The sequence below is a fragment of the Melanotaenia boesemani genome, chromosome 19 (assembly GCF_017639745.1).
Source record: "Melanotaenia boesemani isolate fMelBoe1 chromosome 19, fMelBoe1.pri, whole genome shotgun sequence".
NCBI lineage: Eukaryota > Metazoa > Chordata > Actinopteri > Atheriniformes > Melanotaeniidae > Melanotaenia > Melanotaenia boesemani.
In genome coordinates this window covers 29,680,033-29,812,926 of record NC_055700.1, presented here as the reverse complement: position 1 = coordinate 29,812,926, position 132,894 = coordinate 29,680,033, and the positions used below count along the sequence as shown (strand labels likewise).

General features: G+C 43.5%; 4 protein-coding genes across 8 annotated transcripts; 2 read left to right on the top strand and 2 right to left on the bottom strand.

The window, feature by feature from the left end:
- The first annotated feature begins 6,846 nt into the window (after window positions 1–6,846).
- LOC121629813 (tropomyosin-like) lies at window positions 6,847–8,418 on the top strand. The gene has a single exon (XM_041969610.1). The coding sequence runs from the start codon at window positions 6,847–6,849 to the stop codon at window positions 8,416–8,418; it is 1,572 nt and encodes a 523-aa protein (XP_041825544.1).
- A 3,044-nt stretch (window positions 8,419–11,462) lies between these two features.
- syk (spleen tyrosine kinase) lies at window positions 11,463–51,101 on the bottom strand. 3 transcript variants are annotated; one of them, XM_041970670.1, is made up of 15 exons: window positions 50,872–51,101; window positions 45,987–46,031; window positions 39,804–40,265; window positions 32,688–32,848; window positions 28,666–28,804; window positions 28,451–28,529; window positions 27,677–27,732; window positions 25,571–25,627; window positions 25,406–25,478; window positions 21,939–22,101; window positions 19,992–20,201; window positions 17,302–17,491; window positions 12,818–12,958; window positions 12,538–12,650; window positions 11,463–12,451 (listed from the first exon to the last, which is right to left on the bottom strand). In XM_041970670.1, exons 3-15 carry the CDS (start codon window positions 40,203–40,205, stop codon window positions 12,379–12,381), a joined length of 1,857 nt encoding a protein of 618 aa, XP_041826604.1. In that variant the 5' UTR covers window positions 40,206–40,265; window positions 45,987–46,031; window positions 50,872–51,101; the 3' UTR covers window positions 11,463–12,378. The 3 variants fall into 3 exon arrangements, with proteins under 3 accessions (XP_041826604.1, XP_041826605.1, XP_041826603.1); XM_041970671.1 differs by lacking the exon at window positions 50,872–51,101 and adding an exon at window positions 46,110–46,277 and having other exon boundaries at window positions 21,939–22,098; XM_041970669.1 differs by lacking the exon at window positions 50,872–51,101 and adding an exon at window positions 46,110–46,275.
- Window positions 51,102–52,300: 1,199 nt separating this feature from the next.
- On the top strand, window positions 52,301–85,595 carry chd1 (chromodomain helicase DNA binding protein 1). 3 transcript variants are annotated; one of them, XM_041969901.1, is made up of 36 exons: window positions 52,301–52,719; window positions 53,946–54,050; window positions 56,826–57,033; window positions 57,379–57,486; window positions 59,999–60,195; window positions 61,095–61,369; window positions 61,453–61,678; window positions 63,233–63,333; window positions 63,414–63,592; window positions 65,680–65,804; window positions 65,881–66,097; window positions 66,180–66,269; window positions 66,348–66,538; window positions 69,085–69,273; window positions 69,388–69,550; window positions 70,298–70,450; window positions 70,538–70,609; window positions 70,690–70,839; window positions 72,716–72,864; window positions 72,959–73,055; window positions 75,202–75,297; window positions 75,378–75,554; window positions 75,664–75,824; window positions 75,902–75,943; window positions 76,020–76,153; window positions 77,102–77,237; window positions 79,628–79,778; window positions 79,895–80,017; window positions 80,191–80,331; window positions 80,405–80,644; window positions 80,726–80,857; window positions 82,010–82,188; window positions 82,265–82,364; window positions 82,454–82,505; window positions 82,581–82,824; window positions 84,174–85,595. In XM_041969901.1, the coding sequence occupies exons 2-36, from the start codon at window positions 53,998–54,000 to the stop codon at window positions 84,454–84,456; spliced, it is 5,334 nt and encodes a 1,777-aa protein (XP_041825835.1). In that variant the 5' UTR covers window positions 52,301–52,719; window positions 53,946–53,997; the 3' UTR covers window positions 84,457–85,595. The 3 variants fall into 3 exon arrangements, with proteins under 3 accessions (XP_041825835.1, XP_041825833.1, XP_041825834.1); XM_041969899.1 differs by having other exon boundaries at window positions 52,302–52,719; window positions 77,099–77,237; XM_041969900.1 differs by lacking the exon at window positions 52,301–52,719 and adding an exon at window positions 52,937–52,958 and having other exon boundaries at window positions 77,099–77,237.
- A 6,891-nt stretch (window positions 85,596–92,486) lies between these two features.
- Window positions 92,487–103,332, bottom strand: reep5 (receptor accessory protein 5). The gene is made up of 5 exons (XM_041970763.1): window positions 103,128–103,332; window positions 102,955–103,048; window positions 97,421–97,559; window positions 95,447–95,615; window positions 92,487–92,755 (listed from the first exon to the last, which is right to left on the bottom strand). The coding sequence occupies exons 1-5, from the start codon at window positions 103,243–103,245 to the stop codon at window positions 92,706–92,708; spliced, it is 570 nt and encodes a 189-aa protein (XP_041826697.1). The 5' UTR covers window positions 103,246–103,332; the 3' UTR covers window positions 92,487–92,705.
- Window positions 103,333–132,894: the final 29,562 nt, after the last annotated feature.

Sequence of the window (132,894 nt, the reverse complement as noted above, 5' to 3'; positions counted from 1 at the left end):
TGCTTAGTACAACAGCAAAGTATCAGTCATTTGGCAAGAAGGCTCTGGAAGGTCACCTGGCCAGCGTCAGCTTCACAGCTGAGTGCATTGCTCCCGTCTCCTCAGGAAGAGAAACAGAGCTATCAGGCGCTTCATTTGCTTAAACTGACCACACTAATAACCTCCTCTAAAATGTCTTTTTATTTAGCTGCATTTCTTACCTGCAGTAGCCATCAAGCCTCCTCTTCAATCACTTAAGTGTCTGATGTGGGGACAGGATCGGGTGGGGGCTGTACAGTCTTGAGATGTATTTTTAAAAGTTGCTGCTGACAGTTTTCAGACATGAGAACATAGTTTTATTCTTTTAATTTTTAATATACATACATACAATACCAAACAAGAACAGGAAAAAAACAGTAAATAAATGTCTTAGCAGGCGGATAAACAATCACACACAAGATTTTAAATCCTGCATCCCAAATGCCAGGCTGAAGCTCTGGATTATTGATCGATGGTGTGCAAGTAGATGTCGATTTGAGCCTTCCTTCTGCTCTTCTAACCATTCTCCAAGCTGTAACTGTGTTAAGTATTATTGGGTTTTTGCAGAAATTCCATTGGAGTCCCAGCTTCTATAAAGAGTAGATTTACAAGTGGGATATTGGACATGGAGAATTCAATGTTGAGCCAGATGGAAGACTTGGTGATGGTGATCCATTCAGTCTCACACTGTAAGCCAGCACTTAGCTGGTATTCCCTGAGGTCTGGGAAGTCCAGACCTTCCAAATTGCTCAGGAGTTGCAGGATTGATTAGGGGTCTACGTTTCCTCTGGATAAAAGTTAACTACTTTATACTTTTCTTAGTGAGCAGGATCATTCTCATGGGATAAAGAAGGTGAGGAAAAACATTCATTTTAAGGAAGCATTTCTACACAGCCAAGACATGGGAAGGCCATCCAAACGGTCCAGGTCTAGTTTAATTTTATCAGTGAAGATATTAATTAAGTTAACTAAGTTGTTCTTAATCAAGTGCTTGAAATCTGGAGTGATGTAAATACCAAGATACACAAAACCTGAGGGAGGCCAGTTAAATGGGAAATGAGAGGTGGGGGGGGCAGAGTATATGGCACTGATTACCTAAAGGCATGGCCTCAGATTTGGAAAAAAATTATTCTATATCTGAAAAGGAGCTAAATTGATTTATTGTTTGTACCAGTTGGAGGATTGATTTAGAAGGTTGAGAGATAAAAATTAAAATATCATCTGCGTATAATGAGATTTTATGAGATTTAAGGCTTATTGTAAAGCCAAATATTTCAGGATCACTACGGATTGACTCTGCTAGTGGTGGTGACAACGAACAACCTTGTCTACAACCCCTCAAGACTTTAAAGTTCTCAGACCTCAGCTCATTTGTTTTGACTGCTGCTACTGGGTGTTTAAAAACAACTTTCACCCATCTGGTAAAATTACGTCCTAGGCCAAATTGCTCTAATGCTGAAAATAAAAAGGGCATACAGGAATTTCTTCCTTTAATAAAACCTGTTTGGTCCTCTCTGATTAAAAGGGGGAAAGAATTTTTCAAGATGAGTTGCAAACATCTTAGATAAGATTTATATCCACCTTAAACAAAGAAACAGGTCTACATGAGGCTCAGTCCACAGGGCACTCATCTTTTTTAAGAATCAAAATTACAGTATATTGGCTTCTCTTAGAGATGGTGGCAAGGAGACAGATTCAAAAGAATGGTTTAGTATGCATATAAAGGGGTCAGTCAAATTATATTCCTTGTAGCACTCAACAACCAGACCATCAGGTCCGGGTGCGTTGCCAGCCCTGAGAGATTTAACGGCTTCCTGTTCCTCGGATTTAGAAATTTCAGCATTAAGGGGAGAACTTTCCTCTGGAGACAAACCGTGGAGGTCTACTTTAGAGAAAAAGGAGTTAATGTGTTTAGTGTCCTCTCCTTGCTCAGTATGATAAAGATTAGTGTAAAAGTTACAAGCCTGGCTTCTAATCCTTTGTTGTTCTGCATTCTTCTTTTTACTCGCTGTGTAAGATATCACTCTGCTCCTCCTCTCTCTATCTTGTTACATGGAAACACAGAATGTTGATGAAAGAAGCTGGATTAATTTTCATTTTCATGATGTTTCAAGAGTTTCACTACGTCCCTGCAACTTATTTCTGCTATTAAAACTAATATAAGAAGCTTTATCACCACTAAAGACATCATCTACAGCTAGCTTTTAGTTACCGTGGCAGCCACAAGGGGTTGCTCATTCTTTCATATAATTATACTCCAACCATCCTCTTCATCAGGTCCACCTTCTAGTACCGGGTCGTCCTCTTCATCAGGTCCACCTTCTAGTACCGGGTCGTCCTCTTCATCGGGTCCGCCTTCTAGTACCGGGTCGTCCTCTTCATCAAGTCCGCCTTCTAGTACCGGGTCGTCCTCTTCATCAGGACCACCTTCTAGTACCGGGTCGTCCTCTTTATCAGGACCGCCTTCTAGTACCGGGTCTTCCTCTTCATCAGGACCACCTTCTAGTACCGGGTCTTCCTCTTCATCAGGTCCACCTTCTAGTACCGGGTCGTCCTCTTCATCAGGTCCACCTTCTAGTACCGGATCTTCCTCTTCATCAGGTCCACCTTCTAGTACCGGATCTTCCTCTTCATCAGGTCCACCTTCTAGTACCGGGTCGTCCTCTTCATTGGGTCCACCTTCTAGTACCGGGTCGGACCTTTTTAATCCTGGTGTGATAGATGAAGCAGGTGGTGGAAACCTTCTTCAGAGGTTTTCTCCATATTAACATGACAGCATCACACAGTTGCTGCAGGTTTGTCGGCTGCATCCATGATGAGAATCTCCCGTTCCACCACATCCCAAAGCTGCTCTACTGGACTGAGATCTGGTGGCTGTGGAGGCCGTTGGAGTCCAGTGAACTCATCGTCATGTTCTAGAAAGCAGGTGGAGATGATCTGAGCTTTGTGACATGGTGCATTATCCTGCTGGAAGTAGCATCAGAAGATGCTCCACTGTGGTCATAAAGGGATGGACATGGTCAGCAACAATACTCAGGTAGGCTGTGCTGGTTAAACCAGGACACGTTGGTACTAAGGGGCTATTTGGTTGGAACCAATGCTTATCTGACTTCCTGTTGCATTTCTAACATCTCCAACCAATCTGCCCATTCTTCTCTGACCTCTGACATCAGCCACACAAATGCCACTCACTGGATAGTTTTTCTTTTTCAAACCATTCTCTAAACCCTAGAGATGATTGTGTGTGTAGTGGAATTTTATTTATCAAAGATCACACACTAAGTGAGAATCAAACAAAGTATTTAATTAAGAGCTGATCAGCAATGAGAGTCACAGAGTCAGAAAGATCTGCTAAGTGAGTCTGAAGAGATACATGTGTGCTCTGTTTAATATAGCCAGAGCCTGAGCTGATAACATCGAGGTCGAAGGTCATTGTAGTAAACTCCTCATGGCCTGGTACAAGGAAGAAAAGAAAAGGGGGAAGGGGAGCTCACTAAATCCTTATCTGGGTACACAGTCATTCTCCTCCCTAAGTAAAACATAAGCCAAGCTTTAACAATGCAAAGTGTAGTCTACAGAATATAAGGGTTCTGTGTAAATTTTCCATTACATGTGTGAAAATCCCAGTAAATATTCAGACTAACAACCATGCCAAAACCATCTATTTACCAGCAGCAGCCACCAGGTGGCGCCTCTCGCTCGAGCGCAAAACAAATCAGAAGAATGAGACTGGAAACAGGAGGGCATCTGGGAATGCTTCTTGTTGAAAAAGAAAACGAATTCAAACTAAAACTATAGAAGCAGAATATTGAAAGAGTGAAGAAAATCAAATTTTGGGGATTATAGTTTGATGGAAAACTTACTGGGGATGGATATATTTAGAAAAGTGTAGAAAAAGGTAAGCATGATAAATATAAGGAGGTGTTAAGTTGGAATAGTTGGGAAGCCATATACAGAGATATGATAAGGTCTAGAGTTGAATTGTGTAATGTATAGATCCACTGCTGACACAACTCTAAAAAACTGAACAACATTCAGGATCAGGCACCATGGTTCATCACAGAGGGAGAAATGCACTTTGCAATTACAAGAATTCAGCTTGAATTATTCAGTCATTTGATAATTTATTGTACAAATAAGAGCAAACAATGGTTAATCATTTTACCCAGCAGAAATGCTCAGACTGTTATCAGCAGTAGGATGAGGAAGCAAGACCAAGACCCGTTATTTAACTTAATCAGTGGCCAGTATTCAGAATCAGTCGTTTAGATATTAGACCAGATGTTCACCAACCATTACACATGATTCAAATGGTGAGATTACAGTAATTTTTCTGTAGGTACAAGCTCATATACGGCTTAGAAGAGAACTGAGGAAACTTCAGAGCAATACAAGCTGGAGGCATATCTGTGTCAAATGTCAGATGTCACCATCCACATGTTCCTTCACGTTGTCATGGTTACTAGACAGAACATCCACCAGAGGGCAGTGTAGAGGACAGAGTTCACTGCTGAGTTCTGACATCAGTTTCAGACAATAAACGTGGTGGCGATGGAGGAGATCATAACTGTAATGTAATGGTTTATAGGCTTGTGGGCATCCGTAGTTGATATATGGAGGTATGAGTGATGTGCAGTAAAGAAACAGTTAGCAACACGCCTGGCTGTTAGCATCTTCTTGTGATTACACAATAAAGCTGATCACTATGGAGCATGGTCTGAAAACCTCATCAATATAATATGGTGTCAGAATAAGTGGCGAAAGATGGATGTCACAGTTTCAACCTCCACTGGGTTTGAGTTTGCAAGGCAATCATGTGGAGAACTGGAGAAACTGGATTCAGCGCTTCAAGCTCTTCTGTACAGCTAGCATCATATCAGAAGTTCGAGAAGGTACAGCGTGCAACGCTTCTTCACATCCCAGGAGAAGAAACTATTAAAGTATGCAATACATTCGACTTCGAGGATCCAGGGAGAGACAAAATAAATGTGCTAAAGAAGAAGTTTCAGGATTACTGTGAACCTAGAAAAAAAACTTACCAAATCTACGGCACAAGCGCTTCACGCAAGCCCCGAAACCCTCCGAACCCACTGAGCACATGTCACTGATTTAAATAGCAAAACCAAAGACTGAATCCGAACAGTTGCACGACTCTTTGGTACACAACAGGATTGTTTATGGCCTAACTATTAACCAAGTGAGAGGGAGACTGTTAAGAGAAGCAGACCTGACATTAGGAAAGACACTGATATCTGCCATGGAAGTGAGATTACCTGCAGTCAAGTGAAGGCATTAACGGAGGAAGCTGAGGTAAACAGAATGCGAACAGCAAGACCACAAGCAGCAAAGATAAAACCAACACAAGAAATCATGAGCAAAATTACTTAAACTGCAGCAGATGTGGGTTTAAATATGGAACAAAGATGTCCTGCTTTTGGCCAAACATGCAAGTCACGCTGTAAAAACAAATCCTTTCACCAATATGTGTAATCACAGTGTGACCCTTGGGTTCTGTGGGTCACTCCGCCTTTAAAATTAAAAACCATAGGTTAAAAAAAAGGATCGAGTGGTGAACAGCACTGTACCATCAAAAGAAGGCAAGTAGTGTGTTTAACCAAGTTTATTGGTGTAAGAGAGTCCAGTAAAGTCTCACAGTGGCTAGACCCATTACAGCCCTTGGTCTGCGTGTCGTCACTGAGCCCGGGAATCAAACCTGCTCCTCAAATACTGGCCCCTCAGCCTAGCTCCACTCTGCATCTTCTTGGAGGTCCTCCTGTAAGGGAATCTGGCGACCTCATCTGGTTTGCTCTCACCAATATGTTGCATTGCTTGTTTTTCTAAAAACTAAAAGTCGTTTTAATAACATAAAAAATGCCTGAAACCATTTAAGACTTTGTTCCGCCAATGTTTAGTGTAATTGACATAAAACTACAGAGACTACAGAGATATTTTTATGGGTAAATGTAGTCATTTCACAAAGAAGTCACAGTACACGCAAGCTATTTGAAGCACTCAATTACAACAGAGATTACAGATAACTTTTTTTGTGTTTTCATAATAATTAAACCAGGATGTGAAAATTATTTGTGCCAACGTATTGTCACTTAACAGGTGTTAAGTGACAACGATTTTAAGGTTCTAAAGTAAAACCGAAAACTTGAGGAAGTACATAGGAGACACTAGCTAACTGAAAAGCTACCAAGTTTACAACTAGAAAAGTTTTCAGAATTTCATTTATGGTGGATATTTTTCAGCAAAACTAAATGAAAAGAGAAAAACTAAAGCAACTTACCAAAAGAGCGTAGCACGAAATCAAACAGTGCAAATGCAGCCTCTGCTGTCTTTCCATTTTCCCCTCCGCTGTAGCAGGTGTGGCCTTGTCTGGGCAAAATAACCCTGTCCCCAGCTTTTTAAGTACGCTTATAAAATAAATGTTTCACCAACTTGTTTTTTTTCCCTTGTTGAAAGGAGGTAAATTTGTTATATTCAAAATATGTAAATTTTCAAGTTAAGACAATTTATCTTCATTTCTTTTTCTATGAACCCTATTAAAATAATTTAACTTATTAGTATGTGTACATGCAACAAAGTCTTTTGTGTTGACAATATTTATTATTTTAAGCTTTACATACTAACCCCATGAATCATTTCTTAGAGTGTACTAAATACTTTTCTAGATTCAAACCAGGGCTTCTGGCAGATCAAAAGTGATGATGAAAGTTGTGCACCCTCATTGGAAGATGCAGATTCCTGCACTTACACTTTGGAACATCATCTGAGGTGTTTCAGAGACTGTTGCATAGAGTAACAACTTGAAACTCGGAAAGGATGGAAGATGCAGTGGAAAGGATGGAAGATGCGGTGGAAAGGATGGAAGATGCAGTGGAAAGGATGGAAGATACAGTGGAAAGAATGGAAGATGCAGTGGAAAGAATGGAAGATGCGGTGGAAAGGATGGAAGATACAGTGGAAAGGATGGAAGATGCAGTGGAAAGAATGGAAGATGCAGTGGAAAGAATGGAAGATGCGGTGGAAAGGATGGAAGATGCAGTGGAAAGAATGGAAGATGCAGTTGAAAGGATGGAAGATGCAGTGGAAAGAATGGAAGATGCAGTGGAAAGGATGGAAGATGCAGTGGAAAGGATGGAAGATGCAGTGGAAAGGATGGAAGATGCGGTGGAAAGAATGGAAGATGCAGTGGAAAGAATGGAAGATGCAGTGGAAAGGATGGAAGATGCAGTGGAAAGGATGGAAGATGCAGTGGAAAGGATGGAAGATGAGGTGGAAAGGATGGAAGATGCAGTGGAAAGGATGGAAGATGCGGTGGAAAGAATGGAAGATGCAATGGAAAGGATGGAAGATGCGGTGGAAAGGATGGAAGATGAGGTGGAAAGGATGGAAGATGCGGTGGAAAGGATGGAAGATGCGGTGGAAAGGATGGAAGATGAGGTGGAAAGGATGGAAGATGCGGTGGAAAGGATGGAAGATGCGGTGGAAAGGATGGAAGATGAGGTGGAAAGAATGGAAGATGCAGTGGAAAGGATGGAAGATGAGGTGGAAAGGATGGAAGATGAGGTGGAAAGGATGGAAGATGCAGTGGAAAGGATGGAAGATGAGGTGGAAAGGATGGAAGATGAGGTGGAAAGGATGGAAGATGCGGTGGAAAGGATGGAAGATGCGGTGGAAAGGATGGAAGATGAGGTGGAAAGGATGGAAGATGCGGTGGAAAGGATGGAAGATGCGGTGGAAAGGATGGAAGATGAGGTGGAAAGAATGGAAAATGCGGTGGAAAGGATGGAAGATGCAGTGGAAAGGATGGAAGATGCGGTGGAAAGGATGGAAGATGCGGTGGAAAGGATGGAAGATGAGGTGGAAAGAATGGAAGATGCGGTGGAAAGGATGGAAGATGCGGTGGAAAGGATGGAAGATGAGGTGGAAAGGATGGAAGATGAGGTGGAAAGAATGGAAGATGTGGTGGAAAGGATGGAAGATGCGGTGGAAAGGATGGAAGATGCAGTGGAAAGGATGGAAAATGCGGTGGAAAGGATGGAAGATGCAGTGGAAAGGATGGAAGATGCGGTGGAAAGGATGGAAGATGCGGTGGAAAGGATGGAAGATGCGGTGGAAAGGATGGAAGATGAGGTGGAAAGAATGGAAGATGCGGTGGAAAGGATGGAAGATGCGGTGGAAAGGATGGAAGATGAGGTGGAAAGGATGGAAGATGAGGTGGAAAGAATGGAAGATGTGGTGGAAAGGATGGAAGATGCGGTGGAAAGGATGGAAGATGCGGTGGAAAGGATGGAAGATGCGGTGGAAAGGATGGAAGATGAGGTGGAAAGAATGGAAGATGCGGTGGAAAGGATGGAAGATGCAGTGGAAAGGATGGAAGATGTGGTTTGACAGATCCCTTGGACTGTTTGACTACAGAGCTCAACATCTGTGACAATGCAGGGGAGTAATCACAAAGATCTTCTCCATCTGCCTGTTTACGATTGTAAAAAGATTGTAAAAGTTGTGTGCCGCTCCGCCTCTCTCCAAACGCATTTCTCAGGTATAAAAATACATCAACAGGCCCCACTGACTGTCCCCTCATACATAATCTCACTTCCCCTAGAGCAGGGCCACGCACCAAGGAGAATATGAAGTCACATTGTTCCTCAGGAGTCTGCTCCCTAGATCTTAGAATCCTTTCAGCCTCTTCAATGAACTCCTCCACAGACCTTCCATCATGAACACACTGCCCAGTAAAAGGTTGAACCTGATGTTCTCGAGGAATATAAATGTATGAACGTGTAAGGGCACGATTAACATTGTCTCTCTGGGCCCTTGTTTCACCGTTTAACCTGGTAAGCTCATCTCTAAGTCTAGTGAGCTCTTGTATCTGACCTTGTAGTTCACCAATTGAATCCCTTCTTGTCCCTGATGCCTCAGAGGTGCATTGATTTGTCACATTATCTGGAATACTCTCATCACCTGAATCACTAGACATGATGAAATAAAACTTTTATTCCAGTCCACTTTTTACAATAGGTGTTCAGACCAGCGCTTACAAGGGTACTATAAGACAGTCTTTAACCAGAAACACTGCTGGATCGTGCTTGGTGAAGGTCTCCCATGCTAGTGCAGGTTTGGGTGAGTCTTCCGCTGTAGTGAACACCTGGACCCGGCTTTCCTCCAACCAACACTGCTGCCACACGCTGGCCCCACAGACTCAACCACCAATGAAAGATTCCCCTGAAATCTTTGCCACTGCTGTATTTCTCAAATAAAAACTAACAATTATGCCACTGTGTTGCCAAAAATCAAACAAATAAATCTCTGTTGCTGCGCCCCACTCCTGTTACAAAATTGTGTAGCCTGGGAAATGAGTTACCTCACAGGACACAATTACTGGGGTTCTTTTACAGCAGTTTAATATAAATGACAAACTCAATACTGTATAAAGATAGCAAAAACAATAAAAGTAATATAAATAAAATCCAAGAAAATATGGCAGTGGGCTATGTCACAGCAGTTCTTTTCTACACAGACACTGGAAGTTAAAGACACTGTGGTTCTTGTTCTTTTTTTATGAAGGAACATGGCAGCCCCATAAATTAAACAATGACAATGTGCATTCTCAGAAGGATATAAATGAAGGTGGTCTCTCTCCGCACTAAATATGTTGCAGCTTTTCTTCTTCTTTGTTCCTTTGTCTGGTTGCAGGTCAGCTATACTGCTCAACACTGCCTCCTTTGGTTTCTGGTGGTACTGCTCCGTTTGCTACGTGTGGATATGCATCCATAAAGCCTAGTTTCCGCCAGCAGGTGTGGGACGGGTCGGGTAGGGTGCAGATACGGTTTGTAAACTGTAGCCTTGTTCCGTTTCCACAGCACCCATAACCTTACCTGAGAGGCAGAGTATCAGCTACGTAACAGCGCAGCGTCTTCCTTAGAGAGAACCAGAACATGACTCAGAAACTAAGAAGGATGGAGGTCATCCACCAGGTGGTGCTCTTTCTTCTTGGTGGTGCTGTTTCAAATGTAGATTAAATCAAAAGAAAGAAAACCTGTTGCTCTGCACAAGCTTTGTTTTTATGCCAGTTCGCACAGGAAGGGACGTTTTTTCTCAACCAATCAACAGATTGCAGCGTGTCAAGCTCCACCTTTTCAGGTTGGGTTGGTTAGGTTGGCATCCCAACGGAAGGGTCCCCACAAAGCAGAATGGGTTAGATGTTAGGGAACCCGTCCTAGTTTTTGTATGTGGAAACACCTCAAAGTGTGCCCCGACCCACACCTATCGGCTTTAAACTCTCAGAAATGAACTGAAATACGCACATAAAGGACGCAGAAGACGTCCAGGAGTCTCCATCTATGAGCATATTTACCGGTGAGCATTAAAGAGGCGTTTTAATAAAACAGAGAAAAAACGTTTCATCCACCTGTTGCCATCTATTGTGCAAATTTGCTACGGCCCCCTTCTAACCAATTGTTTTTTAGTAATTTTATTTTTCTTGTAATTAATTTTATTCATTTCTTATTTCATTTACTGTAATTTAAGTATTTATTTAAAATGATTTCTTTTTAATTATTTGTTATTAATTACTCTAATATTTGTATTTTATTTTATCCCAATCTCTCTTTCTGTTGGTTTTCTTCTTTTTGTTTTTACTGTATTTATTCTGTTTTATATAAAAGTAAATGAATTTAGATGTTAAGATGAGATGGGATGAAAAGAGACTAGGGTGATAGCTGTATAGAAGTCTAAGGAAAATGGTAGAAGTGAGGAGGACGGGGGGAACAGAAGACAAAAAGATAAAATCCAGACTGGGCTGAATAATAAATTAAACTGACCAGGGAACTGTGAAATCTGTAATCAAGAAGAAAGATAAGAGCATGTAATGGATAAGTGCAAGAAATATGAGACAGAAAGAATAAAAATGATAAATTTAGGGAAGTTTAACAGTTCAGATGTTTCACTGCTCCAATTATTAGAAAATCTAGGTGATAATGTACGTTTGTTTTTGTTGTTTTTTTGTCTTGCTGTCTCAGTTCACACTCCTTACCAGTTGGTGGTGGTAATGCACCTTGTTGCCTAGCAACTTATAATTAACACCAGAAGAAGAATAACACGCCTTGTTTTCCTGGCGCTTATCTGTCAGAAATCTGCTTTAAATATTTTCCTGCTGCAGAATTTGGTCTGATGTTACCGTGGAGCTGCTGCACAACAGCTTCCTGATGGGATTTATCCAAGCTCACCAGGACTCACCTGACTCCTCAGAGTCCCACCATCACTGATCCACCAGCATAGAAACACTAAATGAGAGACCTAACTGGACTCTACAGTCAGTTCTTTGCAGTGCTGAGCGCTGTTATGATCATCCGTCTGTGTTGCAACACATCTTTTAGGGAACAAAAACCAGAGATGTGGGAGGATGTTAGTCAGCACTCATTATGTATGCAAAATCTATTTTAAAGAACTCTTTTTATTTTACTCATTAGCCGAGTTTGCCGAAAGATAATTTTAGCAGTTTTTCAGTATTTCCATTTTAAAGCCATCAAAGTCAGTCCAGACAGCTCCGATGTTCAGGAGTAAAAGACATGAAACACAACGGATCAAGATGGAGGACTGAAAATGAAACTAAACGGTCTGATTAATTCCATTGTTTCATCTCTTTTCTGCGTAAAATAAAAGTGTTGTAACTGTTTTTTCAGAGAACAGAAATCTGTTTATCAGAAAAATTTTAACTGGAATCAACTTGATGCTGCAGCTTCCAAACAAAAGAAATGACTTAATGACATTTTCTTTAGCTGAAACATTAACATAACATAACATAATCTCTTATAAATGTGATATCATTTACATTTAGGAAAGAATTTTAAAAATGATAAAATACATGCAATATTTACAACCCCAAATCCAAAAAGTTGTGTTTCTGTGTAAAATGTAAATAAAAACCAACATCTAATATGTTGTTAATGTTCTATTGAGAATAAAATATGAGTTGATGAGATTTATAAATCATTACAATCTGGCTTTATTTATATTTTACACTTTGTCCCAATTTATTTTTCCTGGGTTGTATTACTATCTTCATGGCAAATGGACTGAAGTTTAGTTTGCTGACCACATGAAGCACTTTTCTTCCCTCACTCACACACTGAGGCTACATATTGGTTTCTCTCTTTCATCATATAAAAACACATCAGATGGGGATCAAACATCCTTCTGATTGTTGAGAGCCGCTCTTCCTCCTGAGTTGAAACAAACACTGAGCATGTCAAATGATTCTACAGTACTTTTCAAAGCCTCTATAATCCATAAGCCGTTCATATGCAGCAGATATGATGCATCAACAACAGGTTTGCATAGCGTGAAGAATCACTGAGCGATGTCGTAGTAATAGTCTCGCAACCTGGGCTCCACAACACTGAATCCAGGCCTCTCGTCCACTCTGAAACACATGCAGCATGATAAATGTAAAAAATTTGCCTTTTTTTTTTAATCGATGTGCCTTCTACTGGTCCGGTTGACTCCTACTTGTAAGTCCAGCAGGCCCTCATCAGGTCGTAGATCTCCGGTGGGCAGTTAGGGGGCGGGTCCATACGCTGTCCACTTTCAATCATCTGCATGACATCGTTTCCTTTCATTCCCTGAGAGTTAGTTTAGATTAAAAATAACACCATCAGAAAGGAAGTGAGATTTCTTAACACCATCATCATCATCGCGGTCTAACCACAAATTTATAATGAGAAACATTTGTCCTGCAGCGGTTTGATTCCTTTTAAATGTAAAGAACTGCTCTGCTGGTTGATTGTACCTTATATGGTTTATGGCCGTAGGAAAAGGCCTCCCACATGAGCACTCCGAAACTCCACACATCACTCTTACATGAGAATTTGAAGTAGTTCATGCACTCAGGAGCGTACCATTTCACCGGCCACTTCCCGTGTCCTTTGGCCTAGAGGACGAGACCACCACAAAGCATCAGCATCTCATCTCATGGTTTTGAAACGCTTCACATAAAACATTTTTTTAAAAAGTGTACAAAAGGAACTTTAACCTCTTCTTCAGGAGGTCTATTTTTCTTCCTGTTGTCTGAGATGACATACCCAAAATAAATGACCTATCTCTTCACAACCACAAGGCCTGTATGTGGAATCTTGGTCTGTACAAAAAGCTGAGACGTGTGCCACTACAGACGTGTCAGAAACCAATTTCCCTCTGGGGACAATAAAAGAACTGAATAGAATAGAATAGAATAGAATAGAATAGAATAGAATCAAGACCGTTACTGTGCCACAGTGAATTCACATCAGAAAATGTAAATGTTGTATCCATTCAGAGGAGACAAACACCATGACACACTTTTTTCCAGTCAGTTCTAAAAACCTTTATGAGATAAAGTAATTTTTATTAATGTCAGCATTTCACACCGTGCGCAGGGACAGCAGTTGAAAATTAGCTCTATAGCTAACAGTAATGTTCATCATGTCTACCATCCCTCTCAAATAAACTAATGAATAATTAAATAAAAATTAGTAAGATTATAGAAAAAGTTCCTTCCTGACAATAAGTAACAGTTCTGATGTCTACCAGTCAGGTTTTCAGTCACATCACAGCACTGAGATGCTCTAGTTAAAGTCTTCAATGACATATACTTGATAGCCGAAACATTTCAGTCCTCATTCTTCTGAACCCACCAGAACATCTTAGTTGTTTCTAGAACAGAGCTTAACTGGTTTGAGTACTATCTCAAAGACAGGGACTACTTTGTGTCTATAGGTAACTAACATACCTATGGGGTTCCCCAAGGCTGCATCCTGGGACTGCTGCTGTTCAACATCTACATGCTGCCACTCACCCACATTATGAAAAACAACAAAATATGTTCCCATATGTTTGCTCATGACACACAAATCTACATAACCATCTCACCAGGCGACTACAGTCCGATCCAAACACTGATCAGATGCATTGATCAAGTTAAATACAAGATGTTCCAGAGCTTCCTTCATTTAAATGGAGACTAAACTGAAATATTAGTTTATGGAGCCAATACATTTTGGTCATAGGCCTGTGTTTCAGCATCACATTCGGATGGTTGTGATACTGACCTGTTATCAATTAAAGGACTTAAGGATGTAAAGACAGATGACTCAGCAGGATTTCTGCATTTATCTTTAGTAGACTTGACTACTGTATCCCTGTCCTCACAGATTTCTCTAAAGTCCATCAGACAGCTGCAGTTAGTCCAGAACGCTGCTGCTCCCTTCCTAACTTTTTCCTTTTTCTTTGCTTTTTATGCATATTATTGTACATATCTTTTTTGAAAATTAGCTGAAGTAGACAAAACCTCCAGAAAGGCAGTAAACATGTGGAAATTTTCTGGTCAAAGATTCATGGAGCTGAAGTGAAACAGAGCAGCTAAATGGTTTTCAGTGAGACCCTCATCATCTACTGAGGAATCTGGGACACAGCTCTGTCCCACTGTGTTTAAAGTCATCTCCAGCTCTTCTGTAGTGAAGCATTTCTTTGGGGATGCCATTTTATCCTAAAGTAGCTAAAAAGTGGAGGAAAATATTGCAAACAGGTGGACCTGTGCATAAACATGGAAATATAAACTATATGTAAGTCTGCAATTGCAGGGATGTAACGGATCCCTTATTTTTACGCTGATGTCTGCATTTTTAGACAGCAAATCCATAATGGTGTTTTTCAGATGTGAAGGAGGATTTTGGTTCTTCTACTTCTTTTTCGGTTGGTTGGAGCCTAATGAAACCTGCAGTTTTGTACTTAGAGATCTGTGTACATGCCGTGGGGTGAACAGGTGGATCAAAAATTTGTATTTACACAGATTTTTTTTATTTATGGACTATACCTGCTTTTCTTTAATTGTTGTTGTCTTAACTATGTTTGGTGACCATAGAAATTATTTTATTGAGCTATTTGCTGAGATTCTGGACTTTCAGGGGATACCAGATGTTTATATTTACATACCAGACCTGACATTATCGCCTCCCTGAACCGCCCCCTTGCCATGGTGGAGGAGTTTGCGCATCTCGAAAATCCTAGAAGCTATGTTGTTGGTGGCTTTATGCCCCTGGTAGGATCACCTATAGCAAACAGGTCTCTAGGGGAGGGACCAGACAAAGCGCGGCTCAAACAACCCCTGTGATGAATAAAAACAATGGATCCAGATTTCCATTGCCCGGATGTAGGTCACCGGGGCACCCTTCTGAAGCCAGGCCTGAAGGTGGGACACAGAGACGAGAGCCTAATGGCTGGGTCTTTACCCATGGGGCCCCGCTAGGCTCAACCCGAAAGGGGGATGGGTCCTCACTATTGCTTGTGCTTACAGTTCAGAGTACCCACCGTTTTTGAAGTCTTTGGATGGGATGTTGGAGACTCCCTCATCTCGCCTCGGGACTTCAATGGTCACGTGGGAAATGACAGTGAGACCAGGAGGGGCATGATTGGAGGATTCCCCCCCCCCCGATCTAAATCCGAGTGGTGTTCTGTTGTTGGACTTCTAGGCTCGTCATGGACTGTCCATAACAAACACCTTGTTCAGGCATAAGAGTGTCCATGTGTGCACTTGGCACCAGGACACTCTAGGCCGCAGTTTGATTTGTAGTCGTATCGTCAGACTTGCGCCCGCATGTCTTGGACACTCGGGTGAAGAGAGGGGCAGTGCTGTCAACTGATCACCACCTGGTGGTGAGTTGGCTCAGATGGTGGGGGAGGATGCCAGTCAGAACTGGCAGACCCAAGCGTGTTGTGAGGGTCTGCTGGGCACGTCTGGCGGAGTCCCTGTTTGACAGCGCTTCAACCATGTCCCGGGTGAGGCAGGGGGACATTTAGTTCGAACGGGCTATGTACCATGCCTCTGTTGTTGAGGCGGCCAACTGGAGCTTTGGCCATAAGGTCGTCACTGCCTGTTGCGGCAGAAATCCCCAAACTCGTTGGTGGACACCAGCAGTAAGGAATGCCGTCAAGCTGAAGAAGGAGTGCTATCAGGACCTTTTGGCCTGTGAACCATCGGAGGCATCTGATGGGTGATCTGCGGTTGCTGAGGCAAAGCCTCGGGCATGGGAGGAGTTTGGAGAGGCCATGGAGAATGACTTCTGGATGTCTTTGAGGAGATTCTGGTCCACCATCCGATAGCTCAGGAAGGGGAAGCAGTGCTTTATCAGCCATTGTGGGTCGGTGGAGGGAATACCAACAGTTCCCCTAGACTGACAGACTGGGGTCGTGGTCCCCCTCTTCAATAAGGGGGACCGGAGGGTGTGCTCCAACTACAGGGGGATCACACTCCTCAGCCTCTCTATTAAGGTCTATTCTAGGGGTCCTGGAGAAGAGTGTCAGATAGTCAAACACTGGCTTGAGGAGGAGCAATGTGGTTTTCATCCCGGTCATGGAACAGTGGACCAATTCTACACCCTTTTCAGGGTCTTGGAGGGCGCATGGGAGTTGGGGGTTGCTTCTGGGCTGGTGGGGTCGGTGGCTGCCGATCTTGGCCTTCCAAGGCCTGTGCTCTGGCTTGGGCCTTCCTCTGCCACCCTCTGGGTGGGTCTGGGATGGTCTTCATGGTGAGGTGTCTTGGGTTGTGCTCCAGGATTGTTGCTGCTCGCCCGGGTCTCTCGGCTGCCCTAGTCTGCCTCTAGCCTCTGTAGAGGCGTGGTCACATCTGCAGGATCACACTCATCTCTGATCCCTCTTCATTCCTCATCCTCTGCATGCTGACACAGCACTGAGGTGTCCAGTGGGTTTATACACTAAGAGATGCTTTGGTTCAGGTTTGTGTGTTTATGGTTCTTTGGTTGTTGTCGTGATACATGTTTGGTTTTTTTAATTTATTTTTTGTTGTTGTTTTGGTTATTTATTTATTTAGGAACTCCTGATGACTGTCAACTTAGTTTACCTGTAAAAGCTGTAGGAAATATATATATATATATATATATAAATATATATATATTTATGTAAATCTGATCATCAAGAGGAGCCTTATACCCATAAAGCTCCCCTTTGCAAAGCAAATTTATTTGGCACAACACAGCAGCCAGACCATCATTCTGCCGCCAACATGCGGGACAGGACAGGTTAAAAAATAAATAAATAAAAAGATTTATAGTTACCTAAAGACACAAAGTAGTCTCTGTCTTTTAAATAAGACTCAAACCGATTAAGTACTATTTGAAAAATAATTTCCTGTTAGTTCCTCTCATGATTTCATAGCCCACAGAGGTGGTCCATGAAGGCCGGCATGCTCCCGTATCTGCTGAATGTCGTGTCAGGATTTACCTTGTAGTAGTTCTGCTCCTCAGCCACAGCTTTGGACAGACCAAAGTCACTGATCTTTGCATAATGCTGCGTAACCAGCAGGACGTTCCTGGCTGCAAGGTCTCTGTGGACAAAGTTATGCTCCTCCAGGTACTTCATCCCCATGGACACTTGATGGACCAGCTCTGTGATGTTCTTTAAGGATGTTTGCCTGTGGAGAATCATATGGTCTGCCTGGTAGGTGATCATTCAATGTAAAAACATATAACAACAGTTTAAGATGTCATTTACCAACCTCTGCTTGGCTAAATTCAGCCATAATAACAGCTTGTTAGATTAAACTAAAACTATGGTTTGGGTTTAAATAGACAATCTATTCAAGGTGGTTGAAGCATCAGATCAGGATGCTTACTGGGTGCCTCCCTTTTCAAGTACACAGCTGGGATGAGACTCTGGAAGATCCAGAACATGCTTATACACTACTCATCCCAAAAACCACCACCTATATTTGATAAAACAGCCTGGTATGAGCCTCCCGTTGGATAATTCCTGCATGGATGATGATGTTTCAGCTGCAACAAGTTATTTAACCCCAACTGATGCAATGAGTAGCTTTTCATTTCTTAAACAACCACATGGAAAAATAAAACCCGTGGTCGTGGAAAAGATGTTAATCTGTTTAAGAAGGGTCAGTTCACTGGCATCGAGCAGAAAAAACATCTAAGGAAATGCAGAAACTACTAAAACTAGGTTAAGAATAGTGCATAACCATAGTCTTCAAGGAAAAAAAGGGGTTAGAAAACGGAGGGAACTTAAGGGACTGAACAGCTGTGGAGCCTGAAGAAAACCACTAACCAGTGAGGCTAACCAGGGAAAAAGGCTTCAGGTCTCTAGGGAGCATAAAGACTGGACTCTGGAGCCATGGAAGAAGGTCATGTGGTCTGATGAGTCCAGGTCTACCCTGGTCCAGAGTGATGGAGAATCAGGGTAAGAAGAGAGGAGGATGAAGGGAAGCAGCATCATGTCTAGTGTTGCTGTACAAGCCTGTGGGGGCAGTCTATGACCTGGGGTTGCTGCAGTTAGTCAGGTCTAGGTTCAGGTCTAGGTTCGGGTCTAGGTTCAGGTCTAGGTATAGCTCTAGGTACAGGTCTAGGTTCGGGTCTAGGTTCAGGTTTAGGTATAGCTCTAGGTACAGGTCTAGGTTCAGGTCTAGGTTCAGGTCTAGGTATAGCTCTAGGTACAGGTCTAGGTTCGGGTGTAGGTTCAGGTTTAGGTATAGCTCTAGGTACAGGTCTAGGTTCAGGTCTAGGTTCAGGTCTAGGTATAGCTCTAGGTACAGGTCTAGGTTCGGGTGTAGGTTCAGGTTTAGGTATAGCTCTAGGTACAGGCTCAAGTTTCAGGTCTAGGTTCAGGTCTAGGTTCGGGTCTAGGTTCAGGTCTAGGTATAGCTCTAGGTGCAGGTTCTAGGTTCAGGTCTAGGTTTAGGTCTAGGTTCAGGTCTAGGTATAGCTCTAGGTACAGGTCTAGGTTCGGGTCTAGGTTCAGGTTTAGGTATAGCTCTAGGTACAGGTCTAGGTTTAGGTCTAGGTTCAGGTCTAAGTTTAGGTCTAGGTTCAGGTCTAGGTTCAGGTCTAGGTATAGCTCTAGGTACAGGTCTAGGTTCGGGTCTAGGTTCAGGTTTAGGTATAGCTCTAGGTACAGGCTCAAGGTTCGGGTCTAGGTTCAGGTCTAGGTATAGTTCTAGGTACAGGTCTAGGTTCGGGTCTAGGTTCGGGTCTAGGTATAGCTCTAGGTACGGGTCTAGGTTTGGGTCTAGGTTCAGGTCTAGGTTCAGGTCTAGGTTTGGGTCTAGGTTCAGGTCTAGGTATAGCTCTAGGTACAGGTCTAGGTTCAGGTCTAGGTTCGGGTCTAGGTTCAGGTCTAGGTATAGTTCTAGGTACAGGTCTAGGTTCGGGTCTAGGTATAGCTCTAGGTACGGGTCTAGGTTTGGGTCTAGGTTCAGGTCTAGGTTCAGGTCTAGGTTTGGGTCTAGGTTCAGGTCTAGGTATAGCTCTAGGTACAGGTCTAGGTTCAGGTCTAGGTTCGGGTCTAGGTTCAGCTGATAGCTGAATATCCTGAATGAGCAGGTTATTCCATCTTCCCTGATGGCTCAGTGCAGGATTCATGGGGCTCAGACTGTGAAAGACTGGTTCAGGGAACAGGAAACATCATTTTTACACATGGATTGGTTCAGACCTGAACCCTTATTGAGAATCTTTAGGGTGTGCTGGAGAAGGCTTTATGCAGTGGTCGGATTCTCCATCATCAATACAAGATCTTGGAGAAAAATTAATGCAACTCTGAATGTAAATAAATGTTTTGATGTTGCAGAGGCTTCTAGAAACAATGACACAGAGATGCTGCTGGAATCAAAGCTGAAGGTGGTCCAATGAAATATTAGTGTGTGACTGTCTTTGGACGGGCAGTGTAAATCCCTACTTTAACCCCCCTTTTAACCCCTACCCCTACCTACTAGATTGGAGACACCTCAGGATCCTCCGGGAGGATCTGCAGAGGGTCCCTCAAAAGAGGGAGGACAAGGTCTTCCTCCTGAACCTGTTGAATCCATGACCCAGTCTTGAGTAAACAGAAGAAAATGGATGGATGGACCCAGGATGTGTCATCCATCCATCCTATAAAAAGAAACTGGTTGGATCCAGTTGGTTACGTACTTGTTTTTCTGCAGGAACTTGTTGAGGGGTCCCAGCTCAGCCAGCTCCATGACCAGCATGAGGTTCTCTGCCTCACAGATGCCAATCATCCGGACGATGTAAGGATTGTCCAGCTGCTGCATGACATTTGCTTCTCTCAGCATTTCCTCACACACCGACGGGTTGTTGTCATCATTCTTCAGGATTTTAACAGCAACTGGTTTCTCTGTTCTGAAACACAGTAAGGTCAGTGGTCATCATTGTTATCAGATATGTCTGAGTAACATCTACAGACACCAATGCTGAGTTCTGACACTGACCAGCATCATTTCAGCAGGAAGTGAAATATACTCTCAGGCTTTTGGTTTGGGAGGATAAATTGAGAAAGTACTGGAAATATTCATTTAAAAAAGGCAGCAATACTAAAACTAATTTAAACTTTTTGACTTCTACTTCTCTGCATATAGTATTGAACAAGGTGTCATGGTTCATCATCATGGTTGTTTTTCTATTGGAGACAGGTCAGGATGGCAGGTAGACCAGTCCAGTTCACATACCCTCTTCTTCAGTCATGTTGCTGTAATGTGTGCAGAATGTGGTTCTTCATTGTCTTGTTGAAAATGTTCATCTTAGGCTAGACTTTTACACACTGAAACTCCTCTAAATGTTCCCCATCACTCATATCAACACACCTCAACTCCAAAAAAGTCTGGTAATAGAGGGCAACAAAAGGCTGGAAAAGTACCTGGTACAAACCAGAAACACCTGGAGGAGCATTGGACAACTAACCAGGTTACCTGGTAACAGGTCAGTAACATGACTGGGTATAAAAGGAGCATTTCAGAGAGGCAGAGTCTCTCAGATGGAAAGATGGACAGAGCTTCACCAATCTGAGACAAACTGGATCTAAAACTGGAACAATTTCAGAAAAATGTTCCTCAGACTTTTAAGATCCACCATCTACAGTGTAGAATATCATCAGAAGATTGAAAGAATCAGGAGGAATCTCTGTGCGCATGGTGAGGCTGGATGCTGGTGATCTTCTGCATTAAAAACAGACATGATTCTCTACTGGAAACCACTGCATGGACTCAGGAAGACTTCCAGAAACCACTGTCTGTGAACACAGTTCACCCTGAAACCCACAAATGCAGGTTAAAGCTCCATCATGCAGAGAAGAAGCCAGATGTGAACAGGATCCAGAACCAGCTTCTTCCGTCTTCTCTGGACCAAAGCTCATTTAAAATGGTCTGAGACAAAGTGGAAACCTGGATGAAGATGTGAAGTAGTTTGTGGAAAGCATGGACGGCGTGTCCTGCAGACTAAAGAGGAGAGGGAGCATCCAGCTTGTTATCAGTGGACAGGTGAAGAGCTGCATCTCTGATGGGATGGGGCTGCATTAGTGTCTATGGCGTGGGCAGCTTCCACATCTGTGAAGCTCCATCAATACTGAAAAGTACATGGAGGTTTTAGAGCAACATCTGCTCCCATCCAGACAACGTCTCTTTCAGGGAAGACCTTGCAGATTTCAGCAAGACGATGATGAACCACATCCTGCATCCATCACAGCAGCATGGCTTTCTAGATTCACAGTCAGCTCTAATTTCCATGAAATTGTAAAATGTCTCAGTTTCAACATATGATATGTTGTTTATCTTCTACTGGTAATAAAATATGGTTCCATGGAATTTAGATATCCTTGCATTCTGGTTTTATTTACACAGCTTACACATTTTTATGTGTTATCCTGTAGCTGTGCCAGATCACAATTTCTGAGATAATTGGGATCAATTTATTTAGCATTTTTGTTATTTTAATGAGACACCAACATTATTCTCACCCCAAAATAGGTATAAAGAGATATTCAGTCTGTTCTGTCTTTTACCTGTGCAAATGTGTAAACATGAGAGTTTCATGACTCTGGTTAGAAGCAGAGTTTTATGTTTGTAATAATGTGATGAAGCATACTTTCTCATCTTGTAGATGCCTTTCATAACAGTGCCAAAGTTTCCAGAGCCCAGTTCTCCATCTTCCAAGATAAGCTGGCTCCGATCCACAGTGGAGCTCCTGAGTTCATCTGGATCAGCATAAGGACTCTCGTAGACCCCTGTGTCCATCGGCATTGCTTCTGCTAATTAAAAAAACATGAAGCTCTGATTAAAAAGTGGGTAACTTCTTCACTTTAAAATAAACCGTGAATATATGCATTAACCCTTAAAACTATAAACCAGTCTGTAGAAGCTGAAGCTTTTAATCCCAGTATAAACCAGTCTGTAGAAGCTTTTAATCCCAATATCAACCAGTCTGTAGCAGCTTTTAATCCCAATATCAACCAGTCTGTAGCAGCTTTTAATCCCAGTATAAACCAGTCTGTAGCAATTTTTAATCCCAGTATAAACCAGTCTGTAGCAGCTTTTAATCCCAATATCAACCAGTCTGTAGCAGCTGTTAATCCCAGTATAAACCAGTCTGTAGCAGTTTTTAATCCCAGTATAAACCAGTGTGTAGCAACTTTTAATCCCAATATCAACCAGTGTGTAGCAGCTTTTAATCCCAGTATAAACCAGTCTGTAGCAACTTTTAATCCCAGTATAAACCAGTCTGTAGCAGCTTTTAATCCCAATATCAACCAGTCTGTAGCAGCTTTTAATCCCAGTATAAACCAGTCTGTAGCAATTTTTAATCCCAGTATAAACCAGTCTGTAGCAGTTTTTAATCCCAGTATAAACCAGTCTGTAGCAGCTTTTAATCCCAATATCAACCAGTCTGTAGCAGCTTTTAATCCCAGTATAAACCAGTCTGTAGCAATTTTTAATCCCAGTATAAACCAGTCTGTAGCAGCTTTTAATCCCAATATCAACCAGTCTGTAGCAGCTTTTAATCCCAGTATAAACCAGTCTGTAGCAGTTTTTAATCCCAGTATAGACCAGTGTGTAGCAACTTTTAATCCCAATATCAACCACTGTGTAGCAGCTTTTAATCCCAGTATAAACCAGTCTGTAGCAACTTTTAATCCCAGTATAAACCAGTCTGTAGCAGCTTTTAATCCCAATATCAACCAGTCTGTAGCAGCTTTTAATCCCAGTATAAACCAGTCTGTAGCAGCTTTTAATCCCAGTATAAACCAGTGTGTAGCAGCTTTTAATCCCAGTATAAACCAGTCTGTAGCAGCTTTTAATCCCAGTATAAACCAGTCTGTAGCAGCTTTTAATCCCAGTATAAACCAGTGTGTAGCAACTTTTAATCCCAATATCAACCAGTCTGTAGCAGCTTTTAATCCCAATATCAACCAGTCTGTAGCAGCTTTTAATCCCAGTATCAACCAGTCTGTAGCAATTTTTAATCCCAGTATAAACCAGTCTGTAGCAGCTTTTAATCCCAATATCAACCAGTCTGTAGCAGCTTTTAATCCCAGTATAAACCAGTCTGTAGCAGCTTTTAATCCCAGTATAAACCAGTGTGTAGCAACTTTTAATCCCAGTATAAACCAGTCTGTAGCAGCTTTTAATCCCAGTATAAACCAGTCTGTAGCAATTTTTAATCCCAGTATAAACCAGTCTGTAGCAACTTTCAATCCCAATATCAACCAGTCTGTAGCAGCTTTTAATCCCAGTATCAACCAGTCTGTAGCAATTTTTAATCCCAGTATAAACCAGTGTGTAGCAGCTTTTAATCCCAGTATAAACCAGTCTGTAGCAGCTTTTAATCCCAGTATAAACCAGTCTGAAGCAGCTTTTAATCCCAGTATAAACCAGTCTGTAACAGCTTTTAATCCCAGTATAAACCAGTCTGTAGCAGCTTTTAATCCCAGTATAAACCAGTCTGTAGCAGCTTTTAATCCCAGTATAAACCAGTATGTAGCAACTTTTAATCCCAGTATAAACCAGTCTGTAGCAGCTTTTAATCCCAATATCAACCAGTCTGAAGCAGCTTTTAATCCCAGTATAAACCAGTCTGTAACAGCTTTTAATCCCAGTATAAACCAGTCTGTAGCAGCTTTTAATCCCAGTATAAACCAGTCTGTAGCAGCTTTTAATCCCAGTATAAACCAGTCTGTAGCAGCTTTTAATCCCAGTATAAACCAGTCTGTAGCAGCTTTTAATCCCAGTATAAACCAGTATGTAGCAACTTTTAATCCCAGTATAAACCAGTCTGTAGCAGCTTTTAATCCCAGTATAAACCAGTCTGTAGCAGCTTTTAATCCCAGTATAAACCAGTCTGTAGCAACTTTTAATCCCAGTATAAACCAGTGTGTAGCAGCTTTTAATCCCAGTATAAACCAGTCTGTAGCAGCTTTTAATCCCAATATCAACCACTCTGTAGCAGCTTTTAATCCCAGTATAAACCAGTCTGTAGCAGCTTTTAATCCCAGTATAAACCAGTCTGTAGCAGCTTTTAATCCCAGTATAAACCAGTCTGTAACAGCTTTTAATCCCAGTATAAACCAGTATGTAGCAGCTGTCAGACTGGGAGGTAAAATGATGTAAAATGAATGTATGAATAGATGTAGCAGTATAAAGGTCGACCAGAAGAAGAAAGCAGAATTTCTTACTAACAGAACTTTGTAGAAATAACACACAGATCAACAGTGACCAAACCTTTTCTCATCTCATCGTTCTCTCAAGTCTTGGCTTTCAGGAGAAAAAATATTGTTATTGAAACAAACACACAACAGAAACTATTTCCATGTTTCCACTTTTTCCTCATTTCCAGTTATTCCTGCTACTATTTACCTGCTATCCTCACTAAACCAACTCCAGCTCAGCTGCTTTGTGGCGTCACCGTGCATCAGAAACGTCTTCTTGGCTTTATTCCAGCCATAGAGGAGCATTATTTTTCTTCTCTTCACACACACATAGAACTTTCTGCTCACTGGTTGATCTTTGGCTGCTCCTGATTGGACGTTACCGTCAATCTAAGCTCTCTGATTGGTGGAAAGGCTGACAGGAAGTGGCTTCATCATCATGTCCAGGTCTAAATAGAGGTCTCTTAGCAACATAGTAGTGATGGTGATGTTTTTATGGTGAAATGTGATAAATAATGCTGTTATCATGGATCATTGTGGATTTACCAGATAGAGTCTCTGAATAAAACTACATTTAGTGGCTGGATTGTAAACCTCCTGGACGGAATAGAAATGCCTGGAAAACTTCCGTAGATCATCTAAAGGGTTAAATATCCATCACATTTACTCCACATAGATACACACCACCGCTCCTGAGACACTGATGATGGTAGAAGCCATTGGGGGTGCCAGGGACCTAGGGAAGTTTAAAGGTTCTAAATACATATAAATGTATTCACTTCCACAGAAATAAGACAGATTTCAGAGGGATCTGTGAATGTGCAGAGCGGCTTGGACAGTTCACTCAGCTTTGGGTGGAATGTGAACAGTTCTCAATGAATGGAAATGTAAAGAAATGTAAAGAACGTACCTTTATTTGATGGCTGATTGGCCATTACAGGTCCATAAGGGTTCTGATTAGCTTTGGAAGGATTTCTGCGGTTCTGTTATCAGTTTAAAAAAAAAAAAAAAAAACACAATTGAATCTGATTTGCAGTATGTCAACACACTGTCCAACAGCAGCTGTAAAACATACCTTACTAGATGTGGAACCAGCTCTGAACATGGAGAGAAGTCCGTCTGCTGCAGTTTGCTGGAAATCAGAAGATCAGAGAACGTGTCAGAAGTTTCAGCATCATCCCAGCAGAAACAGATTCAGGATGTGTCCAGTTTTTCTCTTGATTTCTTTAAATCTTTATCTACGAAGATCTTTTTCCTAAAGCCTTCTTTTTTTGTCCCATACAGTTTCCCACACTGTCAAATTAATTTTGTCATCACAACTCTGCTCCAATTCTATTAGTTTAATCTACTACTATCTGAGCCAATCAGGATGACCTCTGATATTTTAAACTCTTTTCCTTTCTGTCAGCCCTCCTTCTCCTCATCTCCACCTCTTTCTGACACCATAGAAGCATCAAAAGAAGCATCTACCACCTCCTATCTGCTTATCCTCCACCAGAGTCTGGATTCTAGGGGTTAGATTTCAAGGTCAGCAGGAAGATTTTGAAATCAATATGAAATTTTACAGTAATCAAGTGACGGAAGCACAGGGGGTGATGAAATTGTTCTTTTTTCTGCATTCTTTCTGTAGTTTTCAGTAAATGAGAACAGACAAAAGCTGTAGTACCTGTTAAAAGTCAGCAGCTGAAAGAAATAAGCTTCTTTTGATGATTTAAAAAAACAACAACAAAAAAAAAAAAACAATTCTGAACTTAATGTTTGACCTCAGCATCAAATCTAAGGTTAGAATCAAATATTATACCCAGATTTCAGTAGATTATGGGATTTTGTGAAAAACTAACAGGACTAGAAACAATAGAAGTGATAAAATCTGGGGACCAATTAGAATGCACTCTGATTTTCAGTCATTAAACTGAAGGAAATGTTGGTCCATCCAGGATTTAATGTCAGAAAGACAAACTGGAAGACTCATAAAGCTGCTGGGATCTGTGGGTTTTATCAGGATGTACAGCTGAGTATCGTCAGCATAAAAATGACAATTTACTCACTCGTACTAAGATAAAACTGTACTGGGAAAACTTCAACGACATTAACAAAAATATTTTAGGATGGAAAATCCCAAATACATGCCCAGTGACGTATCTTGGTAATTAATACCAAGATTAATACCAATACCTCAAAAATGTTGTACAGTACAATGACCTTTATTTGACAAGAAAACTATCACAGGACATTGACTGAATTTAGGTATTCAAACAGTGGCTAGAAATTGTCCATGATATCTAGTTATGGAGAAATTGATATTTTTTTAAAAGTCAAAGAGAACATTAAAAAAAAAAGGATATTGCATTTTTATAAAGTAAATGTCACCATTGTTTATACTTTACAGTTTTATTTTTATTTATTTATTTAATTTCCCCCCAAATCTGTGTTTTGATTTTTTGTTTCCCCCTGGACACTTAAAGAGGGTCAGAGACAGAGAAGGTGACTCCAGGCTGGGAATTGAACTTGTGGTAGCTGCATGGAGGAGCTATAGTCTATGTATATGAGCCAGTCACACAAGCTGTTTCATGAGTTTGGAGTAGGGATCAACAACTCTGTCCTCCATGGCCAGTGCTCTACAGGTTTTATACGTTTCCCTGCTCCAACACACCTGATTCAAATCACTGGAACTTGACAACAAGCTGTTGGAAAATTATTTTTATTTAAACAACAACCAAGTGTGTTGCAACAGGTAAACATCTAAAATGTGCAGAACATGGACCCTCGAGGACCAGAGTTGCTGATCCCTGGGAGCCATAAGCATCCTTTTTTCCAGGTCAAAACACAACAACCTCAGTCTGTCTGAATTTAAAAAGAGAATATTCAGTCATTCAGATCTTTATGTCTTTAAGACATTTTTTTTTAAATCTGACAAACTGATTTCTTCCATCACGGTTCATGAAGAAGTAAATCTGAGTATCATCTGCATAGAAATAAGCATTTAGACCATGTTACCTAAAGGAGGTATGCTTTAAACCGAAATAATGTGGATCATTTAAAGAATTTGTTTTAACGTGTCTGTAAAAATTCATTGAGATGGCTTAGTTGTGAATTGGTGTTGTATAAATAAAGCTGAACTGAGGAAATGTAAATGAGTTATTGAGGCAGGTGGAACCAGCTTCACACACACAGAACTTACAATAGCAGAAACTAATCCAGGATGATCCAGTGGAGGCAGCGGCCGTCCTACAAACTCTGTGAAGGACAAGACGGATCAGACTGGTTAAACTAGTGGTTCTTAAACTTTTTCCAGCATTTTACCCCCTGAAGAATACATTTTCAGCCAAGTATCCCTTAAACCAGGCGTGTGAATTCACATTTAAGTTTAGGTTCCACATTCAGAACAATCTGGTCTCCAGTAGGTCGGATAACATCATAACATAACATCATAAAAACATATGAAAACTCCACATTTTTCCCAAGAAGACAAATCAAGATGTTTACATTTAATCAATCATCCTTTTAGAAAACATTATGAACAACCTGAAATTTCCGGAAAAATTCAGTGAAGTTTCAACTATACAGTTACATATTTAGATGATTTTATTCATCTACATATTTTACTTTTATTTGATATTTTATTATGTATATTTTATATCTAAAAAACATAAAATATATTTATATTTTAATTAAATACATATAAAATTTTCAAATAAATGTAATTTCTTTCATTACAAATATTTATGAAATGGATTTTATTTACTTAATATACATTAAATATATATTTCATTATATACATTTCTGCTTAATATTTTAATTCACGTGATTCTTTTAAACCTATTTTCTTTTTATTTATATACACCCTGGAGGGTCTCCAAGTACCCCAAGGAGTACATGTACCCCCATTTGAGGAAGACTTGGTTAAACAGTTGAATTCATGGGCTTCATGTTTCCACACAGTGTGTGTTCTCACGTTCTCCATCGGGCCGTGGACAGGGCTCGGTGAGGACTCGCAGCAGACCGTCAGGCTTGTATGAGTAGTGCTCCACCAGCTGAGATGTGAGAGGTTCAACAGAAAACAGAGTTGTCATCAAACTGCAGCTTCAACCAACAACATCCAGCTCATCTCCTCAGGACTGCTGTCCATAATATCTAATAACTAATGAACATGTAACAATCAGTGTTAACCTGCCACAGGGTGTCAAACTTCTTCCCATCTGGGATGGACAGTTTCCCCGTCCTGTCCCGGTCGATGCGATAATGCATCACCTGTCCTTCATGTAGTAAACACAGAGCGTACGATCCGTTCTGGTCTCTCTGCCGAATCCTGGACAAAAGGAATGACACAATGAAGGTTCAGCTTCTTCTTCTGTGGTGTTTAATCCCTTCTTTCTGACCAACATGCCACTGAGTCTTCATGCTATAGATGAAAATTAGTCAGATGTTCAACTGTAAACACGCAAATCACATAATTTCATATAGAAAAGCAGATAAAGATTAAAAAATAAAACCACTTAACATCTGCTGCATTTAAAGAGGCTTCAGCTCCTCACGCAGCAAAAAATATCAATATATTATAAAAATAAAACACATACATACAATCTAATACAATCACAATAATAGTAATAACAGAGACAGAGAGATATTTTTATCTGTAGAACAAAAATACTAAAACGTGGTCTTCAGGTCCACGTAAGAACCTTGGTTATGCGTTTTTCTTTCATTTAATAATAATTATGATAATAATAAATTATTCAAAATGAAATAATAACAAAGACCTGGTTTGTTCAAATTGATAGATTAACAAGCTACACCAAAACATAAAAAAGGTGTAAATGTTAGTCACCACAACCACAGGCTGGTCGTCGGAACCAACATTAGATTTAATGGGAATTAATGTATAGAGATGTATATAATGTGTGTGTACATATAAATATATATATATATATATATATATATATATATATATATATATATATATATACGTGTGTGTGTGTGTATTATAATCTGCACCATATATTTATGCATACCTATATTTCTAAATTTAGTTTAATATTAAAACTGCAGCAAAACTGCATTTTGTCTGTACATGTGTAATAACAATAACATTGAATCTAATCTAATCTCAGTAAATACATCGAATTAAAGACAATGAAGAGGCTGGTCTCAGCTACTGAAACCTGATGAATGTGACAGCGGTTGGCTCGGTGGAGGACAGTTTTCCTCCGCTGCTGAAGTATGGCTGCCGCTGCTGTTGTGTAAAACTTGAGAAACGTGCCACCACAGCGCTGCAGTTTCCAGTCAGCTCCCATGTTGGGACTAAAAAATGTTATTTCTACACATCAAATGTGTGAGGTGTGGCTTCAATATGAAGAAAGTGTGTGTGGAGCATTTATAGCAGTCGAAGCTTCAGTTGAGAGGCCGTGGTCTCGGCTGTAGACACACACACATACACACACACATACATTGTGGTTTCCGCTCTGACAGTTTGCAAAGGACTTCCTGAAGTAGCCAAACAAGAGGAAGAAAGACAGGGTGAGATGTAACTGGCTCTTTTTCTAAAGAAATGCTGAGTTTCCACTGACACTGGCCTCACATCTGCAGCATTCTGCAGCTCTGACACAATATTCTGGACTTATTCTGTAATGGTTTTCGGGGGAGGAAGAGTACGGACACACAGGAGGCAGAATGGTGCAGATGATGAGTGATTTATTCTAAACTAAAAACAAGACTTGACACGATTTAACTTTGACTAGAAACTGAGAAAGTGAGCCATGAAAAGCTCTGACAAACTGTGACGAAGAAGCCATGAGGATGAAACCATGTTGAAACCAAGAGGACCTGACAAGGAATGGCAAGAACCATGGAGTATATGTACACAACAGAAACAGGTGACATGAATGAGTAATCAGCCCAGGTGTCCTAATGAACTAGGAACCTGAACAAAACCCCATAATCTTACATACTAACCTAAAACATGGTAACCTGAATAATAACACAAGACTTCACTAAACAAGAGCCTAAAACATGATCCTAAAAAAAACCAAACATGACAAAAACCCTGAACTATAAAGCAAGAGCCCAACATAACTAGACATAACAAAACCCTAGACCATAAAGCAAGATCCTAACAGGATTAACTATGACAAGAACCAGAAACCTAAACTATAACTTAAAGACTAAACATGGCAAAAACCATAATCCTTAGCAGGAAAGTAAACATAACAAAAACCTGAACTTAACACAAGATCCTAACATGACTAGACATAACAGAACCCTTAAGCCATGATTTCAACAACAGGATGATAAACCCCATGATCCTAAAACAAGGTCTTAACAGAAACCAGACATAATAATACCCATGATCATGACGGACTTGAACATGACCATAACCCACACACATCCCATGATCATGACATATTCACCAAGTTCAGGCTCAGCTTTATAAAACCAACATCACAGCTCAGCTAAAACAAAATCAGTACATCTGATGTGCCTGAGGATCTTTTTCTTACAGTGGATGAGAGGAGTTTATTTCTGGTACACAGGCTGTTTATGTGTTTAGTTCCTGTAAGCGTGGTCCTCTGTGTAACGTCTGAGCTGCTTCTGTTTCACTTCCTGAAATATGAAAATAGTTGCATCCAGTCAGAGCTGGTCACAGCTCACAGCCGGTGGTAACAGGTGGAGCTAAACTCCGTTAACTTCACCATGTCAAACGTGGAGCACAGTCTGGATCCTCTGGCCTATTTAATAGTGACACCGTGGTGATGCAGAACAGTAAAACTGTTGTTGAATTAGACCGAACAACCCCACCTAAAAAAAGTGTGAAAGAACAAATGATGACATGTCTGTGAAATTACACCAGTAGATTCTTTATATTTGACGATGTGAAACATCAAGTTTTACAAAGATCAGGCAGTATAAAAAACACACTTAGATCCGAATCTCCTTCAGAGGCTGTTTTATGGTTTTAGTCTTTGTATGAGGATTCCATTTCAGGTGTCATCATTAACACAAAGCCAAGGAGGAAAGACATCAGCAATGATCCCATCAATCTGGGAAGGGTTTTAATGCTCAGGGCAACTGTAAAACACCCCAGATCTCCATCTCAGACTCTCCAGGTCTCAGTCAGAAGGTTTGATGTTAAAGTTCATGACAGTCCAGTTAGAAAAACTGAACCAGTACGGCTTGTTGGGAAGGTTTCAGGAGAAAAAAGAACATGGCAGCACGGCTTAGGCTGGCAAAGCTACATCTGAACAAACCACCAGACTTCTGGAGCAATGTCCTCTGGACAGACCAGAGTGGACATAAAACCAAATACCAGATCAACAAAGTATTATAGAGTTAAACGTGAGCTCATCTGTCTGACGGCTAAAAGTTTGGCTGAAATGAAGTCCTGCTGCAGGACGACGGGCCTCATTCACCAACGACTTCTTATGGATCTTCTTACATTTGTTCTCAGATTGTACCTAAGAAGGTTTTTACGAAATCCCTCCATCAGATTTATGTACAAACATGTTAATTCTTCCTGAACTTGGACATCAGCCTGCAGTCTGGTCCATGAATGCATCAGGACCAACAATCCTGGTGGTTCTGATGGGCTGGGGGAGTCCAGACCTCATCCTGACTGCGGGAACCAGACAGGCTGGAGGGGAGGAGGTCTCAGTGTGGTCCAGTCAGAGTCCAGACCTCATTCTGACTGCAGGAACCAGACAGGCTGGAGGGGAGGAGGTCTCAGTGTGGTCCTGTCAGAGTCCAGACCTCATCCTGACTAAGATGCTGTGGTTGGACCTTCAGATGCTGCACACCTGAATGAACTGAAGCAACGATGGAAAGAGGAGTGGAGCAGAATTCCTCCTCCACCCTGAAAGAGACAGATGACATCATCCAGGAAACCAGGACTGCAGCTTCCTGCTGCTGGAGGAGCTTCTAGAAGCTGCTGGATCTGAAGTTTCAAACCACCATCTTAAAGCAGTTCTACGCTGCTCTCCACTCAGATCTCGTGTTTCCTGCCAATCAGCAGCTGCAGCAGCTCATTAAACTTTAACTGCAAACTCATTTACATGGTTACACTTCTGCAGATTACAGAAATGCAAATCAGAATGGTTTTAATTTAGTCCTCTACTTAATCTGAGAAAACCTGTGATGTGAAACCAACACAACACGTACGCTCATTTTTGACCACATTTCTGAAAAATGAGGATACTTACAGGAATTTTCCATTTGTCCGAGGACTGTTCTGAAGTCTGGGCTCGGAGTCCTCTCGTGTTATGGATCCATGGAACCATGGCATCCGTTCATGAGCGGTGGTGGCGATAAGTTTCTCCAGCTGAGGCCGCTGGCTGATGATGGCCTGCTCCAGGGCCGGCCCCTGATCAGACACAGAAAAACCAGAGAAAAAGATCCGAAACCAGAACATGAAGAAGCATAACATGACACAAGTCAAAAGATCTTAGAATACTCTGTCTTGGTCAGCACCGGGTCTACCTGCAAACAGGTTCAAGTCTCCTTCAGGTCCAGTTCAGGTTCAGAATTAGATCTTTAGATCTGGATCTGAAGCTCATTAAAAAATATAGGCTGGTGACCTGAGTAGAGATGTCACAATTACTGGATTCCACATTAATCTCTGCATTACTGCTCTGACTAAAGAAATTAATAGTAGAGTTAAAGGGTAAATATCATCACTTTCCATGAAGAATCATGTCGGAACCACATCAGCAGATCAGCTTTACTCGGAAGGAAAACAAAGTTAAACATTGTGTGTTAGCACTTGTCTTGCTTTGTTTTCCTGGGAAAGTCCAGCAGAGGAAGAGTTTTCCTTCCAAACTAACAGATTAAAATCTCCTGGTGGGATGAAACATGAGGCAGGTGTGATGGTGGAGGACGTCTCAGCCTGGAAAGCAGGACATGAAACAGAAAATCCATCCAGCATGTTCCACCTCCTGAAGGAGAACCAGCAGCTTGTAGCACAGAGTAAAGGAGACGTTCAGAACCTGGTTACATGACCCTGTTACTGGTAACTCACATTAAATTGAGTAACTGTTGAACATTTATCTATTGTTACACTGAAATAGAATAGAATAGATCTTTATTGTCCACCAATAGTAGAGGTCCGGGTAGAAGTCCAGGTAGAAGACCAGATAGAGGACCAGGTAGAGGTCCAGGTAGAAGACCAGATAGAGGACCTGGTAGAGGTGCAGGTAGTGGACCAGGTAAAGGACCTGGTAGAAGTCCAGGTAGAAGACTAGATTGAGGACCTGGTAGAGGTCCAGGTAGAGGCCCAGGTAGAGGACCAGGTAGAAGACCAGATAGAGGACCTGGTAGAGGTCCAGGTAGAAGACCAGATAGAGGACCTGGTAGAGGTCCAGTTAGAAGACCAGATAGAGGACTTGGTAGAGGTCCAGGTAGAAGACCAGGTAGAAGAGCAGATAGAGGTCCAGGTAGAGGACCAGGTAGAGGACCAGGTAGAGGTTCAGGTAAAGGTCCAGGTAGAGGACCAGGTAGAGGACCAGGTAGACGTCCACGTAGAGGACCAGGTAAAGGTCCAGGCAAAGGACCAGGTAGACGTCCGCGTAGAGGACCAGGCAGAGGTCCAGGTAGAGGACCAGGGAGAGGACCAGGTAGATGTCCAGGTAGAGGTCCAGGTAAAGGTCCAGGTAGAGGACCAGGTAGATGTCCAGGTAGAGGACCTGGTAGAGGACCAGGTAGAGGTCCAGGTAGAGGTCCAGGTAGAGGAACAGGTAGAGGACCAGGTAGAGGTCCAGGTAGAGGTCCAGGTAGAGGTCCAGGTAAAGGTCCAGTTAAAGGACCAGGTAGATGTCCAGGTAGAGGACCAGGTAGAGGTCCAAGTAGAGGTCCAGGTAGAGGTCCAGGTAGAGGTCCAGGTAGAGGTCCAGGTAGAGGACCTGGTAGAGGACCAGGTAGAGGACCAGGTAGATGTCCAGGTAGAGGTTCAGGGAAAGGTCCAGGTAGAGGACCAGGTAGAGACCAGGTAGAGGACATGGTAGAGGTCCAAGTAGAGGACTAGGTAGAGGCCCTGGTAGAGGACCAGGTAGAAGACCAGATAGAGGACCTGGTAGAGGTCCTCTATGAGGACCAGGTAGAGGACCAGTTAGATGTCCAGATAGAGGTCCAGGTAAAGGTCCAGGTAGAGGACCAGGTAGAGGACATGGTAGAGGACCAGGTAGAGGACCAGGTAGAGAACCAGATAGAGGACCAGGTAGAGGTCCAGCTAAAGGTCCAGGTAGAGGACCATGTAGATGTCCAGGTAGAGGTCCAGGTAAAGATCCAGGTAGAGGACCAGGTAGATGTCCAGGTAGAGGTCCAGGTAGAGGACCAGGTTGATGTCCAGGTAGAGGACCAGGTAGAGGTCCAGGTAAAGGTCCAGGTGGAGGACCAGGTAGATGTCCAGGTAGAGGACCAGGTAGAGGTCCTGGTAGAGGTCCAGGTAGAGGACCAGGTAGATGTCCAGGTAGAGGACCTGGTAGAGGACCAGGTAGAGGTCCAGGTAGAGGTCCAGGTAGAGGAACAGGTAGAGGACCAGGTAGAGGTCCAGGTAGAGGTCCAGGTAGAGGTCCAGGTAAAGATCCAGGTAGAGGTCCAGGTAGAGGTCCAGTTAAAGGACCAGGTAGATGTCCAGGTAGAGGACCAGGTAGAGGTCCTGGTAGAGGTCCAGGTAGAGGTTCAGGTAGATGTCCAGGTAGAGGTCCAGGTAGAGGTCCAGGTAGAGGACCAGATAGAGGACCTGGTAGAGGACCAGGTAGAGGACCAGGTAGATGTCCAGGTAGAGGTTCAGGGAAAGGTCCAGGTAGAGGACCAGGTAGAGGACATGGTAGAGGTCCAAGTAGAGGACTAGGTAGAGGCCCTGGTAGAGGACCAGGTAGAAGACCAGATAGAGGACCTGGTAGAGGTCCTCTATGAGGACCAGGTAGAGGACCAGTTAGATGTCCAGGTAGAGGTCCAGGTAAAGTTCCAGGTAGAGGAACAGGTAGAGGTCCAGGTAGAGGACCAGGTAGATGTCCAGATAGAGGACCTGGTAGAGGTTCAGGTAGAGAACCAGGTAGAGGTCCAGGTAAAGGTCCAGGTAGAGGACCAGGTAGAATTCCAGGTAGAGGTCCAGGTAGAGGACCAGGTAGAGGACCATGTAGAGTTCCAGGTAGAGGTCCAGGTAGAGGTCCAAGTAGAGGACTAGGTAGAGGCCCTGGTAGAGGACCAGGTAGAAGACCAGATAGAGGACCTGGTAGAGGTCCTCTATGAGGACCAGGTAGATGTCCAGGTAGAGGACCTGGTAGAGGACCAGGTAGAGGTCCAGGTAGAGGTCCAGGTAGAGGAACAGGTAGAGGACCAGGTAGAGGTCCAGGTAGAGGTCCAGGTAGAGGTCCAGGTAAAGATCCAGGTAGAGGTCCAGGTAGAGGTCCAGGTAGAGGTCCAGGTAAAGGTCCAGTTAAAGGACCAGGTAGATGTCCAGGTAGAGGACCAGGTAGAGGTCCTGGTAGAGGTCCAGGTAGATGTCCAGGTAGAGGTCCAGGTAGAGGTCCAGGTAGAGGACCAGATAGAGGACCAGGTAGAGGACCAGGTAGATGTCCAGGTAGAGGTTCAGGGAAAGGTCCAGGTAGAGGACCAGGTAGAGGTCCAGGTAGAGGACCAGGTTGATGTCCAGGTAGAGGACCAGGTAGAGGTCCAGGTAAAGGTCCAGGTAGAGGACCAGGTAGATGTCCAGGTAGAGGACCAGGTAGAGGACCAGGTAGAGGACCAGGTAGATGTCCAGGTAGAGGTTCAGGGAAAGGTCCAGGTAGAGGACCAGGTAGAGGACATGGTAGAGGTCCAAGTAGAGGACCAGGTAGAGGTCCAGGTAGAGGTCCAGGTAGAGGTCCAGGTAGAGGACCAGATAGAGGACCTGGTAGAGGACCAGGTAGAGGACCAGGTAGATGTCCAGGTAGAGGTTCAGGGAAAGGTCCAGGTAGAGGACCAGGTAGAGGACATGGTAGAGGTCCAAGTAGAGGACTAGGTAGAGGCCCTGGTAGAGGACCAGGTAGAAGACCAGATACAGGACCTGGTAGAGGTCCTCTATGAGGACCAGGTAGAGGACCAGTTAGATGTCCAGGTACAGGTCCAGGTAAAGTTCCAGGTAGAGGAACAGGTAGAGGTCCAGGTAGAGGACCAGGTAGATGTCCAGATAGAGGACCTGGTAGAGGTTCAGGTAGAGAACCAGGTAGAGGTCCAGGTAAAGGTCCAGGTAGAGGACCAGGTAGAGGACCAGGTAGAGGACCATGTAGAGTTCCAGGTAGAGGTCCAGGTAGAGGTCCAAGTAGAGGACTAGGTAGAGGCCCTGGTAGAGGACCAGGTAGAAGACCAGATAGAGGACCTGGTAGAGGTCCTCTATGAGGACCAGGTAGATGTCCAGGTAGAGGACCTGGTAGAGGACCAGGTAGAGGTCCAGGTAGAGGTCCAGGTAGAGGTCCAGGTAGAGGAACAGGTAGAGGACCAGGTAGAGGTCCAGGTAGAGGTCCAGGTAGAGGTCCAGGTAAAGATCCAGGTAGAGGTCCAGGTAGAGGTCCAGGTAGAGGTCCAGGTAAAGGTCCAGTTAAAGGACCAGGTAGATGTCCAGGTAGAGGACCAGGTAGAGGTCCTGGTAGAGGTCCAGGTAGAGGTCCAGGTAGATGTCCAGGTAGAGGTCCAGGTAGAGGTCCAGGTAGAGGACCAGATAGAGGACCAGGTAGAGGACCAGGTAGAGGACCAGGTAGATGTCCAGGTGGAGGTTCAGGGAAAGGTCCAGGTAGAGGACCAGGTAGAGACCAGGTAGAGGACATGGTAGAGGTCCAAGTAGAGGACTAGGTAGAGGCCCTGGTAGAGGACCAGGTAGAAGACCAGATAGAGGACATGGTAGAGGTCCAAGTAGAGGACTAGGTAGAGGCCCTGGTAGAGGACCAGGTAGAAGACCAGATAGAGGACCTGGTAGAGGTCCTCTATGAGGACCAGGTAGAGGACCAGTTAGATGTCCAGGTAGAGGTCCAGGTAAAGGGCCAGGTAGAGGACCAGGTAGAGACCAGGTAGAGGACATGGTAGAGGACCAGGTAGAGGACCAGGTAGAGAACCAGGTAAAGGTCCAGGTAGAGGACCATGTAGATGTCCAGGTAGAGGTCCAGGTAAAGATCCAGGTAGAGGACCAGGTAGAGGTCCAGGTAGAGGACCAGGTTGATGTCCAGGTAGAGGACCACGTAGAGGTCCAGGTAAAGGTCCAGGTAGAGGACCAGGTAGATGTCCAGGTAGAGGACCAGGTAGAGGTCCAGGTAAAGGTCCAGGTAGATGTCCAGGTAGAGGACCAGGTAGAGGTCCTGGTAGAGGACATGGTAGAGGACCAGGTATAGGACCAGGTAGAGGTCCAGGTAAAGGTCCAGGTAGAGGACCATGTAGATGTCCAGGTAGAGGTCCAGGTAAAGATCCAGGTAGAGGACCAGGTAGATGTCCAGGTAGAGGACCAGGTAGAGGTCCAGGTAGAGGACCAGGTTGATGTCCAGGTAGAGGACCACGTAGAGGTCCAGGTAAAGGTCCAGGTAGAGGACCAGGTAGATGTCCAGGTAGAGGACCTGGTAGAGGTCCAGGTAAAGGTCCAGGTAGATGTCCAGGTAGAGGACCAGGTAGAGGTCCTGGTAGAGGTCCAGGTAGAGGGCCAGGTAGATGTCCAGGTAGAGGACCAGGTAGAGGTCCTGGTAGAGGTCCAGGTAGAGGACCAGGTAGATGTCCAGATAGAGGACCTGGTAGAGGTTCAGGTAGAGAACCAGGTAGAGGTCCAGGTAAAGGTCCAGGTAGAGGACCAGGTAGAATTCCAGGTAGAGGTCCAGGTAGAGGACCAGGTAGAGGACCATGTAGAGTTCCAGGTAGAGGTCCAGGTAGAGGTCCAGGTAGAGGATCAGGTAGATGTCCAGGTAGAGGATCAGGTAGATGTCCAGGTAGAGGACCAGGTAGAGGTCCAGGTAAAGGTCCAGGCAGAGGACTAGGTAGATGTCCAGGTAGAGGACCAGGTAGAGGTCCAGGTAAAGGTCCAGGTAGAGGACCAGGTAGATGTCCAGGTAGAGGACCATGTAGAGGTCCTGGTAGAGGTCCAGGTAGAGGACCAGGTAGATGTCCAGGTAGAGGACCAGGTAGAGAATCAGTAAGAGGACCAGGTAGAGGTCCTGGTAGAGGTCAAGGTAGAGGACCACATAGAGGTCCAGGTAGAGGACCAGGTAGAGGTCCAGGTAAAGGTCCAGTTAAAGGACCAGGTAGATGTCCAGGTAGAGGACCAGGTAGAGGACCTGGAGCTTTTTATATAAACAGGTGTGTGAAGGTGGAGTTGAAGGATGAGGGATGAAAGGAAGGGGTGGGGCTTTACATTTTTAGTTTAACCTTAATTAATCATCTCTTTTATAGTCACAGTTGGTGTTTTACGTACATTCATTTCTTTCCAAGTCTCTCATGTTTAATCTCGTTCATCATGTGATTTATAGAAACAACTTTTTAAAACATTTATAATTTTTCAAATTATCAGTGAACTTTTAATGTTCACACATGTCTTTTATACCATTTTTTCATTTGGTAAATGGTCAGTATTTATATAGCGCTTTACTGTACCTGGGGTGATACCCAAAGCGCTTTACATTATACATCACATTCACCCATTCACACACTGATGGCGGAAGCTGCCATGCAAGGCGCTCAACCACGACCCATCAGGAGCAATTAGGGGTTCGGTGTCTTGCCCAAGGACACCTCGACATGAACTCGACTTGGCTGAGGATCGAACCTGCAACCCTCAGGTTACAAGACGACCGCTCTACCTTGCTGAGCCACGCCGCCCCATTTAATCTTACCAGTGCCCTGTTCTGACTTATTTTATTTATTGTAGATTATTTATCTTATTTTATTTAACTATTTAATTTAGTTTTTTTTCATTCTTTTGCCAGCTTAACATCTGTTTTTTTGTTGTTTTTTTTATTTCCCCAGTGCTAATGGTGAGGGCTGGACATCTCTTGTAGAGAACTTTAGCTTATGTATGTATGTATTATGTATGTGTATGGTTATATTATATTATTATATTAAAGTATAATAATCACAATTATTTTTCTAATAATATTCAAATTGCGCTAAAAGAAGTCATCAACTGTGACATGTGCAGACCTAAGAAGGCGGCTCTCTGTAGTAGATAATAAACCTGCTGTTTGGTGTACGCCTTCATGTCTGTGTTTGGGGAAGTTGTTGCAGGATGTAGTTGAGTAAATAAACTGTGAGGCAGCATCAAGAGAAGCTCTGCATTAGAAGCCTTGTGGCTGCTCAGAGGTCAGACTCACCTGCAGCTTCCAGGTCTGCTTCACATACTCCCGGATCAGCTTCTCCTTCAGGTCCTCAAATGGCCCCACCTTCGGCTGCATGTTCTTGGGTCTGTTGCAGGGCTTCTTCAGCAAACAGATGAGACCGTCCATCTCCTGGGAGTGGTAGTCGATCACATCCGTGGGGGCCCTGTGGCTCTTTCCACCTGCTATAGCGTATGTTTCATTGTGCTGTCTCTCAATGGTGTAGTGGTAGCAGCGCCCGGAGTGCGACACGGACAGAGCAAAGCCTCCCAGATAATTCCGACTTTGCCTTAACAGGTACAAGCCGCTGTTCATTCCAGCCTGCTGCAGGTAGTCCTCCGCCTCCTCCCTGGTGATGTTGCCATAGAAGAATGGAAGCGCATTCACATTGTCGGCCATGTTGCTTCTTGGATGGAAATGAACCCCTTCACAGAGTTCAGCCACCAGGAAAGAACGAAGCTAAAAGAAAATCCATATTAGGACTGAAATGACTTTTTTCAAATCTAAAATACAGTTACATGAAATGATGCTGCTGACAGATCAGGTAGACCCCTTCCCACCTGCAGTCACCATCAGATCTACCTGAGGAAAGGTTCATGTAGGTCAGGTCACACACGCACAGTTTAAACAGAGATGGGTTAAAACGGTTCTGAAGTGTCCACTTTCAGGTTGACGTGAATCAGTTCAGCATTTTATTCACAATGTCTGGTTGAAGAGGACAAATGAACTAAGTTAGGGTTTTCAGAAACTCAGTCGACGTGTGTCGGCCCTGAAAACATGTGGAGGGAAAATGGACTCCAGATGTCAGGTTCAGGTAAGAAGAGGAAGCGAGCAACTGGAGGTGTCGGTGTTTCTTTAGTCTCTGACTAAACTGTGTCACATTTCATCTTCAGGAAACTGTCAGCCACCAAGTCGTTGACTGAAGTGTCACTTCAAACCACAGCGATGGAGGTTTCAGCATCCAGACTGCAGCAGAAAGCCGGAACCGATCCGTCAGACTGGTCTGCACTGGTCCTGCAGAGCGGTTTCCAGTTACACTAACTTTTCACGGGTTACTACAGTTTTATGAAACAAGAAATTCCGTTCATGTAAACATGAACTCAAAAGAATCTGCAACAGTTCATATTTCACACAGTTATCTAAGCTGTAGATCAGGTCCTTCTCTGACAGGATTTAAAAGATCATATATTAATGATATAATAATTATATTATTATATGTATTATTTATATAAAAATAATTCATTTTTCAGTATAAAAGAAAATTACATTTAAAATATATATAATGAATTTGAGAAATAAAAATACAATCAAACTTAAATCTTACAATAATAATAATAATTTTAAATTTTATGAGTGAATATAAGAATATAAGAAAATTATCCTGACTCGACACTAAATAAAACAACACTGTTTAGATGAAGGAGCTTCATCAGCCCTGCTGCCGGTTGTTTGACATATAAAATGATTTTTGTGGGTTTGTCTAGAAAACGCTGAGGTCTGTAAAATGTCTTCATCACTCTTCGTTTTATCAGCAGACTCAAGTTTTTCTGAAGAACCACTGAAACAGAAGCGCTTCGTCTCTGCTGCCTGGCAGTCAGAGGAAAGGCTGAAGACCACGAGGACCACGCAGTTCTGTTTCCAGGTCAGAACATCCACCTTTCAGGTAAACATGGTGCCTGTGATCAGGGTCAAACAGTTTGAACCTCCTGAGCTTTCCTGAAGCTACTCCCACTGGTTTCTATGGCGACTCATGTTCACGTTCTCCGTGAGGTGATGGTTTATTTTTGGTGACAGACTTCAGGTCCTGTTCATGTTCCTGCTTCCTGAATCACTTCACTGCTTTCTCAGAAATACAAACCTACACTGTAAAATCTAACCCGCTGGCTTTACTATGACTGAAAAAGTTCAAACTGGAATGTCTGGAAATTGTAGGACTCCTCCGTCAGGCGTCAGCTTCATTTACTACGTTCTCGAGTCATTAAGGTCAAAAATGTCCATAAAATGGACATCGAATTTAAAATGTATTGCCCTCTTAGTCCATTAAGGACAAAAATGAAAAAATGTCGACTTTCAAAAACTGATACAAAAACATAACAAATAAATATTTGTATGTGAATATATGAAAATATAAAAAGATCCCTTTTTTAATCTTTTTCTTTTTAATTTTTAAATCAACTTCAGTCCTGCTAAAACCTAATTAAATACTGAATAATTATTAGGTTTTAACCCAATAAATAGCAATTTGATTGCATTGTGCTAAAATTTTTAAATTACAAAACAGAAAAATAAATGATTTTCCATAAAACATAATAGATTTTAAATTTGATGCTACACAAACACTGATACTGCCTCTGAGTCAGTCTTGCTGGATAATTGTTGACCCGACCATAATGTGATTTCTGGAAAATATCTAAGTTTTTGTGTTTTCTTTTTCATTAAAACACAACATGAAGTCATCAAGCTGGCATTTAATCCATTAAATCCTTCAAATAATTGAATATTTGGTAGTTATGCGCATGGCTAAAGTTTGTTTTTAGAAAAAATAACTTGTTAAAATTTTTATAATATTTTTTTGGAAGTGGAAATTTCTGTCCTCAATGATTGAAAGTGATAGGAAATATTTTTCACAGGGTTAACTCATCAAACATGAAAACTTGAATTCTGAAGTGTGATTAAATGAACTCAGTAACTCTGCGTCTGTTGTACGAACACACGGTGAAAGAAGGTTGATGTGATTGAATCTGTTAATTAAAGGAGATTCTTCACATGATGAGTTCAAGTTTAGATTAATTGATTAACTCAAACCGTTTTCAGCTGCTTTGCAGCGGGAACTTGGTGTCAGTGTGGTTTCTGCAAAACTAAAGTCAGACCACCAGACTTTCTGCTATGCTGCAGCAGCTGCTTCTGCCTCCGTTTTCACACATGCGTGATAACAATGATGATAATAATACACAGTTTGATGGAATTAGTTGACTTGAAGTGAAGACATGAAAGTTATCCAGTAAAATTCACCTTAATCTAAAAATCATCGATCATCAGCCAACATTATGTTGTGTTTTTTATATGCTCTGTCCCTGTCAAATAAAATATAAAAAGTAAAGGAATCAGTTTTATTGTTTATAACGTGAACTATGGTGAAAAGGGCTTTATGAAATTCATTTTTTAGGATTTTATTCTTCTTAATTTAGTGTCATTCATTATTACAGAGAGAATTAATGAGGAAAAAGAAAAATAAACAAGAAAAACTTTTTAAGACTAAAAATATGCAAGACTACAAATTTAGCACAAAATAAGAAAACTAGTGATTGGAGGATAATTTCTTTGTTGTAACAATGTGGGTGGTATGCTGGTTGAGCCAAAATGTCCAATAAAAGAAACCAAACAAGAATCAACAGCAGAATCAGCTGACTGGCAGAGATGTGGATGCTGGCTGGAAATTCTCATTCGTCTACCGGCCGCCTGGGCTGATGACTCCAGCGCAGGCTCGGAGAGATGAGCTCACCCTGTATGCAAATTATATGCAGCTCCTCCCATCCAAATATGTTCACTGATTAAAACTGTCAGTGTAAAAATGAATTATGTTAACATACAAAACTGTCTACAGCTTTTAAAAAATCTAGTTATTATTATTAAAGAATGAAATTAAATTAATGAAAAATATTCATAATTATTAATTAATTTATATAATAATATAACTTTAGTTATCACTACAATTTTCCAGTAGTTGTAATTCAACACTAATGTTTCTGGTTTAAGTTCAAGTTTTAATTTTTCAAGGACTGATTTTATTTTCAGCACCAGTATTAGTTTTCACGGTTTTAGCTCCATACACTGAAAAAATTAATCCGTTAAAACAACTTAATCAAATGCTTTCAAATGGAATTATACAATTTATTCAAGTTAGTTTATAAAGTTTAAGCAATGTTAAGCCATACCTATTACATAGAAAAATAGGTTTAGAGAACAAAATGTGGTTTTCAAGTTCATCAATTCTATGAAAATAATTTGTTTCCGCCAAACCAGAAAAAAGAAGTGAGATTCATGTAAAAAAGAAAGTGCTTTACATAATTTACAGACACTTGATGTAAAATACGTTGTGTCTATTACTACACTTGAGTAAATTCCAGTAAAACAGAAGAAAAAATTTGAAATTTATTCTTTATTTTTCCTGTCTGGCAGAGCATGAAACCATAATAACGGCATGCTAACAGCATGCTAACATGCTAACATCATGCTAGCATGCTAACAGCATGCTAACATGCTAACATCATGCTAGCATGATTCCATGAACACAACTAAATCACTCTGAACATTAATGTTTGCACTAAAAAAACATTAAAGTTGTGTTTAGTGAACATTAGGACCCGTTTGTCCTGTTTTATTAAGTTTTTTATGTAACAGGTCATGTTTTCAGTCCTCATGAGGACGTCTGTAAATAATGTTCACAACAAAAAGTTGTTTATTTTGCAATGCAAAATTTTTACTTCCCTTTTCTCAAAATGAGCTTTTCATCAAAAGAAAAACCAACTTCGGAGAAGACACCAAACTTTCCATCCATGCTCCTGCTTGTAGGTCCCATGTTTGTAGATATCTCATTCAAAGCCGTGTTCATAGAACATTTCATCCCAAAAACACGAGCAAAATTTAGTTTGTTCTACTTGATGACATTTTATGTCTTTAAAGTTTTATCCGTCTCTTTAATGCTTCTCTGCTCCACGGTTATGTTTTTAAATTTTAAATTTTTATGTGTTAAAATCTTAATGTAAAGAACTTGTAACTGTGTTGTACATAAAATCCATTCATTCATTTTCTGTACCGCTTAGTCCAGTTCAGCAACTAGCAGATGAGACATGAAATGTGCTATACAGATAAATCACCCTGGCAGATTCTTTTAAATTATGAAGAGATAAATAGAGATAACCAGAATCCCCTCTGTAAAAAAAAAAAAAAAAAAAAGCTTTCATACGCCAACACAATGCAAAAAGAGCTTTGATCGTGACTCAATCCCGTGCTCATGAAGTGACTTTGGGAACAGATGGTACCAAACTGAACCAGAACGCCCATGCTACATGTTTCAGACCCCTCCTGAACTAAAACCTCTGTCATTTTGTTCTGCTTGATCAGAGATGATGCTCTGTCCTGAGGTCTGATAGAGGTTTAGAGCTACAGCTGCATCTTTCCAAAGAGATATTCACCCTGAAATCATCTTAGGCAAGCCTGAATCTTTTTCATTTGTGCTTAGTGCCATCTTCATTTGATGCTGACACAAATGTTCCCTTTTCTACGACTCCAGCAGTTTTCTAATAGAGCGTTTAGTTGTAGAGATGGACTTATTTAATTATGGGGAAGCTATAGAGGCTTAAAGAAGGCTCAGGGCCCAAAGGGTTAATAACAACATAACAACATTAAGTTACACCCACTGAATATATCCTATTAGACACTTTAATATCCTCAGATGATTTCACGCTTGTGAAATTTGAATTCCAAATAAAAAACATTTACACAACCAAACCATGGGGGTAAAAACACCCAAAGGAAAAATGTCTGTATAAGTGACATGGGTGACAGGAAGGGAGGGAGACAGCTGCTCCTAAAAAGTGTCTAATATTTAACGTCTGAGTTGTTTTACATGTGGAGGAAGACGATTAAAGCCGAGCCGTCACTGTTAGATCAACACGACCAGAGAAGCTTAAATCTTTCACATGTGAAGCTTTCTTCACGCCTGCTGTGGTGAAAACAGACGAGAACCTCAGAAAGGAGACGAAGCCGTAAAGAAACACAAACTTCATTTCAACACGGACCCAAATTCCCCACATTTCATCTTTCTCCTCTTTCACAGAGATTCACATCTTAAGAAACACAGAAAATTAAATATTCTGTTATAAAAGGATCAGATTTCCTTTGTAGAAAAACTATTAAACTTATCAATAACAATAATCCAGAATATTCTATGATCCTTTCCAGCAGATCTTCACTACCTTCCTCCTCAGTGTCATTATTCCAGTAAAACACCTGAACTACTTTTCAAGCATCACATTTAATTCTGATTGATTTTACAGCAGCTGGAACAGCTACTGATTCCTCTGTTTTTAAAACACATGCAGAGACAGAAGAAGCTCTCGGCTGCTTTTCAGAGGTCAGCAGAATCCAAAGCAACTAAAGCTGTGAAACTGGACTTACGGTGGTCTCAGAGGTCCCACTGAGGTCTGCTCCTCTTCAGTTAGCCTGAAAAACAACAGCTCATCTTTAACCAGCGGCATTCAGACAGAGCAGAAGCAGTCGGTCGATCAGTCGGTCACTCACAGCTGATCCGGCCGTCCGGTGGGAAGCACATGAAGCCTCTGGCAGCAGTGAAGTGCTAGAGCTCTAAAGCTTCCTCATTTCAGCAACTTCCTCAACTATTTCATTTTTTACTTCCTTTTTAAAATGTGCAGAGTGACCAACACGTCAGCTGTACGGCAGGAAACGGAGAGAGAACTAAAACCCACATATAAATACATATAAATACATATATATACATATATATATATATATATATGGGTTTTTTCCAATAATTTTGGTGTTAAACATGCTTAAATTAACAGGAGCAAAGCTGCATGTACATTAATGGATTATATAAATTTACATAATAAACTGTTTAACATTTTAGTTAACAATTACTGTATATTTTTGGTTTCTATAATTAAGTAGTAAAAAGTAGTAAAAATGTTTCTTGTAAAAATAATAATTAATTCCTATAATAATAATAATAATAATAAATGAATGTGATCATCTATTTAATAATTAATTCAAAACAAATATTTAAAAAAAAAAATTTCTGTCTTCATGCTAAAGACTCATCAGGTGAATGAAATATGAAACAAAAGGATGTAAATGAGTGTTTGGTGGATTCTTTCTTTGTTGTAATAAAACTTCTTGGTAATACATCTGATACTTCTACCGAGGAAAATGCATTTGTGGGATGAGCAGCAGAGTCGAATTTGTGGCTTGTGTTCATGAAAAACTTGTTAAATCTTTTCAGTAACCACTGCTTCTGCTATTAAATCTAGTTTGGTGTGATTTAATGGACAGTTTGCATGGGAACAACCCACATACTCAGCTATGCTGCTCATCACACAAACACATTTTCCTTACAACATGGATCCATTTAGAAGGGAAATAAACAGACTTTCATTTGGTGTCTTTACAAGACTGTTTTATTTTGAAATGCTTGTCATCCCCACATCCTGTCTGATTAAGAATTAAACACCATTTTTTCAGCGGGTCAGGTCTTCTGGCTCTGACCCGGGTAAATGAGAGAGATTATTAGAGAGAAACCTGGCTGCAGTGAAGAAACGAGCCACCAGACACTCATTCACTGACTTCCTGCTCATTTCAAATCATTCTCCTGTTCAGAGTGAGTAACTGTGTCGATTAATAACAAACATCCACAGAGAGTTTAGGTCCAGATTAAAATAAAACACAGATGATGATGATGATGAAGGTGTAGAAGGAGTTTCTCATAGAAGTTGCACAACTTCCTGCAGATTGGTGTTCCCGTTCAGAGTGAGGTGACTCGGGCTCATTAGGAGCTGATGAACTCGGAGGTGGACAGCGCTCTCAGTGACGGGTGCTGCTCCACTCTGGGATCACCTCCGTGACAAACTGCCTCCACCTTCTCAGCTGGTCCTCCTCCGCTCTGAAAGCTGAGCCTATGTCTGAAGGCAAGCGTTTGAAGGTGTTCACAGCTGTAGAAACATGGAGCAGATCTCCTGACGCTCCATCACACACAGGAAGTCAGCTTTATTACAGATGTTTCTGCTGGGATACAGTTCTGTTATAAACCATCAGCACAGCACCACCTGGTGGACCAACGCTGTCATGAAAAAACAAGCTGATGGGTCCCAGTTCATGAACTTTCCTCTGTCCTGAGAGACACAGTGTATCTGATGCACAAATCTAATTCCAAAAAAGCTAGAACTCTGTATAAAATAATGAATTAAAAACAGAATCTCATCATCTCGTCTTTTATTCCAGGTAGAAGATAAACAACATCTCAGATGATGGAACTGAGAAGTTTCATCATGTGATGGAACATATGAGCTGGTAGTGAATCCGATGCAGCAACATGTCTGGAAAAAGAACTGGAGGAGCATTTGACAACTAACCAGGTTACCTGGCAACAGGTCAGTAACATGACTGGTATAAAAGGAGCATTTCAGAGAGGCAGAGTCTCTCAGATGGAAAGATGGACAGAGCTTCACCAATCTGAGACAAACTGGATCTAACATGATTCTCTACTGGAAACCACTGCATGGACTCAGGAAGACTTCCAGAAACCACTGTCTGTGAACACAGTTCACCCTGAAACCCACAAATGCAGGTTAAAGCTCCATCATGCAGAGAAGAAGCCAGATGTGAAGAGGATCCAGAACCAGCTTCTTCCGTCTTCTCTGGACCAAAGCTCATTTAAAATGTTCTGAGGCAAAGTGGAAACCTGGATGAAGATGTGAACTAGTTTGTGGAAAGCATGGACGGCGTGTCCTGCAGACTAAAGAGGAGAGGGAGCATCCAGCTTGTTATCAGTGGACAGGTGAAAAGCTGCATCTCTGATGGGATGGGGCTGCATTAGTGCCTATGGCGTGGGCAGCTTCCACATCTGTGAAGCTCCATCAATGCTGAAAAGTACATGGAGGTTTTAGAGCAACATCTGCTCCATCCAGACAACGTCTCTTTCAGGGAAGGACTTGCAGATTTCAGCAAGACGATGCTGAACCACATCCTGCATCCATCACAGCAGCATGGCTTCACAGGAGAAGAGTCCGGCTGCTGAACTGGCCTGCCTGCAGTCCAGACCTTTCACCAGTACACAACATCTGGAGCATCATGGAAGCAGAAATCCAGCAACCAAGGTCCAGGACTGTAGAGCAGCTAGAATCCTGCATCAGACCAGAACGGGACAACATTCCTCTCCTAAAACTCCAGCAACTGGTCTCCTCACTTCCCAGATGTTTCCAGACATGTTAGAAGAAGAGATGCTACACCATGCTGAACACCACCCTGGAACTACTTTTTACACCGTGCTGAACATCACCCTGGAACTACTTTTTACACCGTGCTGAACATCACCCTGGAACTACTTTTTACACCGTGCTGAACACCACCCTGGAACTACTTTTTACACCGTGCTGAACATCACCCTGGAACTACTTTTTACACCGTGCTGAACACCACCCTGGAACTACTTTTTACACCATGCTGAACACCACCCTGGAACTACTTTTTACACCATGCTGAACATCACCCTGGAACTACTTTTTACACCATGCTGAACATCACCCTGGAACTACATTTTACACCATGCTGAACACCACCCTGGAACTACTTTTTACACCATGCTGAACATCACCCTGGAACTACTTTATTACACCATGATGAACATCACCCTGGAACTACTTTTTACACCATGCTGAACACCACCCTGGAACTACTTTATTACACCATGATGAACATCACCCTGGAACTACTTTATTACACCATGATGAACATCACCCTGGAACTACTTTTTACACCATGATGAACATCACCCTGGAACTACTTTTTACACCATGATGAACATCACCCTGGAACTACTTTTTACACCATGCTGAACACCACCCTGGAACTACTTTTTACACCATGCTGAACACCACACTGGAACTACTTTTTACACCATGCTGAACACCACACTGGAACTACTTTTTACACCATGCTGAACATCACCCTGGAACTACTTTTTACACCATGCTGAACACCACACTGGAACTACTTTATTACACCATGATGAACATCACCCTGGAACTACTTTTTACACCATGATGAACATCACCCTGGAACTACTTTTTACACCATGCTGAACATCACCCTGGAACTACTTTTTACACCATGCTGAACACCACACTGGAACTACTTTTTACACCATGCTGAACAGCATCTGGAACCACTTTTTACACCATGCTGAACATCACCCTGGAACTACGTTTTACACCATGCTGAACATCACCCTGGAACTACTTTTTACACCATGATGAACATCACCCTGGAACTACTTTTTACACCATGCCGAACATCACCCTGGAACTACTTTTTACACCATGCCGAACATCACCCTGGAACTACTTTTTACACCATGCCGAACATCACCCTGGAACTACTTTTTACACCATGCTGAACATCACCCTGGAACTACTTTTTACACCATGCCGAACATCACCCTGGAACTACTTTTTACAGATGTGTTGCTGCATCAGATTCACTATCAGTACATATGTTCTATCACATGGTGTCAGTTTCATCATCTGACATAAAAAAAAAAAAACGTTTCATCATCTGACATGTTGTTTATCTTCTGTCCTGAAACTTTGGGAATTCTTTATTTAACAGACACGAGTTCAATGAATTTCATTTATAGCATCATTTCTGACCAACTTGATTGTGGAAAACATGTCTCTCATGTAAAAAGGGTTGATGTTTACAGGTTTGCTTTGACGCTTAAGAGCTGTCTTTGGTTTTCTGTTGTTTAGAAGTTTCTAAGAAGGTGTGAGCAGCCAACGCCCAGGTAAACATCCCAGCCTCCTCTGTTCATCACATCCCAGCTTCCTCTCCTCTCCTCTCCACACGTCGGACAGTGAACAGGGGCCAGTATGGACTTCTTGACCGGTTCGTGGAGCTCCACGCGCTGGACCGTGCGCTCTTACCACCTCCCCTAGACCGCCGCATCCGGCGGGCCCTGCCGGTTCGGGTCTGTTCAGACTCTGTTTACCTGCCTCCACAGCCTTACTCCGCGCGCACTCAACCCTTTGATGGGCCTGTACGGAGAGACCGTGAGTGGTCCTGGTCCTGCAGCTGTTCTCAGCATCGCCTCACCGGACGCGACTCCGTCCATGCAATTATTTAGCCGCCGCATTGTCCGGTTCGGCCCGAAATGTCTAAACCGGGACATCTAATAAAGTCGCCTCTAGAAACACTTTCCGTCCCGGGTGCAGAGGACATGCTGGCCCGGATCAATGTGAGCGTGATGGTTAAACGGATCAGAGAGGCTACTCACCCTCCGAGGACCGAACCCATCCGAAACCGTCCACTGGTCTCAGTGTGCGATGCTGCTGAGAGGAGAACCGGATCATCGCTCCTATTACATATCTGCACATCCAGAACCAGAGAGCTGCTACCCATCCCGAGGTGCTACATTCCTGGATCACTTCCTATTGGTCCACATCCAAAACACGTTCCCTCATCCATCCGACCAATCAGGAGCTGAAGCAAGTTGATCAGAATCTGCTTCATTTTCATCAGACAAATCTTCATCATTAATCTGTCGATTAAATAAGCATTGTGAATGAGATTAAAACTGTTCATCCGTTTAGTAAATTCAGAAAATACCAGATTGATTCATTCCGGGTTCAACCAGCAGGTGGCAGTATTATCACAGGGCGGCGTGTTACTGCGCTTTTAAAACAATAAGCTGAAAATCAAAAGTAAAAATTCTGTTCTTTTTCTTTTGTTTAATTATTAGTTTTTATTAAAAAATAAATAGATGATACATTGGTTTTCTATAGAAAACCAAAAGATCATTTATAAATGAATACGACAGAACACATTTAAAGTCAAAATAGTTTTAGTTAGATGTTACTGTACTAAAGAAATAATAATAATAATAATAATAATGTGATGATGATGACAATAATAATAAAGAAATAAAATTGAATTTTATAATAAAAAGACTATACAATTCACCATAGTGTGAACACAAGAAGAGCAACTTTGTTGTACAAAGATTTACTGCTAATGTTCAACTCATTAAGAATTTTACATGAACAACAACAACAATAACAATAATAATAATAACCAACATTATTATTGTATTGCTATTTCCGTTTCTCTTTCTGAATTGAGTAAAAAATAAGTCAAAATCACTATATATATTTAAAATGTTCTCAGCATTATAAGAAAAGGCAGTGTTGATGCTTCTGTTTCCTCCAGAGAAGCTCCATCATCTACATGTGCTTGTTTTCTTTTCAGTCTGACTGTGTTTTGTCTTTGACTTATTGGGAGATAATCTGGTCTCTGTAAATGGTAATTATACTTAGTGGACTTTGCGGTTGTTCAGACTTCAGCCTCCTGTCCTGTAGACGCTCCATGACCCCCACCATAATGGAAAACAGACACTTAGTTTACTATAAAACCAAACACATGCCCATAAACTTGGCTTGCGTTCGTTACTTACTTCACACCTCAGTTGGAGCTCTAGGGTTCTATTAATCTATCTTTTTATTGGATTTTTAAATTCAATTATTTCGGTAATTGTTATTCTTTAGTTTTCAGAACCTCCGTGGTCTTAGAGCCGCTGGTACACGTGACAACGGTGTACGTGACAGCAGCGCGTGCAGGAACATGATAGCTTTTATTCATTGAACGGACTGATCGTCTGCTTAGATGTCTCTACTGCTGCTGGTGATAAACTTTTCTGTGTATGAGACAGATGTTTACGGTTGTCGCGCTGCGGGAAGGAGTACAGTCGTGACGTCACAGTCCGGGGTTTCCTCGCGGTGTGAACATTACGGCGTCATGGCTGAGGCCGGTTGTTGGAAGACTCTGGCGTAGATGCCAGCTTTCTGCAAACGCTGCTGACCGACGGACACCGGCTTTCACTGAACACGGCGAAGCGCCTTTACGTGATTCCAGATCGGGGAGGAAAACTAACATTCCACAAGTTAAACCGGATTTAGTCACTTCGGCTGCTCTCCCTGACCGGGAGATCTAGCTAGCAAGCTAGCTAGCAGGACGAGAGCAGCGTTAGCTTCCTTCAGCTGCCAGGTCTGAAGTTAAATAGAAGAAGAAAAGAACTGTGAAGTTGAAAAGCGGATTTTTGACAAGTTTCTTCACTGGGCTTTCCCAGGTAACAAAATAACACAGGATAACACACACTGTGGAGTTTGTAGAAGTAGGTGAACGAGAAAGTAAGCTAACGTTGCATGTTGATGTGGTAAAAACCGCGAGAAGTGAGCGGTGAATGAAAACAAGATGGAAGAGAGTTAAGTTGTCTCAGCTAATTTGGGTTTAATCATGAATACTAACCAAGCTGATCTCCACCGTGGCCAATACCTGCGCAGACATTTGCATGGCTCATTATCGCAGGTGATAAATGCCGAGTGTTAATGTTGTAAGCAGAAAATGGTTACTCCCCTGGCCCCATGTTAGCAAAGTTTAGTCATTTTGTTAGCTTTCTCTATGGACTCGTGCTTCACAACGTTAGCTGTAACGCTACTTTCCTTGACAACCCCAATAAACCAAACGCTATGATGCCTCCGGCTTCGTGTTTACTACACCCACGGTGTCCCTAAGCACAATAAACTGTTTGATTAATTTAAATTTTTCGACATATTTGCTTCTATCTGTACCGAAACTGTTGCGCTTATTGTCTTAATAATGTTAGGATTTCACAAGTCTGTAAAACAAAATACAGCCGGAACACATTTTCACTCGACTGTTCTGTTTCAGACATAAAGTGATCAAAACGAACCAAACAGTTCATGATATAAGATGATACAATGATTGTAGATTTTGTTTAATTATATTAAATCTCAAGCTGGCGCCTTGGCACAGTACATACATTACTTCTATTAGCCCCGCCAACCGCTAAAGTTAGCATCAGCAGCCGGTGCTAGCTTTTTAGCTAGCCCTGTAAGCTAACCTGTAGCCTCACCAAGACTAAACAATATCCTAATTAAACGGCACAATTTTCTTGTAAGACGATGTTAGAATCAATGTGTTTTAGTTTTTCGGTAATTTAGCGTGTATCTGCGATGCTGTTGGGTGTTTGCGTAAAGCAAAACACGCTGGTGCGGCGCAGGCCCGTTAGGCCCTGCGATGGGAACAAACATCAGAGTTCCATGTAGTTCATCCACACATCTGCTGCTCTGCTTTAACTCAAGCTGCGGGGTGTAGGGGTCTGTATTCCACCACAACAACCTCTGGCTTTGGGAATATTGTACTTTTTTTTAATAAAGTGATCATCATCGCATGAAACATGTACAGTTTTCTCCATGTTTATCAGAACATTAACAAACAGCCACGCCAGTGTCAGTTCAGTCCTCTGTATTTATTCACGTTCACCTCTTTCAGGTCAGTCACGTGGACGTAGTTCAGATTGTCAGCTCTGTGATTTGACTTGATTATGGCTGGACGCAGTGAGGACGAAAGTGTAAGCAACAGCAGTGGAGAATCAAGGTAAGATTTACTCATAATCTATCACTGACAAGTTAAAACTGCACACTGACACTCCAACACAAGTCCAGAGATATCATTCACCTGGCTTGGTGACTTTCTGGTGGGGAAATAATGACAAAGTACTTGTTAGCTTAGCCAGCACTGAGCAGAGTAATTGATAACAACACAAAGCTATCTAACTAGGTGTTTTTACAGTGGCTATAAAAAGTCTTCACACCCCTCTTAAAATTTCAGGGTTTTGCTGATGTTAAAAAATGAGAACTTTTACCACCTTTAACCTCTTGCTAACATGTAGCATAGCAAAATGATAGAAACCCAGCTAAAAGACTATCAAACACTAAAATCTAACCCAAACACACTTTAAACTCTAAGAAATCTTCTGCTAATTTCTCACGTCAAGCAAACCAAACAAAGACAGAGTCCTATGAAAGCAGAGACTCTGCTGATTACAAAGATGTCTGTCTCTTCACGGTGGGACAAGGACAAAAACTCAAGAAGCTAGCAGCCAAAAAGCATGTCTTTCATCGGCTGTTTAGTAGTCAAAAGTTTTATTCCACCTAAAAAAAAGGTTAACGAGAGCTATAACATGAACAATTAATCCGAAAAACAAACTAATCTACTAGAGGAAAATATTGGGGGAGTAAAATAAACCCTTAAACTAAAACAGTTAATTTAATTCCAGCAAAGACGTCTTGCGTAGTCAGGTTGTGAGGACATCTCTTGTTCACACCCCTCCAACACAGATTATTGATTAAGGGTTAGTAGAAATGATTAATTGTGGTTACGTTTTTAACCTGGCTTTTTAACATGGATGTGAACACTTGTATCCATTGTATGTGTTCAGAAAATGAAGTCAAAATTATCTCGATATATTTAGCCACACATGTACAAACTAGATGTACTAAGAGCAACTGAAGGTGTGTACCAGCAGGAAAATGTGTGGCTATGTCAAATGAGACGGCTGAAACTTATACCTGTTATATGTTTTATTTTTAAGAGAAAAGCTTCAGCTGGTGGTTTGCCGCTGTGGTTAACAGCACTGTTAGCAGTAGAGGTGAAGATGGAGGATTTGTTCAAGTGTAATTAGTTAGTATCAAAGTCCAAACTGACTTTCTGAGTACTTGTAAAAAGGGTTGTGGTACCTGATGAGATAAAGTCTGTTTACAACATCATCCCCTTTCACACTGTTGGAAGCAGCTTCTCTGCACATGGCTGCAGACTGTGAGCTGGTAGAAACATTCACATTTGTGTGGATCCAACTGAAGCTGGACTTTTAAAAGGCTTGTTGGTCCAAGTGAGATCAGAGCTCCAGCAGCCAAATTAACACGACAGCGAACCTAGTTTCTGATCTGCCAAGTGCAGCCAAGAAGATTCCACTGCTTTTCTGGAGACCATGACCACATTAGCCCAGGTCCTGTTAAAAAGTACCACACTGCACAGCATTTAGATTCATTAAAACACAGTTTCTGATTTCTGAAAATGTTAGTTTCTGTCTGAAAATGCAAATTATGGTCATTTTATTGGATTTTGTTGCAAAAAAACTTGTCATTTTAGCCAGTCTGTCTTTCTCACCATCATTAGTGTAAAAACATAAAATAATGTTTTTTAAAAAGTAGGTAGAAAATTAGCTACCACCTCTAAACTAATATTAATCAAAATATTAAAGCATATAAAAAGCTTTTAAACGTTATTTTCACTTTCACAAACACAAAAACAATATCATAAATCAGAAACTGTATTTTAATAACTTGATATGCTGTGTAGAATATTTCAGTCTAGATTTGAACAGCCTAAGTTCTGCAGTTTTAAGGTGGACCTGGTCTGATGGGGTCAAGGTCCCTAAAGGAAGTAGTGGAATCACCATTTAAGCGGATCATGAATGGGAAGCTAGTTTCAACGCCGTCAGAATAAAGCCTGTTATATACTCTGCAAGAAGCAAGAACTTTTTTCTTGTTCTCAAGGCCGCAAGAACAAGAAAATTGTGGGGGTATAGCACAGGCGTGTGAACTCTCATACTTTCTTACCACCTCAATCAGCTGTTAACGATCTGTTCAGTTTCGCATCAACAGACATGAGGGAGTGACAACTTTCAGATTCATCCTTTAACCACACCCACATTAAAGTCTGGCCAATCACACAATACTTCTCGGAGCCACATGAGGCCGCATGATTTTGTTCTCTTGGCCTCAAGAACAGGGAAAAAGTTCTCGCTTCTTGTGGAGAATGTAACTGTAGTTCTGCTGGAGATGCTCTGTCCTGATCCCCAAATCATGGCTGGAGGGAACCTGGAGTGGAGTTGCTGTTTCTCCAGGTTAAAATGAATCGAAGGAGGTGGTTTGGACATCTGATGAGGATGCTTACTAGTAATCTCCCTTTGGAGGTTTTCCTGGCATGTCCTACTGGGAGGAGACCTGGAACTTACTGGAGGGATTATATATCCCATCTGGAAGGGTAGTGCTTTGGGATCCTCTTGGAGGAGCTGGAGAGTGTTGCTGGGGAGAGGTTTGGGTTTTCTTCCTGAATCTGTTGTCTCTGCAGCCTGAACTCAGCCGAGAGGAAGAAATGGTTGGATGAAAGTTCTGATTGATAGACAGTGAAGGTTGTCAGACGCCAGCTGTGCATGTTTTCAGAGCTGAAACTGGATCTGCAGTGAGGACAGACAGAGAGGTGTTAGTTCTGCTCCCAGGTGTTGTGTTATCAACATTATAATTGGAGAATGATTTACAGTAAATCATAATAACTAAAACCGTTTTTCTCTGATTTCTGTTTTCCCAGTAATTCTGATGATGAATCCGGTTCTGGATCGGGCTCGGGCTCAGCTTCTGGCTCAGGCTCCAGTTCCAGCTCTTCCAGCAGCAGCAGCCAATCAGGGAGCAGTGACTCAGGAAGTGGCTCAGATTCTGGCAGCCAGTCAGATTCTGACTCGGAGAAATCCAATGAAAAGACTGAACCACAAAACAAATCCAACATTGATGGAGCTGAGGTGAGGGGGAGGGTGGGGTGTGTAGCTGTTTGATGTATTTACTCTTCCGTCATTTCTTCGGTCTGCACGTGTCTGAATATTTGTGTTTCTTGAGGTCATTGTTTTTATTTAAATGATTATTTTATTGGGGGAAAAAGTAGTATGTCAGAATAATAAACACAAAAACGTGTTTCTCTATGTTAACCAGAGCAGGAAGCAGTGATGTTTGAAACAGGACCTGGTTTGTGTATCTAAACCACGTCCACTGTTTTGTGGGAGGATCGGAACGCATGCACCTTTTGTAGGTTTTGGCTACTTGAGTTTGGAGGTCAGTGTCTAACTTCTTCACATATGAATTGATTGCAGTTCTGGAAGTCCAACCCAAGCATCCTAGCAGTGCAGAGATCGGCTATGCTGAGGAAACAGCAACAACTGCAGCTGAGACGAAGCTCCTCAAACAGTGGATCTGATGAGGTTCGTTTCTCACCTGCTCCCTCACACTCAAACCCAAACAAACTGGTTCCAGTGCTGGCTAGGATCTGGATCTTTTTATTCTGCACAGCCACAACATGACACTGTCTACCCACCACATATTTAATGCTCCCTTTGGCGGTTTTCTGTGGATGGGATGTTTGTATCTACGGCAGCGGTTTATAAATCCAGCTGTGGACTGTGGATGTGATGTTTGTATCTACGGCGGCGGTTTATAAATCCAGCTGTGGACTGTGGATGTGATGTTTGTAACTACGGCAGCGATTTATAAATCCAGCTGTGGACTGTGGATGTGATGTTTGTAACTACGGCAGCGGTTTATAAATCCAGCTGTGGACGGTGGATGTGATGTTTGTATCTACGGCGGCGGTTTATAAATCCAGCTGTGGACGGTGGATGTGATGTTTGTATCTACGGCGGCGGTTTATAAATCCAGCTGTGGACGGTGGATGTGATGTTTGTATCTACGGCGGCGGTTTATAAATCCAGCTGTGGACGGTGGATGTGATGTTTGTATCTACGGCGGCGGTTTATAAATCCAGCTGTGGACGGTGGATGTGATGTTTGTAACTACGGCAGCGGTTTATAAATCCAGCTGTGGACTGTGGATGTGATGTTTGTATCTACGGCAGCGGTTTATAAATCCAGCTGTGGATGTGATGTTTGTAACTACGGCAGCGGTTTATAAATCCAGCTGTGGACGGTGGATGTGATGTTTGTATCTACGGCAGCGGTTTATAAATCCAGCTGTGGATGTGATGTTTGTATCTACGGCGGCGGTTTATAAATCCAGCTGTGGACGGTGGATGTGATGTTTGTATCTACGGCAGCGGTTTATAAATCCAGCTGTGGACGGTGGATGTGATGTTTGTATCTACGGCAGCGGTTTATAAATCCAGCTGTGGACGGTGGATGTGATGTTTGTATCTACGGCAGCGGTTTATAAATCCAGCTGTGGACGGTGGATGTGATGTTTGTATCTACGGCGGCGGTTTATAAATCCAGCTGTGGACGGTGGATGTGATGTTTGTATCTACGGCAGCGGTTTATAAATCCAGCTGTGGATGTGATGTTTGTAACTACGGCAGCGGTTTATAAATCCAGCTGTGGACGGTGGATGTGATGTTTGTATCTACGGCAGCGGTTTATAAATCCAGCTGTGGATGTGATGTTTGTATCTACGGCGGCGGTTTATAAATCCAGCTGTGGACGGTGGATGTGATGTTTGTATCTACGGCAGCGGTTTATAAATCCAGCTGTGGACGGTGGATGTGATGTTTGTATCTACGGCAGCGGTTTATAAATCCAGCTGTGGACGGTGGATGTGATGTTTGTAACTACGGCAGCGGTTTATAAATCCAGCTGTGGACGGTGGATGTGATGTTTGTAACTACGGCAGCGGTTTATAAATCCAGCTGTGGACGGTGGATGTGATGTTTGTATCTACGGCGGCGGTTTATAAATCCAGCTGTGGACGGTGGATGTGATGTTTGTATCTACGGCGGCGGTTTATAAATCCAGCTGTGGACGGTGGATGTGATGTTTGTAACTACGGCAGCGGTTTATAAATCCAGCTGTGGACTGTGGATGTGATGTTTGTATCTACGGCAGCGGTTTATAAATCCAGCTGTGGATGTGATGTTTGTAACTACGGCAGCGGTTTATAAATCCAGCTGTGGACGGTGGATGTGATGTTTGTATCTACGGCAGCGGTTTATAAATCCAGCTGTGGATGTGATGTTTGTATCTACGGCGGCGGTTTATAAATCCAGCTGTGGACGGTGGATGTGATGTTTGTATCTACGGCAGCGGTTTATAAATCCAGCTGTGGATGTGATGTTTGTATCTACGGCAGCGGTTTATAAATCCAGCTGTGGATGTGATGTTTGTATCTACGGCAGCGGTTTATAAATCCAGCTGTGGATGTGATGTTTGTATCTACGGCGGCGGTTTATAAATCCAGCTGTGGACGGTGGATGTGATGTTTGTATCTACGGCAGCGGTTTATAAATCCAGCTGTGGACGGTGGATGTGATGTTTGTAACTACGGCAGCGGTTTATAAATCCAGCTGTGGACGGTGGATGTGATGTTTGTATCTACGGCAGCGGTTTATAAATCCAGCTGTGGACGGTGGATGTGATGTTTGTATCTACGGCAGCGGTTTATAAATCCAGCTGTGGACGGTGGATGTGATGTTTGTATCTACGGCAGCGGTTTATAAATCCAGCTGTGGACGGTGGATGTGATGTTTGTAACTACGGCAGCGGTTTATAAATCCAGCTGTGGATGATACTGTATTCCTTTTCGGTTCTGATCAAGCTCAACTCTGAGTCTATAAATCTCGATTCTGTAGGACAGAACTTTTTGCAGTTAGAATATCTGGACAGTGGGAGCAGAAAGACTTGTTTGTAAGGCTCTGAACCAGACCTGGATCCAGTTTGGTATCAGTTTTATCTCTCACCCTCTGATTATATGTCGTGTGCTTTTTGCCAGGATTCTTCCAGTAGTGATGAATCTGACTCATCAAGTGGATCCAAAAGGAGAAGAAATTCAGGCTCGTCTGATTCTGGGTCTGGGTCTGGGTCTGGGAGTGATTCAGGGTCAGATTCTTCACCAGAGGACAACAGCAATGAAACAGCTTCAGACTATGAGCCCAGCCACAAATTCAAGAGCAGAAAGCCTCCAACCAAGTAAGTCTTAAGCCCACACAAACCCACTCACACACACACACACGCACGCACGCACACACACACACACACACACACACACAAACACACACACACACCAACCTCTGCAAATATAAACACCAGTTCCTGAAAAGTTTGGATATTTTCTCATCATTCTGGGAAAGACACTGATTTCTCTTCTGCTGTGATGTGTTTAATGTGATGATGGAGGAGAAGCAGCGTGTTGTCAGCACCACATTCTGGATAAAAACAGTCTGTTTATCTTTGAACCTTTTTGTAAGTTCTGTGGAAACCAGACTTGTAAACTGCAGCTTAGTTCAGGTTAGTTTGAGCCTGAGAGCCTGTAGAATGAACATTGGTGTTCTCTGTGATGCTCTCTCTTTCCAGCCTGGTTGGATGTTCTCTGATTCTTGCCTTTAAAGTGCTGCAGACCTGCTGCTGTTCATGTTGTTGATGCATGTTGCAGAAACAGGTTTGTGGTGCATCATGCTGTTGCACCACAAACCCGATGCTTCAGTCAGGTTGTGGTTGAGTCAGAAAACTACAGCAGAACATGAAATAAGTGTTTCCTGTCTGGAGGAGATCTCTGCCTGCTGATTCCACATCTTCTCCTCGTCGTGTCTAAATGCTGCTCTCTTTATAAAAAGTTAGGATAGTTTAAGTGAGAGTGATGGACAGTGAACAGATGATGCTGCACATGAGTCCAGTGCATCAGCTGTGTTTCAGCTTTCTCTTTACTGCTGATGTTTGTGCCATTTTATTAGAACCACAATGACATATCTGCCATTTATGGAACTTAAGAAAAAAAAACAAAGAAGCTGCATGTCTGTTTGCTTTTTAGGCTTTGAAAACTAAACTTGGCTTAAGTGTATTTGCCCCTGTGTTTTTCCATCTTGTGTCAGGGTTGCATCTCGGAACGGGAAGAAGAGCATCACCCAGAGAAAGAAAGCCCATAAGTCTTCCTCCTCTGAGGATGAGAATGATAACTACATGAAGGTGGCCTCTGCAGGGCCACGGCGGCAGGCCACGGTCAACATCAGTTACAAGGAGGACGACGAGATGAAGACGGACTCTGATGATCTGGTGGAGGTTCTGGGCGAAGACGTTCCTCAGCCTGAGGAAGATGAGTTCGAAACAATCGAGAGAGTCATGGAAGGCAGGATAGGAAGGAAAAGAGGTAGGGAGTAGGATTCAGGTTGGAGATCAGTGTATAAAACAACTAAACTGAATCATTTTATCTTTTTTTTTTTTCTTCAACAGCAACTGGAAGTGTGACCACAGTGTACGCCATAGAAGCAGATGGGGACCCCAACGGTAACTTCAATCCCAACAAAGAGGCTGGTGAGATCCAGTATCTGATCAAGTGGAAGAACTGGGCCCACATCCACAACACCTGGGAGACGGAGGAGACCCTGAAGCTGCAGAACGTCAGAGGCATGAAGAAGCTGGACAACTTCAAGAAGAAGGAGCAGGAGAAGAAAAAATGGTGAGTTCGTTTTATTCAACTCCATCTCAGTTTTCTCCACTGACAGTGAGGGACTTGAGCTCACTTCTGCTGGTTCTGCTGATGAATCCAGGAATACAAACATCTGTCCTCCTGGATCAAAAACGCAACATCTGTAAACACACCTGTCGAAACAATCATCAGGGCTGGAAGATATTCATCAGAATTCAGATCTCAAACTAACAAATAAACCCATGATGTAATGAGATCAACAAGTTCTTCACAAAACGCAACTAAACTTTCATTAACGGATCTTAACATTTAGAGGGTTTTCATGGTTATGATTACATTTATTCTTTTACTTTACAGCACCAGTTCACAACAAAGTCATCTCAGGACACTTTACAGACGCAATCCAGTTCACTGTAGTCCAGTTATAATCCATTTAAAACAAATCCATCATATGACCCACATCAGTCCAGTTTATAGTAACTGTGTTCATATAAACCAATTCATAAAATAATGACCTCGCTAAGGAAACCTCCAGATCGGATCAAATCTTCTGATTCAATCCTCCATCCTGAGCTGCATGAGGAGACAGTGGAGAGGAAAACATCTATCAGGACCAGAATCAGGAAGGGCTGCCATCCTCCTGGACCAGTTTGTGGGGGAGAGGACAGGAAAGAGGGTGAACCAGCAGCAGAACTCTGATCCAGGGATTCCTGCTGAGAAAGAAGAGAAACACGAACAAATGAACAACAACATCAGATATTTCAACATGGAAAATAAAGAGAGCAGAGAGGAGCCCAGTGCATCATGGGACGTCCCCCAACAGAGAGGAGCCCAGTGCATCATGGGACGTCCCCCAACAGAGAGGAGCCCAGTGCATCATGGGACGTCCCCCAACAGAGAGGAGCCCAGTGCATCATGGGAGGTCCTCCAGCAGCCTCGGCCTATAGCAGCAGGACTAGAGGATGGATCAGGGTCACCAAGCCAGACCTGCTAGAAGATTTATCAGGAAGGAAAGTTAGAAGATGGTCTGAAGGTGGAGAGGAGGTCTGATACCAAAACCAGACTGGGAGCTTGTTCCTCAGAGAGGGTCTGATAACTGCAGGTTCTGCCTCCCGTTCTACTTTTAGATCTTCTAGGAACCAGCAGTAAACATGTGGTCTGAGAGTGAAGTTCTGATAGGAATACCTGGAACTCTTTAAGGTCCAAAGGATCTTGGTCAATAGGAGTTTTATATGTGAGGAAAGAAAATTTAAATTCTATTCTGGATTTAACAGGAGACGATGGAGAGAAGATTGAGAAATATGATCTGTGACGATATTTTTCATCAGAACCCGATTCCACTCCAGTTCAGGGTTCAGGATGTTCCTAAATCAGGGCGAAAAGCAGCTGGTAGTAAAACAGTGAAATGTGACTAACAATTATATAATTTTTTTCTGTATCGATGTAAACACTAATGTCTGAATCTGCAGTCTGACTGTAGAAACGAATGTTTGTCCACAGGTTGGAGTCCAGCCAGCTGAAAACATTGACACCTCTACAGAAACATCAGAGATGAGCTTTTAATGGTGTTTGTGGTGTGTGCAGGTTAAAGGCAGCTTCACCAGAAGATATCGAGTATTTCAACTGTCAAGAGGAGCTGATGGACGACCTGCACTCTCAGTATCAGCTTGTCGAGCGAATCATAGGTATGAAGCAGACCCCTGAGAATGGATCTGTTAAGTCTGGATTTGTGTAACTCAGCAGGTGTCTGACTTCTCTTGAGCAGGACATTCAAACCAGAAGTCGGCAGCTGGTTACCCAGACTACCTGTGCAAGTGGCAGGGTTTACCGTACTCAGAGTGCAGCTGGGAGGACGGAGCTCTGATCGCCAAGAAGTTCCAGAAACGTATTGATGACTACATGAGCAGGAACCAGTCCAAGACCATTCCATCCAGAGACTGCAAGGTAAAACTGGAGCCTGCTTCACCTCTCTGATTGGACAGTCACTGAACCATTGCTGTCCAATCAGACTGAAAACAGATAAAACCATTATGTGTAGTGTAAGTTTCTTTCTGTGTTTGAGAAAATTTAACACGTCTGGGGAAAAAAGTAGTTCCAGGGTGGTGTTCAGCACGGTGTAAAAAGTAGTTCCAGGGTGATGTTCAGCACAGTGTAAAAAGTAGTTCCAGGGTGATGTTCAGCACGGTGTAAAAAGTAGTTCCAGGGTGATGTTCAGCACGGTGTAAAAAGTAGTTCCAGGATGATGTTCGGCACGGTGTAAAAAGTAGTTCCAGGGTGATGTTCAGCACAGTGTAAAAAGTAGTTCCAGGGTGATGTTCAGCACGGTGTAAAAAGTAGTTCCAGGATGATGTTCGGCACGGTGTAAAAAGTAGTTCCAGGGTGATGTTCAGCACGGTGTAAAAAGTAGTTCCAGGGTGATGTTCAGCACGGTGTAAAAAGTAGTTCCAGGGTGATGTTCAGCATGGTGTAAAAAGTAGTTCCACGGTGATGTTCAGCATGGTGTAAAAAGTAGTTCCAGGGTGATGTTCAGCATGGTGTAAAAAGTAGTTCCAGGGTGGTGTTCAGCACGGTGTAAAAAGTAGTTCCAGGGTGGTGTTCAGCATGGTGTAGCATCTCTTCTTCTAACATGTCTGGGAAGTGAGGAGACCAGTTGCTGGAGTTTTAGGAGAGGAATGTTATCCCGTTCTGCTCTGATGCAGGATTCTAGCTGCTCTACAGTCCTGGAACTTGGTTGCTGGATTTCTGCTTCCATGATGCTCCAGATGTTGTGTACTGGTGAAAGGTCTGGACTGCAGGCAGGCCAGTTCAGCAGCTGGACTCTTCTCCTGTGAAGCCATGCTGCTGTGATGGATGCAGGATGTGGTTCAGCATCGTCTTGCTGAAATCTGCAAGGTCTTCCCTGAAAGAGACGTTGTCTGGATGGGAGCAGATGTTGCTCTAAAACCTCCATGTACTTTTCAGCATTGATGGAGCTTCACAGATGTGGAAGCTGCCCACGCCATAGGCACTAATGCAGCCCCATCCCATCAGAGATGCAGCTTTTTACCTGTCCACTGATAACAAGCTGGATGCTCCCTCTCCTCTTTAGTCTGCAGGACACGCCGTCCATGCTTTCCACAAACTAGTTCACATCTTCATCCAGGTTTCCACTTTGCCTCAGACCATTTTAAATGAGCTTTGGTCCAGAGAAGACGGAAGAAGCTGGTTCTGGATCCTGTTCACATCTGGCTTCTTCTCTGCATGATGGAGCTTTAACCTGCATTTGTGGGTTTCAGGGTGAACTGTGTTCACAGACAGTGGTTTCTGGAAGTCTTCCTGAGTCCATGCAGTGGTTTCCAGTAGAGACTCATGTCTGCTTTTAATGCAGAACATCACCAGCATCCAGCCTTGTCCTATGCACACAGAGATTCCTCCTGATTCTCAGATCTTTTTATAATAATTTACACTGTAGATGGAGGATCTTCAAAGTCTGAGGAACATTTTTCTGAAACTGTTCCACAGTTTTAGATCCAGTTTGTCTCAGATTGGTGAAGCTCTGTCCATCTTTCCATCTGAGAGACTCTGCCTCTCTGAAATGCTCCTTTTATACCAGTCATGTTACTGACCTGTTGCCAGGTAACCTGGTTTGTTGTCCAATGCTCCTCCAGGTGTTTCTGGTTTGTACCAGGTACTTTTCCAGCCTTTTGTTGCTCCTGTTCCAAGTTTTTCCATCAGATTCACTATCAGCTCATATTTTCATCTCATGGTGAAACGTCTCCGTTTCATCCTCTGACGTGTTTTTATCTTCTACTGGAGATAAAAGATGAGTTGATGTGATTTAGAAATAATTGTATTATTGTTTTTATTTACATTTTAACTCCGAGACTCTTTCAGACTTAGGGTTTTATTTTTTTCGTGTTCTCCAGCATCACGTCTCTACATGCTAACGTGTACATGATGTGGAAGTTGCTCTCTGTTAGTGGGTCTTCGTTTTCTGGCCTGGTTCTGTTGAATCTTAGACTCTGACCCACACCTGCTCTTCTTTTCATCAGGTGCTGAAACAGAGACCGAGGTTTGTTCCCATGAAGAAACAGCCCGCTTACATCGGAGGAGACGGACTGGAGCTCAGAGACTACCAGTTAGACAGTCTGAACTGGATGGCACATTCCTGGAGCAAGTATGTTCCTGTGCTGGAAGTCCAGCTGCTTCATTCTGGGCTGTTTCTATCTTCTGAACTTTGTTTGCATCCACAGAGGAAATAGCTGTATCCTGGCTGATGAGATGGGCTTAGGGAAAACCATCCAGACAATCTCCTTCCTCAACTACCTGTTCAACGAGCACCAGCTGTTTGGGCCGTTTCTGTTGGTGGTCCCTCTGTCCACGGTAACCTCCTGGCAGAGGGAAATCCAGCTGTGGGCTCCTCAGATGAATGTTGTCGTCTACCTGGGAGACATCAGCAGCAGGAACATGGTAAAACAAAAAACTTGGTGAAAACTAAACGTCTCCAGTTTGTTGTTCATCTTGTGATGGAAACCCTGTTTTTCACCACCAGATCAGAACTCATGAGTGGATGCACGTCCACAGCAAGAGGCTGAAGTTTAACATCCTCCTCACCACATATGAGATTCTCCTCAAAGACAAGGTGAGCCACTCCATCCTGACCTGTCCAGCTGACTCTTTCCTCCACACCGTCTGATTGAAGCACCGTGTTTGTCCACAGTCGTTCCTGGGCAACGTAAACTGGGCCTTCATCGGCGTAGACGAGGCGCACCGGCTGAAAAACGACGACTCTCTCCTCTACAAGACCATGATCGACTTCAAGTCCAACCACAGGCTCCTGATCACAGGAACGCCTCTGCAGAACTCGCTGAAGGAGCTCTGGTCCCTGCTGCGCTTCATCATGCCTGAAAAGTAGGTCCTACAGCCCAGAAACAGGGTTCCAGTTGGATCTCCGCTGAATGCAAGGGAAAATACTGAGATTACAGTCAGCTGAGTTCATCAACCTCACGTGGGCGGGGCCAATAAAATAACAGCATAATAACCTAAAAATAACAACCTGAAATTTCTGCCACAGTTGCACATTTACATATTTAGATATTTATAGTTTGCATTTTATGTATTTATTTATATATAGAATAATACATTTACATGAATAAAAATTTTCAGTTTAAAAGTTATTTATACATATATATACATATATATATATATAATTTTTTACTATAAATATTTTTTATTCTTTCATTAAAACTTCATGTATAAAAATATCTATTTATATTATATACGTTTTTATTTTATTTCTTTACAATTTACAAATCTTAATGGATCTCTGCAATCACTAAGCATTTAACCCCTGGTGTCTGGAACTGGAAAATACAGCATTTCACATCAGAGTAACTAAATAAAAATAAATAAAGCCTCTCATTTAATAAGGAATTAGGCATATGTGGGTTTAGTTGGCAGGATGGAGGGTAAGTTTGTCAAGCCTCCATGTTTCCATTTAATATAACAGATATATTTGTTTGTTTACGCGACACGTTTCCTCTGTCTGCTGGTGGGCGTGTGCACGGCTGTGTGCATGTGCGTCAGGGATTGTTAATGCGCGAACATGTGGAGGGAGAAATGACATGCCTTCGTTTAGAGAACATTTATATATTCAGGCTGTTTAGAAATGGGATGTTTAAATCTGGACTGAATTATTCTATAGATATTAAGATTAATTGGCAAACAGTTTCTGATTTATTTTACTCATTAAAGGCCAAATAAGGCTTGTTTTATGTTTTGTTTTGTTTTTTTTTTTGTTTTTTTTGGCATGTAGTCCACATCGGACCAAGTCCTGTTCAAGATTATTGTTACAAATAGACAATCTAGGGGGTATATTTCAGGTTTGTCTCTGTAATGTTGATCCCGCCTCTTTAACTCCTTCCCACACACTGCCACCCAAAAATAAGTAAGTAAATAAAAGTTGAGGCTCAGGATATGTTGTTGCTTTGACCTCTGACCTCTGGTTTCATGTGTATTGCTGCTGTGGGCTGAAAACATAGATGATCTCTGTATTTTGTGGTAACTGGATTATGGAAATTCATCCGACTAAATCAAGTGTGGAAATGACTCAAGTCAGATTTCCTGCTTCACAACTTGGAGAATATTTTCTGAAATTGCCTAAAATTGGACATCGCTAAAATAACCTTTTTTTTTAAAAAAAACAATACCGATAACCGATAACTATCAGCTACTAAAGGCCGATACCGATAACTAATAACCGATAACAAACACACTTAAGATCACGACATCAAAACTCAAAAAAGACTTTTCACTGTTTATATGAAGAGACGTTGATTTTTTCCAGAGAGAAACTTTTAGCATGCCTCTCAAACATTTTCTAAAGATATCAAACAGAACTATTTGATAAAATGTGTAAATACATTTGGTGATAGCATCATACCTGGATGGAAGGCACACATCAGCAACGTAGCGGCAGCTCGGCATCGTAAGCCGTGGCTCCAAGTGATGAGTCAGACGAGAAAAGCCTCCGTCCTCAGCGAGGGTAAAGGGCTGGTCCTCAGCGCCACCATTTCCACCATTAAATCTTCACCAGCCGTACCCCGTGGGTCATGTCTGGCAAACGCCTCGGATGTCCGTCAGTCCTGGTGGCGTCTTTGCTGTTGGCTAGTTGAAGTTGTTTGCGTCTTTAGCAGCCCGGGCATCCTCATACGCTTCCAAAACTCCATGGAAACGATGAGGATGTTTCAGGTGACTGAGTATTGAAGCTCGTGCTACTTTTCCCTCCTCATGGAACTTGTTTGGAACAGTTATTACAAATAACCAGCGAACTGTCTTCTTCAGAAACTTTGAAGAATTCCCACACTACCGACGCCATGTCCTCTGTTGTCAAACGTAAGCACGCTGTGCTGCATTCACGGGGTGATGAAATTCCCCATTCCCTCATTGGCTAGTCGTGCTTCCAGCCTTTTCAAGTTCATGCTTCTATTGTAACAGGTTGATTAAACACTGGATGTCGGTTCAAGTCAGTAACTCTTTTTCTGGTTGGATAACAAATTAAAAAACAACCAAAACTATTACCGAGTTTTAACGAGTTTTCTTCCAACTTGAGGGTTATTCTTACATTTTTCCATTTAGGAAGATTTTCTCTTTTTATGCCAGCATCACTTGAACGCAGCATTCACTGCAGACCATTCAGGTCTCGGAGTGTAAGCGGAGCACTGCCGTGTTATAGTTGTCGTGCATCCCTAACGATTCCTGATTAAATCAAACCTTGAACAAAGTGTCTCATAGACACATTTTAGCTCTTTAACTGTTAATGATGACCGGAGGGCACTTTTTTTTCTTTTTTTTTTAAGAACACCTGGAAGTTGCAAATCCTGACCCACAGCTGGTCTCAGACCAGAACATGTTGAGCTGTTTCAGGATGTCTCACTGCTTCCTGTCACGTTTGTCAGGTTCCACTCCTGGGAGCTCTTCGAGGAGGAACATGGGAAAGGCAGGGACTCGGGATACACCAGTCTCCACAAAGAGCTGGAACCTTTCCTGCTGCGTCGCGTCAAGAAGGATGTGGAAAAATCTCTCCCGGCTAAAGTGGAGCAGATCCTCAGAGTGGAGATGTCCGCCATCCAGAAGCAATATTACAAGTAAGTCTGACCTCCAGGATTCATGCCTGGATCATGTGGAGGATCTTCCTCCTTCACTGCTGCTGTGTTTCAGCCTCCTGTTTGGTAAAGGTGTAAATGTGCTTCTGTAATCAGATGGATCCTGACCAGGAACTACAAGGCTTTGAGTAAAGGTACCAAAGGCAGCACGTCAGGCTTCCTGAACATCATGATGGAGCTGAAGAAATGCTGTAACCACTGTTACCTCATCAAGCCTCCGGATGACAACGACTTTCTCAACAAGGCTGAAGCTTTACAGGTGAATAAAAACAGTTTTACTGGATCTGAGTGCTGACTGGTTGGAAGTTGACCCGAACTGGGATGCAGAGGAGAATCCCAGGTGAAAAGCTCAGACCGGTCAGTATTTGTTCTTCTGCGTTTTCCACTGCAGAATAAAGCTGAAGCACCAAGCTGCATATTTCTAACACTGCCCCCAAGTGGCAGTGAAATGCAACCACAGGAAGACCATTTCCACCAGCTCATGCTGGTGTCCAAGCATCTTTATTCACCCATTCGTCTGAATATATAGTTTATTCTGGGAAACTGCAGGTTAAAGTAGAGCCTGATGACTGCAACATCATCTCCAAGATGTTGACGTTCTGCACAGTGAAGTCCTCCCAGTTTATTTCTGGTTAAACTGGTGTGCTTCTTAAATGCTGGTGGTTTACATCTGAGCATGCTCCATGTCATCTTCTCAGTTTCTGCTGTATTTCTGCATATCAGCATCACTTACAGGCCTGGTGTTGATACTGCAGTTTTACCTGGAATCGTGTGGACACACCTTTCTGGAAAAGTTTTGAATGTAGAAAAAAAAAAAACCTTTTTCTAAGAACAAAATCGTTTTGTGTCTGTGTGGATGTGGCCTCATTTACACTGACATTACGTACATTCCCGGAGCTGTCATTGTCCCGCAGCATCCTGAGGCTGATGGACCACACCGCACAACTTTTCTTCCAGCCTAGAGCATCACTGCTTGTTCACATCATCACTTGTTTTCTTCCTGCAGCTGCTGATCCGGAGCAGTGGAAAACTTGTCCTTTTGGATAAACTACTGGTCCGATTGAAGGAGCGAGGCCACAGAGTTCTTATCTTCTCTCAGATGGTCCGGATGCTGGATATTCTGGCTGAATACCTGCGGTGCCGACAATTCCTCTTCCAGGTATCTGAACACTGTCCTTAATGTAAAACATGAGCACATGTGAAGTTTAAAGTTCACAGTTTTCAATGTGAAATGTTATCTGTGCAGAGATTAGACGGCTCCATCAAGGGGGAGATGAGAAAGCAGGCGTTGGATCATTTTAATGCGGAAGGCTCAGAGGTACCACAAGTTTACTGGTTGTATGTAAAAACTGATAAATCCTGATGTTCCACAAACTGAGCATCTTCTCCTCTGCCCAGGACTTCTGCTTCTTGTTATCCACCCGTGCGGGTGGTCTGGGTATCAATCTAGCATCGGCTGACACGGTGGTCATCTTTGACTCAGACTGGAACCCCCAGAATGACCTGCAGGCCCAGGCCCGAGCCCACCGGATCGGACAGAAGAGACAGGTCAGCACAAAGTCTCTTCAACCTCAGTCCAGTGTGATAACCAGTCTTCATCATCCAGGATGATTTCTGGCTGCAGTACCCTTCATAAAAGGATGAGGATGACCTTCCTCGTGAGCTGAACAGTTGTTTTTATTATGTTCACATTACACCAAAAACACCATCATTCACACTGAAGATGCTCTGCATCAGGATAGTTTGCTGAGAGGGAATGAGGTCACATTAATATACAATCCCAGTTCTAAAAAAGTCAGGAAGTAAAATGTAAATACAAACAGAATGCAGAGATTTCCAAATCTCATCAAGTCACATTTTATCCCCAGTAGAAGATAAACAACACATCAGATGATGAAACTGAGACGTTTCACCATGTGATGGAAAATCTGAGCTGATGAAGGTGAAAGGTCTGGACTGCAGGCAGGCCAGTTCAGCAGCCGGACTCTTCTCCTGTGAAGCCATGCTGCTGTGATGGATGCAGGATGTGGTTCAGCATCGTCTTGCTGAAATCTGCAAGGTCTTCCCTGAAAGAGACGTTGTCTGGATGGGAGCAGATGTTGCTCTAAAACCTCCATGTACTTTTCAGCAGTGATGGAGCTTCACAGATGTGGAAGCTGCCCACGCCATAGGCACTAATGCAGCCCCATCCCATCAGAGATGCAGCTTTTCACCTGTCACAGCAGCAGTTCCACATCTTATTAGAAATATTATAATATCTCACTTTCAACATCTAATATGTTGTTTATTAGTGAAATCACAATTATTTAATTTTACAATTAAACGCTACGATTAATCAATCATAAAGATCCCTCAAATCTTCACTTTATATAAAATATTATGTGTTAATTAGACCAGAGGATCAGCTCAACTTCTACACGGAAGGAAAACAACTTCTGCGTGTTTCCACTTGTGTTGCTTTGTTTTGGTTTCGTAAGGGCAGCCCAGGCTGGACGCCGCGGCAACCCGAGCGGGCTGGACGCCGCCGCAGCCCGAGCTGGCGGGACGCCGCCGCAGCCTGAGCGGGCGGGACGCTACAGCAGCTGTTTAATATTGTAGTTTTATTTATGTTCCAAACAAACAGCTGCTGAAGCACAGCTGGAAGTCAAAGCTAGCTGAATGCTTCTCTTTTGTTCCTAAACTGTACTCAGGTTGAAAAAAGTTCAAAATCAATTTTTAACGTAGTTTACAGAACGAAGCCTCCCACGTTCAGGATTAGGTCGGTAGCCTTTTCATCTAAAAGAAATCCAGAGTTAATGTGTAGGATTTATTTATTCTTTACACAGGAGAGAAGTTTTAGCTGGAATGAAACTTCCTAGTTGCTTTACTTTATTATATTTATAAGTTTTTTTGGCATGAAAAGATAGAGATAAAACCAATAGACATATAAGGAGTGTTCAGGTGAATTTACACATTTTAGTGCTGGGAATTGATTTAAGTATAATAATTGTTTTAATGGTAAAATCATGATTATTTCTTAGACAACAATCAAACCAAGAAAATTTGTATTTGTGACGTCCCGGTTGTGTATGACGGTCCCTTTTTAGTAAGGTTGTATCAGGAATAAGCAACTCTAGCCCTGAAGGGCCACTGTGAGGTGTAAGATGTTTCCCTGTTTCAGCAAACCTGATGTTTTTCTTCAGAACTTGACGATGAGCTGTTGGATCCATGTAGTTTGAATCTGGTATGTTGAAAGAGGGGAACATTTAAAACCTGCAGGACAGTGGCCCTCGTAGTTGCCCATTGCTGGGTCAAACAGTTTCAGTATTACTGCTGTTGTAATAACTCCTCCTGGTAAAACTAAAATGTTCCAAAGCACGCTGAGATGCTGCTTCTTGCATAAACCCAGTATGTTGTGTATCTTGTGGTGTCTGTGGACTGGCAGGTGAATATCTACCGCCTGGTGACGAAAGGCTCTGTGGAGGAGGACATCATTGAGAGGGCCAAGAAGAAGATGGTGCTGGACCACTTAGTCATTCAGAGAATGGACACCACAGGAAAAACTGTCCTCCACACCGGAGCTGCTCCCTCCAGGCAAGTAGACTTTCCACCTCTTCGTAGACTCCTGCTACCAAATCCAGTTCAGCTAAGAGTCTGGTCTCTGGAGCTCATGTTTTCTTTCAAACAGTTCAGCACCGTTCAACAAGGAGGAGCTGTCGGCCATCCTGAAGTTTGGTGCTGAGGAGCTGTTCAAAGAGCCGGAGGGTGAAGAGCAGGAGCCTCAGGTACGTTCTTCTCTCCCTGATGCTGTAGACCGGTCTTTCCTTTCCACAGTCGACACACACGAGTCTGTTATTAAAGTTTAATCTAGAACCTCAGAACACGGTTGTGTGTTTGGACTCAGCAGCTGCAACTCAACAACAGTCAGAATATAAAAACTGGAAGTAAACATGAAGACTATCAGACCGTTCACACATATCTGTCCAGGATAAACCACCTCAGATCTACGTTGGGACCACCTCGGGACATCCTCAGGTTTAACCTTGTGACCAGCCCAGGACAACCAAGGACTGGGAACATCTGTATCTTCATAGAGGCCATTCTCAGTGAAGTCACATTGTTCTTTCTGCCACCTTGATGGGCAGCAAAAAGCTGGCTGTCGCTATCGCGTCACGGTAACATTGACTGTTTCTCATCAGGGATGGCGCTAGCGGACTGGACACTTCCCAAGCCAGTTCAGCACTGATGTGGTCAGACTTCAGTGTTTTGAAAAATGTGCTTTTGTTGATGCTGAAGAAGATTTTCCAAAATCCCGGTTTACAAACATCCAAAACTGCCTGCCTGATTTAGCTTAGAACAACATTTACAACTTCCTACAGTCGCACTTCACAAGGGCAGAATTAAAAACTAACAAGCCTTTGGAGGCTTATAAATATTTCATGGCAGGATAAGAATCAGGGGTCCACACAAAGTATTTCCTCTTCATGCCAAAGCTAAGTAAGAAAACAGCAGATAACTTAACGCGAAAATAAAATATTAATAATAAATTAGGAATGTTATAATTAGGAGTTAACTTTGCAATGAAAACATTTCTGTTTTATTGCTGTTTTGTTTTACCACCGAAAAAGTGCTCGCTACACAGCTGACGGCTCTCTGCCAGCTTCACTGGTTTCCAGTCCCAGAATAGATTTAAACCCTTCTGATGGTTTACATCCCAGAACAGTTCAGGCCCAGAATACATCTGGGAAATGTTCAGAGAATATAAACGTAGCAGAGCTCTTAGATCCAAAGACTCTGGTCAACTAGTCCAGGCCGGGGTCCAGGCCAGGGTCCAGGCCAGAGTCTAGGCCAGGGTCCAGGCCAGAGTCCAGGCCAGAGTCTAGGCCAGGGTCCAGGCCAGAGTCCAGGCCAATTAGCCTGAGTTTCACATGTCCTTATATTATTATTACCTTTACTTTCTAAAATTCCCATTTAAACTGTAGGTCATTATGTGCCCTGCCAAGCACAATGCAAAAAGTTTTTTGCCTATAGTGTGTATGCATCAGATCCACTGCACCTCCGCTCCCCGGAAAAAAGTTCAGGCTCAGGATGTTTTTGCTTTAAGCCCTGTATGCATGAAATCTGCACGGTGACTTTTAACTCATCTTGCTTTTAATTATTTTAATGTAATTTATGATTTTACAGTGATTCCTGCTATGTGTTGCTGCCCTTTACTATTTCTTTATTTACTTTACTAGTACTTTACTTTACTAGAATTGTCCTGGACATGTGCTGTACAAAGTAACTGCCTTGCCTTCCTGTTATCTGGCTTGACGGCAGCAACACATTTAGCCCGTCGTTCAGGGTAAGCAGGCAGTCTACAGAAAGAAATCCCATTCTTGGGACGTGGACTAAAACATCAAAAGGCACAGTACAAAAAACCATTTTTTTTCTACACAGAGAGCTAGCAGCCGAGCCGGGTAGCAGTAGCTGCTTTTTATCTTCATTTATCTCATGAACGTTGCAGACGTGCAAATCACGTGACAAAAGCTGAGAATGGTCCATATCTTCCCTCAGGAAGAAGTTTGTCATCTTTTCTGTTGTTCAGCACAGTGACAGATGTGTGAGTGCGTTACATCAGACCTGAAGAAGCCTCTGACTGAACACACTCTGTTTCCTCACTGTGTTGTGTAGAGGCGGTGAAGAACCCTTCGTCAGCTCCAGATCAGTCCTCAGAACAGAACCAGAATTTCTGGATCAGTTTGTTCGGTTTCTTTAAGTCTCTGGTTCAGTTTTCTGATGCTCAGCTTGTTGCTCGTCACTGAGAGGAAATAATGTGTCTGATTATAGATGAGCATGGCTGTAAAAACAGGGTTCCATCTTCATTGTTAAATCAGTTTTGTTTTTCATAATCTTTGTGGTGTTTGTGTCTTGGTTTGTTCTGATGTTCAGGAGATGGACATCGATGAGATCCTGAAAAGAGCCGAGACCAGGGAGAACGATCCTGGACCCTCCACAGTGGGAGAAGAGCTTCTGTCTCAGTTCAAGGTCAGAATATCTTCATCCTTTTACAGAAACCTGCTGCACTTGTTCTACTTCATGTAAACATGTCCACCTGATCCGTGCAGGTGGCCAACTTCTCCATGATGGAGGATGAGGACATCGACATCGACTCAGAGCGGAGTCAGCGGAGTTGGGATGATATCATTCCTGAGGAACAGAGGAGGAGAATGGAGGAGGAGGAGAGACAGAAGGAGCTTGAAGAAATCTACCTGTTACCGCGCATGAGGAACTGTGCCAAACAGGTAAACAAGCTGAGTTTACTCTTCATCATCTGGAAGGAGGATGACGTCCCTCCATCCTCACCGCAGCCTTGTGGTTCTCCTCATGATGTTTCCTGGTCCTCTTTAACAGATCAGCTTTAACTCTAACGAGGGCCGGCAGAGTAGGAACAGGAGATATTCTGGATCTGACAGCGACTCCCCGTCAGACCGGAAAAGACCAAAAAAACGAGGACGACCTCGAACCATTCCGCGAGAAAATATCAAAGGTTTCAGTGATGCTGAGATCCGCAGGTAAGAATAGGACCTGTCTGCACGTTGCTCCGCTCATGTTCTCATCCTCATTTAACACGTCTGTGGATTCCTGACAGGTTTGTGAAAAGCTATAAAAAGTTTGGAGGACCACTGGAACGGTAAGATGCTGCAGCAGGTCTCCTCCATTCTCCAGACAGAAAGACATGTCTGCTCACTCATGCTGTCCCCATTCAGGTTGGATGCCATCGCTCGGGATGCTGAGCTCGTGGACAAGTCTGAACACGACCTGAAACGCTTGGCAGAGACGGTCCACAATGGATGTCTGAGAACACTACGGGAAAACCCCTGTGGACCAGAGAAGACCTCAGGTGATCCAGCAGATCCTTGATCCCAGTGAAGACCACAGGGACAGCAGTTTGTTTTAGCTGTCCAGTAAAAGACGCTGGTTCTGATACTCGGTCTGCAGGTCAGCACAGACTGAGATCATAGAGGCAGGTTTTGGATCCGGGTACAAGGTTTGGATCCTGATTCAGGTTTTGAATCCGGATGCAGGTTTTGGATCCGGATGCAGCTTGTGACAGTGTCTGTTACTATGGAAACAGACGTACTTCCAGAGGTCAGAACAGGAGACAGAAATATTCCAGCATTCTCCCTCCTGATGTCTTTGTGTTCATCATGTTCCAGAGATTTCATTATGATGGAAAATTCCATAACGGTGGAATTCCGCTGGATAAACACCTAATCCTCCATGAGCCGTCGCTCTGATCGAACCCGATAGCAATGGAGTTTAAAACTGATTTGGAGGTTTTCATCCGTACGTCAGATTGTTTCCTCCAACAATCCCATTCTGCTCCGATTCCCTCCGTTACCTTCACGCCCTCATCTGATCAGCTTCCGTCTTCAGAACCTCTCAGTGACCCCCAGCCCTGGTCCCCAGGGTCCGCTGTCCTGCAGGTACTAGATGTGTACCTGTTGCAACACACCTGATTCACATTAACTGACAAGTTCTGCACAAGTCTGCTGTTGAGCCATTAATCTGAGTCAGGTGTGTTGAAGCAGTGAAACATGGAAAGACTGCAGGAGAGATCTTGAGGACTCAGTTGGGGATCCCTGCTCTGCATCCATCACTGCTGCCTCCTCCCACCAGTTCATGTTCAGGGAAAGAGGTTGTTTATACCCAATAACAAGTCTTTGTGTCCTCGTAGAGCAGTTTTCCTGAAATTTCCTTTTTCCAGTGAAGCGGTGTGTCGTTTGCATGTGAATCCATTTCAGTTAAATCCTGAAGGTTGAGTTTTGTCCTGTGTTCTGATAAGGAGGAAGAAGAGGGAAGGTGAAGGGTCCAACCTTTAGGATCTCCGGGGTCCAGGTTAATGCCAAACTCGTCATCTCCCATGAAGAAGAACTGGCTCCACTTCACAAGGCAATTCCTGCGGATCCCGAGGAGAGAAAGAGGTGAGGATCCTGTTCCACCCTGATTCTGTCGGACAGAACCGGGCTTCTTCTGGAAAGTGAAGTCCACGTCATGTTGCAGACAGAGCCAGAACTGACCATGTACGGACAAGAGGGCGGGGCTGGCGGGTGATACCTGACACCTGATTGGACAAAAGTAGATGATTCTTTCAGTGCTAATAAGTAAAGGAAAGTAAACCATCAATTCAGTGATCAGAGGGAGAGAATTAAGCCAATAAAAATAAAGACTTCTTTATGATGGGAATCTGTGTAAGTGACCCTGGTGGTCATTAGTGGTATTACACTATCCCACTAGTGGAGAGATAAAAGCTTTTTTTCTGAATAAATTTTACACATAAAAGAAATAATGTGACCATTTAAAAAAGATAGAAGATAATTTTACCAAAAAGATCTGTTAATGCTGAATTTCTGAGATCATTTTTAAAAACTAAAATTTTCATTTCTGTATTACTCAATTCAGTTTTCATAATACTTTATAAAAATATTACAAAAAGTTATTTTCTGAGTTTGAGATAATAAAAAAATTAATCCTGATTAATCACGAGTGTCCCGAGTTAGTTTACCTGTATCTAAATGTCCCGTAACTTTTACAGAAATCCATTCACTTTATGTAATACTAAAATATCTTGCTTTTCTCAATTAACCTAAATTTTTTTCTGAAATTATTAGTTTATTTAAAAATATTCTGTTTTAACCCAGTTTGGTTTTGTGAATTTAAGATCATTTAAAAATAAATCTTCATTATTTTTCTGAATTAATGAAATCATTAAAACATTCTCTCCAGTTTACGCGAATACTCAACGAGACCTTTTATCTGAATTCAAGAAATAATACTGTAAAAAATTAAAGATAAAATCTTCTTTGTTTGCTGAATAAGTAAATAATTTTATTCTAAAATGTTTATTTCTGAATTTATATGAATTTATATTTAAATGAATTTATTTGAATTTAAATGAAACCCCTGGTTTCCTGGATTAACAGCATGCCAGGTTGTTAAGGAGGACGTAAAGTGACATAATGAATTAATTAAATATATCATTCAGTAATTACGTAAATGTGCCATTAAATAATTAAAATGATAATTAAATACATAAATGTGTTATTAAATAATTAAAATGATAATTAAATACATAAATGTGTTATTAAATAATTAAAATGATAATTAAATACATAAATGTGTTATTAAATAATTAAAATGATAATTAAATACATATATGTGTTATTAAATGTATCATTAATTAATTAAAATATAAATGAATATATGTAAAAACATGTAATTATTTCACTATTTAATTAATTATTTATCTATTTTATTAATTATTTGATGGTCCGTGTTGCAGCGCATCATGAATTTATTTTATCTGTCAGTCTAGCCCATCAAACTCAGTGGGCGGTTCCTGACGCCTGATTGGTTGCCCTTTCCACAAGTCCAGGCAAATACGCTCCAGATAATGGATCAATGCAGAGCTAGTGAACACATTTCAATACACTGTGTGGTGTTATTCCTCTATGTTGGTTCAGATAGTCTATTAAAGAAACCCATAGAACAAACTTTTATTAACGCAGAATGTTGGACAGTATGCGACGTGAAGGAGCTGCTGAGAGAAGCAGCGGGTTTGATCGTGGAAGCTCTAAACAGAACTTCTTTGTTCTCCAGAACTGCCGTCGGGTCAAACTCCAAACGTCCCGGTCCCTGTGTGTTCTGCTTGTTGTATCATGGTACCAGAGAAGCGGTGGAGTACTTCTAAACTTTCAGTCACTCTGTGATCAATATTTTGGTCGTAAAGTGACGAAATAAGTCCAACGACTTCAACATGTTCTCTGCTTTCCTCGCTACATGCGCTGGTTAGCCCCGCCCACTGAGTTTGATGGGCTAGGCTGACAGATAAAATAAATTCATGATGCACTGCAACACGGACCATCAAATAATTAATTAAATAGATAAATAATTAATTAAATAGACAATTAATTAATTAAATAGATAAATAATTAAATAGTGAAATAATTCTATATGTTTTTACATATATTCGTTTGTATTTTAATTAATAATACATTTAATAACACATTTATGTATTTAATTATCATTTTAATTATTTAATGACACATTTAAGTAATTATTGAATGATATATTTAATTAATTCATTGTGTCACTTTACGTCCTCCATAGGTTGTGACCGGCAGGGTGTGAATAAAATCTAAATGAACTCGCCGTATCTTCTTGCTTTGTTCATTTTTTTCCTCGGTTAAATGTTAAAATTTTCCCTGGCAGCGTTCGGGACCGACTCCTCCGTCTGTCTGGTCGTCTCCACTCATTTCCCTCCTGTTTTCATTCAGTAGAAACTGAGCGCGGCGCTTGTCTGTTGATCATGCAGGTACATGATTCCGTGTCACTCCAAGGCAGCGCACTTCGACATCGAGTGGGGGAAGGAGGACGACTCCAGCCTCCTCATAGGAATCTACGAATACGGTTACGGCAGCTGGGAGATGATAAAGATGGATCCAGACCTAAACCTCACACACAAGGTGCGTTCAGGCTTTCAGCAGTTTTTCTGCTACTGGTATTTTATTTATTAAGATCATATGTGTGGTTTATTGTCCACTGACCTGATGAAGATGAGTAAAGACTGTGTGTTGCTCAGCTTCTACCAGATGACCCTGATAAGAAGCCTCAGGCCAAGCAGCTGCAGACCCGAGCAGACTACCTCATCAAGTTACTGAGTAAAGACCTGGCCAAGAAAGAGGCCCAGAAGCAGAGCGGGATGGTACGTCCCACAAGTTCTGACCCGCTTTCACACATGATGGTGGACCATAAAATCTGTTATTTATATGTAACGTGTGTTATATACGTCAATCATTTGTGCTAATTATAAATGAAATAATGAGCATATTAATGAGGATTAATAAACCTATAAAACACTGCTCTGAATATCTCTAGACGAATTCACGGAAGAGAAAACCAAGAAGTAAAAAGAACAAAACTCTGAAGACGAAGATGGATGAGGTGACGAAGAGTCCGTCCTCAGATCCTCCGTCAGATAAGAGGTCCGACGATGAAGATGAGCTTGATGAGGAGAAGGTAACTAGTACTAGTACGTTGCTGTTGGTTCTTTCCGTTAGCTGGTTGCATTAATGTGGTTGGACCTTTTTAGGAGGTGGTGCCGGTGAAGGCTCTGAGCAGACGGAGCCGAGCAGATAAGGTGGTGGTGAAGGAGGAAGAGGAGGAGGAGGAGGAGGAGGAGGAAGAGGGCGACGAGGACCCAGAGCAGGATCTGTCTTCATCAGGGGAGGGCAAAGAGAAAGACATGAAAAAAGAAGGAAAGAAGGAGGACAGCTGTGACCTTAAAGAGACGAAAGAGGTGATGCAGAAGCAGGAGGAGGGCTCGGAGAAGGTGAGGAGATCCCATTAGTCCTGATCCCACATCTGGGAATGATGCTGAGCTCAGAGTTCATTCTCCAATCCTTCTCACCAGAATGACGTAAAGGCTGAGGTACGGGAGCGGACAAAGAGGGCCTCCGACTCGGCGCTCCACATAACGGCCAGTTCAGAACCTGGTCTGGTCTCTGAGGAGTCTGAGGAACTGGACCAGAGGACCTTCAGTGTGGTACGTAGATCGGTCTCAGGTCTGAATCCATGAGACGGAGGAGACACTCAGATGGAGACATCAGGCGTTCATCTGATGCTTCTTCTGAGCCGGTGTTCATGTTCGACCAGGTCCTGCACAAAAACTGCCGGAGTGAAAATGTTGGAGTCTTGGCGGATCATTGGGCAGCGGGTAGACGAGCACGCAGTTCTGATCAGGAAAAATTTAAATAAGGTTGTTTATTGTCCTGAAGGAACTCTGTGTGGGCTAGAAGGGGCGGGTGCTGCTGCCCTGCAACGTCAACATCACTACAGTTCAAAATCGCCGCTGCGTGACACAACCGTAATAAATTAGGCAGTTAAATAAATAAAAGCCCGAGGATAAATAATAACCCTAAAAACACAGGTCGCCATGACGACGACAGCAGCAGCAGACGAAAACCATTCAGTCTAATTAAGGGGAGACATTAAAGATGAGAAATATGGAAGTTATTTAGGATTTAAAAACTGAAGGTTGTAGAGACGAGAGTTGTAGAGTCACTTCTCCATTAATTCCAGTCTTCCATTTTCTCTGTTCTTCATTTTGACTGTCAGCCCTCCATATGTGAGTCTTAAGCTTTGCTTTAAAGATAAATGGAACACGCCTAACGTCAAGAGCTAGACTGCTCTACAACAAAAGACCTTCCCACCAACTCTTTATGGACAAACAGAAGACAGAACTATGTCCAGACATATCGATGTCCGTTGATTATCATTTGTGTCTCGGCCCTGGTGTTAAGGAGCGAGGCTTCAGCTGATAACCAGCAGCTAAAGTTTACTTTCAGCACGTCCATGGATACAGGAAGCCAGGTCCTCCAGCGAGGTCTGAGCCAGGGCCATTTACAATGAAAAACTGTAGTCCTACAACAGAACCCTGTGGGACTCCACATTACACCACATAATCAGATTCAGGGAGCCATTTGCTCTAAAACCAGAATGAAATGGCTCAAAAAGTTTGTTGCAGACGCTGAGCTGAGACTACTTTCTGAAAAACCTTTGACAGATTTTTGTTTTTTATCGTGTCAAAAACCCGTCATTGGAGCTTGTGTAGTTGGTCATTCCTGAAGTGAAACTTGGAGAGGAGGTTAGTGAGCCATCACTGTGTGTAAATCTAACCTGAAGCTGTTTGCTGCAGTGTAAAGAGAGGATGCGGCCGGTGAAAGCCGCCCTGAAGCAGCTGGACCGACCAGAAAAAGGCCTGTCGGAGCGCGAGCAGCTGGAGCACACCAGACAGTGTCTGATAAAGATCGGAGACCACATCACCGAGTGTTTGAAGGAGTATTCAAACCCCGAGCAGATCAAACAGTGGAGGAAGTTAGTACACACTCTGATGCAGATGAACTTCATGTTGGTTTGTGTTTCCTGAATGTTTGTTTGGTCTGTTGAACAGAAACCTGTGGATATTTGTTTCCAAGTTCACCGAGTTTGACGCCAGAAAACTACATAAACTGTATAAGCATGCAATCAAGAAGAGGCAGGAAAATTCTCAGGTATGTGGAGGTGCTGCTGCAGAGTTTGTCCATCATGTGATCTGGTCTGACCTGGTCTGGTCTGGTCTGGTCTGCTTGTGTTCCTTCAGGCAGCCGAGCAGAACACTAGAAGTTCCAACACTCACAGCTACAAACACACAGGTGAGCTCCGTCTGTCCACCAGAATCCTGCAGGTTGAGGCTCTGGACTCATGTTTCTGCTCCTCCTCTTCCTCAGATGTGGAACGGCTGAAGGACAGTTGTCACCATGACGACAGCAGCAGGGACAGCTACAGCTCAGACAGACATCAGCCTTCAGGTAGATCCCACGAAAGCAGCAGCAAAGAAAGACACAGCTCGGAGTCGCACAGGAAGGCCAACGAGTCCAGGAAGAGACCCTACTCCTCCTTCAGCAACGGCAAAGACCACCGAGACAGAGACCACTACAGACCAGACAGCCGGGACAGAGACAGACCGGACCGGTGAGGAACCAGGAGTCAATGGTTCAGAGTAAAATAATTCATAATTACATAATTACCCCCTCAAAACCACCAAATATTCAGTCATTTTCAGGATTTTAACCCTTTAAATACTAGTTTTAATATTTGATTTATTGAATTATTTATTAGAAGATTAAAAACCCACACATAATAAATATCAGAGTGATGGTTTTGCATGTAATTTTGAGTCTTGGGTATGTAAAAGATTAACAACAAAACTGATTTGGTTCTATATATATATTTAATGGAGTATCAGATGCTCGCTTTGGGGACTTTGTAGCATAAACTGCTATAAAACCATATATCAGTATTTTTCCTCATAAATGACCAAACATTCAATCATTTTTAGGATTATATATATGTGTGTGTGTGTGTGTGTGTGTGTGTGTGTGTGTGTGTGTGTATGTATATATGTAGGGCTGCAACGATTAGTCGATGTTGTCGACAATAAAAATAGTCGACAACGAATTTAGCCGTCGATTATTGTCGTAAAAAAAAAAAACTACAGAGTGTATATATAATGTGTGTGTGTGTGTGTGTGTGTATATATATATATATATATATATATATATATATATATATATATATATATACACACATATATATATATATGTGTATATATATATACACATATATATATATACACACATATATATATATGTGTATATATATATACACATATATATATATACACACATATATATATATATGTGTATATATATATACACATATATATATATACACACATATATATATATATGTGTATATATATATACACATATATATATATATATATATATATACACACACACATATATATATATATATATATATATATATATATATATATATATATATATATATATGTGTGTGTGTGTATATATATATGTATGTATATATATGTATATATATGTATATATGTATATATATATGTGTGTGTATATATATATATGTATGTATATATATGTATATATATGTATATATGTATATATATGTATATATGTATATATATATGTATATATGTATGTATATATATGTATATATGTATGTATATATATGTATATATGTATGTATATATATGTATATATGTATGTATATATATGTATATATGTATGTATGTATATATATGTATATATGTATGTACCTCAAGTGGCGGGAGAGCGGCTCAGATCAACGAGCCTGGTGTTCATCAGTGGTTCGTCTGGAGGACAGAAGCCCGTCCATCAGTCAGGAGAACCTGAGCGGAGTGTGAGGTGCCTGCCTCTGGAAGGAATAAGTGTGAGTGTTTGGTTTATCTTCCTCTGGATGACCTGACTGGTTTGTGTGTTCAGGTATTACAACGACAGCAAACACAGGAAGTTGGAGGATTACCGCAGCAGCAGAGACCATCGGCTGGACATGAAGGACTTCTCCCACTCAGACCACCACTCATCCCACCGCTACCACTCGGACTGGCCGATAGAGCAGCGGGCCTCGGCCAGCGGGACCCGGTCTCCCCGAGACCAGCGCTCCCCCTACGACTCCCGCTCGCCGATGGGACACCGCTCCCCTTTCGACTACTCGTCGGACCACAAGAGTACACCAGAGCAGATCTGGAGCAGCCGCAAGACATAACAGCAGCTGCCCGGGTCTGCTAGCAGCAGCCATAGACTCAACACAGGAAATGCCTTAGATGGACTACGGACCCCTGAGGCTGTTCGAAGCACTGTGCATCAGTCAGTTCAGCATGGCTGTTCATTTCAGCATCCAACAGCAGGCAGCAGAAAGACCCCAAATTATTTTTCTATTTAAGAGTTTAAAGTTGTGTCGCTCTGCAGCATGCAGCGCTTCTTTTTCTTACTTTTATAAAGGTTGTTTTGTTTTTTCGACGCTTGAAATGGACAAATAGACCCTGAATGCTGCCTCATCTTCCTACCAACCAATGACACTGGATCCTGTCTGTTTCTGTCTTTAATGTGATCACCACCTTGTTTAAGAAAGGTGTGGTCACATGAATCTGTACGGTGATGTAACGTGTCTGGTTGAATCCAGTCTGGACTCAGGCTCAACCCCTGAAGTACCTCATTTCCTAAGCTCTTCTCCCCCCACCCCCCACCAGCCGTGAATTTATTTAATAACATACATGTAAAAACACATTTTTTTTTTTTATCTTTTATGATTTTTTGTTTTATTTTTCATAAAATAATGCTGTTGTAAATTTTCTTTTTTTTTTTTCTTTTTGTAAGATAGTGAATCAGTGGACTTTTTCTCAGGCTTTTTGGATTTATTATGACTCTACTTTCCCTATCAACTCAGGCTTTTTGTCATTCTATGAGTGAGTTTCTTTAATAGTTGTTCATAATAATAATAATAATAATAATAATAATAATGCGCTCGGAATGTAACTTTTGGTAAAGGGAAAGGACTTTAACAATACTCAGTTTTCTTCAGTAGAACTTGTAGTTTAGCGTCGGTGTGCAGAAACACATGTACAGACAAACAGGTTGGAATCAAACTAGACTTTTTAATTTTTACTTTTTTCTTTTGATTATTTTCCATGTAGGCAATAATAATGTCAACGTTTCTATGCAGCCAAGTATATTTGTTGTGAACCACCAACTGAAGTCACTGTTATGGTTCAGACGTGTATATATTTCCTCTATATTTCCAAATGAATTTACACTGAAAGCGCATGAATTTTTATGAACTGTTTTATATAGTTGTTTATGAAACCATTAAAATCAGTCACTGTACTCACTCGTACAAACAGTCAACAGACGTCACGTCTCTGATTCATCAGGAAAATCTGTTAGTGGGCATGTTTTGGGAATTTTCTCTGGTCTAGGGAAAGACTGGCTGAATCATCTACAGGTGAAACTCAACAAAATTAAATATCGCACAAAACATTGTTTTCCAGTAATTCTACTTAAAAAGAGAAACTAAAATATAAACTCATTATTTGCAAAGTGAGATATTTCGAGTATTTATTTGTTAGACTTGTGATGATTTATCACTTCCAGCTGATGAAAACCCCAAAATCTAAATCTCAGAAAATTAGAATATAGTGAAAAGGTTCAGTGTTGGAGCCTCTAAGAGCTGCACTCTAACCAGCTGATTAAGCCAAATACCTGCAGAGGCCTCCTGAGCATCTAGATGGTCTCAGTCTGTTCCAGTAGAGTCCAGCATCATGGGGAAGGTTGCTGACCTGACAGCTGGGCAGAAACCATCACCTCCCTCCACCAGGAGGAAAAGCCTCAGCAGGCGGCTGCAGAAGAAGCTGGATGATCAAAGTGCTGCATCAAAGCTCATCAAGAAGCTGAGAGGAAGGAGAAGCTGGAACAAGCAGCAGGATGAAGCAGCTGGAGAGGACGGTCAGGAAAAGCTTCACCAAGACTGGACTGAGGCTGGAGTTAGAGCCTCCAGAGCCACCACACAGACGGATCCTGGACCTGGACTTCACATGTGGCGACTATCTGGTCCTATCCTTTTAGTCGCTCTGGGTGTGGGGGATCCAGGTCATGACGCACTTCATTTCACCAAAGTCCAGACTAAAAGGTAAGTTTGGGGTGTGTTCCCATTTATTGAATAAATGAATGATGATCTGAAGTCCTGAGGTTATGACAGGTAGGTGTATTAAAGTGTTGAGGAGCGGTAAAACGGAAAGGCATTTAGAAGTGGAAAAACATTAGCGGTAAAAACCGTGTGACCTCCCGTCACCCAAGCACCCCGTGCACTGTCACCTCCACGCCCATACGCACTTCCCCTCAACACCGCCGCCAGTGGTCGAGGGGAATATAGGTCACCTGTGCCATCCCAAACATAAACAAACACCACCACAATAAACCTGGACCAAACGATGAAGAGAAACAATGGCTCCTACACATGTTGTAGTCCTCTAGTCCAGCTGCTCCTGAACACAACACAACATCAGCAGCGTCTCACCTGGACTAAAGAAACCAGGACCTGGTCTGCTGAGCAGTGGTCCAAAGGGTCTTTTCTGATGAGCTAATCCTGCATCTCATGTGGAAATCCAGGTCCCAGAGTCTGGAAGAAGACTGGAGAGGCAACAATCCAAGACCCTTAAAGTGCAGCATGAAGTTTCACAGTGGGTGGTGATGTGGGAGCCGTGTCCTCTGGTGCTGGTCCACCGGGCTTTACTAAGTCCAGAGTCCACGCAGCGTCTACCAGGAGGTTTTAGAGCTCCTCATGCTACCTTTGTGGAGATGTGGACTTTATTTTCCAGCAGGACTTGGCAACTGTCCACACTGCCACAAGAACCAGAACCTGGTTCAAGGACCAAGGATTACTGGGCTGGACTGGCCACAGACTCTCCAGACCTGAACCCCGTAGAAAATCTATGGAGCCTTTACAAGAGAAAGATGAGACACATGAGACAGAGTGAAGAAGAAGATCTGAAGGACTGAAGCATCCTGGTCTTCATTCCACTGAGCAGGACCACAGGCTGGTAAAATCCACGCCGCATGGAGGCAGGAGTCCATGCCGAAGGACTCAGACCAAGACCTGGGTTCATATGCAGGACGAGACCGAGACCTGGGTTCATATGCAGGACTAGACCGAAAACTGGGTTCATATGCAGGACTAGACCGAGACCAAGGTTCATATGCAGGACTAGACCAAGAACTGGCTCATATGCAGGACTAGACTCTTCACATGGTCACAGTTCTGGATTTAATGTCCATTTTTTTATTGATTTAATTTAAAATTCAAATTTTCTGAGATTGAGACTTTTGGGTTTAATCAGCTGGAAGACGTGATCATCACAACAAAGAAATGCTGGAAATACCTCCCTCTGCATGTAAGGAGTCCATAGAATATCTTAAGTTCCTTTTTTGTTTTTTGTTACTAAAATAAATTAAGTTTAGCTGAATATTGACATTTTATGAGTTGCACCTGTAATTCCTGACCAACTAGGGATGGGACATACCTGCATTTTTTCCTTTAGATACCTTTTACCTTAAATTAAAATGGTTGTTATACCGTTTGCTTTAATACCTTTATTACAAGGGCAAAAAATCACCACTTGGATAAAATGAAATCAGTTGCATATCCGTATAAGTTATCAGGTGCATTAAATGGTTAAACAATCATGTGGAAAGACATCCGTGGTCGTGGAAAAGATGTTCGTCTGTTTCTGAACAGTCACTGGCATCGTCTTCCAGGAAGAAACATCTTGAATGATGGTGATCGGTCATCACTTCAGCTTTTGGTGGAACCAGATGGAAGAGAAACAGCAGCCTACTGTACAAGCCTGTGGGGGCAGTCTATGATCTGGGGTTGCTGCAGTTAGTCAGGTCTAGGTCCAGGTCTAAGTTCAGGTCTAGATCTAGGTCTAGGCTCAGCAACATTATGGGCCTGATCTACTAAAGCTTTGCGTGTGTAAAAACGTGCAAACTTGACAGCAGACGTAAAAACATGTTGAAGTTGATTAGCTAACCGGACGCACAGCTAAATGGAGAAAACTGTGTCCAAACCGTTTAGCGCGTGGCCCTGATGAATGTGCAATACCAGCATCTCTGCCAGAAAGCCGGGAGCAAATGCAAATACATCAACGTAGCACGCGCAACGTGATTTACCAAACATGAAACCGGTTGCACTGGCTGCACGTTTGAAAGGAAAGGCATGTGCAAACTGGCACAATTTCACGCAGAAATGGAGGCTCAGCCACCAGAAGGAGAGCGCATCTTCGCCGCTGGTGGAAATCCTGGCGGAATGCCGGAGGAAAAGATGAAACATGGCTGTTGCTGCTGCGCTCTGGGTCTGCTGGCATTCACAGTCGTCACCACAGCGTCTGCCACTGCGGTCAAGCCAGCCGCCTCTCGTTTTCGCGTAGTCAAGCCAGCCGCTCCTACATTTTCAGTGCGCACCTACCGTCAGTTTACGGTAAATGCAAGCGTACTGCTGCAAGGAAATTATTTCCGGTTCACAAAATAAAAGCACGAATTTAAATGTGTATTATCAAGTGATGTTTAAAGAAACTGATTCACGTTAACTGTAAACTATCGGGGTATACTGCTAACATTTACACTAAATAAATACCTTAGAATGTATGGAGTTGAAAACAGTTTTATCTATCTATCTATCTATCTATCTATCTATCTATCTATCTGTCTGTCTGTCTGTCTGTCTGTCTGTCTGTCTGTGCTAATAAACATATACTGAGGCCTTAAAGCAAATACTAAGTGATGTATGTTGACCATCCTTGATAGCACTATCATTCTGGACTGCTTTGGGGTCAATAGGTCACATGACCTCAAAGCTATTGAGCCGAAAATGCTCCCATTTGTTATGTAAATTTGATCAAAAACCAATAGAATAATGAAATGAAATACAATATATACAGTGGTCACACAGTAAAAGGACTTCAGATATCTCAAATTCAAACCTTTTTAAAACAAAAACAATTCTTCAACATGTGTAACTTAAGCATTGTGGGGAAAAAAATTATGATAATGATATCTAACATTAAAATGACCTCAAAAACAACATCAATAAATACACAATGATAATAAATAAAAATAATACTAGTAATAATAACAATTTGAATTAGGAAATGACCATAAAATAGTTAATATATACATTTAACTATTTACACATGTCACTCTCAAAATGTCTATCAAAATATATATTTGGAAGTAAAGTAGATCTAAAACCAATAGAACAATAAAATTAAATAAAATAAATAGAATGGTCAAATGGTATATGAACTTTTCAAATAGTTTTAAAAGAAAAATAATTCTTCAACATGTGTAACCTCATCACTATAAGAACAATAGTACCAATAAAATTGAAAATAACAACAATAATAATAATAACAAATAAACAAAGACAATAATATTTAAATGACCAAAAATGGTAAACATATATATATATTTACTGTAACTATTTACACATCAATATCAAACTATCTTAAAGGCACTTTTCAAATAGTTTTAAAACAAAAACATTTCCTTAACATGTGTAACCTAATTACAACAACAATAAAACAACAATAGCAATAAAATTAAAAATAACCACAAACAATAACAATAATAAAAATAAATAATACTTACTTTTAAAACAAAGGCAATTCTTCAAAAAATGTAACCTAATCATAACCACAAAAACAATAATAATAAAAACAAAACATCAACAAAACATCAACATCAAAAACAGCAACAATCGTAATAATTATAAATAGAAACAATAATAATATTGAAATTACAAAAAAATGGTGACTATATACATTAAGCTAATTACAACTAATTATTACTCTTGAACTATCTTGCCATCAAAATTACATTTAAAACAAAAATTATTCTAAAAAATAAATATAAAAAATAAAAACGCAAAGTGTTACGTAAATATCTATATCTTTCTATTTATATACACACATATATAGATACATAGCTACCTCATTCTACATACACACACAATGTGTATGCACATCTATCGATCCATAGCATATATATATCCATATATAATATATGTGTGTGCGTGTGGCTACACGTTGTGTGTGTGTTGGTATACATAATTTTGCATACATGTGAATTGTTGAGTCATTACACAATGTATAATCATTTGCAGAGGTCACAGTCCCATGTGACCTATTGACCCCAAAGTAGTCTAGAATGATAGTGCTATCAAGGATGGTCAACATACACCACTTAGTATTTGCTTTAAGGTCTTAATATATTTTAAATGATTTTTAAAGTGTAAATATGAGCATTTTTTGCTCAATAGCTCCCAAGTCATGTGACCTATTGACCCCAAAGCAGTCCAGAATTATAGTGCTGTCAAGGATAGTCATCATATATCAATTAATATCTGCTTTAAGGCCTCAGTATATGTTTATTAGCACAGACAGACAGACAGACAGACAGACAGACAGATAGATAGATAGATAGATAGATAGATAGATAGATAGATAGATAAAACTGTTTTCAACTCCATACATTCTAAGGTATTTATTTAGTGTAAATGTTAGCAGTATACCCCGATAGTTTACAGTTAACGTGAATCAGTTTCTTAAAACATCACTTGATAATACACATTTAAATTCGTGCTTTTATTTTGTGAACCGGAAATAATTTCCTTGCAGCAGTACGCTTGCATTTACCGTAAACTGACGGTAGGTGCGCACTGAAAATGTAGGAGCGGCTGGCTTGACCGCAGTCGTCTGCCCCACCCTCCTTCCCTCTCTTAAGCCTGGATACAGACCTGACCAGCAGCAGAGTGCGCGCTCCAATGCGCCCTCATTAGCGCGCACCTCGTGCAGAAAGTGCAACAGGAGGCACGTTTATTTGATCAATGTGTCTTGGGTTGGCAGTTTTATTTCATCAATAAAACAAACTATTTAATCACATACCTGCTGCAATCAGCTCTCACCTGGTCTTCCAGTCATCTGCTCCTCCCAGCTGCAGGTGAGCTGCACCTGTTGCTAAATATTGGTCAGACGTCTCTCCTGTGCCTCCCCCCATCGGTCTCATTTACAGGTTTCATTATAAGCTATTTGTTTTGGAACTTGGTCTTGTATTTTGACATCTCCTTTAAACCTCTGGTGTTCTGGTGGTTTTTACTCTTTCGTGTTGAAGTCCTCATGGTGACATTTAGATTTCTTTGCAGCTCAGCAATATTTTTATTTGTCTCGTCCACTAAAATCTGAAACTTTATCAGGTCAAATTTTATTTTTCCTTTGTGACCTTCTTGTTCTGCTTCTAAACTCTCCACGGTGAAACCACAACACACGCTATTTCCTTAGTTAAATAACATACTTAGTGGATTCTCCATCGTCAATATAAGATCTTGGAGAAAAATTGATGCAACACTGGATGGAAATAAATGTTGTGACGTTGCAGAAGCTTCTAGAAACAATGACACAGAGAAGCTGCTGGAACCAAAGCTGAAGGAGGTCCAACCAGATATTAGACTGCCTTTTTTTGGGGGGGGCAGGCAGTGTATGAGTTGACTAAAAAGCATGTTTTGTATTAACATGGTGGTTCTGCAATATTTTAAAAAGTTTTGAAGTGTACATTGTGACAGGCCGATATGGAAGTACGGACACACCTACGACCAACCCAGCTGTAGGAATTTACAGTAATGCCATCACCACTGAAGCTTAAACTGAGGGAATATAGAAGTTTCATCCTACCACCAACCTGTCCATTAAAGTGGGATCCTGCCCCACTTAGATGTTTTTATAGAGCTTCTTTATCCAGTACAGTTCCACACATCAGTGATGGGAGGCCTGGCTCTTTTCAAAGATCTGTTTCCGTGGCCTGGTGCTCTCAGCAGAGCCAGCTGTTCTGTCTACCAAATACTTTTTCATTTAGAAAAGATCAGCACCTCTTCTCAGGGATCCAGTCTCGTCTCTGAGATCTCCCCTAACAATGGTTAATCTGGCAGCGTCTTCATCCCGTCTCTTCTCTGAGATCTCTCCAGCCAGTAAAGTCAGTCTGATGTTGACTCTTGTCTTATCTCTTTTTCGACACCTTGCACTCATTGCAAGGACCACGCACTCCTCTGGATACTCTGGATATTCTCGAGTCAGATGTGAGTCCATCTGTCCAACTTGGTTGAAATTGGCTCATGCAAAAGGACAAAGATACCAAACACAGCAGTGTGTAGTTTATCTGAGACTGGGCTGAAAGGACTGAAATCCAACAAGCTGAGACTGTTAGATTTTATTTGGTTGACGGTACAGGCTGCATGTCTGAGAGCACTTAAAGGATGAAGCAAACATGTGAAGGGATTTTAACTGTGATGTAACATGAAATACAGCTGGCATGAAGCTGAAGGTTTCACACTAAACCTGATTACTGAAAAACAAACATTCAAGGCCTCATTTCTTCTGCATCCGGAGTTGACTCTGAGGTTACGCCTCCTTCTCAGGAGCTCTTCTTCTCCTCAAACATGATGTTTGCGGTGACTTTCTTGGCTGTGGAAACATAAAAAATGTTTAATTTCTGCAGAGTAAACCTCTAAGTTTTCCTTATAAGTCTGAACACCACCTCACCCTGATCAGATGAAGGGAATTCAAGGTAAATAGAAATATTTCCTCAAACAGGTTCATAAAAACAACTGTTGATAAACAGAGAAAGACCTGAACATAGAAATATTTAATATACAGAAAAAGTAAAGCTAAATAATTCTGAATTATGGTTTAATGATAAAAATGAATTGTTTGTGACTAAAATGTTGATATTTTGTGCAGTTGGTAGTATTGTGCCGCTCCCACCACAAGGTGGCAGTAATTCCCCGAGCTCAAACAACAGAAGATAAGCTGGAAGCTGGAAATGAAGCTTTGTAGATACAGCACAACCCTCCTCCTAATACTGAAGTAGTATTCTTTTTATTTGTTTATTGCTGAATGACGTTCTGACAGGAGGAACGACAGAAAAGAGAGAAGAATGAAACACTAAGAGAGAAATGAACAACTGTACAATTAAAACCAAAACAGAAAAAACAAACAGCTGCTACACATGTAAAGAAACCTAACGGTGTCCTACAGCCTCTGTAGGACTACAAAGCAGACAATCATCAGGAGCACCTACAGGAGCAAGTATATGAAAACATAACTGTAGCTGTTAGTGATTCAACATGAAGGTGTGTGTGTCATTTTAATAAGAATATCTCCAGCGTTTTCACTGAAACATACATCGCTTTTACCGGCATGGATCTTTTTAGTAGAAGTTTCCTGTTTCAATCCATCGCTCTTTATTTATAGCACGCTTCATTAGGGCTGTCAAACCAACACGTTAACGCACATCTGTGGAATTAACGGCTTAATTGTCATAATGCATTAAGGCATAAACAACAATTAAAAATCCAAGTCTGACAATACCTCACAAGCTGATTTTAGGCATCAGTGTTGGGGTAGCTACTCTAAAAAAGTAATTAGTTACTAGTTACTCGTTACTTCTGTAAATTGTTATGAAATTATTTTACTAGTTACTGCATTTGAAAAGTAACGTCACTACTTATTACTTTACTATTTAATTCACCGTGTAGACATGGACAAACATCATAGCCGAATCATCGCTGCTTGTCTGCATAGTGTTTACTGTATATTGCAAACAAAATTACTTTAAAACCACAAGAACAACATCTGGCGGGACGGCTGCTTGTTTAGGCGGGTCGGTTGCTTGTTTAGGCGGGACGGCTGCTTGTTTAGGCGGGTCGGCTGCTTGTTTAGGAGGGACGGCTGCTTGTTTAGGCGGGTCGGCTGCTTGTTTAGGCGGGACGGCTGCTTGTTTAGGTGGGTCGGCTGCTTGTTTAGGAGGGACGGCTGCTTGTTTAGGCGGGGTCGGCTGCTTGTTTAGGCGGGTCGGTTGCTTGTTTAGGCGGGATGGCTGCTTGTTTAGGCGGGGTCGGCTGCTTGTTTAGGCGGGTCGGTTGCTTGTTTAGGCGGGACGGCTGCTTGTTTAGGCGGGACGGCTGCTTGTTTAGGCGGGACGGCTGCTTGTTTAGGCGGGTAGGCTGCTTGTTTAGGCGGGACGGCTGCTTGTTTAGGCGGGTAGGCTGCTTGTTTAGGCGGGACGGCTGCTTGTTTAGGCGGGTCGGCTGCTTGTTTAGGCGGAACAGCTGCTTGTTTAGGCGGGACGGCTGATGGCCTCAGTCTCCAGCTGCATTTTTCTTTTTACTTGGCTGGCACACAATCAGCTACATCACGCAAATCGATCTCTATGGCAACGTGCCCAGGCAAGCACACACACAGGCAGCAGCATGTGCGTAACACTTAATACAGAACTTTACACACAGGCAAACACGGCTCGAGTAACGCAGAAAAACACGTTACTGTAGTCCAGTAAAGTAATTTTGTTACCAATATTTTAAGTGTAATGCAATACTTTACTTCGTTAGCCAAAAAAGTAATATCGTTACTGTAACGCGTCACTCCAACACTGTCGGGCATGAAGGGGCTCTATCACTGTGACACCAAACCGCTGCATGCAAACCACCCAAAAACTAGAAGAAGTTGGTGAAGCCACAATGAGCTGACTGTGACCAGAGCAGGATGGAAGAATCCAGAAAACCTGTCAGTTCTTCAGACGGGAAGTTTAAGAATTAGAAAAAACAAAGACAGAATGATAAATAAAAATGCTGGAAGGAGTTTTAGTTTCACTGGAGCTTCTCTATCCAAACGTCAAGCATGTATTTGTTGGGGCTGCAGTTACAGGTTTAACACCTAGCTTAAAGCTAGGTATTTACTTTTTGAAATGTGATTAATTGTAATTAATTCACAGCTGCTATTGTTCAGATTTAAACTTCTAAAGGTTTGACACCCCAAATTTTCCTACACTGAGCAGCTCAAAGCGGTGTACAACAAAAATGAACTAATTGATGATGCATCCTGATCTCTTTCTGAATACCAATGTTAAACCTGAAAATGTGGAGTGTAAAGGCCTCTAGACTCGTTGCGGTGTTCTAGTGTCAGGTACAGTGGTGGCCCAGCCACAGCAAACTTTCTTGTTAAGTATGAAATAAACGAGCCTTGGGATCTGCCCTAAACCCACCATATCGCAGACAAAGCTGAGCTAAAACAAACAAACCTCGAGAACAAAGTTCTCTGTTCTGGCTTAAATGTGGACGTTTGATGCTGCAGGACTCTGTGACCTTCTGAGCGTACCTTCATCTTTCATTTTGTCAGCAGCTTCAGATGCTTTGTCCTTCAGGTTCTTCATCGCATCATCGATCTTAGATTCATTCTTGAGGAAAAACGGTCGGATGATGCGGTTGTAAATCTGGACCGATCCGTTGGAGGGAGTTGGGGCCATGCACCACACCAGGAAGGCACACTGCAAACCAAGACAGACGCTGTTTCACCAACCAGGAGACGAGCAGCTGAACCAGGCTGCAGAACCTCCATGTCTGCTGGGGGACCCAAGAAGACATTGGACCAGCCTAAAACCTGACTCACAGTCAATAGTGTGGTTAAATCCTGTTTGTATGAGTGGAGACGGCTCTTAAAAATCAAATCGCTCCTGTCTAGACGCCACAGAGAAAAATGACCCAGGACTTATCCGGGTCCCACGCCTACAGCTGCAGCATTTTAAACTGGTACAAGCAAACGAGAGCTCAGAACTCTGGTTTTAGCCTCCCTTCACTGGCTTCCTGTTCATTTATAAACACATTTTAAGATTCTTTCATTAGTTTTTTGAGCCTCTTAATGGTTTTTCTCCTTTTTATCTGTCTAAACAACTTCACCCTGACATGCCGTCCTGTATCAGAGGCAGAGCTTTTCCACCTGTAGCTCCCAAAATGTGGAATAAGATGCTGCTGCAGGCCAGACATTATAAATCTCTTTTATTCCTATCTGTTTCTATGATGAAGCGCCTCCTCTCCTGTTTAATTCCTGATTGTTTTTAATCAATGATCTTTTTATTTAATTTTCAAATCAAAGAACTGACAATATCAGGAGTTCCATTGTACGTTACACAGAGTATAGAGTGAGAAAAGGTACTGAGTACAAACTCTATACAGCATATTTAAACAATGGAAACTAGCAACCTGGCTGAAGAATTAACAAGCTCTAGAATTGAATCCCAGGTGTCGTCTGACAAGTGCTGATTCAGGTCTTCATCCCAAGATGTCCTGATCCTTGTTGTGGAAGCACGGTTTAGCTCTGGTTAAAGTTTCGAGGTCAGACTTTTCCACAGGGCTGCAAGCCAGGAATGTAGTCTAATACGGAGCTCTGAGGAGCCGCTGGGAAACCTGGTAACTGGCTTTGGAGAAAATGCCGAACTTGTAAGTATCTGAAAACGTGTGTTCCTGGAAATCCAAAACTGTTTGTAAGCTGATCAAAGGAAGCAAAGTTACTATTAATAAACAAATCTCTAAATGATTTTATACCCATAGCCTGCCAGTCCTTAAAGGCCCGATCTGAAGATGGAGGGAAGATATAGACGGATACAATAGAGGTGAGAAGGGAAAAACTACCACGTCTAAAACATTTTCTGAACTTGGTCCGCACTCTGAGGGATTGTCGTACCCTTGGGTTAGTTACTGAGTGGGGTATAGAGAGAGGGTACGAGGCGCCTAGCAAGGCTGCCAGAGGGGTGTGTTGAGATGAACGGGCCTCCATCGTCAACCAGGATGAAGGGCTGGTCTACCATTAGTCCAGTGCAACAAAGGCCTGATGTTAGCTGCCCAATAGTAAAGGTAGTCCTGGTCCACCATTAGGCTTAGACTTCTGTAAGTGTATTCTAGAAACCCGGGGACGTCTACCCTTCCATATATAGGAACTAATTGTGGAGTCTAGAGCAACAAAGAAGGGGGATGAAAACTGGAACTGACTGGAAAAGCAGTTTAGGGAGAATGTTTCCAGAGTTAACCCGTCCAGCTAAAGTGATGGATAGAGGCGATCATTTTGATAGGCTCTGCCTGATCTGATTTAGAAGTGACAGGAAGTTTTCTTTAAACAGTAATTTATGCTTCCTTGTTACAGTAAGTCTCAGGTAAATAAAGCTTTCTCTCGCAAGTTTGAAAGGGAAAAGAAAAAAATCTAAGTGAAGGGCTTTATCATTTAAAGGAAATAGTTCACTAATTCCTGGTTGTTTTAAAAGAATGAATCCAGGGAGGAAACCGAGGGAGGTGGGATTACCTTTCCGATGTAGTAGAATGGGAACCAGGAGAGGAAGATGTCTGCGAAGAACTCAGCCACGCTGAAGACCCCGTACACCACCCAGTAGGTCAGCCACTTGGTATCGTCATCTTTGGTGGCGCTTTCAATGGCCTTAATCCTGCGCAGAGAAACAGAAGCAGTCCGGTCCAAGCGGCTTCAAAAGGCTCATAGTTTTATGGAGAAACTGGCTGGTTAGCAGCAACATGCTGACTGCTGGTGTTTTTCTAAACAAGACAGTGATGTAATCCTGGATTTTCACATAAACGGTGCCCTCTGGCAGGCGCTACTGGGCACTGAAAGCAAGGACCAACAGACTACGTGACAGCTTCTATCCAAGAGCTGTACTGACCAAGAAATAAACCCGGACAACAAACCTACTTTTCTCTGCACTTTACACTCCACTCACTTTGTTTTTTATCTGTGCAATATTACCCACCGACCGCCTTCCTTTATATTTTTACTTTTATCTTATAGACTAATAATCTCTGACTTTCATTCTGCTGGATCTCATTAGGTTTTTGTAGGGCAGCATGTCCACCTGCAGAGGCTGAGAACACCTCAAGGTTTCCCATGAAGGACCAAAACATTTTGCATAAAAAACTGCTTTAAACAACCAAGACATCAGTGCTGCAGCGGGAAGGATTACTCGGCTCTGTGACTGGAAACATGTTGGTTCTGTTCTAAGATGTTTCTGCTGAGTGATGGGAATTCTGTCTGTTTTCAGAGATCTGTGTCATCAGCTGATGCCATAGTTTTTTATAAGGGTGTCTTCATAATGCAGCATATACACTGGAATCTTCCAGATCCCTTGTTTGATGATTGTTTAGTCTGAATTAGACTCATCTAAGTTTAAACTGATCAGAAAGTTGTTGTCGTGTTATTTAGAGGCCAAACTGAGCAGATATGTCCAATCCCAAAGCCACAAATGTTGGAAAACCAGAATCTCATCAGGTCATAGTTTATTCCCAGTAGAAAATCCACAACATGTCAGAGGATGGAACTGAGACATTTTACCATGTGATGGAAAATATGAGCTGATAGTGAATCTTTTTCTTTAACTTGTTCTGTCCAGCATGGTGGTGGCAGAATGATGGTCTGGCTGCTGTGCTCTGCCAGACATATTTGCTTTGCTCAGGGGAGGCTCCTCTTGGTAATCTCATTTTTATTTATTTATCTTAATCTTATTTATTTTGAATTATGGAATTTACATAATCTTGCCGGACCTGACTGGAGGGAAAGTAAAAGGGAAAGTAGAAAGAAGAGGAGACAAAAATCCAGCAGATAAAAGCAACGAGCTTCGATCCAACCTAACAGCAGACAAGCAGCTGCTACACCTGTACAGAAACACTATAGAGAATTTCCTACAGCTTTTACAGGTAAACTAAGCAGACAATCATCAGGAGTTCCTAAAAAATAACCAAGACAACAACAACATGTGTCACAACAACAACCAAAGAACCAGAAACACACACACCTGAACCAAAGCATCTCTTAGTGTATAAACCCACTGGACACCTCAGTGCTGAGTCGGCATGCAGAGGATGAGGAAAGAGGAGTGTGATCCTGCAGATGTGACCACACCTCTACAGAGGCTAGAGGCAGACTAGGGCGGCCCAGAGACCCGGGCGAGCAGCAGATATTTGACAACTAATCAGGTTAACTGGCAACAGGTCAGTAACATGACTGGGTATAAAGGGGCATTTTAAAGAGGCAGAGTCTCTCAGATGGAAAGATGGACAGAGCTTCACCAATCTGAGACAAACTGGATCTAAAACTGTGGAACAATTTCATAAAAATGTTCCTCATACTTTAAAGATCCTCCATCTACAGTGTAGAATATCATCAGAAGAGTCAGAGAAACAGAAGGAATCTCTGTATGCATGGGACAAGGCTGGATGCTGGTGATTAAAAGCAGACATGATTCTCTACTGGAAACCACTGCATGGACTCAGGAAGACTTCCAGAAACCACTGTCTGTGAACACAGTTCACCCTGAAACCCACAAATGCAGGTTAAAGCTCCATCATGCAGAAAAGAAGCCAGACGTGAAGAGGATCCAGAACCAGCTTCTTCCGTCTTCTCTGGACCAAAGCTCACTTAAAATGGTCTGAGGCAAAGTGGAAACCTGGATGAAGATGTGAACTAGTTTGTGGAAAGCATGGACGGCGTGTCCTGCAGACTAAAGAGGAGAGGGAGCATCCAGCTTGTTATCAGTGGACAGGTGAAAAGCTGCATCTCTGATGGGATGGGGCTGCATTAGTGCCTATGGCGTGGGCAGCTTCCACATCTGTGAAGCTCCATCAATGCTGAAAAGTACATGGAGGTTTTAGAGCAACATCTGCTCCATCCAGACAACGTCTCTTTCAGGGAAGACCTTGCAGATTTCAGCAAGACGATGCTGAACCACATCCTGCATCCATCACAGCAGCATGGCTTCACAGGAGAAGAGTCCGGCTGCTGAACTGGCCTGCCTGCAGTCCAGACCTTTCACCAGTACACAACATCTGGAGCTTCATGGAAGCAGAAATCCAGCAACCAAGGTCCAGGACTGTAGAGCAGCTAGAATCCTGCATCAGACCAGAACGGGATAACATTCCTCTCCTAAAACTCCAGCAACTGGTCTCCTCACTTCCCAGACATGTTAGAAGAAGAGATGCTACACCATGCTGAACACCACCCTGGAACTACTTTTTACACCATGCTGAACACCACCCTGGAACTACTTTTTACACCATGCTGAACACCACCCTGGAACTACTTTTTACACCGTGCTGAACATCACCCTGGAACTACTTTTTACACCATGCTGAACATCACCCTGGAACTACTTTTTACACCATGCTGAACACCACCCTGGAACTACTTTTTACACCATGCTGAACACCACCCTGGAACTACTTTTTACACCATGCTGAACATCACCCTGGAACTACTTTTTACACCATGCTGAACACCACCCTGGAACTACTTTTTACACCATGCTGAACACCACCCTGGAACTACTTTTTACACCGTGCCGAACATCACCCTGGAACTACTTTTTACACCATGCTGAACACCACCTTGGAACTACTTTTTACACCTTGCTGAACATCACCCTGGAACTACTTTTTACACCATGCTGAACCCCACCCTGGAACTACTTTTTACACCATGCTGAACACCACCCTGGAACTACTTTTTACAACGTGCCGAACATCACCCTGGAACTACTTTTTACACCATGCTGAACACCACCCTGGAACTACTTTTTACACCTTGCTGAACATCACCCTGGAACTACTTTTTACACCATGCTGAACACCACCTTGGAACTACTTTTTACACCTTGCTGAACACCACCCTGGAACTACTTTTTACACCGTGTTGAACATCACCCTGGAACTACTTTTTACACCGTGTTGAACATCACCCTGGAACTACTTTTTACACCATGCCGAACATCACCCTGGAACTACTTTTTACACCATGCCGAACATCACCCTGGAACTACTTTTTACACCATGCTGAACATCACCCTGGAACTACTTTTTACACCATGCTGAACATCACCCTGGAACTACTTTTTACACCGTGCTGACATCACCCTGGAACTACTTTTTACACCGTGCTGAACATCACCCTGGAACTACTTTTTACACCATGCTGAACATCACCCTGGAACTACTTTTTACACCATGCTGAACACCACCCTGGGACTACTTTTTACACCATGCTGAACATCACCCTGGAACTACTTTTTACACCATGCTGAACATCACCCTGGAACTACTTTTTACACCATGCTGAACATCACCCTGGAACTACTTTTTACACCATGCTGAACACCACCCTGGAACTACTTTTTACACCATGCCGAACATCACCCTGGAACTACTTTTTACACCATGCTGAACATCACCCTGGAACTACTTTTTACACCATGCTGAACATCACCCTGGAACTACTTTTTACACCATGCTGAACACCACCCTGGAACTACTTTTTACACCGTGCTGAACATCACCTTGGAACTACTTTTTACACCATGCTGAACACCACCCTGGAACTACTTTTCACACCGTGCTGAACATCACCTTGGAACTACTTTTTACACCGTGCCGAACATCACCCTGGAACTACTTCTTACACCGTGCCGAACACCACCCTGGAACTACTTTTCACACCGTGCCGAACATCACCCTGGAACTACTTTTTACAGAAGTGTTGCTGCATCAGATTCACTATCAGCTCATATTTTCCATGACACGGTAAAATGTCTTCAGACTCAACCCTAGCGTTAGTGGCTCTTGTAGAAAATATTTCAAAAGCAATAGAAAACAAACAATATGCTCTGGGGGTATTTCTAGATTTAACCGAAGCTTTTGATACCGTGAATCATGAACCATTTTAATAAAACTGTACAGATATGGTTTTAGAGGTGTAGAACTTTCTTGGATCAGGAGCTATTTGGAGAATAGATCCCAGTATGTCCACGTTAACGGTACTGGTTCCCAGCTGCTGACAGTGACCTGCGGTCTCCTACAGGGGGCAGCGTCGGGTCCTTTGTTGTTTATTTTGTATATAAATGACCTGATTAGTTTAAAAAAGGTTCCATCTAAACCGATCTGTATGGTTAAAAAAGAGCCATCATAGAGAGCACACAAACCAGCTTTTTATTCACCTGAACGCTTTGAAACTGAAGGACTTGGTCGACTCTAAAACGTCTCAATTTATGTGTAACGTAAAGAAAAATAAATTACCAGCTCAGATTCAGGGATTGTTTTGTGTTCATGATGGGTGAAATGTGAGAACAAAGGAAAGCAGCTTGTATTTCTGTTGCTGGCGTTCGTGTCTGAAGGAACTAAACATTCATTTAGTTTAAAGAATGTTTAAGAAAACTGTGTTGATATGGGGGACTGATGGTAGTTAAAAATGAAACGATAATGTTTATTGTTGCATCCTGTAGAATGTCATTTTCAGTTTGTATTGTGATATATGTTGAACAAGTAGTAAAAGTATTACAAGAGATGTGATCTATAGCATTGGCAACTCTCTTAGGTTAATGTGTTCTTCTCCACACTCCTTTTCACACATTTATGTGAAGTTTTTGTTGATTTATTATTATTATTTCCTATGTTTAGGACGTCTGAATAAAGTGTTTTTCATCACTATCATGTCTCAGTTTTATCATCTGACATGTTTCTCTTCTGCTGGGGATAAAATTTGAGTTGCTGAGGCTTAGAAATGATTTAACTGTGTTTTATTTACACATCGTCCCAACTTAAGCTGTGATGGTCATTAAAAAACCGGAAGCCACTTCCAACAGGTCTGAACCGAAAAAAGAAAAGTGATTTCTTTTATGAAAAATCAGATTTTATAGATCTAATCGGTATTTTGTGCTTAGTTAATTCAATATTTGGCTAAAACTAACAGAGTTAGTTTAGTTTATGGCTTCAATTACATGTGTGCGTGTGCGTGTGTAGGGAGGGGTTGCTGGAAAGAGGCCCTCCCTTTATAAACAACACACTCACGATATGTACGCAGGATACAGAAATCCGATCAGGTTACACAGCAGGGAGGCTCCGTATCCCACCACCAGGTAAACGGCGATGATCAGGATCACACCTGGAACACATCAGCGTCACAAAGCTGGAGCATGTGCTCATCATTCGCCGCGTTTCCTCCGTCCTCTGTGGAAACTCACCGGAAGCGATGATGGTCCGGTTGACTCCGGTTTTAGCCTCCACTTTGGCCAGAACGTCCGTCAGCAGGTTCTTCTCTTTGAGGAACTTCTCGAACCGGTCTCTGAGAGCCTGCATCATGGCTGCACTTCCTTTTCCAACGATGCGGATGAATTACGCAAGCCGCTGAATCTACCACACCCCTGCAGCTAACGGGAACGCGCCCGCTGTGCGTCCACTGGCACGAGCTGAACGTACGTGAAGCGGGGACCACACCCCCGCACACTCTGTGAAAGTAGTCTCAGTCGTTTGTCACGATGACGTCACGGCAGCGTCAGAAATACACCGGGATCTGGCGCATGCTGCTTTGTACACTAAAGACTGAGGAGTAAAAACAAGATATGTTTCATCCCTCGGTGAGACTATATCTGCCTTGACTGGTTCTGCTGAAGCCAAACTGGGAGCTGGTTCCACAGAGAGGGTCTGATAGCGGAAGGTTCTGCCTCCTGTTCTACTTTTAGAACCTCAAGGAGCCACCAGTAAACCTGCAGTCTGAGGGTGAAAAATCTGGACCTCTGATCCAATGTTGGTTACTAAGAGCGTTATATGTGAGGAAAAAAAGATCTCTGGCTATCAGAACCCTCGCTGCAGCATTTTGGATCAGATGGAGACTTTTCAGAACATCTCTGGGACAGAACAGTAATCAGGAATTATTAGTCCAATCTGGAAGTAACAAATCCATGAACTAGTTTTCCAGCATCACTCTGAGATAGGATGTCCCTAATTTCAGTAATATTACGTAGGTGGAAGAAGGAGGTCCTAGAAACCTGTTGTGAATCAAAGGACAGATCCTGGTCCAGAATACCTCCAAGGTTCCTTACTGTAGTACTGGAAGCTAAAGTAAAACCATCTAGAGTAATTCCAGAGTCTTCCTGAGGTTTTCAGGTCCAAAGACCACCACCTCAGTTTGTCTGAATTTAGAAGGAGAAAATTCTGAGTCATGCAGGTCATTATGTCTTTAAGACGTCTTTAACAAACTGATGGTTTCATCAGGCTTCATGAAGAGGTAAATTTGAGTATCATCCGCATAGCAATGAAAGTTTATACCATGCTGTCTAACGACAGCACCTCAGGGAAGCATGTATAACATGAAGAGTACTGGTCCAACTACAGAACGCTGAGGAACTCCATGACTTCCTCTGGTGTGTGAGGAAAACTCATCGTTTACATTAACAAACTGAAATCTATCAGATAAAAATGACTTAAACCAGCCTGATGCAGTTCCTTTCATCCCAATAACATGTTCAAGCCTCTGTGGCAGAATGTTGTCGTCCATGGTGTCGAATGAGACCTAGCAAGACGAGTCCAGACAGGAGTCCTTTATCTGAGACCACGAGGGGATCATTGGTAACTTTCACCAGGTCTGAAAATACATAATGTTTAAAAGCCACTCGTAACACTTTCATGTCCCCATGGATATCAAAATCAAACCTAAACCTTCGGTGTTTTCATAAAAACGTTATTTTCATGCTTTTATTTTGGTTTTGATTATAAAACTAGTTACTATTGTTTAAAAGTTTAAGATTTTGTCATGAACAACTGAAAACAGCAAAAAAAAAATCCAAATAATTTGGTTTTAGCTCATTTCCTCGCTTTTCCCCAATGTTCTTGCTTCTGAACCTGTCTCTTGCGTCTCCACGTGTCTTTCCCTCTGCAGAGCATCGTCTCCGTCCCTTCTTTCACATCATGGTATGATCCTCATCTTGCACGTGATTGGCTGCATGTGTGCTCACTGAAGGAAAGCTGGACAAAGAGAGAGAATAGTGCGTTTTAACTGCTTTTTTAATTTAAGAGACTAATATATCGTAGTTTGATGATAGTTTGAGTGCTGAAGTGCCCTTGGCAAGGCACTGAATCCCACTTTGCCTCTGACGTACATCCATCTGTGTCAGATGCGAGAAAATTGCTGTGTGATGGTGAATGGGACATGTTGTGTAAAAGCTGAAAGAATGGTCAATAAAGTCAAAAGAGGCTTCTATAAAGAGTTAATTATTCCAGAAATCCACCATGATAATAAACCATAACGTCACAGAGGATCTGCTGTTTGTGTTCTTTAGATGTTCTTCACAGTTTTAGCCTCCAGCAGGACAGAAAACAAGCAGTCTCTGTCGCTGCACTGAAAGAAAAATGTCTGAAACGTCAAATTTTAACGTTACTTATTTTTCACAAAAGTGACATCAGTTCTGTTGAAACTGTGACTCAGAACCAGAGATTTCTCTGCTCCATCCTTACAGGATGATCTCTGGTCAACACTCGGCCTTCCTCCCTCTGTAAGGGTTAACTCAGGAGGAGCCGGACTTCAGCCGGACTTCAGCCACACACAGCGGTGGAGGTTTTACCAGGGTTTTATTGAGCACAGGGAAGGTGAGGAAGCCACTCTGTGGTGGACGATGATGGCAGGGTCCTGAAAGCACTGTGGAGCACAGAGTCCAGAAAGGCTGAGGTAATAAGCAGAGTAGTTTCCAAATCCAACACAAAGAACACTGAACAGGGCCAGGCAGAGATCGATGGTCAGTCCAAACAGGGGTCGTTATCCAGGTAGGCAGAGAGCAGGAAAATCCGATGAGGAATCAGCAGGTGGTCCAGGAAACGTAGCAGGGTCAAACAGGACTCCAAAGACAAGAAGCTGGCTATCAAACAATGATTAGTGCTGACCATCTGGCAGGGAAGCAGAGACTGAGGGGAGGTTAAATAGAGTGACGAACAGGTGAGGAGAGGGAACGCTCATGAGGCCCAGGTGGATCAGATGAACCTGTTTGCATGAGCTGCAGGCAGATCGGCCCTCATGACACCCTCAGATTAGAGCTTTTAGTGTCAGACTGGCGCCATCATCTGAGCTTCAGCAGGTTGCTTTGCCATGCATCTGATAGATGCAGACAATCGTGTGGGAATCGAACTTCATTCTCCTGCATGGCAGACGGATGCTCTACCAACTGAGATATCCAGCCGTACGTTCCGATGCCTCTGGCGTGTCTTCTGACACTGTGAAGACAGCATCTCCACCTGCTGCCACTATTCTGCCTCTCTGACACCAGAAAGCAGGCGCACGTGAGGGAACGCCTTCCCACGCCCACATGGTGGCTATAAATGGCCTGTAATACATATTCATCACATCATTTCCATGATGGCTCAGGAGGGAAAAACAGGGAAGAAGTGGAATTTTTTGGGGTGTGAGACGGAGATCCTGATGGAGCACAATGGAAAACGTAAGAATGTTTAATTGGTGGGCACGGCGTGGACATTAAAGTTGATTGGGATTTATGATGGAAACAGGCGTGGGACATGCATGCGCAGGCTTTTATAAATCTTAAAGTAGAAATGTGCCGCATTTACTTTTGCGCTGCAGACGCTGCCTGTAGTTTGCTTTGCTACACAGTTTGATAAAAAAAAAAACCTGGACTCTAAATAAAAACTAGTCCATGCAGCAGAGAACAGGTGGGTCAGTGTAAAGACCTCAGAGCTGGACTGATGTGGTCCACTTTCTTGGTCTTAGTGAGGACTGGAGCAGCAGAGTTCTGGATCAGCTGCAGGTGTCTGACTGATGTTTTAGGTAGAACCTGTAAAAACACTGTTACAATAATCAAGCCGACTAAAGATGGAAGCTGGACTAGTTTTTCCAGGTCCTGCTGAGACATCACATCTTTTACCCTTGATATGTTCTTAAGCTGATAGTAGGCTGATTTTGTGGTTCCCTTAATATGTTTTTTAAAGTTAGGTCTGAGTCCATCAGTACACCCACAACACCATAGAAATGAAACTTTGATGTACAGGACATCAAACTATAAAAACTAAACTTTGATATTCTGTGTATCAAAGTTTCATTTCTATAGTGTCGTCCCATGAAAAAATATAATGAAATATTAGCAAAAATGTGAAGGGTGTACTGTATATACACACACACACACTTCTACATATCCCTGTGATATTGCTGATTTTGATTGTTTTATGCTGTTTTGTTGTGAAGCACGTTGTAAAATTTCTGTGGAAAAATGCTAAAGTAAAATATTATTTCTAGAACTTCTAAACAATGACTGTTTGGTAAGATGCTGTAAGCCTGGTGGTTCACAGGAGGTCAAACTGAATTTCACACAAAGCATCATGGGACAGGATGATGATTTGCCTCCTTGGAAAACTCCTCACAAGACTGCATGACTGAGATCTACAGAGAAATCCACGCTGAGCTTTTCAGGGAATTTGACTCCTCACTAAACAAAAGATAAAAACAAACAAACAAACAAAAAACAATCGGATTTAAATGTACTACCACATTTCCAAAGAAAAGTTGGCATTCCACATAAAATATAAATGAAACAGAATGCAGTCATTTCCAAATCTCATCCAGCCACATCTTATCCCCAGTAGGAGATAAACAACACATCAGATGTTGAACTGAGACATTTTACCATTTCATGGAAAATGGTGAAATGGAGCTGCACGGTGGTCTGGGGGTCAGCATCGCCGCCTCACAGCGAGGTCGCTGGTTCGAGCCTCAGCTGAGGATCCACACCACAGCGGCCCTTCCTGTGTGCAGTTTGCATGTTCTCCTCGTGTTTGTGAGTTCTCTCCAGGTCCTCCCACCATCCAAAGACACAAGGTTAGGTTAATGGGTCACTCTAAACCCTCCCTAGGAAAGAATGTGACTGAGCGGTTGTTTGTCTGTCTGTGTCGGCCCAGCGATGGACTGGTGTCCTGTCCAAGTCCTGTACCTGCTAATTGCTGGGATAGGCTCCAGCTTCCCTGCAACCCTGAATTGGACTAAGTGGTACAGAAAATCGATGTTGTGTTGAGGATAGTGGTTGAGTTACTTATTAATATCATCTCCCTTTTTCCTGGAAATCCTGTTTTTCCCGAGTGTGGCTCGGAGGATTGATATGGAATGTGTCTTTATTCATGTCTGCAAACAGCTTTGATATCTAACGTGGTGTGAAAGGTAATAGTGGATTGTGCAGAAATGTCTCACATTTCACATCATTTCCTTGATTTTATTCTGGACCGTTGGTGTCGCCGTTTCCTGTTTCTCTACATTTTGTACGTAATCCTGGGTCAGAGTTGTCATAGAGGTAGGAACATTTTCCAGCCAAGTTTGGTTTTTATAAATCCCAAAAGTTGACTATATTTAGCGTACGCCAGTTTTTGTTCCTACGCCAGCTTTAGAAATGAGGCATCTGATCCTCAGGGCCCACTGCAGTTTTAGAGGTAACTCTACTTTAAGACACCTGAATGAAATGAATGGCTCGTTCATTAATCTGAATCAGGTGTATTGGCGTAGACATGCAGGGTAGTGGGTCCTGAGGACCTGGGGCCTTATTTATTAAGCTGGCGTAGGAACAAAAACCGGTGTACACCAGATATAGTCAACTTCTGGGATTTATGAAAACCAATTTTCGCGGGAAAAGGTTCCTACCTCCTCACAACTCTAACCCAGGCGTACACACAAAATCTGGGAAAAAAATTAATAAAGAAGCACATTCCATATTAATCCTCCTAAGAGCCACTCTCAGGGGAAAAACAGGATGTTCAGGAAAAAGGGAGATGATGTTAATAAGAAGCTCAACCACTAAAACATGTTCTGTCATTGTGAAACAAAACTTCATGTTATAAAACCCATCCAGATAAATAAGGAGCCAGTCTGCTGCCAGCATGTAGCAGCCAGTGTGGAAAGTAGCTTTGGTCCTTCATTCCAGCAGAGCGGGACCAGACTGGAGGCTGGAGGTCTAGAAGTGATGCTACGCTAACGAAACACACAAGAGGAGGATTTCCTTTATTTATTCTGACACAATGTTTTTATTGTTGTCCTCATTCCTGTCCACACGGTCTTTATTTCCCACAACTCCTCATCCACCTGGTTAATAGCGGTGATTGTGTCCCTCTGCACCACCCAACCAACTGGAGCCCCGCCCACCCAGCTGGAGCACCCAGCAACTAAAGCAATATTATTTAACACTAAATAAACTGCTACCGATCTCAGATGTATCTGTACATATTTATTTTATACATTAAAACAAATGACTAAATTACCAGCATCATTACCGTCATTTAGCAGACGTTTTTCTCCAAAGCGATTCACTCCCATGGGAATCGAACTTTGGTCTCCCGCATGGCAGGCGGATGCTCGACCAACTGAGATATTGCCCACATTAGAGTTGATTCTAGTTTATAAACAGAAACAGGCATAGGACATGTGTGCGCACGCTCTTATAAATCTGAAAGATGAAGAGCGCAGCATATCTTTTTTGTGCCACAGACGTCGCCTGTAGTTTGCTTTGCTACTCACAGTTTGGTAAATGAGTCCCAGGATTGAGAAACACTGAGTTAGTCAATTCTTCTCAGCCTGGTTTGGTGTTTGTGAAACCAGTTAAACCCGGATGCTCTGACAAGGCTGGTCAAGACCTGTTTTTGTCTCTTATCTTGGATAACTTCATTCTAACCTGAGGCTGTCTGGCAGGTTGTTCCACAGACTCATCATGATGAAACGAGAAGTTGCCCAAAGTTTTTGTTCTGACTTTGGGAACAAATAAAAAGCCGGTACCAGAGGATATCAGGATCCATAGGTGCTCATAATTTAAAAACAAGCCAGCTAAATAAGATGTCCCAACACCATTAAAACATTTATAAACTGCTAAAAGAACCTTAACATCAGTCCATCAAATATTTCCTTTCCCACAACCTGCAGGTGACCAAAGTGCTTTCCAAGAGAAAGAATAATAGAAAAATATAATAAAAACCTTTATTAGTCCCTCAGTGGAAACTGCTTTGTTGCAGCAGTACAGGTGCAGGAAGTAGAAGCACACAGGTGATATCAAACAATAAAACACACACACACAATAAGTAATAACATGTCCAGCATCTGGTCTGCAGGGTGAGTACAGGATATAAACATGTACATACAGTTTTTCTCTATTGCCAAAACACAAAACCCAGTACTCTAAACCAAATGACCAGTTGCCTAAACACATTTAGTAAAACTCCCCCCCTTTTGCCACAACCACAAACACAATTCACCTGTAGACACTGTTCACAAAACCCATCCCCTTTTTCTCAAAACTCAAAACAAAAATTGCCGTGCTAAAACACATTTTGCATATAACTCTGCTCCAATATGCATTGTGAAGCTCATGTGATGCAAAATGCTACCCACAATCAGCAAAACTTGAACACAATGAACATACCTGGTGCCAATCAGTAAACACAACGACTCATAATTGAAAACACCTATTGCAAATGATGTGACCACACCTATATAAGTCAGTGCAGTTTGCTGAAAGTTCAAAAACAAAAATGGATGATGAAGACAGAAGAAGAGGAGTTTGTGTCAGAGGAGGGAGAGGAGTTTGTGTCAGAGGAGGCAGAGGAGTTTGTGTCAGAGGAGGCAGAGGAGTTTGTGTCAGAGGAGGCAGAGGAGCGGGCCGAGGAGGGAGAGGAGCAGGCCGAGGAGGGAGAGGAGCAGGTCAAGGAGGGAGAGGAGCGGGCCGAGGAGTGGGCCAAAGAGGGCGAGAAGCAGTCCAAAGAGGAGCAGGCCAAGGAGGGAGAGGAGAAGGAGGGCAAGCAAGACAACGCATTTTCATTACAGATGAAATGAGAGCAACAGTCATTGACCACGTCATTGTCCACGGCATGACAATGACCGAAGCGGGACAACGAGTCCAACCAAACCTCAGCAGATTCTCAGTGGGCACCATTATTCGGGCCTTCAGAGAACACAACAGGTACTGTATGTAGTAGTTTTTTAGTCACTACACTAGATATTCACAGTATACAGTAGTATAGTGGAGTGCACCTACATACAGACAAGTGCAATCATGGTTACAGTAAAAGTGTGTACTGCAAGGACCATTTCTGACCAAATGACTATGTTTGTTTCTCTAGAGTTGAAAGATTGCCATTTGCAGGTGGGAGGGCTTCCAGATTCACACCAGCCCAAGAGGTCCTCATTGTGGATATGGTTCGGGAGAACAATGTGATCAGACTACGGGAGATACGGGAGAGGATCATTGGTGACAATTCGAACTTTCCGACCATTGACAATGTCAGCCTGACAACCATAGACAGAGTCCTCAAGCGCCAGAGAGTAAGAATGAAGCAGGCCTATAGGGTACCCTTTGAGCGCAACTCTGGAAGAATAAAACACCTCCGTCACCAGTATGTGTAAGTACAGTACAATCCATGGCCTACAGTACTTTACATACAATACTATACTGTCGTACTGTAATGTGCTCTATTGACTGTTTTTCTGAACACCTGAAAACGCTATTTGTTTCCACAGAGGATGTTCCAGTTGGAGTCCATGGCCAGACCCCATGAATTTATATTTGTGGATGAGGCTGGCTTCAACCTCACAAAAAGGAGGAGGAGAGGCCGTAACATCATAGGACAGAGAGCTATCGTTGATGTGCCCGGCCAACGTGGAGGAAACATCACTCTCTGCGCTGCCATGAGTTCTAGAGGGCTTCTCCACCGGCATGCTGAACTTGGTGCCTACAACACTGAGCGTCTCCTCACCTTCCTAGGAGAGCTCAGATGTTTTGCATGACAATGACCACCTGAATGCTCGGCCAGCAGATCACCACGACCAGCAGATTCCTGGGCCAGCTGATCTTCCCATATACGTCATCCTCTGGGACAATGTTAGCTCCCATCGCAGCATCCAGGTCAGAGAGTGGTTTAACATCAATCAGCAATTCATTAATGTGTGTCTGCCACCCTACTCTCCGTTCCTAAACCTAATAGAGGAGTTCTTCTCAGCATGGCGGTGGAAGGTCTATGACCGCCAACCTTACACTAGAGAGAACCTTCTCAGGGCTATGGACCTGGCCTGTGATGATGTGGCTGTGGAGGCGTTCCAAGGCTGGGTGCGGCATGCCAGGGCATTCTTCCCACGTTGTTTGGCTATGGACAATATTGCCTGTGACGTTGATGAGGTCCTGTGGCCCGACCCAGCCCGACGACGTGATGCCTCTCGATGATTTCGGTGTCAACATACAACATACTGTGTCAATTTTCAACGTACTGTAATAAAAGAAATCGCACCCTGAACATTGTGTTCTCAATTGTTACTGTACAGTATCTATTGTGTGTAATGGATCCTCCATGGAGTTTAGTACTCATTTTTGCATTGAGTTGTGATATTACTGCATTTTCTGCATTATGTAACTATTCCCATGAAATGCACAAATCTATAGAAAATGCCCAAAACATATTTGAGAATAAATAAGGGTTGCTCAAATGCATCCTGGCAGTTGTGAAACTGTAAAAAGAACAGTCTCACACTGTGAAAATTGTGCTTTCAATTTTTTTGGTAATGTGGTTAATGATGCTCAGTAGTGTTTACATTTTTGCAGGCCTTGAGTGGTATTTTGGTGTCAGAGTTTGCTTTTGAGCATATGAGCAACTGTTTTGGTGTGATGGGTTTGCTTTTGAGCATATGAGCAACTGTTTTGGTGTGATGGGTTTGCTTTTGAGCATATGAGCAACTGTTTTGGTGTGATGGGTTGGTTTTGAAAAGAAACTGTGAGGTTTAGTGTACGTAGCTTTAGAAAAGTGTTTTGTGTTTAGAGTTTTGTGAAAAGTGAGGGCAGTATCGTGAAATGTGTTTAAGCAATAGAGAAAAACTGTAAACATGTATGTAAACATGTATGTAAACATGTAAAGACAGTTTCATGTGTTTGAACTGCAGCATCTCCTTCACATAGCGAGGATGGACCAGTCTGTCCCTGAAGCTGCTCTCCAAACCAGACAGGGGTCCTGCAGGGGGGCCTCATGGTCCAGCATGGAGGTCATTACCTCCTGCACTGAGTCCAGAGAGCAGCCCAAGACAGAGCTGGACTTCCTGATGACTTAGTTCAGCTTCTTCCTCTCTGTGATGCTGCTGCTCCAGCAGACCACACCGTACAGGATGGCTGTGTCCCAATGAGACACACCTCCATTCAGGAAAACCCTTCTACAGTTTGCAGCAGGTTAGCATTAAGCAATACTCAGGTTAGCGAACTCATCCACTCAACATGTCCAAAGTATGGAAATATTTTTCAGTTAGGGGTTAGGGGCAGTTGTCAGTTTGCACTCTGCGTATGCTGAACTGACAGAATACGGGCGGGAATCACACGTGGGGTTATTCAAAAAGCAAAGTAACTCGTTCAACTCGTGGGTGTCTGTGTGTGTCTCTGTGGACCTGTGCGTGTGGCTGTGTGGGTCTGTGTGGATCTTTGTGGGTCTGTGTGGATCTTTGTGGGTCTGTGTGGGTCTGTGTGGATCTGTGTGGGTCTGTGTGGATCTTTGTGGGTCTGTGTGGGTCTGTGTGGATCTGTGTGGGTCTGTGTGGGTCTGTGTGGATCTGTGTGGGTCTGTGTGGGTCTGTGTGGATTTTTGTGGGTCTGTGTGGATCTTTGTGGGTCTGTGTGGATCTGTGTGGATATGTGTGGGTCTGTGTGGGTCTGTGTGGATCTTTGTGGATCTGTGTGGATCTGTGTGGGTCTGTGTGGATCTTTGTGTGTCTGTGTGTGTCTGTGTGGATCTGTGTGTGTCTGTGTGGATATGTGTGGGTCTGTGTGGGTCTGTGTGGATCTTTGTGGGTCTGTGTGGATCTGTGTGGATCTGTGTGGGTTTGTGTGGGTCTGTGTGGGTCTGTGTGTGTCTGTGTGGAAATGTGTGGATCTGTGTGTATCTGTGTGGATCTTTGTGGGTCTGTGTGTGTCTGTGTGGCTCTGTGTGGGTCTGTGTGGATCTGTGTGGGTCTGTGTGGGTCTGTGTGGATCTGTGTGGGTCTGTGTGGATCTGTGTGTGTCTGTGTGGATCTTTGTGGGTCTGTGTGTGTCTGTGTGGGTCTGTGTGGATGTGTGTGTGTCTGTGTGGATATGTGTGGATCTGTGTGGGTCTGTGTGGATCTTTGTGGGTCTGCGTGGATCTGTGTGGATCTGTGTGGATATGTGTGGGTCTGTGTGGGTCTGTGTGGATCTTTGTGGATCTGTGTGGATCTGTGTGGGTCTGTGTGGATCTTTGTGGGTCTGTGTGTGTCTGTGTGGATCTGTGTGTGTCTGTGTGGATATGTGTGGGTCTGTGTGGGTCTGTGTGGATCTTTGTGGGTCTGTGTGGATCTGTGTGGATCTGTGTGGGTTTGTGTGGGTCTGTGTGGGTCTGTGTGTGTCTGTGTGGAAATGTGTGGATCTGTGTGTGTCTGTGTGGATCTTTGTGGGTCTGTGTGTGTCTGTGTGGCTCTGTGTGGGTCTGTGTGGATCTGTGTGGGTCTGTGTGGGTCTGTGTGGATCTGTGTGGGTCTGTGTGGGTCTGTGTGGATCTGTGTGTGTCTGTGTGGATCTTTGTGGGTCTGTGTGGGTCTGTGTGGATGTGTGTGTGTCTGTGTGGATATGTGTGGATCTGTGTTGGTCTGTGTGGATCTTTGTGGGTCTGCGTGGATCTGTGTGGATCTGTGTGGGTCTGTGCATGTGACTGTGTGGATCTGTGTGGATCTTTGTGGGTCTGTGTGGATCTTTGTGGGTCTGTGTGGATCTTTGTGGGTATGTGTGGGTCTGTGTGAATCTGTGTGGGTCTGTCTGTGTCTGTGTAGATATGTGTGGGTCCGTGTGGGTCTGTGTGGATCTTTGTGGGTCTGTGTGGATCTGTGTGGATCTGTGTGGGTCTGTGTGGGTCTGTGTGGATCTTTGTGGGTCTGTGTGTGTCTGTGTGTGTCTGTGTGGATATGTGTGGGTCTGTGTGTGTCTGTGTGGATATGTGTGGGTCTGTGTGAGTCTGTGTGGATATGTGTGGGTCTGTGTGGCTCTTTGTGGGTCTGTGTGGATCTGTGTGGGTCTGTGTGGGTCTATGTGGGTCTGTGCGTGTCTGTGTGGATATGTGTGCATCTGTGTGTGTCTGTATGGATCTTTGTGGGTCTGTGTGGATCTTTGTGGGTCTGTGTGGGTCTGTGTGGATCTGTGTGGGTCTGTGTGTGTCTGTGTGGATATGTGTGGGTCTGTGTGGGTCTGTGTGGATCTTTGTGGGTCTGTGTGGATCTGTGTGGATCTGTGTGGGTCTGTGTGGGTCTTTGTGGATCTGTGTGGGTCTGTGTGGGTCTGTGTGTGTCTGTGTGGATCTTTGTGGGTCTGTGTGGGTCTGTGTGGATCTGTGTGGGTCTGTGTGGATCTGTGTGGGTCTGTGTGGGTCTGTGTGGGTCTGTGTGGGTCTGTGTGGATCTGTGTGGGTCTGTGTGGGTCTGTGTGGATTTTTTGTGGGTCTGTGTGGATCTTTGTGGGTCTGTGTGGATCTGTGTGGATATGTGTGGGTCTGTGTGGGTCTGTGTGGATCTTTGTGGATCTGTGTGGATCTGTGTGGGTCTGTGTGGATCTTTGTGGGTCTGTGTGTGTCTGTGTGGATCTGTGTGGGTCTGTGTGTGTCTGTGCTGATATGTGTGGGTCTGTGTGGGTCTGTGTGGATCTTTGTGGGTCTGTGTGGATCTGTGTGGATCTGTGTGGGTTTGTGTGGGTCTGTGTGGGTCTGTGTGTGTCTGTGTGGAAATGTGTGGATCTGTGTGTGTCTGTGTGGATCTTTGTGGGTCTGTGTGTGTCTGTGTGGCTCTGTGTGGGTCTGTGTGGGTCTGTGTGGATCTGTGTGGGTCTGTGTGGGTCTTTGTGGATCTGTGTGTGTCTGTGTGGATCTTTGTGGGTCTGTGTGTGTCTGTGTGGGTCTGTGTGGATGTGTGTGTGTCTGTGTGGATATGTGTGGATCTGTGTGGGTCTGTGTGGATCTTTGTGGGTCTGCGTGGATCTGTGTGGATCTGTGTGGGTCTGTGCATGTGACTGTGTGGATCTGTGTGGATCTTTGTGGGTCTGTGTGGATCTTTGTGGGTCTGTGTGGATCTTTGTGTGGGTCTGTGTGGGTCTGTGTGTGTCTGTGTGGATATGTGTGGATCTGTGTGTGTCTGTGTGGATCTTTGTGGGTCTGTGTGTGTCTGTGTGGCTCTGTGTGGGTCTGTGTGGATCTGTGTGGGTCTGTGTGGGTCTGTGTGGATCTGTGTGTGTCTGTGTGGATCTTTGTGGGTCTGTGTGGGTCTGTGTGGATGTGTGTGTGTCTGTGTGGATATGTGTGGATCTGTGTTGGTCTGTGTGGATCTTTGTGGGTCTGCGTGGATCTGTGTGGATCTGTGTGGGTCTGTGCATGTGACTGTGTGGATCTGTGTGGATCTTTGTGGGTCTGTGTGGATCTTTGTGGGTCTGTGTGGATCTTTGTGGGTATGTGTGGGTCTGTGTGAATCAGTGTGGGTCTGTCTGTGTCTGTGTAGATATGTGTGGGTCCGTGTGGGTCTGTGTGGATCTTTGTGGGTCTGTGTGGATCTGTGTGGATCTGTGTGGGTCTGTGTGGGTCTGTGTGGATCTTTGTGGGTCTGTGTGTGTCTGTGTGTGTCTGTGTGGATATGTGTGGGTCTGTGTGTGTCTGTGTGGATATGTGTGGGTCTGTGTGTGTCTGTGTGGATATGTGTGGGTCTGTGTGGCTCTTTGTGGGTCTGTGTGGATCTGTGTGGGTCTGTGTGGGTCTATGTGGATCTGTGTGGGTCTGTGTGTGTCTGTGTGGATATGTGTGCATCTGTGTGTGTCTGTATGGATCTTTGTGGGTCTGTGTGGATCTTTGTGGGTCTGTGTGGGTCTGTGTGGATCTGTGTGGGTCTGTGTGTGTCTGTGTGGATATGTGTGGGTCTGTGTGGGTCTGTGTGGATCTTTGTGGGTCTGTGTGGATCTGTGTGGATCTGTGTGGGTCTGTGTGGGTCTTTGTGGATCTGTGTGGGTCTGTGTGGGTCTGTGTGTGTCTGTGTGGATATGTGTGGATCTGTGTGTGTCTGTGTGGATCTTTGTGGGTCTGTGTGTGTCTGTGTGGATATGTGTGGGTCTGTGTGGGTCTGTGTGGGTCTGTGTGGATCTGTGTGGGTCTGTGTGTGTCTGTGTGGATATGTGTGGGTGTGTGTGTGTCTGTGTGGATCTTTGTGGGTCTGTGTGGATCTGTGTGGATCTGTGTGGGTCTGTGTGGGTCTATGTGGATCTGTGTGGATCTGTGTGGGTCTGTGTGTGTCTGTGTGGAAATGTGTGGGTCTGTGTGGGTCTGTGTGGATCTTTGTGGGTCTGTGTGGATCTGTGTGGGTCTGTGTGGGTCTGTGTGGGTCTATGTGGATCTGTGTGGGTCTGTGTGGATCTGTGTGGGTCTGTGTGGATCTTTGTGGGTCTGTGTGGGTCTGTGTGGATCTGTGTGGGTCTGTGTGGATCTGTGTGGGTCTGTGTGGGTCTATGTGGATCAGTGTGGGTCTGTGTAGGTCTGTGTGGATCTGTGTGGGTCTGTGTGGGCCTGTGTGTGTCTGTGTGGATATGTGTGGGTCTGTGTGTGTCTGTGTGGATCTTTGTGGGTCTGTGTGTGTTTGTGTGTGTCTGTGTGGATATGTGTGGGTCTGTGTGTGTCTGTGTGGGTCTGTGTGTGTCTGTGTGGATATGTGTGGGTCTGTGTGTGTCTGTGTGGATATGTGTGTGTCTGTGTGGGTCTGTGTGGGTCTGTGTGTGTCTGTGTGGATCTGTGTGGGTCTGTGTGGGTCTATGTGGATCTGTGTGGGTCTGTGTGGGTCTGTGTGGATCTGTGTGGGTCTGTGTGGGTCTGTGTGGATCTGTGTGTGTCTGTGTGGATCTTTGTGGGTCTGTGTGTGTCTGTGTGGATCTGTGTGGATATGTGTGGGTCTGTGTGGGTCTGTGTGGATCTTTGTGGGTCTGTGTGTGTCTGTGTGGGTCTGTGTGGATCTGTGTGGGTCTGTGTGTGTCTGTGTGGATCTTTGTGGGTCTGTGTGTGTCTGTGTGTGTCTGTGTGGATATGTGTGGGTCTGTGTGTGTCTGTGTGGATATGTGTGGGTCTGTGTGTGTCTGTGTGGATATGTGTGGGTCTGTGTGGGTCTGTGTGGGTCTATGTGGATCTGTGTGGGTCTGTGTGTGTCTGTGTGGATATGTGTGCATCTGTGTGGGTCTGTGTGGATCTGTGTGGGTCTGTGTGTGTCTGTGTGGATCTTTGTGGGTCTGTGTGTGTCTGTGTGTGTCTGTGTGGATATGTGTGGGTCTGTGTGTGTCTGTGTGGATATGTGTGGGTCTGTGTGTGTCTGTGTGGATATGTGTGGGTCTGTGTGGGTCTGTGTGGGTCTATGTGGATCTGTGTGGGTCTGTGTGTGTCTGTGTGGATATGTGTGCATCTGTGTGTGTCTGTGTGGATCTTTGTGGGTCTGTGTGGATCTTTGTGGGTCTGTGTGGGTCTGTGTGGATCTGTGTGGGTCTGTGTGTGTCTGTGTGGATATGTGTGGGTCTGTGTGGGTCTGTGTGGATCTTTGTGGGTCTGTGTGGATCTGTGTGGATCTGTGTGGGTCTGTGTGGGTCTTTGTGGATCTGTGTGGGTCTGTGTGGGTCTGTGTGTGTCTGTGTGGATATGTGTGGATCTGTGTGTGTCTGTGTGGATCTTTGTGGGTCTGTGTGTGTCTGTGTGGATATGTGTGGGTCTGTGTGGGTCTGTGTGGGTCTGTGTGGATCTGTGTGGGTCTGTGTGTGTCTGTGTGGATATGTGTGGGTCTGTGTGTGTCTGTGTGGATCTTTGTGGGTCTGTGTGGATCTGTGTGGATCTGTGTGGGTCTGTGTGGGTCTATGTGGATCTGTGTGGATCTGTGTGGGTCTGTGTGTGTCTGTGTGGAAATGTGTGGGTCTGTGTGGGTCTGTGTGGATCTTTGTGGGTCTGTGTGGATCTGTGTGGATCTGTGTGGGTCTGTGTGGGTCTGTTTGGGTCTATGTGGATCTGTGTGGGTCTGTGTGGATCTGTGTGGGTCTGTGTGGATCTTTGTGGGTCTGTGTGTGTCTGTGTGGATCTGTGTGGGTCTGTGTGGATCTGTGTGGGTCTGTGTGGGTCTGTGTGGATCAGTGTGGGTCTGTGTAGGTCTGTGTGGATCTGTGTGTGTCTGTGTGTGTCTGTGTGGATATGTGTGGGTCTGTGTGTGCCTGTGTGGATCTTTGTGGGTCTGTGTGTGTTTGTGTGTGTCTGTGTGGATATGTGTGGGTCTGTGTGTGTCTGTGTGGATATGTGTGGGTCTGTGTGGGTCTGTGTGGATTTTTGTGGGTCTGTGTGGATCTTTGTGGGTCTGTGTGGATCTGTGTGGATATGTGTGGGTCTGTGTGGGTCTGTGTGGATCTTTGTGGATCTGTGTGGATCTGTGTGGGTCTGTGTGGATCTTTGTGGGTCTGTGTGTGTCTGTGTGGATCTGTGTGGGTCTGTGTGTGTCTGTGTGGATATGTGTGGGTCTGTGTGGGTCTGTGTGGATCTTTGTGGGTCTGTGTGGATCTGTGTGGATCTTTGTGGGTCTGTGTGGATCTGTGTGGATCTGTGTGGGTCTGTGTGGGTCTTTGTGGATCTGTGTGGGTCTGTGTGGGTCAGTGTGTCTGTGTGGATATGTGTGGATCTGTGTGTGTCTGTGTGGATCTTTGTGGGTCTGTGTGTGTCTGTGTGGATATGTGTGGGTCTGTGTGGGTCTGTGTGGGTCTGTGTGGATCTGTGTGGGTCTGTGTGTGTCTGTGTGGATATGTCTGGGTCTGTGTGTGTCTGTGTGGATCTTTGTGGGTCTGTGTGGATCTGTGTGGATCTGTGTGGGTCTGTGTGGGTCTATGTGGATCTGTGTGGATCTGTGTGGGTCTGTGTGTGTCTGTGTGGAAATGTGTGGGTCTGTGTGGGTCTGTGTGGATCTTTGTGGGTCTGTGTGGATCTGTGTGGATCTGTGTGGGTCTGTGTGGGTCTGTTTGGGTCTATGTGGATCTGTGTGGGTCTGTGTGGATCTGTGTGGGTCTGTGTGGATCTTTGTGGGTCTGTGTGTGTCTGTGTGGATCTGTGTGGGTCTGTGTGGATCTGTGTGGGTCTGTGTGGGTCTGTGTGGATCAGTGTGGGTCTGTGTAGGTCTGTGTGGATCTGTGTGTGTCTGTGTGTGTCTGTGTGGATATGTGTGGGTCTGTGTGTGTCTGTGTGGATCTTTGTGGGTCTGTGTGTGTTTGTGTGTGTCTGTGTGGATATGTGTGGGTCTGTGTGTGTCTGTGTGGATATGTGTGGGTCTGTGTGGGTCTGTGTGGGTCTGTGTGTGTCTGTGTGTGTCTGTGTGTGTCTGTGTGGATATGTGTGGGTCTGTGTGGATCTTTGTGGATCTGTGTGGGTCTGTGTGGGTCTGTTTGGGTCTATGTGGATCTGTGTGGGTCTGTGTGGATCTGTGTGGGTCTGTGTGGATCTTTGTGGGTCTGTGTGTGTCTGTGTGGATCTGTGTGGGTCTGTGTGGATCTGTGTGGGTCTGTGTGGGTCTGTGTGGATCAGTGTGGGTCTGTGTAGGTCTGTGTGGATCTGTGTGTGTCTGTGTGTGTCTGTGTGGATATGTGTGGGTCTGTGTGTGTCTGTGTGGATCTTTGTGGGTCTGTGTGTGTTTGTGTGTGTCTGTGTGGATATGTGTGGGTCTGTGTGTGTCTGTGTGGATATGTGTGGATCTGTGTGGGTCTGTGTGGGTCTGTGTGTGTCTGTGTGTGTCTGTGTGGATATGTGTGGGTCTGTGTGGATCTTTGTGGGTCTGTGTGGATCTGTGTGGGTCTGTGTGGGTCTATGTGGATCTGTGTGGGTCTGTGTGGGTCTGTGTGGATCTGTGTGGGTCTGTGTGTGTCTGTGTGGATATGTGTGGATCTGTGTGTGTCTGTGTGGATCTTTGTGGGTCTGTGTGTGTCTGTGTGGATCTGTGTGGATATGTGTGGGTCTGTGTGGGTCTGTGTGGATCTGTGTGGGTCTGTGTGGGTCTGTGTGGATCTGTGTGTGTCTGTGTGGATCTGTGTGGGTCTGTGTGGGTCTGTGTGGATCTTTGTGGGTCTGTGTGGATCTATGTGGGTCTGTGTGGATCTTTGTGGATCTTTGTGGGTCTGTGTGGATTTTTGTGGGTCTGTGTGGATCTTTGTGGGTCTGTGTGGGTCTGTGTGGATCTGTGTGGGTCTGTGTGTGTCTGTGTGGATCTGTGTGGGTCTGTGTGGATCTTTGTGGGTCTGTGTGGATCTGTGTGGATCTGTGTGGGTCTGTGTGGGTCTTTGTGGATCTGTGTGGGTCTGTGAGGGTCTGTGTGTGTCTGTGTGGATATGTGTGGATCTGTGTGTGTCTGTGTGGATCTTTGTGGGTCTGTGTGTGTCTGTGTGGATATGTGTGGGTCTGTGTGGATCTGTGTGTGTCTGTGTGGATCTTTGTGAGTCTGTGTGTGTCTGTGTAGGTCTGTGTGGATCTGTGTGTGTCTGTGTGGATCTTTGTGGGTCTGTGTGTGTCTGTGTGGGTCTGTGTGGATCTGTGTGTGTCTGTGTGGATATGTGTGGATCTGTGTGTGTCTGTGTGGATCTTTGTGGGTCTGTGTGTGTCTGTGTGGGTCTGTGTGGATCTGTGTGGGTCTGTGTGTGTCTGTGTGGATCTTTGTGGGTCTGTGTGTGTCTGTGTGTGTCTGTGTGGATCTGTGTGGGTCTGTGTGTGTCTGTGTGGATATGTGTGGGTCTGTGTGTGTCTGTGTGGATATGTGTGGGTCTGTGTGGCTCTTTGTGGGTCTGTGTGGATCTGTGTGGGTCTGTGTGGGTCTATGTGGATCTGTGTGGGTCTGTGTGTGTCTGTGTGGATATGTGTGCATCTGTGTGTGTCTGTGTGGATCTTTGTGGGTCTGTGTGGCTCTTTGTGGGTCTGTGTGGGTCTGTGTGGATCTGTGTGGGTCTGTGTGTGTCTGTGTGGATATGTGTGGGTCTGTGTGGGTCTGTGTGGATCTTTGTGGGTCTGTGTAGATCTGTGTGGATCTGTGTGGGTCTGTGTGGGTCTTTGTGGATCTGTGTGGGTCTGTGTGGGTCTGTGTGTGTCTGTGTGGATATGTGTGGGTCTGTGTGGGTCTGTGTGGATCTTTGTGGGTCTGTGTGGATCTGTGTGGATCTGTGTGGGTCTGTGTGGGTCTTTGTGGATCTGTGTGGGTCTGTGTGGGTCTGTGTGTGTCTGTGTGGATATGTGTGGATCTGTGTGGATCTGTGTGTGTCTGTGTGGATCTTTGTGTGTCTGTGTGTGTCTGTGTGGATATGTGTGGGTCTGTGTGGGTCTGTGTGGATCTGTGTGTGTCTGTGTGGATCTTTGTGGGTCTGTGTGTGTCTGTGTGGATATGTGTGGATCTGTGTGTGTCTGTGTGGATATGTGTGGATCTGTGTGTGTCTGTGTGGATATGTGTGGGTCTGTGTGTGTCTGTGTGGATCAGTGTGGGTCTGTGTAGGTCTGTGTGGATCTGTGTGTGTCTGTGTGTGTCTGTGTGGATATGTGTGGGTCTGTGTGTGTCTGTGTGGATCTTTGTGGGTCTGTGTGTGTTTGTGTGTGTCTGTGTGGATATGTGTGGGTCTGTGTGTGTGTCTGTGTGGATATGTGTGTGTTTGTGTGGGTCTGTGTGGGTCTGTGTGTGTCTGTGTGTGTCTGTGTGGATATGTGTGGGTCTGTGTGGATCTTTGTGGGTCTGTGTGGATCTGTGTGGGTCTGTGTGGGTCTATGTGGATCTGTGTGGGTCTGTGTGGGTCTGTGTGGATATGTGTGGGTCTGTGTGTGTCTGTGTGGATATGTGTGGATCTGTGTGTGTCTGTGTGGATCTTTGTGGGTCTGTGTGTGTCTGTGTGGATCTGTGTGGATATGTGTGGGTCTGTGTGGGTCTGTGTGGATCTGTGTGGGTCTGTGTGGGTCTGTGTGGATCTGTGTGTGTCTGTGTGGATCTGTGTGGGTCTGTGTGGGTCTATGTGGATCTTTGTGGGTCTGTGTGGATCTATGTGGGTCTGTGTGGATCTTTGTAGATCTTTGTGGGTCTGTGTGGATCTGTGTGGATCTGTGTGGGTCTGTGTGGGTCTATGTGGATCTGTGTGGATCTGTGTGGGTCTGTGTGTGTCTGTCTGGAAATGTGTGGGTCTGTGTGGGTCTGTGTGGATCTTTGTGGGTCTGTGTGGATCTGTGTGGGTCTGTGTGGGTCTGTTTGGGTCCATGTGGATCTGTGTGGGTCTGTGTGGATCTGTGTGGGTCTGTGTGGATCTTTGTGGGTCTGTGTGTGTCTGTGTGGATCTGTGTGGGTCTGTGTGGATCTGTGTGGGTCTGTGTCGGTCTATGTGGATCAGTGTGGGTCTGTGTAGGTCTGTGTGGATCTGTGTGGGTCTGTGTGTGTCTGTGTGTGTCTGTGTGGGTCTGTGTGTGTCTGTGTGGATCTTTGTGGGTCTGTGTGTGTTTGTGTGTGTCTGTGTGGATATGTGTGGGTCTGTGTGTGTCTGTGTGGATATGTGTGTGTCTGTGTGGGTCTGTGTGGGTCTGTGTGTGTCTGTGTGTGTCTGTGTGGATATGTGTGGGTCTGTGTGGGTCTGTGTGGATCTTTGTGGGTCTGTGTGGATCTGTGTGGGTCTGTGTGGGTCTATGTGGATCTGTGTGGGTCTGTGTGGGTCTGTGTGGATCTGTGTGGGTCTGTGTGTGTCTGTGTGGATATGTGTGGATCTGTGTGTGTCTGTGTGGATCTTTGTGGGTCTGTGTGTGTCTGTGTGGATCTGTGTGGATATGTGTGGGTCTGTGTGGGTCTGTGTGGATCTGTGTGGGTCTGTGTGGGTCTGTGTGGATCTGTGTGTGTCTGTGTGGATCTGTGTGGGTCTGTGTGGGTCTGTGTGGATCTTTGTGGGTCTGTGTGGATCTATGTGGGTCTGTGTGGATCTTTGTGGATCTTTGTGGGTCTGTGTGGATTTTTTGTGGGTCTGTGTGGATCTTTGTGGGTCTGTGTGGGTCTGTGTGGATATGTGTGGGTCTGTGTGGGTCTGTGTGGATCTTTGTGGGTCTGTGTGGATCTGTGTGGATCTGTGTGGGTCTGTGTGGGTCTTTGTGGATCTGTGTGGGTCTGTGTGGGTCTGTGTGTGTCTGTGTGGATATGTGTGGATCTGTGTGTGTCTGTATGGATCTTTGTGGGTCTGTGTGTGTCTGTGTGGATATGTGTGGGTCTGTGTGGGTCTGTGTGGATCTGTGTGTGTCTGTGTGGATCTTTGTGGGTCTGTGTGGATCTGTGTGGGTCTGTGTGGATCTGTGTGTGTCTGTGTGGATATGTGTGGATCTGTGTGTGTCTGTGTGGATATGTGTGGGTCTGTGTGTGTCTGTGTGGATATGTGTGGGTCTGTGTGTGTCTGTGTGGATATGTGTGGGTCTGTGTGGCTCTTTGTGGGTCTGTGTGGATCTGTGTGGGTCTGTGTGGGTCTATGTGGATCTGTGTGGGTCTGTGTGTGTCTGTGTGGATATGTGTGCATCTGTGTGTGTCTGTGTGGATCTTTGTGGGTCTGTGTGGATCTGTGTGGGTCTGTGTGGATCTGTGTGGGTCTGTGTGTGTCTGTGTGGATATGTGTGGGTCTGTGTGGGTCTGTGTGGATCTTTGTGGGTCTGTGTGGATCTGTGTGGGTCTGTGTGGGTCTTTGTGGATCTGTGTGGGTCTGTGTGGGTCTGTGTGTGTCTGTGTGGATATGTGTGGATCTGTGTGTGTCTGTGTGGATCTTTGTGGGTCTGTGTGTGTCTGTGTGGATATGTGTGGGTCTGTGTGGGTCTGTGTGGATCTGTGTGGGTCTGTGTGTGTCTGTGTGGATATGTGTGGGTCTGTGTGTGTCTGTGTGGATCTTTGTGGGTCTGTGTGGATCTGTGTGGATCTGTGTGGGTCTGTGTGGGTCTATGTGGATCTGTGTGGATCTGTGTGGGTCTGTGTGTGTCTGTGTGGAAATGTGTGGGTCTGTGTGGGTCTGTGTGGATCTTTGTGGGTCTGTGTGGATCTGTGTGGATCTGTGTGGGTCTGTGTGGGTGTGTATGGGTCTATGTGGATCTGTGTGGGTCTGTGTGGATCTGTGTGGGTCTGTGTGGATCTTTGTGGGTCTGTGTGTGTCTGTGTGGATCTGTGTGGGTCTGTGTGGATCTGTGTGGGTCTGTGTGGGTCTATGTGGATCAGTGTGGGTCTGTGTAGGTCTGTGTGGATCTGTGTGGGTCTGTGTGTGTCTGTGTGTGTCTGTGTGGGTCTGTGTGTGTCTGTGTGGATCTTTGTGGGTCTGTGTGTGTTTGTGTGTGTCTGTGTGGATATGTGTGGGTCTGTGTGTGTCTGTGTGGATATGTGTGTGTCTGTGTGGGTCTGTGTGTGTCTGTGTGTGTCTGTGTGGATATGTGTGGGTCTGTGTGGATCTTTGTGGATCTTTGTGGGTCTGTGTGGATCTGTGTGGGTCTGTGTGGGTCTATGTGGATCTGTGTGGGTCTGTGTGGGTCTGTGTGGATCTGTGTGGGTCTGTGTGTGTCTGTGTGGATATGTGTGGATCTGTGTGTGTCTGTGTGGATCTTTGTGGGTCTGTGTGTGTCTGTGTGGATCTGTGTGGATATGTGTGGGTCTGTGTGGGTCTGTGTGGATCTGTGTGGGTCTGTGTGGGTCTGTGTGGATCTGTGTGTGTCCGTGTGGATCTGTGTGGGTCTGTGTGGGTCTGTGTGGATCTTTGTGGGTCTGTGTGGATCTATGTGGGTCTGTGTGGATCTTTGTGGGTGTGTTTGGGTCTATGTGGATCTGTGTGGGTCTGTGTGGATCTGTGTGGGTCTGTGTGGATCTTTGTGGGTCTGTGTGTGTCTGTGTGGATCTGTGTGGGTCTGTGTGGGTCTGTGTGGATCTTTGTGGGTCTGTGTGTGTCTGTGTGGATCTGTGTGGATATGTGTGGGTCTGTGTGGGTCTGTGTGGATCTGTGTGGGTCTGTGTGGGTCTGTGTGGATCTGTGTGTGTCTGTGTGGATCTGTGTGGGTCTGTGTGGATCTTTGTGGGTCTGTGTGGATCTGTGTGGATCTGTGTGGGTCTGTGTGGGTGTGTTTGGGTCTATGTGGATCTGTGTGGGTCTGTGTGGATCTGTGTGGGTCTGTGTGGATCTTTGTGGGTCTGTGTGTGTCTGTGTGGATCTGTGTGGGTCTGTGTGGATCTGTGTGGGTCTGTGTGGGTCTATGTGGATCAGTGTGGGTCTGTGTAGGTCTGTGTGGATCTGTGTGGGTCTGTGTGTGTCTGTGTGTGTCTGTGTGGGTCTGTGTGTGTCTGTGTGGATCTTTGTGGGTCTGTGTGTGTTTGTGTGTGTCTGTGTGGATATGTGTGGGTCTGTGTGTGTCTGTGTGGATATGTGTGTGTCTGTGTGGGTCTGTGTGGGTCTGTGTGTGTCTGTGTGTGTCTGTGTGGATATGTGTGGGTCTGTGTGGATCTTTGTGGGTCTGTGTGTGTCTGTGTGGATATGTGTGGATCTGTGTGTGTCTGTGTGGATCTTTGTGGGTCTGTGTGTGTCTGTGTGGATATGTGTGGGTCTGTGTGGGTCTGTGTGGATCTGTGTGTGTCTGTGTGGATCTTTGTGGGTCTGTGTGGATCTGTGTGGGTCTGTGTGGATCTGTGTGTGTCTGTGTGGATATGTGTGGATCTGTGTGTGTCTGTGTGGATATGTGTGGGTCTGTGTGGATCTGTGTGGGTCTGTGTGTGTCTGTGTGGATATGTGTGGGTCTGTGTGGCTCTTTGGTGGTCTGTGTGGGATCTGGTGTGGGGTCTGTGTGGGTCTATGTGGATCTGTGTGGGTCTGTGTGTGTCTGTGTGGATATGTGTGCATCTGTGTGTGTCTGTGTGGATATGTGTGGGTCTGTGTGGGTCTGTGTGGATCTTTGTGGGTCTGTGTGGATCTGTGTGGATCTGTGTGGGTCTGTGTGTGTCTGTGTGGATATGTGTGGGTCTGTGTGGGTCTGTGTGGATCTTTGTGGGTCTGTGTGGATCTGTGTGGGTCTGTGTGGATCTGTGTGGGTCTGTGTGGGTCTGTGTGGTGTCTGTGTGGATATGTGTGGATCTGTGTGTGTCTGTGTGGGATTCTTTGTGGGTCATGTGTGTGTCTGTGTGGATATGTGTGGGTCTGTGTGGGTCTGTGTGGGTCTGTGTGGATCTGTGTGGGTCTGTGTGTGTCTGTGTGGGTCTGTGTGTGTCTGTGTGGATCTTTGTGGGTCTGTGTGGATCTGTGTGGATCTGTGTGGGTCTGTGTGGGTCTATGTGGATCTGTGTGGATCTGTGTGGGTCTGTGTGTGTCTGTGTGGAAATGTGTGGGTCTGTGTGGGTCTGTGTGGATCTGTGTGGGTCTGTGTGGATCTGTGTGTGTCTGTGTGGATCTGTGTGGGTCTGTGTGGGTGTGTTTGGGTCTATGTGGATCTGTGTGGGTCTGTGTGGATCTGTGTGGGTCTGTGTGGATCTTTGTGGGTCTGTGTGTGTCTGTGTGGATCTGTGTGGGTCTGTGTGGATCTGTGTGGGTCTGTGTGGGTCTATGTGGATCAGTGTGGGTCTGTGTAGGTCTGTGTGGATCTGTGTGGGTCTGTGTGTGTCTGTGTGTGTCTGTGTGGGTCTGTGTGTGTCTGTGTGGATCTTTGTGGGTCTGTGTGTGTTTGTGTGTGTCTGTGTGGAAATGTGTGGGTCTGTGTGTGTCTGTGTGGATATGTGTGTGTCTGTGTGGGTCTGTGTGGGTCTGTGTGTGTCTGTGTGTGTCTGTGTGGATATGTGTGGGTCTGTGTGGATCTTTGTGGATCTTTGTGGGTCTGTGTGGATCTGTGTGGGTCTGTGTGGGTCTATGTGGATCTGTGTGGGTCTGTGTGGGTCTGTGTGGATCTGTGTGGGTCTGTGTGTGTCTGTGTGGATATGTGTGGATCTGTGTGTGTCTGTGTGGATCTTTGTGGGTCTGTGTGTGTCTGTGTGGATCTGTGTGGATATGTGTGGGTCTGTGTGGGTCTGTGTGGATCTGTGTGGGTCTGTGTGGGTCTGTGTGGATCTGTGTGTGTCCGTGTGGATCTGTGTGGGTCTGTGTGGGTCTGTGTGGATCTTTGTGGGTCTGTGTGGATCTATGTGGGTCTGTGTGGATCTTTGTGGATCTTGTGGGTCTGTGTGGATTTCTGTGGGTCTGTGTGGATCTTTGTGGGTCTGTGTGGTTCTGTGTGGATCTGTGTGGATATGTGTGGGTCTGTGTGGGTCTGTGTGGATCTTTGTGGGTCTGTGTGGATCTGTGTGGATCTGTGTGGGTCTGTGTGGGTCTTTGTGGATCTGTGTGGGTCTGTGTGGGTCTGTGTGTGTCTGTGTGGATATGTGTGGATCTGTGTGTGTCTGTGTGGATCTTTGTGGGTCTGTGTGTGTCTGTGTGGATATGTGTGGGTCTGTGTGGATCTGTGTGTGTCTGTGTGGATCTTTGTGGGTCTGTGTGTGTCTGTGTGGGTCTGTGTGGATCTGTGTGTGTCTGTGTGGATATGTGTGGATCTGTGTGTGTCTGTTGTGGATCTTTTGTGGGTCTGTGTGTGTCTGTGTGGATCTGTGTGGGTCTGTGTGGATCTTTGTGGGTCTGTGTGTGTCTGTGTGTGTCTGTGTGGATATGTGTGGGTCTGTGTGTGTCTGTGTGGATATGTGTGGGTCTGTGTGGATATGTTTGGGTCTGTGTGGCTCTTTGTGGGTCTGTGTGGATCTGTGTGGGTCTGTGTGGGTCTATGTGGATCTGTGTGGGTCTGTGTGTGTCTGTGTGGATATGTGTGCATCTGTGTGTGTCTGTGTGGATCTTTGTGGGTCTGTGTGGACCTGTGTGTGTGACTGTGTGGGTCTGTGAGTGTGTACATGTGGCTGTCTGTGCAGCAAAGTAAGATTTCTCTGAACACACTCCCTCTGTCATTCATGTTTTACTATTTTCTTCTTAGTAAAGGTTCCAGACTCGAGTGTGAAGCTTCATCAGTTGGTCTTCAGTGCCGAACCTGCTGTGTGTGAATTGTGCTGTTACATGCATGCTGTTACTGACGGTGTTTACTGTATACTTACTGCACTTTTTCTTTTAGTTCAAATATTTGACATTAGATCACCTTAATTTTAAACTTTTCTTTTTCTTTCAAATATTAGATATTTGAAAACGTGTTTTATGCTACAGGAGGCCGTGTACGTATCTGTGCTGATCAGATGAAGCAGCCCTTTGTATTTTATTTGGAGAGGTGTAGAAGTTTTCCTCTTTTTTCATGCTGATACTTAAACACTTTGTTCTGCATAGCGGTCATCTGTGGTGTTTATACCACAGGTTTTTTTCTATATTGTACTAGTATGTAGTATCATGTAACCTTGTCTTGAAATTTAATAAATATCACGTTACAGTTGTATATTTCTTCTCAGGGTGGATTTTTCCTGTTTTCTGACCTTATGCTCCAAGTTACCTTTTGGACATAGCATATATTTGCTTGTAAAGAGGAGTTATTAAAGCCCTCATATAAAAAAAACAACAATAATAGAACTCTGGTATCGGAATAGTATAGGTATCGACAGAAATCCAAATCCAAGTATCGGAATTGGATCGGAAGTAAAACGATGTGGATCGGTGCATCCCTACCACCAGAGCTGTGCTACCACCTTCAGCTTGAGGCTCAGATTGAAGACCAGCTCCAAAACTCCACGCAGTTCATCAGCACAGGACTTCAGGAGCCTGGAGCTGATGTCGTCTGGTCCTGCAGCTTTTTCGCCTTGATCCTCCTCAGTTCTTCCTGGTTCCCAGATCTGAAAGCTCTCTTCTTCTCCTTCAGGATGATGGAGAGGCAGGACTGAAGTCCCCAGAGATGAGGAAGAGGGCCTGAGGGTGCTGAGTCTGCAGTCCGCTGGTGACCGAGATCAGGGTGTCAGAGGCTACGTCTGCATAGCAGAAGGGGTCACGTCCACGGCTGAAACCATGTGAACTGTGCTAACTGCCAACAGTTCAATGTCTCTGCTGCACAGCTGCTCTTTAACAGTGAGGGTCAGTTTGCTGGTTTTCCGTTCTGTCCGCCCGCAGATGAACGCTGTCCAGTTACCGCAGGTCTCCGTAAACAGAAGGACGCTCTCTCTCTGGACTCCGCTGCCAGCTGTCCATGTTGTTGGGAAGAGATCCTCCGTTTCCCAGCGCAACCAGATCTTCCTACTGGAAACAAATCACGCAGGGGGACCCCACGCACATCGTTACATTTGGTGTTTTAGTTGGAAAAATACGGCAAATCCAAAGAAAAACAGCAGTTTTGTGCACAAATAAGTGTATATAGCTTGTATAGAAAATATTTACAGAAGCAGTGAGATATAAAATAGTTAAAACAGTAGAAAATAAATTAAACATGTTGCTGGTCAGCCGACCAGCACCTGAGGATGCATAAAACATCACTAAAGCATGCAATCACACCAGCAAATATAGAAATATAAAGGAGTAAAGGGAAGAAAACACATAAAAAAAATAATAAATCATAAAGAGTTTAATAAAACAGCAGAAAAAATACGACAGAGGTCTCACTGGGTTTTAAAAGTGATGGTAAATAAAACATCATAGATTCATACATCCTTTTATTTTATTTTTATTTAATTTTTTAATGTTTCAAAAATATTAAAACATATTAAATGAAGCCATTTAGAGCAAAAGTAAAGAGAAAAGCTGGTTTGTCAGGCAGCTGCACCGTGCATGTACACGCGCACATGCACTGTGAATGACAACAGGTCATTCAGCGTGCATGTGCATGTGTGTGTTGTGACCTCCTCCATAATTGGGTAGGTCCTCTTCCTGTTGCCTGAGCAGCTCTCATCAGTCCGGATGTGGGCTCAGAGACCTACAGGATCTGGTACCAGGATCCTTTGGACCCTGTGGTCCTGACTGGGCTCAGTTTTCTCGGTGACATCCACGTGGACGTTCGAGGATGTTTCCGATAGTTTTAATGTTGCTGATCAGTGAAACAGGAGCTTTTCAGGGCTTAAAACACACCAGAACATGGATGAGAGCATTTTGGACGTTATGCGAGCTGTCCTGGTGGAAAGTATGGCTGAATAAATCAGCTTAGAATCGGCATCGCTGGCAGCTCAGGAAGATTAAATGTAATAATCAGCTTAACGTTTGAGAATAGCAACAATAAGAAGTGGAGCAGTCTGAGGAGCAGACAGAGCGTTCAGAGAGGACACCTGCAGACCGTCTGCTCCATACCTGCTTTTAATGCTCTGATAGCAGGACTTTACACCAAAAGGTAAGTTTTGGATTTCATCCTTTTCTGCTCTGAAACCTAAACTCTTTAAACAGGGCTGCTCTTTTTTCATGTTAATCCAGCACAAAAGCCGTTTTATAACCTCCTCATCAGCCAGATATTTCAGACCTCCACAATGTCTAAAGTTTCATGTTGGATTTTATTTAATTGTTTCATTGACATTTCACCCAAGTGTCGTTTTCTCGTGCCTCATCCAGAGGTTTATTATGAATAATCACCCTCTTTTTAAGTTTAAAATTGGACTGAATGTGTTTGCTGATGTTTCCACTCTGTGGTTGTTTCTTAGGAAGACAGAGAAGGTTGATGTTCTCTGTGATTCATCTCCTAGCAGACGTGAGTGGCTGGATTTAAGAATGAGTAAGAGGGGGAGGAGAAGAAACAGCAAGAGGAGGAAGAGCTCCAGCAGCAGCAAACGTGAGTGGAGGCTCCAGGCAGCATGCCGGACGGCAGATTAATCCTGATTATCAGTCACATTGTTCCCACACCTGCATGCAGCTCGGCAAACCCGTGCAGGCCTGGAGATTCCTCCTCCTTATAGGGAAGTTTAACCACACAGACTCTGGTGGATGCTGTCGCACCAGGTTCAGACAGGGTCTCTACTGAAACTGGATTAACTTTAATGGTCTTCAGTTTTCAGTCAGGTGATCCATCACAGGTTAGTTGTATGTTGCAAAGTCAGAACTCCTTCATTCAAAGACAGAAAAAACATCAAATAAAACTCAAAGTGTGAAAGTAAAAGGTGAGAAATATAAAAGAAAAAAGAAAAGCAGGTGAAATGAGTCAGACAGATGATCCATGTGCAGGATCTCATATTATTTTTATCTTTTGGGGAACAGAAAGAGCAGAACTCCTATAAAAAGTTTACAGTTAGATATTTGTGAGAATAAACCAAAGATTAAAAGGAATTGATCAGAAAAGTTATAAAAACATCCCCACTGGTCCGGGACTCAGTGCTGGACCGAAGAAACAAGCTGGACCAACAACAGTCTGCCAGAAAAGATTTTATTAGACATCATCCACACCAGGCTGTTCTTCAGACCTCACTCCTCAGGAGATTTTAGTAGCACCTAACTGACCTAACAAGCATGTTTTTTGTAGAGAAATCAACACACGCATGAAGTTCGAACCCAACAACCTTCTGGCTATGGGTGTCTGCACCACACCTCCATGCAGCCCGTTTCAGTATTATTCTTTATTTATCAGGTTGGTTACGGCTGAATGGTCTACGGGTGGTAAACATAAAGTTTGAGCGTGTTTCTCTCCCTGCTTCAGAGAGCCCCTCCCCTTACATCTTCCAGCACCAGAGGCCAGAGTAACAGCCTCGGCTACAGAGACGATGTCGTTGAAAAGGGTGAAACCGACTCTCTGGGAAAGGAAAATGTCCTGTCAGGATGTGAGGATGGGGACGTTTACAGTAACGATCCACCCAGGGAAAAAAGATATAAACCAGACTATGAGGTGGCTTCATTTCCAGGTGATAAGAGTGTTTTCACTAAAACCACTGAGGTTGAGGAGAGAGGAGTGAAGATAGTGACCTCTGTATCTGTCAGTGACATGGAAAAGCTCCTGTGTCAGCAGTCATGCAGCAGTTATCTGAGAATCCAGCCGACTCATCAGCACCAGTGACGAACATCTTTA

Bases quoted from the DNA above. Each gene is read 5' to 3' on its own strand.
- LOC121629813 (XM_041969610.1), top strand. From the start codon at position 6,847: ATGGAAGATGCAGTGGAAAGGATGGAAGATGCGGTGGAAAGGATGGAA.
- syk (XM_041970670.1), bottom strand. From the start codon at position 40,205: ATGGCCGACAATGTGAATGCGCTTCCATTCTTCTATGGCAACATCACC. The intron at 32,849-39,803 runs GTGAGTCTGACC...GTGTCTGATCAG, and splicing joins AGCAGACCTGGAAGCTGCAG to GGGCCGGCCCTGGAGCAGGC. The intron at 12,651-12,817 runs GTACAATCAACC...ACTAACTCTCAG, and splicing joins ACGGCCATAAACCATATAAG to GGAATGAAAGGAAACGATGT.
- chd1 (XM_041969899.1), top strand. From the start codon at position 53,998: ATGGCTGGACGCAGTGAGGACGAAAGTGTAAGCAACAGCAGTGGAGAA. The intron at 63,334-63,413 runs GTATGAAGCAGA...TCTCTTGAGCAG, and splicing joins GCTTGTCGAGCGAATCATAG to GACATTCAAACCAGAAGTCG. The intron at 80,332-80,404 runs GTAACTAGTACT...GGACCTTTTTAG, and splicing joins ATGAGCTTGATGAGGAGAAG to GAGGTGGTGCCGGTGAAGGC.
- reep5 (XM_041970763.1), bottom strand. From the start codon at position 103,245: ATGATGCAGGCTCTCAGAGACCGGTTCGAGAAGTTCCTCAAAGAGAAG. The intron at 95,616-97,420 runs GTAATCCCACCT...CTTGGTTTGCAG, and splicing joins CATTCTACTACATCGGAAAG to TGTGCCTTCCTGGTGTGGTG. The intron at 92,756-95,446 runs GTACGCTCAGAA...ATGTTTCCACAG, and splicing joins TGACAAAATGAAAGATGAAG to CCAAGAAAGTCACCGCAAAC.